Source organism: Citrus sinensis, chromosome 3, assembly GCF_022201045.2.
Source record: "Citrus sinensis cultivar Valencia sweet orange chromosome 3, DVS_A1.0, whole genome shotgun sequence".
Classification (NCBI taxonomy): domain Eukaryota; kingdom Viridiplantae; phylum Streptophyta; class Magnoliopsida; order Sapindales; family Rutaceae; genus Citrus; species Citrus sinensis.
In genome coordinates, this window is record NC_068558.1 from 32536945 (window position 1) to 32679859 (window position 142915).

At 34.8% G+C, this 142915-nt stretch overlaps 8 protein-coding genes and 1 non-coding gene across 17 annotated transcripts; 4 read left to right on the forward strand and 5 right to left on the reverse strand.

Moving 5' to 3' along the window:
* The first annotated feature begins 8686 nt into the window (after positions 1–8686).
* Positions 8687–13657, forward strand: LOC102625267 (ankyrin repeat protein SKIP35). Its single transcript, XM_006478427.4, has 4 exons — positions 8687–8853; positions 9039–10210; positions 11411–11843; positions 12547–13657. The coding sequence occupies exons 2-4, from the start codon at positions 9570–9572 to the stop codon at positions 13351–13353; spliced, it is 1881 nt and encodes a 626-aa protein (XP_006478490.2). The 5' UTR covers positions 8687–8853; positions 9039–9569; the 3' UTR covers positions 13354–13657.
* Positions 13658–16143: 2486 nt separating this feature from the next.
* On the reverse strand, positions 16144–18001 carry LOC102624985 (protein AUXIN-REGULATED GENE INVOLVED IN ORGAN SIZE). Its single transcript, XM_006478426.4, has 2 exons — positions 17591–18001; positions 16144–17308 (listed from the first exon to the last, which is right to left on the reverse strand). The coding sequence occupies exon 2, from the start codon at positions 16856–16858 to the stop codon at positions 16478–16480; it is 381 nt and encodes a 126-aa protein (XP_006478489.2). The 5' UTR covers positions 16859–17308; positions 17591–18001; the 3' UTR covers positions 16144–16477.
* A 9870-nt stretch (positions 18002–27871) lies between these two features.
* Positions 27872–30941, reverse strand: LOC102624690 (uncharacterized). Of its 2 annotated transcripts, none has more exons than XM_006478425.4 (3): positions 30788–30941; positions 29081–30036; positions 27872–28228 (listed from the first exon to the last, which is right to left on the reverse strand). In XM_006478425.4, the coding sequence occupies exons 1-3, from the start codon at positions 30879–30881 to the stop codon at positions 28223–28225; spliced, it is 1056 nt and encodes a 351-aa protein (XP_006478488.3). In that variant the 5' UTR covers positions 30882–30941; the 3' UTR covers positions 27872–28222. The 2 variants fall into 2 exon arrangements, with proteins under 2 accessions (XP_006478488.3, XP_052293879.1); XM_052437919.1 differs by lacking the exon at positions 30788–30941 and adding an exon at positions 30703–30783.
* Positions 30942–43456: 12515 nt separating this feature from the next.
* LOC127901283 (uncharacterized) lies at positions 43457–47798 on the reverse strand. Of its 3 annotated transcripts, XR_008053443.1 has the most exons (6): positions 46793–47798; positions 46231–46282; positions 45085–45927; positions 44819–44992; positions 44276–44655; positions 43457–44169 (listed from the first exon to the last, which is right to left on the reverse strand). XR_008053443.1 is itself a non-coding variant. In XM_052438281.1 (4 exons), the coding sequence occupies exons 2-4, from the start codon at positions 44904–44906 to the stop codon at positions 44080–44082; spliced, it is 558 nt and encodes a 185-aa protein (XP_052294241.1). In that variant the 5' UTR covers positions 44907–44992; positions 45085–47798; the 3' UTR covers positions 43461–44079. The 3 variants fall into 3 exon arrangements, 1 of the variants encoding a protein (XP_052294241.1); XR_008053442.1 differs by having other exon boundaries at positions 45085–46282; XM_052438281.1 differs by having other exon boundaries at positions 43461–44169; positions 45085–47798.
* A 1790-nt stretch (positions 47799–49588) lies between these two features.
* On the forward strand, positions 49589–91199 carry LOC102623169 (putative disease resistance protein At3g14460). 6 transcript variants are annotated; one of them, XR_008053002.1, is made up of 10 exons: positions 49589–52745; positions 88062–88650; positions 88727–88790; positions 89191–89368; positions 89462–89590; positions 89671–89864; positions 89950–90041; positions 90210–90274; positions 90393–90498; positions 90591–91199. XR_008053002.1 is itself a non-coding variant. In XM_025099037.2 (1 exon), the coding sequence occupies exon 1, from the start codon at positions 49737–49739 to the stop codon at positions 53292–53294; it is 3558 nt and encodes a 1185-aa protein (XP_024954805.2). In that variant the 5' UTR covers positions 49591–49736; the 3' UTR covers positions 53295–53793. The 6 variants fall into 6 exon arrangements, 1 of the variants encoding a protein (XP_024954805.2); XR_008053003.1 differs by having other exon boundaries at positions 90596–91199; XR_008053004.1 differs by having other exon boundaries at positions 88741–88790.
* Positions 71898–72004, reverse strand: LOC112498478 (small nucleolar RNA R71). The gene has a single exon (XR_003065789.2). It is a non-coding gene; the product is annotated as a small nucleolar RNA R71 (small nucleolar RNA).
* Positions 84653–86774, forward strand: LOC127898643 (putative disease resistance RPP13-like protein 1). Its single transcript, XM_052436851.1, has one exon. The coding sequence runs from the start codon at positions 84762–84764 to the stop codon at positions 86112–86114; it is 1353 nt and encodes a 450-aa protein (XP_052292811.1). The 5' UTR covers positions 84653–84761; the 3' UTR covers positions 86115–86774.
* A 23954-nt stretch (positions 91200–115153) lies between the features above and the next one.
* LOC127901240 (60S ribosomal protein L39-3) lies at positions 115154–115629 on the forward strand. The gene is made up of 2 exons (XM_052438135.1): positions 115154–115222; positions 115318–115629. The coding sequence occupies exons 1-2, from the start codon at positions 115220–115222 to the stop codon at positions 115468–115470; spliced, it is 156 nt and encodes a 51-aa protein (XP_052294095.1). The 5' UTR covers positions 115154–115219; the 3' UTR covers positions 115471–115629.
* A 762-nt stretch (positions 115630–116391) lies between these two features.
* LOC102620914 (uncharacterized) lies at positions 116392–120815 on the reverse strand. Its single transcript, XM_006478411.4, has 11 exons — positions 120646–120815; positions 120155–120575; positions 119877–119947; positions 119558–119720; positions 118424–119017; positions 117844–118227; positions 117668–117743; positions 117526–117589; positions 116959–117094; positions 116696–116809; positions 116392–116612 (listed from the first exon to the last, which is right to left on the reverse strand). Exons 1-11 carry the CDS (start codon positions 120753–120755, stop codon positions 116547–116549), a joined length of 2199 nt encoding a protein of 732 aa, XP_006478474.2. The 5' UTR covers positions 120756–120815; the 3' UTR covers positions 116392–116546.
* Between the last annotated feature and the right edge of the window lie 22100 nt (positions 120816–142915).

The window sequence follows — 142915 nt, forward strand, 5'->3', positions numbered from 1 at the left end:
ACTTTTGTATCCTTCTAATTTTTTCATATTTTCTAAATTACCCTCATTCAAATCATAATTAATTTTATTATTTTAAATGTCAATAATAATAATATTAAATTTTATTAACTTTATTATTTTAGTTATTATTAATTATTATTATTATTAATATTATCATTATTAACAATAAAAATAATGATAAAATAATAATTAATAAAAATAATTAATTTATCATTATTAACAATATTATCATTATTGTTGTTGTTAATAATAATAATAATAATAATAATAATAATAATAATTAATAATAACTAAAATAATAAATTATTAATAATAATAAAAATAATTAATAATAACTAAAATAATAAAGTTAATAAAGTTAATAAAATTTAATAATAATAATAATAAATGTTAATAATGATAATATTAATAAAAATAATATTAACAATAATTAATAATAACTAAAATAATAAAGGTAATAAAATTTAATAATAATATTATTATTATTATTATTAAATTTTATTAACTTTATAATTTTAGTTATTACTAATTATTTTTAATAATAATAATAATAATAACAACAATAATTATTATTATATTGTTAATAATAATAAATTAATTATTTTTATTAATTATTAATACTATGAGTATTTTGGTAAATTGATTCTTATTCTCATTCCCCATTCTCATTTATTTTTACAAAATAAACATTGAAATCTCATTCTCATTCATCATTCTCATTTCAGCTTATTCGCATTCCCAATCTATTCCCATTCCACCTCATTCATATTCTATAAAATAAACGCATCATAAGTGAACAACAACTTTATTATTGATGGCTAGATGATTGTAACTATAAACCAACCGTTCTCCAAATCCTAACAACTTGCTCTTCTCCTTCTTAAACAGACTCTCAATAAACTTATTTTTTAATATACATTTATACTTATACACACACACACTCTAGACCATTAGGATATGAAATAGATGATTATTTGAATAGACTTCTCTCTTGCTGTGTGTGGACACAAAACATTATTATTCTTTTTAATTTAGACAGTTAAACATTTATCACCAATTATTTGGTTTTTGAATTTAATGCAACAAACAAAACCTTGAACAATATCAAAACGTACAACAAAGCCATCATTAAAAGTTAAAACTTTGATATGATGGGCCACTCTTTGGGATGGAGCCTTTTCATTGCACAAAGTCTACCCAACCATTTTGGGCCCAATAGGCCATAGTTGGGCCATCCCCTTCAAAGCATCCGACCAAATCCTAGAGAGCACCTACACTCCACTGTCCGGCCGTCCCTAAAATCTTTGACACTACGTGCGCTAAGACTTGGCAAAACTCAAGTCTCCAAATGCATTGGACATAATTTTTATTCAACTAGTCATATAATAAATTGTTCAACTAATCATATGTTAAATAATTTGTATATTTACCATTATTCATTAATAATATGTCTTCTACAATTAAACTTTTGACCTCTTGCTTATTGTTAAAGGCCAAACTAATTATACTACCGTTTGAAATTAATCAAATTTGAATATTATTAATATTAAATTACATATTATTTTTATATTCATTTAAGAATATCTATATATCTTTTATCATGTTATCGAAATTGAGTGTCAGTTTGGTAATGCTACTAGCTGTGATGTAAAACTAATTAGCTGTGAAGAGAATCAGTTAAATGTTTAATCAAATTTATTTTTAAAAGTTTCAGTTGTATGTGTTTAGTAAATCTTATTGTTAAATTGTTGTAAGAATGTAGATATCTAAATTAGAGATAATATTAAATAAAATTTATTTACACATTTATAAAAATGTGTATAAAATATTTTTATTTTCTATATATAATAATTGATAAGAAATAAATATTTTATATTATTGATTTTATTTTTTATTTTGTCATCTCAATATAATTGGTAATAATAATAATCCATTTAAAGTTAACGATTTTATTTCCTAATTAATAAGGATAATTTTAGATTTTTACAATATATATATATATATATATATATATATATATATGAAGATATACATGGACTTATATTAAGGGTCCATTTGGGTTAGCTTTTGCTTTTGCTTCTACTTAAAATAAAAGATAAGTAAAAGCTCTAGAGTATTTTTGCTGTTTGGATGACCATTGTAAAAGATCTTTTTTTAATGAGAAGATCTTTTTGAAGTGTTTGGATGGCCATCTAAAAAAGATCTTTTAATCATTATAAAGTCATTAATACCCTTAAATATTTGAGTCTAATAAATACCTATCAAATTTAAAAATAACTATTTGATCAATCTAGTTAAACTTTTACAAATTAAAGTACTGTTTTTCTTTATAAAAAAAGAAGAACAAAAATAACTAAATTAAGTTTATCTAAGTATAAGTTCCCTAACAATATTTTCACGAACCACTCCCATTTCACTTGCTTCATTTTCATCAACATTAATGTTAGTTGATGATTCTTCATCATTTGAAATATAATCTTCTTTTCTCTCATAAGACTCAAACCCCAAACTTGATTTGCCTTTTTTTTCTTTAAAACATAAAAATGAAATCTAAAAAGGAAATGACAAATCTTATAACTTTAACTTTGAATCAAACAAAACAAGAGAGCAAAAAAAAAAAAAAAATTCATCTTCAAATGATAACATAATAGCAAAGACGAGTTTATAAAAGTTGTTACAAATTTAAAAAATCCTGAAACAATACATTAATCTAAAGTAACACAAAAACACTAGCACAAATTTAATTAAAAAAGAACTAACATAGAAATAAAATAGTTTCTAAATTTAAGATGTCATCTTGTTGATCCTTCAACCGCTCAAGTTGACACTCCGGCTCACTCAAAGCAACAAAAGTCTCTCTATTTGCCTTTTTTGTGAACAAACGAATGCCTAACTTGAATAGATGAGACATTGGTTGGCATCCTGGATGTGTAGCTAACTTGTCGAGAACCTCCTGAACACTACAACCAGGAGGATTAGTACGTATATATGAATCCTTGTTCTTAACTGCCTCACAAAGTTCATCAAGTTGTTTGGTTAACTTAGATGAAATAGATCTTTTCATGTTAGCTTTCTTTAATTGCTTTTTTCTTGGTGAAATATTTTCCAAACGGTCACTACATCATATTTCATCACGGTTGACTTCTTTAGAATTTGCACTATCCACCGGAGTAATGTCATCCTCAATGATATTTTCAAAACTAGAATGATTGTATAAAGGTAGTGTTACACCATAAGTTGGTGCCCAAGCTCTTACTCATGTTGCTATAACATCACGAAATAATTCATCTAACATAAAAAGTATGGTCTAGGCCCTTAATCCGAAATTTTGCAGCTTCTAGGTGTTTTTGTTATTTTAATTTTAGAATTAGTGACATAAAAATTTAATACATGAATTAAACTTAAAATAACTTGAATTTAAATAACCTACTTGTAACTTAGCCTCCCACCATTCATTTGCAGCTTCTATTGTTTGTCTCCCCACATTCCAACCTAGCCTTGTTTCTCTCCTCACCAATGCATCCCATATCTGCCACTCTTTCTTCACAATATCCCAACAGTTCCTATGTTGCTTTCGATCATAATTTTTATTGGTTGCCGCTGTGAACTTTTCTATAAGATTTTTCCAACCTTACTTACTTAAATGTGTTCCACTTCTATTACCAGCTCTCACTTGCTACACAGCCAAATTAACCCAAATTTCATGTGATTTTGGATCCCAAATAGCTTTGGATTTACCTCGGGAGACACCATCAGTTGTCATCTAATTATAGCTAAGGCTAATAGATATTTATCAATAGACATATCAGCAATACCAAATCAGAGCAAGAATAATAGAAAATCAACAAACATAAACACAATTCGGCAGTAACTGATACCACAACTATCAATATCTTCAAAATATTAAATATCAATTGTTGTAACTTTAATTTTAGTTACTTGTTATTGCACATGCATGTCATATAATATGCAGATCAAACAATATTATTCATTCTGAACAATTCGAACTAAATGCAATTCCTCACTTTACATTATGAACAATAACACTTCTATATGCCCACATGAATAAAAACCCACATGAAATAAACAAAAACTTTATAAATTAATAATACAAAATTAATTAAATTTAATTCAGCAACTTAACTTCTACTCCATATTCCACCAATTCGCAAAATATTGCTCTTCGTTCTAAGTTAACTTTATAAGTTTACTTCAAAAAATAATTAAATAAAGTATAACCAAATGGACAAAGAATCAACGGATGAGATTTCCGTTTAATTTCGTATAATCAAAGTATGATATTTCCGTACACACACACACACACACACATTAAAAAATTAACAATAAGATGCAAATTAAAGCATGAGATTACAAAAAAAAAAAAAATCTTACTTGAAAGAAGATTAGCGTAGTAATTGTTCTCCTTCTGTTATTTTTTTTTTTTTGGTTGAATAATGAAGAGGCAAAACAAAAAAAATACATAAGAAATAGGGTTTAAGGGTCTCAATATGGATGTAATATTTTTTTGTTCCTTTGTTAATTTAAGGTTAGTTTAAGAATTATAAAAAATATAATAAATGAGAAAAAAGTTTCTCAAAAGGTCTTTTGGGAAAAGCTAGAAATCGTGACTTCTCCCAAAGACCTTTTAGATTAAAAAATGACTTTTGGTTTGACACCCAAATACCCCCAAAAGACTTTTTTTAATTCTAAAAGTAAAAAAAAAAAAAAGCTTAATTAAGCTAACCCAAACACGCACTAAGTATAAAATTAATTCTCAAATTAAAAAATTATCCCCTCCTCGCTTTTCAAAATGTGCTATAAAATAAGATAATTTTGTCAAAATTAATTTTTTTAAAAATTATCAAACATCAAAATTAACTTTTTATTTTACAAAATCACTTTTAGAAATTTTAAAAATAATCTCAAACGGGTCTGAATCTCCTTAACATGATTCTCACTAATCTTTACTATTTGTATTAGTCTATTATTCAATAAGATAGTGGCAAAAAGTTGTATCGTATTAAAGTAATATGATACTAAATGGTGTAAATTGTAAGGTTATTTTTACCATACACTTCACCTCATCCCACTCCACTTCAAATTAAACTAATTTCTTTGAAAACTGACAGGAGAGATCAGCCAACTAAACTATCCTTTCGATCATATAGATCGTTTAATAATATCAAAGATTTTTAGAGAAACGTGAGATAATAGTCACAATACTCATTCAGTGGTGAGTATTCACCATTCTTTATATTTATGGTTGGGCTTTTTCAAAGAAAATAAAATAAAAAGAAGAAGACGTGGACATTTGTTTATTAATCATCAAACTTCTTTCTTTAAAGACGATGTAATTATGCAATTTCAAGTCGTTTAATCAACCACTAAAAGAGTTTCCATCAGTGATGATGTTGGCCCATCACCTCATTTCCGTAAAATTTATCATGTTTTTAGAGTAAAATACAAAAGATTGATTTCAGTTCCCACTAGCTTGGACACTGCCAACCAAATATAAATTCGTGGGCTCACCGCCACGATTATTATTATAATGCACAATGTGCAGACTGCTTTCCCCCTTTTTGTTACTTCATTTTCTTCCCTATCCTATTTCTTTTACAATTTTTTTTTCACATTCCCCAGAGTATTTTTCTTTCAAGCTTTGAAGAAATGAACAGGAAGAGAGCAACTCTCTTATGGTTTCATTTGTCGGGTCATAAATTAAGATTTCCCAATTATATGAACTTCATATTTGTTTCTCCGAAAGGTGAGAAGGGCAAAATCTAAATCTACTCTTAATCCTCTTATATTTTGATTTTGGTGGTCAATTAAAGAAAATAGATTAAGAAACACTCATTCGAGCTTCTGAAGATAAATTTAAACTTTTTGGAAGAGTAATAAATTTTTAAGAGTTATAAAGAATTCTTTTTATTTCACAACTAATGTGATTTAAAAGTCACGATATGGGCCACTTGGGCTTTAGCCCAATGGTGAACTATTGTCAAAATTAAGAAGAATTATGAAGGTAGTGATTCGAGTCTTCATAAACTCAAACTCCCTCAATTACGTAAAAAATTGTGTAAAATTAATTTGTAAGTTTTTCTCCCTTACGAAATGCGAGTGGAGCAGAGACATCCCTCGTCTGTGAGGGTCATATGTCTGGGCATGTACTTCACATAATTAATGTAATAATATAAGTCCCAAGTTATATATCTGATTATAAATATCAGTGTAATGTCTACTCTAATAGTAATTATAAATTTCTATATAATATAATAATTTGATGTGTATTAAAAAAAAATCATGACATGGCAATACCAAATAAAACCTTAATTGTTACTTATTAACTATTTCTCATCTGTCATTTCTATGTTTCATAATGTATGTTCCGAGTTGTACCATTCTCTTTAATTATACGAAGATTTGGTATGGTTGCTTTGTTGATGCGAGATTCTGGTTACGCCTTCCAACGACCAGGATGTCTGCTCGATCAACCTCACCTCGATCAGGATCTCTCCTCGTACGCTTTCTTCTCTAAGTATCCCTGCGTCCACAGAAACAGGTCAGAGCACGCCGGTTGTTTTCCCGGCGTAAACCCTCCGACGCTCAAGTCAGATATGAAGTTCTGGGAACGCTTGCCACGGATCTTATGGCTTTTCACTAATCTCAGACCTTCTAGTTCTCTCTTTTCTTAGTTCAAATAGCAAAAAATCTCACCATTTTACCTTTGTTGGCTACCTTTTTATAGGCTTCCTCTGAGTCCCGATCTTCCACAGTTTACGCCCGTTATTCTCCTCACCCTCGGATGTGGATGCCCCATTGTCGTCATTGTGGGCAAATGGAGATGAACCTCGTGCCTTGACTCTCGGATAGGAAGGCACGTCTTGCCAACTGCCGTTGACCGGGTCTCCTCGCCTCGACCCTTAGCAGGAATGACCTTATGCCTCTAACAGGAATTCGGCCTCGCGAATGGCATATTCGTGGACGAGGAGAATATTCCTGCTCGCAGAACTCCGCCACCAAACACCTGCTCATCACGTCTGGTCTCCTCGATGTATTTCCCTCAAACATGCTTAATCCATCAAATGGATTTGTTCGACATATTTACCAAAGATCAATCTATAAATAAATGTACAAGAATATGTAAGATAACAAATTGCGAATAAGCCTATTTTAATTTAATTTTTTTCTTAAAATTTTGACATAAAATTTGAATTATTAATTTTATATAATTAAATAATAGATTTTTAAAGTCCGAAATATTATTTAATGATGTCGAATCATCTAAGTATTAGATAATATAAAATTAATAGAATATTTAAAATAAGATAATAGTTATGGTATAGTAATTCCATCTTAGAGCATTGGTGATGGCCGTTAAATTATATTAATAAGTATAAATTTAATATTTTTTTTATAATCTTAGCAGTGTTCCACTGTAGTCTGTAAAGTAATTTCAACGTAACCGACCGTTGAGATAAAATAACTTCACATCATAAATAATTGTTAATAAAATAAAATTAAAAAAAAATGAGAGAAAGGTGAAAGTGGACAAAAGAGAAGAGGGTGGACAATGGGCACTTGGACGAGAGCGAGAGGAATATGTGTAATGATTGTAGTGGGAGTGTTTGCATGGATGGGCCCCACTCCGTGACCTCTCCTTTTTTGTGACTCTCATTTTCATACACCCTCTCTCCTTGATTTTTTCTAATTTTTCTTTTACAAAAATTTTTTTATTTTATTCACAATTCTTTAATTAAATATTCTCTTTCTCCATCTCTCTCAAATAATTAATACACCTCATCCTTTTCAACTTAACCCCCCAAAAAAAAAAATTAAAAGAAATTCAACATCACAAAAAAAAATATTTTTTTAATAGACAATAACATGGGAGTACTTAGTGATTTATATTTTCTCAAATAAGAATATAGTTTGTATATTTATGTCAATAGGACCCTATCCCATATTGAAATGACCCAACTCTCAAGTAACCCATCAGCATTGAATCACCATGGAAGTCTTTGTTAATTGTCGGTGTGACCGTGGCCATCAAGGCGTCAACATGTATTATTATATATACACAATACATTTATGAGGATGTTATATTTAGTAACTAGCATATATATAGTAATATATGGAGTATGACAATATAAAAATATACTAGTGTTAATACTATTTACGTATTTATCTAAATTCATAATATCACAATATTTGAATAAGTTGTAAAATCTCTTGAAATTATACTATATGATTATCATTTGAATTTCACTCATATTAGAGCATGTGATAAATATAATATTAGGATTGATAATAAAAACTTTAAAATGTAATAAATCTATATTTTTTTAAGGTTCAGCTATGTTGAAGTATTTCTAATATAGAGCAATTCCCAAAATCATTTGATACATGTAGTTAAATTTAAAATAATTATAACAACGTATATCTAACAGTTCTAAAAAATTATTTTACATTGTAGATATTTTAACGTAACAATTATTATTTTTTTGAAGAATAATTTAATTAATTACCTTGTTATCGTGAAAATAAGGAATCAAACCGACAACTTCATTAACATGAAAGCAAGGAGTCAAAGTGGCAAACTTTCAAATTTAAGTGGACACGATTACTTTGGGTGGGATGGGATGAGACAGGATTGGGGACCTATCTGATAAAAATGAATAAGCTTGGTCCTTAATCATGAAACCATAGAACATTAGGGCCAGATTTTATTAATTCCATTAAAAAATAGGCAATTATTTTGGTATCTAAATTTCTCTCCTCCCAAAACCACCCAAAACAGAGTGGGTTTCTTTCTCCCCTCTCTGAGTTTCATCTGTCTTCCCATTTCTCAATCTGGTTAGCTCCATTTCTTTCATGTATTGCTGTTTCTACATCTTTTCTAATCTGTTTTATTAACTTTTATAAAATTTTTGACTTAATCCACAGCTAATGATTTTTTTTTCTCCAATTGCTTTGTATAATCATTTTCTGCTTCTGGGTTTGTTTATTCATATATTGATGGACATGGGTTTTTTTTTCAGGGTTGTTATTGGTTCAATGAAAATTTGTAGTGGATTTTGTGAAGAAAGGGGTTTCTAGGGTTTCGTAGTTAATGGAACTTTGGTGGATCTGAGTTGTTTGTTCATTCCGTGTTAGATGTCATGGGTTTGCTTGCTTTGATGTTTTGATGATTGGTTAGTGTCAATTCAGATCTTTTAAGAAGAGCAAATTATGATATTTGTTGTATAAATATCTTCTTTTTTCGGTTTGTTCTTTTGGTAAGTGGAATTTTCGGTTCAGTTTGCTTTTTTTCGTAAGGATGATATCCGGAATAGTTGAATGACAAAAGGAATATAAGGAAAACAGGGTATTCAAAGTTTTTGGCAATAGGCATCTGTTTTTGATGGAATAGGGATTTTGAGGAAGGAGTCATTTTGAAAGTATTGCCTATATTAGGTGCTTGACTTTTGTTCTTTTCAATGTATCAATTGTTGTTTGATGAGGACTGAGTGTTTATTTCATTAGGAGTTTTTAGATCTTGGAGGATTGGCAGGGTTGTGTAGAGGTTAAGAATGGTAAAGGAGAGATTTTTTGTATCGAAGAACGATAATATGTATTTGGAGGATGGGATTGATCATGAAGAACCCTTTTGTGCTGAAATGGAAGCTGATGAGAATGAGACTGGAACTCCAGCAAATGAAGTTCATGGTTTTACATCGGAAGGAAGCGAGGGAAGTAATGTTGTGTTTTCCAGAGAAGCACCCCTGATTAGTAAAGAGTCAAGAATATCCAGTGGTTGTAGTTGTAGTGCAAAGAATCTGAAATCAAGGAGGATAATTGCAACAGATTCTGATTTTGCTACAGAGAAAATTGGGCATGAAAAAAAACTCAGTAAATCAGAGAGGGTTGAGCTGGGCAAGATGTTTCAAAGTGCGATGAGTTCCCATGATTGGGAACTTGCAGAGAGTCTGATTTTATTGGCAGATCCACATACCCTTAATGATGCATTATGCATTACGCTGGACTCCATTTGGTTCTTGAGGACACAGCAAGAGCTTCATGGAGTGACAGGATTGATTAAGAAGATAATTGCTAATGGTGCTTATGACTTTACAAGAGCAGCCCTCAGGACTTCATTTCTTGCCTCATGTGTTTCAGCTTGCCAGAGCAGAACAATGAGTCTTCAAGACACAGTAACTGTTATGGCCCAGAGGTAATCAAGTTCATACTTTTTAGTAATAGATGGAAGAATAGTTTTTTTCCTCCACTCTTTTCTTTTTGTTCGGTGGAATTCATCAGAATTTTTAAATGGACTCTTTGAACAAGAGGGCCTGCTTGATGCACGTGTATTTCCTTAATTAATCTATAAAAGAAACCAGGCTGTTGTTTGGTTTGATGGGTCTATGCATTTGGGGAAAAAGCTTGCTTTGTATGCAAGGAATTAAGAGAATTGTTTTGAGTTTGAATTAAGAGTGGAAAAGATACTGTAAAGAATCAGAGTGAGAAAAAGAGAGGAAAAGAGAAGGCACAAAGCTTGAGCAATAAACCATATCAGTTAATGCTACTTCAACTAAGTGCTGGAAAATAACTGATAACATACATATTTCTGAACTTTTGAAGTATTTCTTAACCTTCTCAGAACATGAAACTAGCTACTTAGAATGCAATGGATGAGAGCTTGAATCAGAAATCAATTCTAAGCAACAGAACTTCAAATGCACTAATCAGATTATAGATTGACTTTATTTTTGACTGATGGATTCATAATTATGCAATTCTCACCATTGGTTGCTTGATAGTGTGTGAACATGAACTAATAATACTTAATATAGAAACTAGGAGTACAGTGAAATCCTTTGCTGGGGTTGCTTTATCAAAAATACCATCTTTTTGCCCTGTCTCACTCCCTGTTGTAAACTGTTTTGTTTCCTTTTGTTGTTTTGAGAATTCTTTGATGGGGCAAACGTGAATAGACGGTTCTTGACTTCTGTCTTAGATGTTGGATAAAATCCTACCTTTTATTCATTTCTATTACAAAAATAAATCTTTTCTTTTTATCCCAAAGAAAGGCAAAAAAATTGGCTTTTATGTGTATACCTGTGGATGTGCTTTTGGAAAAATATTTACATGCAAATATACAATTGGACATTCATTGCATTGTTCTTATGAATTGGTTTCTACTTTTGGGAAGGTTTGCTAGTTGAAATAAACTCCCTTGTCTAAAGAGGGTGTGAATTGTATTTACACTAAACTGCAGGGAATGAAAATTGAGTTCTCGTTCACCCTTAGAATTCATTTGATGTTAGTACATCAAATTTTTGCAACATCTGATGTTTTGTCAACATATCTATTAGAACATTTCTGTTAACATACTGTTGGCATACTTGTTTACTTCATTGTTCCATCTCACCAGGCTCAATGAGCGTCTCCAGGAGTGCAATGGAGATGAGGTACTGAAGGCAGAGGCTGGTGCTAAAGTTCAAAAGTTTACTGAATGGGCTCTCAGATGTATAGGCTTCCATTCTCGTTGCAATGACAATTGTGATGCAGTGAGTCACAGTTCAGCTGTTGAGATCCAACTCCAGTTATCCGCATTTAAGACATTCCTAGATCTCGCAGGCAATCAACTTACTGGAAAAGATTTCACAGAGGCTTTCGATGCTGCTTGCTTTCCTCTTACTCTCTTCTCTAGCTCTTTTGACCCCGGTTGGGCATCTGGGATATCAGCTACTGTGATACAAGGACTGCTGGGTTTGTTGGTGGAAGGTGGTGCAGACAATGTTAACCAGTGTTTCCTCGAAGCCTCACGATTTGGGAGTACAGAACTTGTTCGCATCTTATTGCAGGTAGATATATTCTCTATCGTAAAGTTTCACTGTTAACTTATACAACAAGTGTGTTTCAGCCAGTTGGATAGTTCAAGCAGCATTCGAAACATATATTTTTTGATAGAAATAATTTGAACACTTCTATAAGCAAATTTGGTGCTATATAGAGCATAACCAAGTTACATGGTAGTACATTAGAGGTTGAACCTGTTTCATTCCTCACAAGAAACATATAGATTTTCAAATTTTACAGCATATACGACTCTTACCTTAGCTCCACTCTGATTTTTCCTTGTCAGCCTTTGTCTGATGATCCAATAAATTTAGGAGTTGGTACAGGGAAAGTGAATGCAAATTATTAACATTCCAAATAAAGAGTTTTTTTTCATGAAATTTGCTTCCCCTTCCCCTTCCCCTACTAACTTTTACTGTTTCTGTCAATGTACAGGTTAATAAACTGTTCCATTCACAAATATTTGTCCATCCTTGAAATTTTGAAAAACACTATTCACTGCATCTATTAATACATGATGCTCACACATGCATGACTGTTCCACTTTCCTTTTAAGGAAAAAATTTAAGTACTGTGTTTAAAAAAAAAAATTGTGCTTTTCATTGCATGAAACTTACTTTGTGATCTATAATTTGTTATGCTTTCACCAAGATTAACTAACATTTTTGTTCATAATTCTGTTTTGCTATGCTGGATTTATTTGATTAGATTGCCCAAAGGAACAGTTTGGATGTTGATGTCGATCTGGCCTTGGGTTTTGCTTCACATTATTGCAAGATTGGTACAATGGAGTGTCTGGTGGAAGAAGGTAACGCCGTGGCTTTCTTGGGTCCTTTGATGAGAGCAGCTGAGAGGGGTTGCATGCAGGTTGTCCAGTGGTTTGTGAAAAGGGGTTGCCGCGATATGGATCTCTGCCTTGCCCTTACAGCTGCCACGTCCAGTAGCCAAGTTGAAGTTGCTGCCTATCTCCTCCCTCATGTCCCTCAGCATGTCCTAGCAGCCCTCAGCATTGAGATTCTCAAGGCTGCTGGTGAAAGGAGTGGTGGTTCTCTTGATGGTGTGGCATTTCTTCTCCATTCTGATTTCTTAGGTGACCCAGCTGCTACCTATGCAGTTGCAGACAGCATTGCTAGGTCTGATGATGAGGGTGTTGCTCCTGACCTGAAGGTTTTTCTTCGGGAGCACTGGTCAGAGGCAGCTTTCTTGGATGGATTAAAGCAAGGGGATGTCCATTACATGAATCTATTAAGGATTTTGAAGTGGGGTGAATCTCCTATTTGCTTAAGAGATCTGCCAGGCCCTCTGAGGGTGGCAATTACATACCTGCCACTGTATAGAGAGTGTGTCAAGGCAGGTGGTCATTTGCTATCTCAAAGGCTAAGAGGGCAACTTGTCGAAGCCGTGAGAAGGCTTGGAGGTGGGGTGTTGGAAGAGGTAAGCCATGGCAGACAGCTCTTGGCAATTTTGGAACATCACCTCCCTCCATTTTTGGTCCAACCTGCTTGCACTGGTTAGCAAATTTTAACTCTCGGGTTTAAGAATTTCACTTCACTTTTTACCTCAATATCTCCATGTGTTATAGATAATAATAACGTAATACCTGTGTTAAAGGCAACGGCAAAGCTTTAAATGTTTGTCCAATTTTCCTTCCATCATGTGGTTGGCTGAAATCCTTAGTTCTCTCTGTAGTCTGCAATTTTCATGTGGCTTAATATGTGTGATATTTTGATGGATATGCGTGTTGATCTATTTTGTAAGACACAAAGCAACTGTTTGACGCAAAAAGAGTTAATATATAATGGGAATGTATATTGTAACACTCTTCTTGTTCTTAAGCTCTTTGTTCATTTTCCAAATCCTTCTGATCCAATTACCAGTATTTACAACAGAAAATTTGTAGATAGTTCTGTTATGCCACTGCTTGACTATCTGGGATAGAATACCAATTCCTTTTCCCCCTTTAAATATACAACGAGGGGACTTGAATGAACTCTTTTTATGCTTGTGGACATTTTTTTTTTTTTAAAGGTAGGAAGTTGGAGAAATCCTAAATTGATTTTGTAGCTCCCATTTTTTTTTTATAGAATTTCAACTTTAGTGGCCCGTTAAAATGAGCTGTGCGAGAATTACTTAAGTTCATAATTCATGGAGCATGCATGTGGAAACTTAGACATTATTAAAAAAAATGGAGAAAAGAAAAGACTTTGTTTTTTAACACGTTATAAATGTTTGCAAATCCAAATATTCATACAAATCAAACTTAGGAAGGCTGATATGTTTTTGCTTTCAAATGTTGACAACAAAACGCACTTTCAACTCCAACCCATTTAAGCCCTTGGTATGGTCGGCTGGCTTAGATGTTGTTTAAATCATTCTTTAGCCCCAAAAGAACTGGTGTTCCACATGGTGTTTGACCGCAGCAAGTGGTAGGGGATATGAATTTGATCAAGAAAATGGTCTTAGATCTGTAAAATTTTCCCCCTCTTGTTTCGCGTAATGGTCTCTCTAGTTGGCATGCACAAATCTCCACAAAAATAAAAAGAAAAAAAAAACAAAAAGGGAAAAAAAATTGCTTTTTGAAAATGTTGCCTTGCGTTTGGATTTGGAAATGGAAATGGAAAGATCTCGCCTCTAGTTGTTTGATTTATGAACCTTTAAAAGCCATTAAAAAAATGCTTTACTTCCCTTTTCTGGAAAAGTAGCCACCAGCCTAGGCGGATCAAATCAAGCTCTTGTTATTAATTTTTTAATGGGTTTGGTCAATAATGAAGCAAGTGACAAAATCATGACATAATGTCATGCTCCATTTCACCTTTGATGCTATGATCTCGTCACTTCCAACATTCTTAATTTATTGGTGCAAAAAAGTTAATTAATTATTTCAACGTTCGTTATTAAAGAATCTTTTTAATTTAAATTTTGTAAAGATAAGATTATGCCTGCATTGTAAAGATTTTCTTGGAATGCATAAGATTTTATGTTTTGAATCATATAAAATGACAAATGTTTATCAGCTCTTCCAAGAACTATTGTAATTTTAGGAGTATAAAATACTCACCAAATTCTGATATCTATAATTTTCTTTTTTTCCAATGACTACAGCCCATAGGTGAGATACCCATTTTTTTTTTCCTAAGGAAACAAGATTAGTAGCATGGGAATTGCTAGCTAGGCATTGGGGTAGCAATTCAAGTTCACACATTATGTTAAATTTATGTTTACATAAATTTATCTCATTTATTAACTGGGTCAAGAATTTTAAACACAAACTCAACCATTAATTAATTATATCATTTGGTATGAATATAACTACAACAATTTCAAAATATGGTAAGAATAAATATAGTTATAATGATAAAAATTAAGTCAACATGATACAATTAATCGATTAATATATGGTGTCATAAGCAACAAATGACCACCCTTTAAAAAAAATGAAGAAGAAGAAGGAAGGAAGGAAACAAAAGCAAATGAACCACTCGGCTCAGCTCGAGTGGCCAGGGCTGCTGCCCTCCAACTTGGAGGGCAGCAGTTCGAACCCCCACAAAAGTATTGTGGGGGTATTTCCTTCCTCAATTAATTTGAGTGAAGGTAGTCTTCTCCCTTACCCATGAGTGAGGAGTAGACATCCCTCGAATATTTGTGAGGGTTAAAATCTGGGCAGAGCTCCATTAGCAATGATGTAAGTTGGTCCCAGTAATAGTCTGATTTGTAAATATCAGTTATAGTCTCATGTATATGAGTTGTAATATGAGCAATAGTCTCATGTAATCAAAAAAAAAAGAATTGAAAGATGCATAAGATCAATAGTGATAATGAATAAAATCATAAAGAAGCCCTTTGGTATTAATTACATTCTTCTTCAAATGCATTGCATTTTTCTTCAATTTGGGTCTGCAATATGCAGTTGGATTGTTACAATCAGCGAGTCACATGCCACCAACGACATTCATGGATCATCCCAATTTTTTTTTTTTTTTTTAAAAAGAACCACCACCAAAATAAACATAATTCATGGCTTTATGCATGTATGTTATTCATGCAACCGTTTCAAGAAATATATGCTTAGCCGACTGAATCTAAATTCAAACCGTGTGCCACGGATTGGTTTCCTTGTGGCAAAATAATAAACTACTAACGTTCATGTACCCTGCATTACTATTATAAAACAACTTGACAAGCTCAAGGGATTTCGAGTTTGACGAAAATTTCATTCAACCCTCTAAATCTTATGGAAGCTCGAAATTTGTAACATCGAATGTAAACAAACTTGGTCAAAGTACCCGAAACGAGATACTTATAACATGAAACGAAAAACTTATAACATGTAATACTAATGCTCCAAATAACATTTAACATGAGCTTGTTACAAGAAGTGATATGCTCATGACTTATTATTCTAAGGTTCTACTTCTATGTCACTAATCTTGCGGTTACAGTATTGTCTTTCAGCCAATGGTATAAGCACAAACTTGAGTCAAGAGACAATCTGTGCATCTTCAAGGCTGAGGAATCTAGCGGGACAGGCTGATGATTTAGAAAATAACAAACAAATTTTATCCGGTTTTTCCTGACTTCAAAAGACTTACAAAAATATTTATGATCATAAAACGGGTGCGATTATGAACAGCAACACCATTTACACGTACGTGGAAGTTATATCTCTTACATTAGAAGGCATGAATGCCAAGACCAAAAGCACGGCTAGAATACCTATAGGAACCAGAAGCAGCAGGAATGGCGGGGGCGGCAAGGGCGGAAGCACCAATGGCAGGATCAGCAATGAGGCCGTCAGACATACGAGCAAAAGCAATGATTCCAGGGTGAAATAGCTTGCCGAAAACAGTTTTCTGGATGCCCCTTGCGAGTAACTTCGGTGATACTCAACTTTCCTCTTCTCGACCGGAGGAGTTGCAATTTTTCTTACACCACGATCCATAATGCTGGTCGGATATCGATCTTGCAAGTTTATAATGCCCTTTGATAGTCTCTGTCTCGACTCAGAATTATCAGAATTCATTTACTATGATCAGTTGCCCCGGCTCACCAAGACCCCAGATTAGATCAAGTCCTTTTAAATACGAAGGCTAAAATGCAGCTCAACCCAGATATCAAAATGTGGTCAAGGTAAATGTACGGAAAACCGATGAGAACCCAGATTCTAATATGCGGCCAAATTTTAAACAGCGATGATCACAAAATGCCTTCAAATGCCCAGCGATCCAGGATGAAACCAGATTCTGAAATGTGGCCTAATTCCAACAGCCTCCTTGACAATATCCAACAAGCAGATTCAAATGTGCAAATGGCTACCTATCTTTGAAGAAACTCTTTTATCTTTCTCAGAAACTAATATCTAATGATCACAATTGGAACTTGATAAGATTCAAAGTTCAAACCCCCAACAAAGATTATGAGAATTCAGCTGCCAGCCTTTTCGTCCCCAGTAATCCAACGGTCCTTCAAATTCCTGTTAGTTCAACAAAGAAAAAGAGACTCAATCAGCATACAATAATAAAACATCATCTTATACGAAACCAAATCAAGCCCTAATTTTTCAGCCACAAAAACTCGTCTTTGATCATACGAAAACATTAAAAAATACCCAATAGTACCAAAAATTAGGCCTGTTTCTGAAAAGAAAAGTGCAAAGAAAATGATTTGCAACAAACCCAATTCGCCATAAATGAAGTACAATAAAATAAACAATACCCAGGAATGAATTCACAAACTTGTGAGGGAAAATCAATACCTTTGATGTATTAGAGCTTGAAGGTGATTATGATTTCTGATGGCAAGAAGGGTCACAAAATGAAATTTCCCCAGTGAAGCTTTGTTTATGTTTAAGCAATCTTTGAACCTCAATACTGAAGCCCACAAGGTCTCAACCTGGAAATCACCTCTTTTTTATCCTACAAAAAATTTCTCTCTCCTTCTCTCCGTACTTGCAATTTTCCTTTTTTCTTTTTCAAAAACAATTACATGGAAATATAAAGAAAGAGAAAAAAAACATGGAGAATTTAAAATGTTGCGGTAGTGAAGCTTACAAGGAAGGAAGGAATGAGGAAAGTGAAAACGAAATGAATCTGTATTAGGAATGGAAAGTTGAATTTAGATAGGATTTTGGCCTTGCTTTGTTTCACTGAATTTGTATCTAAACGTATTTGATTTTCAATTTTAATTGCAAGAGCTTTTTAATTGCTCACCGATTTATTAAATTTTTTTTTTTGGTTATTATTATGTTTTTGCGGTTAGATTCAGTGAATTTTCAAATGTTAAGACTTCAAGTGGGGTTGCTGCTGACAAAACCCAGTTGCTGGTTTTGGAAAAAAATGAATGAGTGTGTTGAGTTGTGTCTCCCAAGGTTCACTTCCCTTGGACATCTTTTTTTTTTTTTCCTCTTTATCAAGCTTTTTAAAATTAAACATCTCTCTAGAAATTCACATTTTCTCTCTCTCTTTCCTTTTATATCACCACCTACTTTATTGCTTCTTATTCCCATTTATGGGTCCCATTACCATTAATATTGCCTCCGAAATTAATTCATTTCTAATTTCTATTTTCTAATTATGTGAGTGAATAATAAATACATCTTACGGTCCAACCACCATCACTAAGGTTGTTTCAGCTATTGTTTAGCTAACGTTGGATGATAAAAAAATTAATAAATTAATGAAATGTGAATATGTTCAAATGTTATGCTAGGGGAAAAAAAATCATCTATTTGAAGTTATTAAATGATTCAATTAGATTATATGAAGACAACTTATTCCTCTAAGAAAGAAAAATAGCACCCCTAAAGTAAAGCGATAGTATGATAGTGTCTAAGATGTGAGGTAGAGTGATTATGAAGTATCATAGTCACATCTTATCTTATAACAATTATATTGACAACGATCTTTTAATAATAAAAGGTAATTTTAAAAGTATTGTATTTCATAATTTAAATATTATTAGATAATTAAAAAAATTACAAAATTTAATCATTTAATGATGTCCATCAATAGGATACAAGATCTCTGAAATCATAGTGTAGGTATTCATAAACTTTTTATTAATATTAAGATGTGTTATAATGTAAAAACTTGGAGAATATGAGAAAAACTTGGTGTATTAATGATTTATAGTAGTTGTATTGTTCCAAGTCAAGTGGACATTGCACGTAACTGTATTTATTTATCTCAAATGGGCCCATTTAGCTAAATTTCTTGGCTATATTTGTTTCTTAATTACTTCGCACAGTCTTTAAGCGTTTATTTTATCTTTTTTTTTCTTTTTATATATTCTTTAACTATTTCTTCTAGGTTTGTATGTTCTATTTTATTTTAAACTCGACAGCGAAATAAATCAATTGAAATATACGTTGATTGTTGTACAACTTGTGGGCATAAGACAAAGAATTTAATTGGATGTGACAGAGTGAACCAATCGTATCAACAAACCCAAGATTTATTCATAATAGAACCTTTATAGTCCTTGATCTATGAAATTATTAATTTTTTTAATTATGAAAATTTTGAATTTTACCCAATTTGAAAATACTTCTAATATAGTAATACAGTATTTTAATTTTTAAAAAATCCACGCTTGCCCTTTTTTTTTTTTTTACATTTTAACAAAATCCATTCTTAAACGAAAAGATTTATATTCTGAATCCATATTATCTCCAATATTTCCTGGATCTATAGAACAAAAAGAATTTTAAACAATGACACCAACCAAAAAAAAAAAATTCAAACTCTCCTATAATTCCTTTATCTGATTGTATGATTTGCTTTCAGAAAAGTCACAAATAATGCAACTACAAAAATGCAAGTAAAGAAACTCATTCTCAACTTGTCTTACTCAAGTTGATCATATTAGTCCAAATTATAAATTATTATTATTATTTTTTTTAAGTCTGTTATACACAGATATTACTGACATTACATCAGACATTACAATTAATATTTACAATCATACTATATAACTGGGACCACCATCATACATTGACACACTGAAGTATATGCCCAGATATTTTTAACCCTCTCTAATATTCGAGGGGTGCCTGCTCCACTCACATTTCGTAAGGGAGAGACTGTCTCCACTCAATTAATTGATAATTGAAGAAGAACTGAAACTAACCTCCATAATGCTCTTATGGAGGCTCAAACCCTTGCACGAGACTCGAACCCTTGCACTCAACATTGTAAGTGCAAGGCTTCTCCCATTGGACCAAAGGCCCATTGGTCCAAATTATAAATTATTAACCTGCCTAAACGATGTGGTTAGGCCAGTGGGATTCAAGAAATGGCAGTCTATTATTTATATTTGCAAACAAATTTTCACGTCAAGTGGCACTCTACATATACACACGGAGATAAGACCACAATAATGTCTTTAATTAAAATTCGTGTATATCGTAAAGGCGACAATGAGATACATTTGCTCATATGCAAAACATGGGATGGGCACATGCCATGCTCTGACATTCGTTGCCTTTTCCATTCAGTGCATCTCCGTGCAACTTGCAATTCAATTCCTCGTACAAAACCCATGTATACTTGTCACGTATCTCAATATATAGTTTGAATTTTTATTTTTAATTCTTTTTTAATTAAATATACGCTAGAGACATTAATATAATATATTATTTGCAAGTGTAAGATATGGATCAATATGGGCATTGCATGCCCTATCCAGACTCCACTTGTTTTGAAAACAAGCTGCTTTGCCGCGGGATTGCAAATTCATGTGTTGATTTGATTGAATGTTTTTGGAAGATCTTTTTAGGAATTTAGGATCGTGCATGCATCATCCACTACCACTATTAGAAGAATAGAAGGCAAGACTTTGTGGTGTGTACATCTAGAAACTGATCTGCAAATTAAGAAAAGTATTACGTGTTTTGTTTTAGGACTTGGTAGAGAAAGATTTGATGGAAACTCGATTTGATATCACGCGTCGTTCATTCTTCAGAGTTTTGTTTTTTTCAGGGATTTACTTTTAGACTTTGTGCAGGCGCCGTTCGCTTTAACCAATCAGTTTTAGGTTTCATGATCCAAAACACATTTACTTGACTAATAAAATCCCAAAATTTATAAACTAATAATTAAAATTATTTCTAGTTAACAATGAGAGATAGTACAATTTATAGTTATTGGTAGTAATAGTAATCAAAGTTGTTGTTTTTTTTCTCCCTCTTTTTCCCTTTTACGAAAATGTTAGGCGAGTAATTTGAAGAATTGAAAGGATATCAAAATGGTATTATCTAACACATTATCTACGAGTCTGCATCATATATTAGGGTTAGGAGTTCACCAATTGAAATACAAGTCTAATACGAAACTCAACATCACACTTCACGAATATGTTCTTGATGAGTAAAGTGAGACTTTTGAAATATGTGATCACTATATTTCTTCTATTTGATATGCAATTAAATTTAGAGTCTGCTATGTTGAAACTTCTCACAGTGACTGATAATGACCATATGATCATACAAATAAATATTAAATCTTTACTTACTGTTATAATCTGAAGATCATTATCTGTGTACCGTAGTAGAACAACTCCACCGTATCTATTGCTTCAATTTTATCATCTTCTATGTAAAATAGAGTATAAAAGATTCAGATCTTGATCATTTGTTACTTATATATCATATGATCATGCATATCATAATGATCCTTTTAAATTAGGATAAATTTAGATTAATATATATAGAGAATATTCAAAGAAGACAGTGTGAAAACGGTTAATAATAAAAAAAAATAGTTGTGAAATTGTGAAGGAAGTTTCCCTTCGTAATTTTATAGAACAAACAAAAAACATTTTGCCTGTTTAGCTTGTGGAATTTGGCAAAGCAGAATACAGAGAGAATTAGGGCTTTTTCCATAGACACCAAACTCCTTCCCCACCTATTACAATATTCCAAAAGTGCTTCTTTAGCTGATGATATGTGGGTCCATTTGCAATTGTGTTAGGGAACCAAATTTTACATTTCTTAGTAGTTGATGAATATATTCTTCAAGTTCAAGGAAGCTGCAGCAATGCATGCATGGATAGAATCTGATTAATTCAAAGACGAAGTGCTTTTTCTTTTTTCCAATTCCAATTCATTGTCAATGGCTGCTTCTGATTTCTGACCAATTATGTTGCCGTGAGTTGAATTAGTATTACAGATTGTGCACACAAAATCTTCCAACATAAATTTTCTTCTTGCTGAAATTTTTTTGACTGGGTTTCTTGGTTTTGAATTTGTTTTGATCTTATCAAAAATAAACAACTAATTTCTCATTCATTGATATTTGTAATTGTATTTCTTATTAGTCTTGTCCTAGCTTGATAAAATTAATGATTCTTTTTTAATGGGGGTTTTCAAATCAATTTGCTTTAATTTGAAAAGAAAAACTCTGTTGACAAAAAAAAAATGAAAAATCTGGCACGGATCCATTTTATTTTTATTTTTTGTTAAAGTGTGGTGATTCAGCTTCTACTGTCCAACAGAATCCCACATTTGTCTTGTAATAAATTTTTAATGGATCTTTTTCTGACAAATTTTATATTTTTTTTATAGATATTACATACTTCCCATATCTTCTTTTTGTTGGTTTCTACTCTTTATTTTTATTTATGCATGTTTTCTTAGAGCAGATTGCATGTATTAGTTGTATTATATGACTCTAGCTGATAATTTACTAATAAATAGGCCAATAGAAAACTTAAATCATTTGTTAATTCATAAACACAAGTTTAAAGTGTTTTAAGACTTGAAATTTCAACAACACAAAAATCATTGAAAAGTAAAAGAGAATTTCTAATTTCTACAGAAATATACACTCCACTATTGACAATTTATAGTGCTGTTTTCAACAATGTTTTCAAAAAGTACAATCTCATGCTGTTTACTTGCTAATTGGAAACACATTCATTCAAAATTGGCCAACTACTCAATATTCTTTATATTGAACCACCAAGCGAGTTTTCCTCTTACTATTGTGTCAACTTATTTTTTTCTCTTCTAGAAATTTTATATGAGATTAGCACTGAACTATATAAAAAATACTGTGTTGTATGTTTTAATTTTTGAAAACTCATTTCCAATCAAATCTTAAAGGCACCAATAGATATGATTTAGTGGGAGAACACTTACTCTGATAATGTGTGAAAGCAAGTGTTCGAACCCTTATAAAAGCAATTATAAGGTTTTAAGTTCCTTTCTTATTTATGAAATAATTGAGTAAAGCTAGTTTTCTTCCTTATGAAATGTGAATAAATTAAATATCTCTCAAATTTATAGAGAGAAGGTAAAATTTAGATAGTGTTATATAAGATTTAATATAAATTAGTCCCTTAAGTAAAGTCAATCTTCTCTTTTACAAAATCTAAGTGCCTTGGCATCTCTTAACTATTAGAGGGAGAAAAGAGTTAAATCTAGACAATCTTATATAAGATTTAATGTAATCTAAGTGCCTTGGCATCTCTTAAATATTAGAGGGAGAAAAAAGTTAAATCTAGGCAATCTTATATAAGATTTAATGTAAACTAATTTCAGTAATTGTCTTATTATAAATATCAGTAATAATATCATATAGTATGAGTTATAATCTAAGTGCTTTCCTTTAGAAAAATTTAAAAATCAAGTCTTAATAATGCCAACACCTAATAATATAACACAAATTCCTTATATCCAAAAAGAAAAAATCACTTGAATATTAAGATTTAATATCGGTTATAGGTGAAGAACACCCTGCAATTGAAAAAATTGAATTATAAGACTTAGTGATCTAACCAAGAAATCGCTAAAGAATAAAAGTAAAAATAAATCCGCAAAAACTCTTAAAAAGCTACTCTTAACAGGTGATTTACCAAAACCACTGGGCCTTAATCCAGTGGTTACAGCCACTCCCTTACAAGTGTGAGGGAAGTGGTTCAAACACCCACATAAGAATTGTGAGGATTTAATTTAAATTTCATTCCTCATCTCGTGGGTGAAGATTGAAGTCCCTCAAATATTAGAAAGAATTAAAATCTGAGCTATACTATGTTGTACTTTATAAAAATTGATATAAACATAAACTAGTCCCAATTATTATGTGATTGTAAATACTTGTTAAAATATTATATAATATATTGTATTCTGAGCAATAGTCTCATGTAATTAAAAAAAAAATTTACTAAAAACCTGCACAATAAACTAAATGACAAACCCCCACCATACGCCATCAAAATCTCTGATACACCACTGTTAAACTTAACAAATTGCTCTAATACATGCATACCCAGTTTATTAACTTCTCATTATTCTTTCAATTTTATTTTTTTTTTCTTTTCCCCATAGGTTGATTAAAACTTTAGAGGATAAAGGTCCATAAATGCTTGGCAGCATTATCCAAAATTGAAAACAACTTTGGCCTATCTTCTTTTTCTTTTTCAAAGTGAAAATTATTATGATGAGTTGCAGAGAGAATCTGAAACCACAAAATTAAAGAAAAATGAATGGATCAAATCGCTTAACCCCATATAACCGGTCTGATTGCTTCTTGGCAACAATTCCAACTAACCAAATTTATGAAATTTGTGTCCTTTCTCTTTGTTTTAGTGGGTTGATAAAGTTAAAACACATCACTGCAAGAGATGCTCCATTATTTTGGTTATTGACCAAAGATACCGGGAAACCATGTGGCCATGCACCAAAATAATTACCTATGCTGAATTGGAGTTTCTTCTTAATTTTCTTGTTTCCTTACTATTTTTTTGAAAAAAAAATAATGTTTTAATTAATAGAAAATATGAATGAATGCCCAATAATTTGGTTCATAAAAACTGATAATATTTTATATATTTATTCATATGGCTGACATTTGAGTTTCCAAACTATACAACTTTTGCAAGTCAAATTGATCATACATTATAAAGTCATAATTTTAACGTGTTTCAGATTTTAAATATATTGATTTTGCCGTGAGTTTACCAAGCGAATTTTCATTTCTCAAGTAGTTATTTCAACATCAAATCGCACCATCAAACATTCCTTAATGGAGTAGGTTTGAAATCATATTCATATAGTTAGGCACCATAAGTTTGATACAATAATAGATTAACTCATTTTTAAAACTCTAATTAAATGTGTTAAATATTCTCGTTGTGCTATGTAAGTGTTTGGTTTTAATTCTATCTAAGCAAGGTCTCAACAATCGACTTAATCACTAATTGTAATTTCAATATTGAAAAATATATAATACAATTCTAAACAAATTTTAAGGGTTGTTTATTTAAAAAAATCAATTGAAAGTTGTACTTTAACTAAACATGATAAGATAGATTAAAGAAGTGCTTTTGGATTATCGGAAATCTGTTTGAGTAATATTGGTATTCCAAAAGGTACTGCACTCCACAATCTAGTTACCTCAGATTTATCATAATAACATGTATATGTTCTTTTTTTTTTTCTTTTAAAAGAGGCAATATCATCAAAGATATGAAAATACCAGAAAAATTATCCATGAAAGATGAAAGATGAGATGAACTAAAAACCTTATAATATGACTAATTTGACTGCTTTGTGCTTCTGCTTTAGATTCCAAGTAACCATATTAATGAAATTTTTTGTGTCAATAATGCCAAAGATATCAGGTGGAAGAGATGCTCCATTATTTTGTCCCTTGGAAAGAAAGAGAATTAATATTTGTATAAATTTTAGAATTCCATCTTGTTAATTACAATTATTAATTGGGTTTTCAAGTTTTGCACAACCAAGAAGATTTGGAGAGCCTGTTTGTGGTTGTTTTACTTTAACTTGATATTGAAAATACAACGGTTAAAGCAATTGATAAAACTTACATCTTTCACATATGATATTTTAATCTCAATAGCGTCTAAATTTAATTTTTTCCAATTTTAAACACAACTATCTAATTTATACCTTAATTCAGATATTATTTTTCCCTCTACAATATTAGAGGGACATTTCTACCTTATTTTCCCGGGAAAAAAAATGATCACCTCAACTCATTTATTTTAAAGTAATATGATAATTATAGCACGTTGCGTGAATCACAAACAATCAAACAAAAAAAAAAGGAAAAATCAACAGTAGGTGGTTCAACTCATATAGCCTTAAATAACCATTCTTACTGCTTCCTCCTTTAAATTCCAAAGAATTTATTTCGTTTCCTTTTAACCTTTTTGGGTCAATAATGTAAAGGATATCAATGGGAGATGTGCTTCATGATTTGATCCATTGAATGAACAGAGATCATGAAAGATATTGGGAATCCAAAGAGCACTCTTGTTGATACGATATGCATTGAACTTCAACCTACGCTGGTTTGTGTGGCAAGTGTAACATCCAAATATAGTAGGCTTCCTAAGCCCAATTTCGAATTACGTGATTACTTTAATCAGAATTATTATTCCTTAGACCCCACGATCTTGGGCCATTTGGTCACATGATCTTCTTGAATCAGATGACAAACCACATTTGCTCACCTGCTCATAGTTTTGTTCTGTGTTTTGGATTTGGATTCAGAAATCATAATTGATATTGTCAGGCCAGCCTAGCATGCCTTCCCAGTTCTTAATAGGGAAGATCATAGATAAGATTTTATGCTCCTTTGAAAACAACCCTTTTCATTTTTAGTTCATAATCTTTCTTCTTATTGCTTTTCTAGTTTTGTATATGATCCAATTGATTTTTTTTCAATAATCTTGCAAAATCATGTGACATAACAATGATTTAGGTCATATTTGAGAGTGATTTCAACACTGTTCTCATCCTAAAATGTTATCTTTTTATAATTCCTGTGATTAAGAAAATCCAGTAATACACACTTGCAAGGAAAGCTGGTCACAACTAGGGATGGCAATGGGCACCGCCCGCAGCGGGTTTGCCATTACCAAACCCAAACCCGCACAAAATTTAAATTACCAAACCCACCCGCAACCCGCAGCGGGTTTTAATTTTTTTACAAAAACCCACCCGCAGCGGGTTTTAACAATTACCAAACCCGCAATGGTATCCGGCGGATTTTTTGCGGGTTTCCGTATTTAAAATCACAAATGTTTAATATATAAATTTATAATAATAACCTCCAATTCCATATAACATACTCAATTTTATATTTAAATAATGTAAATGAAAAATTAAAATTTCCACATCAATTCAACACAAATTCTCAAATTTAAGTATAAATTACACAAATCCATTTAAAAAACGCAAACTAGTATCTAAAAATAATAATTACATTTCATATTATCATTTAAAACAAGCTCCAAGAGAAGATATTCATTTCATTCACCACCATAAGCACCCATCCAACACAATGCCTATAATAATAATTAAGATTAATATTTTCAAATACTAATTCGAAGGAAAATGCCTTTAGTTTTCTTTAGATTATGACTTTAGAATAGGATATAGGCCACATACACACATACACAACTTTGAGCCTTTGGCTATTTGGTAATTTAATTAATGACATTATTTTCTTTATACATTTTTAGATTAAAATTAAACTAAAAATATTTGAAAAAAATATTGCGGGTTTGGTGGATATCCATGCGGGTATCCACCGGATATAAGGTTAATACCAAACCCACCCGCATCCATGTGCGGGTTTTAATTTATAATACTAAACCCGCCCGCAACGGATAAAATTACCCGCAACGGGCGGGTTTTGGCGGGTGGGTTTGGGCGGATTTGCGGGTTTGCGGGTACAATTGCCATCCCTAGTCACAACCCAGTAGGTTACCTTAGAGTTAATCAAGTAAGCTCTGGTGTAAACATTTACATCGCTAACCCTTAATTGCTCGCATAAAAAGCAACGGTGATTTGGCTTTCTAAACTCAGCAATACAAAAAATTTTGCCATCCAAGGCTTTTGCTGTGGCTGTTTAGGCCTCACAAGACTCAAACTCACCAATAACCTTCTACGTAGCAGGTTTAGTCATTTATGCATTCGTAATTGGCTCCAACACCAATGCAGTTAATTTTACATCCTTTAGAGGGAAAATTTAGAAGTCGAGAAGATGCAGCACACTGATTCAACATATACACCAAACACATTGTCATTAGACTAATATTTTGCAGGCAGAAAGCAAGAAACAAGCAAGCAAATCCAACCAAATAAGGACTAAATGTTTTGACAAGTCTACCGGTAAGTGGCTGTGCTGATAAAAAACAAATGCCACACAATGCAACACCGATCACTGTAACAACAGCATACATATGCATAAACACACAATACCAACTTCTCCTCTAAAGGAAGTATTTATGCTAACATAAGAAGTTGATACTTTGAACTTGAGTGTCTATTGATCTATTATTATAACGAACAAATCTCCAATAATTAAACAACACAGCAACTCATATGAACCACTACTGTCCCCCATCAGCAGCTGCTCTAATCCTGCACAGAAAAAAGAAATTAAGATTTTAGTTAGATACACAACCAAAACCATCTATCAGAACATTGCATTAAGTGTCTGATATATACTCATATATATGGTACAAAAAGAGGCTTTCTCTAAAGTTGATGGAGTTCCTACGTTGCATACAACATTATCCCTATTGAAGTGAATAGCACATTCATAAGCACTAGATGCTTATGTTTTAGGCATAATGGCCTTGATACCAAACTCTAAAATACCTAATCTGATTCTGCTTAAATTTACTTCACCATAGTCAGTGGACCATGCACCATCTTGAAAGCTAATTTGTATAGCATAGTGCAAATATTTTGTATGTACAGATCCATTTATTTTGATGACTACTCCAAAACATGAGTAGCTGCATTTATATGTTTCTAGAATCATATGAACTCCTATAATTCTCTATAAATCCCTCACTTCCTGCTCATTTCTCATACATTCATTTATGGCCAGTAAATTGAGAGATTACTTAATAATATAGTTAAAATGGGATTGATAAATGATAAAAACTCCAGCCGTAATCATATATAATATATGATTTTACGAGACTGTTATTAGAAAAATAATATAGACAGTTACACGCGAAGGAAGCATTTGTTGAGACCCACCAAGCAAAGGATAAGCAAATCAGAGTCATACTTATGTAACCTTTATTCTCCAGAAATTCAAAGTGAATTAAGTTAAGGAAGTTTTGCTTTTCTAATTATTTATCCATTATATAGAAAAAGTCAATTATGAACAACATAACTGTACAGTCAAGCATGAGATGCTGAAGTACAGTCGAGCATGAGATGCTGGATTTCAACATGAAAGCAACATGTTTGACATACCTCATCATCGTCGTCGTCATCACCACCATCTTCTTTGTTCTTCTTGAGGCGCGTAGTACCACCCTCCTTGCTGATTGGTAACTTCATAGCTCCAAAAGGTGTGTCCACATCAATATGTCCTTTCATGGTGTAACCAGTACCTTTTCCTCTGATCATGTCCCAAAGTGCGGAGCCAAAGTCCTTGGGCCTAAAGGTGATAGGAATATCAATATAGCTAATCCCATTCTTGTCAATTTTGGCAGATTTTGTGAGTTCAGCAGCTCCAATGCTCGCATCTGATAGCCAAACTTCATAATCAAGTGAATTCAGGGCCAAGTCAAAGTCGTTCTTATTTTCCAACTTCAAATGAAGAATTGCAACAGTTTCTTCAAATGAGAATCTCTCAAACTTAATCTTCTCGAGATCAATATCGGGCTTGTAAGGAATGGGGATCTCTCCATTTTTCTCAAGTGGAAGAGTCAACCTTCCAAAAACCGGCACATCTACAATCAGGTCAACCTTGATCTTATATGGAATAATCATCCCAGGCTTGATATCATCATATGCATTTTTAATGTCATCATAAATCAGAGTAACAGGGATTTTGACAGTCTCCTCGCCATGTGCATGAATAGTTCCAGAATCTGGGATCAAACCAGAAACCAATTTCCTTCCATCACTCTCAACCAAGTAGTTTATGTCAATTAGAGGGATCGGTATAGGATTCGGGTTTTTAATGAGCACGTCAATAACAATATCTGCCCTTTCAAGATTAATTTTAGGAATGTGAACTGCAGTAACATCAGCAGTTGGCTTCCCAAATCCAATTGTTTCCTCAATCTTTTCACCAATATCATGGATAAAATCCTTGACTTTTTCGATAAATCCACCTTTTCCCTCTTCTTTGTCATCCTCCTTGTGCCCTTTCTCCTTAACATCCCTTTCAACTACTTCCGGCTTATCAGATGATGCCATACCTTCCGAAACAAATATTACCAAACAATGAAAAGATAAGATTGCATCATAACCAAAAAAACAAGAAACAAAAAAAAAAAAAAAAAACAGAAATCAACGCTTCCAAAGTAAAACCTGCAATCTTAAAGCATTCAGTGCTCTTAAAAGCAGGGGGAGAAAAACTGAATGATTACTAACAACAAATATTTAATATTAACTCCAACAAAATGGACAACATAAAAGGAAAATTGCTGAGCATGACTGCATGAACATCAGCAAATCGAGATTAGAGAATTGATCACCAACATTTAATCTCACAACAGAACAAATGCAAGCCTGCCTACTTACGTTCAATTTCAAAATCAGATCCTAGAAACAATCAAAGACCGTTCCTTTAGATGATTTTGAGACCAATCAATCTTGAAAGATTTTTTTTTAAAAATATAATCAATGAATAATTATGGATCAAGCATGATCATATCATGTCAAGATGCAAAACTTCTTGATTGAATGCCAAAAACAAAGTCAACCCATTTGCTAAAATGACTCAAACATCAATGATCTAAACATCTCTTGAGGCAAATCTATGATAAAAAAAGAAGGAAAAAAAATGAAACAAAAGGCAGAATCAGCATGTTGCATGTAGCATCAGCAAATGAGATTTCGATGAGCAATGTATAGATTTATACATAAAGCAGATCCACTCATGAACTCAAGATTCATTCAGATTTGTATTGACTTGACAGAATCAAAGTGAACGAGATTTAGATTTACCTGACAGTTGATGAAGTTTTGAAAGAGATCTGATGAGTTCAAGACAGCAACCACGAAGAGCAAGGCCACTATTTACACTCTGCGCCTTACACATGGCAGTTATTTATTTATTTGCGCATTAATCATTGACTTAATAACATGAGGTCCCTGAGTGTTTGTGTTTTTTCATTTAAGGATATTATTGTCCATTTTCCATCAAGTAGATCCCTAAATCTTTTTGTTTTGATTTTTTAAATTTATATAAGAATCTACTTAGTTAATAGTACTGACATATTCCGACTGACGATGTAAATTCATATAATTATAACATACTTCGGTCATGTATCAAGGATAACTTATTAGGCAGAATTTACTCAAACTTACGAATAAATACTTATAAAAGAGAATTAATTTTGACATCTCACGTAAGAATATTATTTATATATTAAGAATAAAAATATTTATTTTGCAACTAATAGTCCTAGTGGTCCCTAAATCTTATGAAAATAGTTTTAACTTTAATTTTAGCTTATATAACCCTACACATACGTTCAATAGTTTATGAATTATTTTATTACGAGTAAAGGACTAATTTGATATATATAGACAAATCAAGCCCTTTTGTGAGGAAAAATAAAACTTGTGGTCCCTAACTCTTATGAAAACGACTTTAACATCAATTTTAACTTATATTCCTCTATAAATACAATTTAGTTTGAAGAAATTAAAAGGAAATGAGAAAGAGAAAAGGAGGGGGGAGAAAAAAAAAAAAGGAAAAAGAGATGTATTCTATATCATAGCAAATAATGGAATAAAGGTCATTATTCTTTTTTCTTCATTTTCTTCCTTCATTTTCTGTCTCTCTCTCTCTTTTTCATCTTTCTTCTCTTTTCTAATTCCTTTCCAAACGTGAATTAATAGTTCATCAATCATTTCAACATGAGTAAAAGGCTAATTTGATACAAACAGACAGATTTTGCCCTTTATCGAGAAAAAATAAAACCAAGATAGTTGGATAAAATTACTCATTAACAATTCATTTGTTAAAAAAAAAAGTGCATGGTTCGTATGTAATTTAAAAAGTAGCAATATTTGCCGACAAGTGATGGACGTCCCGCGGCGAGTCCATGTAATGGTCTAATGTACAATTTTCACTAGTGTGTTCGGAGCACTACCATGCATCTGTGTTTAAAGATGTATAGATCATTTAAGTAGAATTTTATTGATATATTTATAATCAAAGATTTTGCCTAGATTAATATTATTATGGAATAATTCAAATTTTTTCATTTGTCAATTTGAACATTTTTACCTTTAGGAATATCAATTATAAATTTTTTAGAGAGAGATTTGCTCCTACTTAATTATGAAGGAATTAAAAGAAAAAAAAAATTAAATACAGTTATTATATAATTGAAAAGAGAAAGAATCCTGGCTCAAGGTTCGGACTCAAAAGCATGTTGAACCCACCGGTTCGATGCCAGTGGGGTAGAAGCCCACTGACAGCCCATTTACCCATTCGAACTTAACAAAGAAGCATGCTTGATTAGAAAATTAAAAAAATAAAAATAAATAAAGCATGCATTTTGGGCGTATTAACTAAAGGGATCAGGCTACGGTGCAACAGTGGCACCGTGCCACAGTTGCACCTAGCCGTTGGATGCAGTTGGATTGGTGGGATCCACTGACATCCAACTGCATCCAACGACTAGGTGCAACTGTGGCACGGTGCCACTGTTGCACCTGAGGGGAATCTTAACTAAAGCTAATATATCTGACAAAAAAAAAAAAAAAAAACTTAAGCTAATATATGAGCTGCGACAAAGGAACTTGAAAATGACAAAGAAGAAGCTCGTTGATTGGGTTTTATTGAGAAAAATTATTTCGGCAAACATTTTATACATATAAACGGAAACAAAAGAAAACGAAATTTATCATTCAAAAACAGGAGGAGAAAAAAATGAATTATACTAGCTATTTGAGAAAATTTGGGCAACAACAATAACAGAAGCTTATTTAAGTAACTGCAGTTTCATCAGTCCAAATGACATGCTAATCTAATAAATTTTTAATCGTTATTACTGAGTTAATTTTGGATCATCATTTTCAATATTTTGATTGTATGGTGGAGTCCAAACGGTTTTGACAGGAGGAAGCAACTACATCAAAGCACTTGGCATTGTTATTGTTGAAATGGCTTTTCATGTCTCATAGAGTTGCCAGTACCCGTTGATTAGGCTATGGGCTATCTAGGAAATTTCATTTTTGTTTTTCAGTATATTTTAAAATTTGACATCATACAAATACGGGTCTTATTTTTAGAGGATCAATAATATTTCATGTGTCTCATTTAGATCTAAATAATAAAATGAAGAATAATAGTTTTTTAAACAATGGGTCAAATTTAAATAAATTTTAATGCTTATTTTTCATAAAATTATTTAAAAATTACTCAATCAAGAAAATAAAAAATAATTGATCTTGAATGAACTTCGGAGCAATAAGGTTTGGAATTAAATATGTGAAACATCACATGCAACATGAAGCAGAAACATTGACAAGGAGCAAATAGGCTTCGGAAACAAGATCAAGTGCAAAATTTAAATGAGGCGTAAGAATGAAATGTTGGGATTAATCCCTGAGAATGGACTCGGGAGATTAGACCCGGAAAGGATTTTAATATCTCGCCACTTGAGAGTGGCTATAAGTGGAGACAAAGTCTGACTCAGAGGGGGATTCGTTATCTCTCTTGGATTATGAGAGAAAGCTCTATCTTCTTCTTTTAATTTACATGCATTGTTGCCACTTCGGCCTTGGCCGAAGTGGTGGGCTGCTGCCCTCACAATGCTTGTGAGGGCAGCGGTTCTAGCCCTCACAAAAGTATTGTGGGGGCTAAATGTTCTTTATATTTAAAAAATCATTCTCCCTTGCGAAATGCAAGTGGAGTATGGACATCTTCTCCTGTGAGGGGTTATTTGTATTGGGCATGTACTTCATAGAATTCATTGTAATAATGTAAGTCCCAATCATGTATATCTGATTGTAAATATCAGTGTAATATCTCTGCTACAATAAGCAGTTGTTGTAAATATCTGTGTAATGCAGTAATCTGATGATTAATCAGTTTCAAAAAAAAAAAAAAAATTTACACGCATTGTTGAGAGTGAAACTGACTCGAGCGTTATAACAGTGCCTTTGCATGTACATCTAATTGTGCTTCGTATCATCAAGCTTAAGGATTCTACTTCCTTGTTTCGAACAGCGAAGATATAACTCCCTCACAAGCATATCCTCATCTCTGTGAGATGATCTTGAGGTTAAGCCATTTAGCATGATGCCGCCAAGGGGGCTTGAACGGGCTTTTGACTTTTGAGCGCTAAAAGAGCTGATGCTGAATTACATTCTAAAAGTGATTACTTGGTTATACTCTAAAGGCGTTTTTAGATGCACGTGAAAACAGACCAGTTACTTGTAGACATAATTCTACAAAATATACTCTAATTGATGTTTCCTGATTTCTGTTTTTCAGAATCTAAATTAGCCAATGGGTTTCACTGTGTAAAAGTTCACTCTTGTGTATTCTACTGTATGCTTTGCTTTTCTTTGTTAGCCTTTAGGGTTTTGAAAAAAATTACGTAAGAGGAGTTCTTATAAAATCAAGACTTTTATTAGCACTATTCATTAAAAGATTTATTTTCATTTAAAAATATTTAATAAATTGGTAAATCAGATAAAAAATTAAGTGTTTTGAAATTTAAAAATTAAAACATACTTAGAGCATCACTAAAAAACTCTTCAAATAAAATTTTATTACTTATTTGAAAAGCCACATCAATATTTAAAGTTCTAAAAGATATTTTAATTAAGATTCTTCAAATTAGAGATAATTCTCTCTCTTCAAATTTGGAGAGTTGATTTCTTCCTCTTCAATTTATATTTTATTTTTTCATTGGAGAAAGAGAGAGAAGTGTTTTAATTGCTATTGATTTTTCCTTTAAAAAATAATTATTTGATTAAAATAATATTAACTTATTTCTATTTGAAGAGTCTTTTGGATAATAACATATTTTTTTACTCTTTTATTTACCACATAAGTAAGTAAATAGATATTTAAAAAGTAAAATTAATAGATATTTTTGGAGATGCTCTTAATTGCCATTAGCCTAACATACTAGACTATATAAAATACATATTATAAAAAATTAAAAAAAGAGCAAATTACAGGTGTTATATTGACAATTTTTCAACTCGCTTATTTTTAGAACTCATGTAGGTAAAAGGCAACGCAGAGAACTCTGAGCTTTGTCAAATTCTGAAATCTACTGTTTAAGATGATGAACTCATTTTGTTTTAGAAATTTAGCAAAAATAAAGCTGCGATTAGAATGCACAGACAATAATAATTTTTTTGCATTCTTAAAAGTAATTTGAGTGGTTTTCCAGTGGACATTGCAATGTTGACGTAAAGCTTTGAAAAGCTTTGAACAATTACACAACTAACATCAAAGGCTTCGGGGATGCCGTATCAATTTTGAAAACAAAAAGGGTACCAAAATGTCCCGCATTTGAGTTCGTTCTCAATTAGAAATGGTGAGACAAAAAGGGTACCACCATCAAGCTGTGTTTATTGAATTTGAGCAAAATCACAAAACGGCTGAGTCGTTCAAATTAAAAGGCAGAAAGGTCATTTCACAGGTCGAAACTAGGTTAAAGAAGCCGCTGGTGGAAAGCTGACGCGACAGCTAACACGCGTGCCCCCTACTTCCAGGTCAAAAAGAAAGTTTAGAAGCTTCTGTCCGTGTTCGTTTGAAACAGGCTGACTAGAAAACGATCTCCCTGTATAGATCATCATTTTGGTTGATTCCTGTTTAATTACCTTTATAAGCTAATGGAGATCAATGACTGCTGTTTGAGGAAAAAATAGGAAAGGCAATAGAGCGCCACGTGTCAATTAATGGAATGATTTCAGCATAATCGGAGGTACCATGCACAATCCGAGGTGCCCGGCATGACTTGAGGTACCCTATATAAATAGAGGTACCCTGCACAATTAGAAGTATCCCACACAAATAAAGGTACCCCATACAAATAGGGGTACCCCGTGTAATAGGGGATACCCCACGTAACTCGAGGTACCCAGCAAAGCGGATGCAAGAGAATCCACTGAAAATATCCGCCATGAGAAACGCCTCCGCCTCCTAAAACATATCGTTTGATTTTGTCAGAATTAGGAATCAAGAATGTCGTATCAAAAGGGGGGGACAGCCGCCTGCTACCTCTGCCAAAAGTGAAGGACACTGTCCCAAGGACAGTTGTCCCCAGCCGCCTACCCGACAGCTAATGCAGAGGTACCCCGGACCACTCTCCAGCGCACGCCACATTTCCAAAAGATGAGATACGCCGCGAACATGCAGATAACGGCCCAAAAAATTATAAAGAGGTAAAAGGACGTTAGCCAAAAAGGATACCCCGCGTGGTAGCTGAGGTACTCCATATATAAAGGCGCCTAGGTTTCATTTTCCATTATGCTCTCATTCACCCAAAAAACACTCACACTCCGAAAAAATAGGTTTTCTTCAACCTTAAAACCCTAATTTACAGATGGCTAGCCAGCTCTCTTTACCATAAAAGCTTGAGTTTGCTAACTTGAGCGTCGGAGTGTGAACGACGGGGTACTCCGGCTTCACCTCTAACCTCTATTTCACTGTTTTGCAGGCGTGTAGCTCATTTTGAAGGACACCTCTCTTGGTTTTGACCTTTCACCATTGTTACCACTCTCTCTCCCCTTCTCACCTCCCCCGAAGTTCAGATACACCGCATCGCGCACAACAAACCAGTGAGGTACCCCATCTCCCCCAAAAATATAAATTCATTGATCAAGATAGATTTTGACTTTTCCTACCCCAAAATCAGTTGAAAACAATTGGCGCCGTCTGTGGGGAGTCGCACAAAAAGCCTCCTCCGCGGTTACCAAACTAGTTGTTGTATTTACTCCAATACATGGCACCCGACGTACCTCCCGAAGGTTTAATGGGGGATCCTACAAGGATGAGAGATGACAGTAGTAGTGAAGGTAGTGATCCTGCAAGAAGGGTAACCCGCGTCAACAAGGGCAAGGGTATCAAGCAATCGACGGGTGTTCGCCAAGAGGAGGAACCTATTTCGCACAAGCGTTTTGAGGATCTCGCCCATGCAATACTTTGGGGCGGTCGAATCTCGGGCACCCAAAAGTTCACTTCCACCAGTGACACTAGATGCTCCACCACCTCAAACGGGCGACCAAGCTATGGTCAGAAAAGAGGTACTCGAGGCCAGCAAACCAAAGCATAGGCCATTGGGTACTCGTTCTAAGTTTCAAACCGTGGGCTCCCGCGACGAGCGTTCTACCGCCTCTTGCAATTCCCGCAGCAGCCAGGGTACGAGGCGTGCAAAGCATACCCACGAGGATCTTCGTGAGAAGTTAAACGCCAAAAGGGCTTCTCAAATGGCCGCGACATCATCGGGTACACCGAGAGTATCCCTCGAACTTGTGGAAAAAATAGAGAACTTGGAAGCCCAAGTGAAGCTCCTCTCTGAGAAGCAAAACATCACAGCAGCTCCAACGCCAATGACCTACCAATCGCCATTCACTATGGAGATTCGGACGGCAGCTCTCCCCGAGGCGTTCGCCATGCCTCAGATACCCCAATACTCGGGTACCACTGACCCCTCGGAGCATGCTGAGCTATACCGCGACCAAATGCTTATCAAGGGTGTAGATGAGAGCGCCATGTGTAGGATGTTTACACATACACTCACGGGCCCCGCGAAGTCATGGTTTCGCTCTTTGAAAGCGGGTAGAATATCTTCCCTACACCAATTGTTATCCGAATTTACTAAAGAGTTTTCCTACGCTTCCACTCAAGATAGGGTAGCCTCCAAAATTGCCTTTATCAAGCAAGGGGAAGCCGAGCCTTTGGCGGAATATGTAAGTCGTTTCCACCAAGAGGTGCTGCGAACCGGAGCATTTGGAAACCAATACACATTGACCCATTTTGAGAAAAATTTACGGTTGGGCAAGTTATGATGTTCTTTTCAAATGAAACGCCCACTCTCATATGGGGAAGCCCGTTCCCGGGCGTTGCAGCAGGTGGAGATGGACGAAAAATGCCAATTGAAGTGCCAAGAAGATAAGGCCGATGTTACAAAGAACAAGGAGAAGCCCAAGAGGGTGGAGGCCTCGATACCGCGGGTATCCCGAGCACGGAGCCCTCCACGGGCTGCCCTGCGGGGACGAGGGTATAACCCTCAGGGTACCTCAAGGGTACCCCAACCTCCAAGATCGCCACCACCGGATCAGCGAGAGCCACCACCGAGGCCTCGGTACGAATCTTACCACCCACTGAATCGATCCCCAGAGCAGATCTTCTACCATATTCGGGATAGCGGCCTCCTCCGTCCTCCTAAGCCAATGAAGAAGTACCCCAACATGAAGCGTAGCCTGAAGTATTGCGAGTTCCATGAGGACTTTGGTCACAGCACATCCGAGTGCTTCACCTTGCGAGAGGAAATTGAATCTTTGATTCTCAGCAGGTACCTCAAAGAATTTGTTGCCGGCATGAGAGAAGCTCAGAAATCTGCGGAACAAGATAAAGGAAAGCGGGTAGCTGATGGCAGTCCCGAACGAGAGGTACCCCCTGGACACAAGAAAGGCGTGTATGTCCGAATGATAACCACCAATATTGGCAGAGAAGTCAACCTTAATGAATAGGGTACACCAAAGGTACCCCACCATCCTCTGCCTATCCTTTTTACAGAAAAAGATGCGGAGGGCATCTCGTACCCCCACGACGATGCCTTCGTAATGACGTTGAATGTTGCCATCGGTAAGGTAGCAAGAACTCTTGTAGATACCGGCAGCTCCGTTGACATCATTTTCAAAAGCGCCTTGGATCAACTATTGATTGAGTCACCAAAGATAACCCCATATGCTACGCCTCTTATTGGGCTCGCCGGAGATATGGTTATACCAAAAGACATCATTACGTTCCCCGTTACACTTGGTAAGGTATCTCACTGTGTTGTTCATATGATTGATTTTCTTATTGTAGATAACCCGGGTGCCTACAATATTATATTGGGTAGGCCGTTCTTAATAGCAACTAAAGCGGTGGTATCCATGCACTACCTCGCCATGAAAGTCCCGGCCGCCCAAGAAGTTATCACCATTAAAGAGGACCAGCAATCGGCTCATGGATGTTATTATGTGGCCTCCAAAGTCACTTACCAAATAGCTTCTGATCCGCCAATGAAGGGGTACCCTAGTGGCAGCCAGCCCACACCTTCCCCCTCAAAGCGAGCACTTGCTAGACAGCGGAGAGCAGTACTGAAAAAATCTCCTCAAGTAGCCCACCCATGAAAAAAGTTAGAGTTTTCACCAATGGGGATGGAAGCAGTTACGGGGGATAGCTCGAGGGTACCCCACGGGGACCAGGAGGAGCCCAGATGTGAAGTTGAGGCACCTTTGGATCCCCGAATATTAAAAGATGAAAAGCGGGGTACCCCAATTAAAGATCTTATTTCAGTCTCGATTTGCGCCACCGATCCAACGAAGACAGTGAAAGTAGACTCCAACCTCTCGGAGGAACAAAGAGAGAAACTCGTCACCTTCCTACGTGAGCACCTCGATGTATTTGCTTGGTCCCACTCGGATATGCCGGGTATCCCACCTTCTCTCTCTTGTCACAAACTCAATGTCAGCCCGCATAATAAACCGGTCAAACAGAAGCGTCGTGCCTTCAATCAAGAGAGGTACGATGCAATTGAACAAGAGGTAGACCGCCTATTAACAGCACGGTTTATTCGGGAAGCAGTGTACCCCAATTAGGTGTCCAACGTTGTTCTTGTCAAGAAATCAAACAGAAAGTGGCGCATGTGCGTGGACTTCACCGACTTGAATAAGTCCTACCCCAAGGATAGCTTCCCGCTTCCTCGGGTGGACTAACTGGTTGATGCAACAGCGGGGCATGAGATGCTTAGTTTTATGGACGCCTTCTCCGGTTACAACCAAATTCAGATGTATGAACCCGATCAAGAGAAAACGGCCTTTATCACCAACCGTGGGTTATACTGTTATAAGGTTATGCCGTTCGGTTTGAAGAATGCCGGGGCCACCTATCAGCGGCTAGTGAACAAAAGTTTCCAGGAACAAATCGGGCGCACCATGGAGGTGTACATAGATGACATGATCACCAAATCGGTGCATGCGGGGGAACATCTGGGGCACCTCAGGGTTACCTTTACCATTTTGAGAAGACATTAGATGCGGCTTAACCCTGAAAAATGTGCGTTCGGGGTCACCTCGGGAAAGTTTCTCGGGTTCATGGTACAACAACGGGGGATTGAAGCCAACCCCGATAAAATTCGCACGGTTTTTAACATGAAATCGCCAAGCACCATCAAGGAGGTTCAAAGCTTGGCAGGCCGGGTAGCTGCTCTGAGCCGCTTTATCTCCAAGGCTACCGACCGGTGTAAGCCTTTTTTCAAAGCTTTGAAGACCGGCAAAAAGCTCCAATGGACACTCGATTGCGAAGAGGCTTTCCAAGAAATGAAGGGGTACCTCGTGAATGCTCCACTACTTGCCAAACCTGAGCCGGGAGAGGTGCTGCTGCTGTATCTCGCCGTATCCGAGCATGCCACCAGCTCTGTGTTACTCCGAGAGGATGATAATGAGGTACAACGACCTATTTACTACACTAGTAAGGCTATGGTTGACGAAAAGAGGTACCCCACCTCTGAGAAGATCATTTTGGCATTGGTTGTCTCCGCACGGAAGCTCAGACCATATTTTCAGGCTCACACCATTGCAGTCGTCACCAACCTTCCCCTCTGGCAAATCCTTCAGAAGTTAGACATGTCCGGAAGGCTTCTACGATGGTCCCTCGAATTAAGCGAGTTCGACATCATCTTTAAGCCTCGTTCGACGATTAAAGTCCAGGCCATCGCTGATTTCATTGCGGAATTCGCTAATGACTCAAGTGGTGAAAGTGATCTGAGATACCTGTTAGATACCCCACCCACCGATAAAGAGGAGCAGGTCTGGAAAATATATGTGGATGGTTCCTCTAACTCACACGGAAGTGGCGCAGGAGTTATTATAATCGACCCAAATAAGGTGAAAATATGCTACGCCCTGCAATTCGGATTCAAGGTTTCAAACAACGAAGCCGAGTACGAGGCAATCATAGCGGGGTTGAGGATGTCGAAGGCTTTGGGAGTAAAAATGGTACACGTCAAGAGTGACTCACAGTTGATGGTAAGCCAGATTACCGCACAATATCAAGCGAAAGAGGAAAACATGAATGGGTACTTCAGAAAAATCAGAGAGTTGATGTCCTAATTTTGCGAGGTTAAGGTGGAAAGGGTACCCCGAATGGAGAACAGCGAAGCCGATACCCTGGAAAAAATGGCATCCCTTGGGGTAGTTCAGTCATCTAGCCCCATCACAACAGAATACATACCCGTACCCAATGTTGGTCTCCCAGAGCCATTGGAAGTAGGATCACTGTCCGACGATGTGCTTTGGATGGAGCCTATCATAAGGTACCTTAAGGATGGAGACCTCCCCTCTGATAAAAGTGAAGCAAGAAGATTAAAGTATAAAGCTGCCCGGTATTGCCTGATCCAGGGTACCCTATATAGAAGAGGGTTCACTCTTCCTTACCTTAAATGCTTGGGAAGCGACGAGGCCGAGTATGTCATGAGGGAGATACATGAGGGGATTTGTGGCAATCATTATGGAGCACAATCACTGGCGCAAAAAGCTCTCCGTCAGGGGTACTACTGGCCAACCATGCGGGAAGATGCCAAGAATATGGTACGAAGCTATGACAAATGCCAAAGGTTTGCCAGGGTACCCCACCTACCCCCAGAGAAGCTAACGATTATATCTTCTCCTTGGCCCTTCGCTATATGGGGAGTGGATCTCATTGGACCGTTACCTACCGGAAAGGGGCAAGCAAAACATGCAATCGTGGCAGTAGATTATTTTATAAAATGGGTGGAAGCGGAGCCACTAACAAGCATCACAGAAAGGAAAACCACCGAATTCATTTGGAAGAACCTCATTTGCAGATTTGGAATCCCCTATGCAATTGTCAGTGATAACGGCAAGCAATTCGATAATGAAAAATTTCAAAGCTTTTGTTCGGAGTTGGGGATAGCCAACTGATTTGCTACACCTGCCCACCCCCAATCTAATGGGCAAGTCGAAGCCGTTAACAAGATTATCAAAGGTATCCTAAAGAAGAAGTTAGAAGAAAGAAATGGAGCATGGGTAGACGAGCTACCTAGGGTACTATGGGCGTACCAGACTACTCAAAACACCTCCACTAGGGAGACCACGTTTTCCCTCGCATTTGGTGTTGACGCAGTGATTCCAGCAGAAATTGGGGTACCCTTTCACAGGGTTGAATACTTTGATGAGGCCGAGAACACCTCTTTAGTTGCTTCAAACCTTGATTTGGTGGCTGAAAAAAGAGCTAGAGCAGAACTGAGGACAACCATATATCAGCATCGCATTTCGGGTCTATACGAAAAAAGGGTACGCCCTCGATCCTTCAAGAAAGGAGACTTTGTCTTGAGAAGGGTAACTTAGAACACTAGAGTACCATGCGAATGCGCTTTCAGGGCAAATTGGGAAGGACCCTACCGCATCGACAAACCTGTTGGGACAGGTGCATACAGGCTATTCCACATGGATGGCACAATTGTGAGGTACCCCTGGAACGCTGCAATGCTACGGAAATATTACTAAAGGACAGTGTCTTAACCTTTAGCCTTTTGCTTTCTTTAATGTTTTTGTGTGGTAGGCCAAATGGGGTACCCCAAATGCCCTATGTTGGCCAGTTGTAACTTTAGAGTTTCTTTAATTTTCAAATGAAAAGGATGTGAGGTCTTGCGGTCTCTCATTCTCCTCAGGGTAACAAAGCTAAGTCATGTATTGATCAACGCTTTCGTTATCTATAAATGCATTTTCTTTCTCAATAAATATGATGTGGGTTCTTTCTTTATTATTCGCCACTTCGATCTTAGAATGCGAATTATATTCATTTATCGCCATTAATATACCCTTGCATCTGGTTATATGCAATTCTCGCCATACGCTTTTCAATTATGACTAACCAAATACAGGACCAGCTAGGGTACCTGATATGCCTAGATCGTGACAATCTATGGAAAGCCAAAATGAGCAACGGAGGGAACAGTCCGGGGGTAGCCTTTCTGCGGAAGCATGACAAAGCTACCCAGATAAAGAGAGGGAGGGTCAAAGAGGACCTGAGGGTGAAGAAAAACTGGCATACCCTAGCGGCACGAAGTTCGGCTTAGATATGAGAACACCCACACCTCCATCCTCGTACTTGAGCAAAGTTAGGGGTAAGCTTTGAAAAAATTCGGAGAGAACTTCGAAAGAATAAGAAAGTGATTGGTTGGACCAATTGCGCTTTCAACGTTTGATCGAGATGTCGCGATGATATTTTGATTACCTATTTGTGGGGAATCCGCCATAGTTTCCAAAGAAGGACATGCATCAAATTTGTGGGGAATCCGCCTGATGTTGGATATTTGTTAAGGTACCAGGGGTACCCCGTTTAAAAAAAAAATGAGAGGTACCCTAAACATTTACAAGGTAACAGTTTAGCCAAGCATTCATTTGCAGAATAACAAGCATGTAAAATACAAGAAGACTCAATGACATGATATCATAACAAAAGAGAAGTCCCAATAATACAAAACATCCCGAGAAACCAAAAAGAAAGAAACAAGGTCCAAATAGCAAAATGTGGATAGATCCGAAAAAATAAGAGCACAGTGAAAAGGCTACGCCGAGGGGGGAACGCCATCCCCGACATCCGTCTCTAGAGGGCGATCAGCAGAGGACTTCGAGGTACCCAGAATATGAGCAGCAGAAGTAGGGGCATCCGAGGCAGGCAACGGCTGAAGCGCACGAGGTACCCCAGGCGACCCGGAAGGGGTACCCGACCGTGCCTGGGAAGGCTTCTTTTTCTTTGCAATTGTCTTCAGAATCGTAGCCTTGTTGACAAATTTCTGCACTCGGGGTACCTCGAACTCTGGATCCACACTCCACACCTCCGTCATGATGAGTGAGAATGCATCCTCCGCCATCGTCTTTTGTCAAGATAGCAGATCCCCGTTGGTGGCCCTCAACTCCTCACAATCCTTCTCCACCCTAGCTTTCTCTCCCTACAGGCCAGCAATACGTTCTTGCAGAGTTTTAACTTCTCGAGCGAGCTGATCCTCACGAGATTGATGGCTTTAAAGCTCACTCTTTAACTTGTCGACCTCTAACTGTGCGGCAGCAAGGGAGTCGAGATCCGGAAGGCAGTGGCTAAGGAGAAAGGATGCCTGCGGGTCATGAAAGACATGTTAAATATATGTGTATGACAAAAGGGTTAAATAAGTAAAAAGAAAATGATGAAGGGTACACCCGGGGTACCCCGGGAAAGCCTACCTCTTGGGTAGCCCTAAGTGTTTGACCATAGCGCTGGCTCAAACTCATCCTGTCAGCCTCTTCAGCAACCTCAGAGGTAACATTTTCAGCAGAGTAGTAAAAACAACGAGCCAAGTGCGAAATCTCCTTGTTGGAAGCCGGGTCTAGGTCACCCTCGCGTAACTCATCGGGGAAAGTGGAAACTTGCCCGAATTTTCTCTTCTTCGAGCGAGGGGTACCCTTCAACCCGCTGTGGGAGGTACCCTGAGATTTTCCCTTTGGTCCGGGAATTCGAGGTGGCCGAGAGCCTTTTTGGGGTACCGCCGAGTCCTGAGATCCGGAAGCACCGCCCACTACCGCTTGGAAAAAGGCGTCGAAAACGTCACCCGCTGATTTCATAACTGCACCCAATGCACAAAAGTCATGTTAGCCGAATAAGTACTAAATACTACAAAAGCAAAAATAGGAAATGAAAAGCGGGGAAGCAAAGTAAAGATGCGGTGATAACGGGGTACCCCAATCCCGTAGATAATAATAGGGTACCCCTCGACACCTAAATCATACATGAGTCACCCTCGGGAGCAGGTGGAGGACTTCGGTCAATCAGCCCCGTTCTCCATAATCGGCTCTCCTCCAGCACATCACTACCCATCTGTACACCTCGAAACCTATCCACAAACTTCTTCACCTCTCTCCCCACCTCCTGAACTGGGCATGACCCTTTAGCCCATGTCACACCTGCAAAAGAATGAAAAACCCAAGGTTAGTGAGACATTCATGTAAAAGATTACAATAAATAATCGTAAGTAAGAGAGATACTTGCAGTCTACATTGAAGGAATGAGGAACCTCCACGGGGTTGCCCTTTTCACTCAGAGTCTCTGTCCCCCACCTACCCTCAGCGACAAACCATCCTTTTCGGTAACCCTTCTTTAAGGCGGGGTTCCCCTCAACGATGTGGCCATGATCACCCCAGGGGGAGAAGTAAGCAATGCCGGGACCTTTAGGCTTCTTGAATTGGTAAAGACCCCTCAACTCCCGAACAGAAATGTCGCGCTTCACGACCTCCAACCATAACACATATAAGCCCATCAGTGTCCTCTACCCTGGAAGGGACAGCTGCCCAGGATCTACCCTCAAATAACTAAACATTTTCATAAAGAATGGTTGGAGGGGCAGGCGGAGTCCTAGATCGAAGAGGTCGATATGGAGAGCAATCCCATCAGACTTTGGACATTCGGGTCGCTCATCTACATGGGGTACCCTAAGCTGGACAGATGGAAGAATATTGTATTTGCCTCTAATTTGTTCTAAGTCCCCCAAAATAGCCCTCCTAATGCCTAGGAAAAAAGGGTTGCTAGATTTTGAAGGTGTGGCAGGGGGAGATTTAGGAGGCTGGTCCGAGGAACGAGCTGGAACCTTAGGCTTGGTTGACTTACTCTTCTTTCGAGGATGGGGGGTAGGCCGTTTACTAGGAAAGCGTAGGCTGACACGAGGGGTACTCCTAGGGGGAGGGGGCTCAGAACGAGAATTACAACTCCTAGATGAACTAGGGGGGGACCGATCCCCCTCGCTAATGGAGATGTGAGAAGGGGAACCCGCAGGAGGGCTGTCAACCCTAGTAACCCCAACTGCACGTCGCTTCCTCAGGGGTACCGTGTGTTTCTTGCCCATCTACTTTCTCCCAACAATACATCCACAAGTCCCCAACAATACACCCAATAATACACCCAACAATACATCCACCAAGCCACAAGTTCCCCAAACAACACATCCACAAGCCCCCAACAACACATCCAACAAGCCATTTCAAATAGCAACATATTCATACCAAGCACCACCCACCACACATCAACCACCAAATGCAAACACCAACCAACAAAAAAAAAACAACAAAAACAAAAATAAATTTTTCTCAGAGTATACAAAATAGCGCCATTGTGAATGCGCCAAAGGAGGAGAAACAAGGAGGGATACCTATGATTCACCAATTCGACAGATCGGGATCGATAATTGCGGGGAGACGAAGCTGCAGGCAACCAAAAACAGTGGGTAAAATATGCAAGTATAAAAATAAAAAATAAAGCTTAAATATATATAGTTATTTATAAATAAGTAAATAAATAAAATGAAGAACGAAGGAGCTGCAGCCACCGAACCGACGCCGACTGCTGCAGCTGCAGCCACCAAAACGCCGGAAAACTCCGAGAAGAACACCGACCAAAAAAAAAAAAGAGCCAGAAACAGAGAAGTTGCAGCCACCAAGAAGAACCGGCTGCCATGGCTGCAACCACACCAAACCGACGTCGGAAAACTCCGAGAAGAACGCCGGCCAAAAAAAAAAAAGAGAGAGAAACAGAGAAGCTGCAGGCACCAAGAAGAACCGGCTGCCATGGCTGCAACCACACCAAACCGACGCCGGAAATCTCCAAGAAAAATGCCGGCCGAAATGAGAAAGAAAGAAGAAAAAGAGAGAAGAAAAAGAGAGAAGAAGAGAGAGAAAGCGAGATAAAATGAAGACTCAAGGAGGGAGGTTTACCGTGTGTATCATCGGACCGAGATCTCGCTGTGAGCCGCTGGAAAATCGCCTTGAACCGACCAGATCTGGACCCAAAACCGCCACTGCAGTAGCTGAGATCCATGCCGGAAAACGCACCAGATCTTTACTGACCGAGAGAGAAAGAGAAAGAAAAAAGAAAGAAAGAAAAGGAAGAAAGAAAAGAGGGAAATAAGAAAGAATAAAGAAAGAAAGGAAAGAAGAAAATGGAGAATGAAAACGGGAAAGAAAGAAAACGGAAGAGGAAGGAAATAAAAGAAAAAGAGTAAAGAGAAAATAAAGCCTAGAGAAGATGAACGAGGCTAAAAAAAGAGTAAAGAAATTTTTGTTTTTACCTATGATAATGTTGATGCATTTAGAAGAAGAGACGAAATTATGGAAGAAAAAGGCTACTGGAAATAATCAATTTTTGGGAGTTCGTTTGAGGATTTTCAAAATTTTGACACACGTCAGGAGTTTTAAATTCAACCTGACAGAACACGTTGCCCAAGAAAGGAGTTCAAGGATGTGTGAGTGAGATTTGTATTTTTAAAATTCAAACTGCGTGTCAGATGACTGCCACTTCCCAAGAAAAAGGAGAGACATATGAAGACAACTGTTCGTTCTCATCGTAAAAAAAAAAAAAAAGCTGGAAAGGGAAAAGACAAAGAGAAGATTTTTAATTCGAAGTACACAAAGTTTAGTCAAGGGAAGAAGCTAAGCAAGGTACCCTCCGGTCCAGCCGCGTCGCCATGTGTTGTTCATACAATGAGTTTCTTTTGCCTCTAATACTTCTCGCCAAAAAGAAACTAGGGGGATGTTGTTTGAGGAAAAAATAGGAAAGGCAATAGAGCGCCACGTGTCAACTAATGGAATGATTTCAGCACAATCGGAGGTACCCTGCACAATCCGAGGTGCCCGGCATGACTTGAGGTACCCCATATAAATAGAGGTACCCTGCACAATTAGAGGTATCCCACACAAATAGAGGTACCCCATATAATATGAGGTACCCCATACAAATAGAGGTACCCTGCGTAATAGGGGATACCCCACGTAACTCGAGGTACCCAGCAAAGCGGATGCAAGAGAATCCACCGAAAATATCCGCCATGAGAAATGCCTCCGCCTCCTAAAAGATATTGTTTGATTTTGTCAGAATTAGGAATCAAGAATGTCGTATCAAAAGGGGGGGACAGCCGCCTGCTACCTCTGCCAACCTCTGCCAAAAGTGAAGAATACTGTCCCAAGGACAGTGGTCTCCAGCCGCCTACCCGACAGCTACTACAGAGGTACCCCGGACCACTCTCCAGCGCACGCCACGTTTCCAAAAGATGAGATACGCCGCGAACATGCAGATAACGATCTAAAAAATTATAAAGAGCTAAAAGGACGTTAGCCAAAAAGGGTATGCCACGTGGTAGCCGAGGTACTCTATATATAAAGGCGCCTAGGTTTCATTCTCCATTATGCTCTCATTCACCCAAAAAACACTCACACTCCGAAAAAATATGTTTTCTTCAATCTTAAAACCCTAATTTACAGAGGGCTAGCCAGCTCTCTTTACCATAAAAGCTTGAGTTTGCTAACTTGAGCGTCGGAGTGTGAACGCCGGGGTACCCCGGTTTCACCTCTAACCTCTATTTCACTGTTTTGCAGGCGTGTAGCTCATTTTGAAGGACACCTCTCTTGGTTTTGACCTTTCACCATTGTTACCACTCTCTCTCCCCTTCTCACCTCTCCCGAAGTTTAGATACACCACATCGCGCACAACAAACCAGTGAGGTACCCCATCTCTCCCAAAAATATAAATTCATTGTTCAAGATAGATTTTGGCTTTTCCTACCCCAAAATCAATTGAAAACAACTGCTTTTGCTCATTAATCATCATGCATTTGACTTGTGTTTGCTGAGATTGCAAAGATTAGTGCAAGACATGACTAGGAAAATAGAGAATTAAAAGAAATTTGTGCGTTTGGTACCGTTTTCAATTTGTTGTTTTTCGTTTTATGAAAAGGAAAATGCAGAAAATTTCCTTGGTGAGTTCATTTTGGTGGAAAACTGCACACCGATTAAAAGAAAAAAAATAATTTATTTTCCAATATCTACAAAGAAAATAAGAGAACGCTATCCTTCTCCATTTTGTTTCACTTTTACTCCCCCCACTATCTCAACTTTTATAACATAGTGTAATAAATAACGTGAGCCCATATAATAAAGAAATAATCTAATAAATAAGCTATTATAACAAATATTTAAAAATAATCGCAAGAGTTTATTCCATACCGTGCAGCTTAATTACTTAATATATTAGCCAAATTGTTTTAAATAAAAAGTAATGTCATATAATTATTATACTAAATTATTACATTATTCGATCAATATGCAGTTAAGAAAATTTAAGAATCAATTCAGGAAATCCCATACTAAATTTTAGGAAGCAAGAGTAGAATGATAGAGTAATATCTATAATTTAACAATTTATTAAATTAATCAACCTAACGTAACACAACGTGGCAAAACATCAAAATCTCAAATAGTGCCTTTTTATTTATTTATGAAATCTCAAAAAGAGCCTTGGCACCATTTATAATTTAATAATTTAACTCTTGTATTGTCGTCATTGCAAATTTCAGATGACACTTGGCACCGTCTATAATAATATTAGTAACTAACGATAGGTATTTTTGGAAATTTAAATGTCTAGAATCAATGAATGCAAGACTTTGACTTTGAGAAAAGAAGAAAAAAAATTTATTAATTTTATGGTCATTATCAAAGAAATTTCGATGATGATCATGATATGCTAGAGTCCACACGGTTTAGAATCTAATCAATCTCTGCAGGCTTTTGACGCCCTGCTTCCTAGTTTCATTTTACTTGCATTCTATCCCATTTCATCCTATACTCCTTTACTCTCCGGCAAACGAAAGTACAAAACTAAACCATGCCTGTGGGTGAGCTCTTACTCTCAGCTTTGTTTCAGGTGATTTTTGACAGATTGGCTCCCCATGGTGAATTGCTCAACTTTGTTCGTCAGCTTGGAGGCGGGGTTGATTCGGAGCTCAAGAAGTGGAAAAACACTTTGATGATGATTCAGGCGGTTCTTAGCGATGCAGAGGAGAAGCAGCTAACGGACCAGGCTGTGAAGATTTGGCTGGACAATCTCAGGGACTTGGCTTATGATGTTGAGGACAATCTTGATGTGTTTGCCACCAGTGCTTTGGAGCACAAGTTGATAGCAGACCATGATCATGAGGCCAGCACTAGCAAAGTACAGAGGCTCCTCCCTGTAGCTTTTTTCCGTTGTTTCAATCGGTATACTGTTAAGTTCAATCACAGTATGCGCTCCAGCGTAAAAGACATTACTGGCCGCTTGGAAGAACTATGTAAACAAAGAATTGAACTTGGATTGCAATTGACTCCTGGAGGGGCATCATCAAATACAGCTGCACAGCGAAGGCCACCCAGTTCAAGTGTTCCAACAGAACGTACTGTCTTCGGGAGACACCAAGATAAGGCCAAAATACTTGAAATGGTATCGGCCAATTCCCCGAGTGGTCATGCCAATATTGCTGTAATACCCATCGTCGGCATGGGTGGGATTGGAAAAACAACCCTTGCTCGGGAGGTCTACAATGATAAGGAGGTGGAAACTTTCAAGTTCGACATTAAAGCATGGGTTTGCGTTTCTGAGGACTTTGATGTCTTGAGCATTTCAAGGGCAATTCTCGAGTCAATCACCTACTCGAGTTGTGATCTCAAGGCTTTAAATGAAGTGCAGGTTCAGTTGAAAAAAGCAGTCGATGGTAAAAAAATCTTTTTGGTCTTAGATGATGTTTGGAACGAGGACTACGGCTTGTGGGAAGACCTGAAAGCTCCACTCATGGGTGCTGCACCAAACAGTAAGATAGTTGTCACCACTCGCCATTCACATGTTGCATCAACAATGGAACCAATTCAACAATATAATCTACGGTGCCTGTCAGATGAAGATTGCTGGTCCCTGTTCATGATGCACGCGTTTGTGAGTAGAGATCTTACTGCACAACAAATTTCAGATTTATTCCGTGACAAAGTTGTTGGAAAGTGCAGAGGCTTGCCCCTGGCAGCAAAGGCTCTTGGTGGACTTTTACGTTCTAAGAGACATGATGCTTGGGACGAAATATTGAACAGCAAAATCTTGGATCTACCTCAGCGAAATGGCATTCTCCCGGCGTTAAGTTTGAGTTATCACTATCTTCCCTCTCACTTGAAGAGATGTTTTTCTTATTGTGCTATTTTCCCCAAAGATTATGATTTTGAGGAGAAGGAACTTGTTTTCTTATGGATGGCTGAAGGCATCATTCAAGAATCAAGGAACAACAAGAAGCAACCAGAAGTTCTGGGTCGTGAATATTTTCATGATCTATTGTCGAGGTCAATACTCCAACCGTCAAGTAGTAACAACTCTAAATTTGTCATGCACGACCTTGTTCATGATTTGGCCCAACTGGTCTCTGGACAAACGAGTTTTAGATGGGAAGAAGCCAACAAGTCAATCTCCTCTGTACAGAAGTCTCGTCATTTTTCTTATGACTGTAGTGTGAATGATGGCAACAGCATGCTTGAAGTAATGCACGAAGTTCAGCATCTGAGGACATTTCTGCCAGTGTCAATTTCAAGTTCTGGTGTGTATGACAAGAATGATTTGGTATTTTCTAATTTATTATCAAAATGTAGGAAATTGAGGGTGTTATCTTTAAGCAGATCTTATATCACCGAGTTGCCTAAAGGATCGATGAGTGGTTGGAAACATTTGAGGTATCTCAACCTCTCTCACACATGGATTAGAAATTTGCCCAAGTCAACGTGCTCTCTGATTAACTTGCAAATTTTGTTGTTAAGAGGTTGTTATTATTTACTGAAGTTACCATCCAAAATGAGAAAGTTGATCAATTTGCGCCATCTTGATATAACGGGTGCATATTTAATAAAAGAGATGCCATTTAGAATGAAGGAGTTGAAGAATCTTCAGGCACTATCTAATTTCATTGTGGGCACGGGTACGCGATCATCCGGCTTGAAAGATCTGAAGAGTTTAACATTTCTCAGTGGAGAACTTTGTATTTCGAGATTAGAGAATGTGACTATCTCACGGGAGGCAAGCGAAGAAATATTATACGAGAAGCAGAATCTAGAAGCATTGTCATTGCAATGGGGGTCTCAGTTTGACAGCTCACGAAATGAGGATAAAGAAGAGCTTGTACTTGGCATGCTAAAACCCTGTACAAATATCAAGAAACTCACAATCAACGGCTATGGTGGCAAAAGATTTCCTTCTTGGATAGGAGATCCATCTTACTCCAAGATGGAGGTCCTTATCTTAGAAAATTGTGAGAACTGCACATATTTGCCATCGACCGTGTTGTGGAGTTCATCTCTTAAAATGCTTGAAATCCATAATTGTAAGAACTTGCAGCATTTGGTAGATGGTGAAGAGGATGCTTCTGCTACTGCTGCTTCTTCATCGTCTTCCTCATCATTTAAAGAAAACAATTTGCAGCTAGAAAGCCTATGTATCACCGGCTGTGATTCTCTAACATTCATTGCAAGACGGAAGCTGCCTTCATCTCTCAAGAGGCTTGAGATAGAGAATTGTGAGAACTTACAGCATTTGGTCTATGGTGAAGAAGATGCTACTTCTTCATCAGTAACGCTGAAACGCCTGGGGATAAGGCGTTGCCCTGAGCTCACCAGTTTATCCCCAGGAATCCGGCTACCTGAGGCGCTTGAACAACTCTACATATGGGATTGTCAAAAGCTGGAGTCAATACCTGACGGCCTGCACAATGTACAGTGGATTGATATACAGCGCTGTCCAAGTCTTGTTTCCTTGGCAGAAAGAGGGCTTCCCATCACCATTTCAAGTGTTAGGATATGGAGTTGTGAGAAGCTTGAAGCTCTGCCCAATGACCTGCACAAACTCAACTCTCTTGAACATTTATATTTACAGAGATGTCCAAGTATTGTAAGGTTTCCGGAAGAAGGTTTTCCCAACAATCTAGTAGAACTAAAAATTAGAGGTGTTGATGTGAAAATGTACAAGGCAGCCATCCAGTGGGGGTTGCACAGGCTTACCTCTCTTAGACGCCTCTGGATCGAAGGATGTGATGATGATGAAGCAGAGTGTTTTCCGGACGAGGAGATGCGAATGATGTTGCCCACCTCTCTATGTTTCCTGAACATCATAGGATTCCGAAACTTGAAAAAGCTATCTTCAAAGGGTTTCCAAAGCCTCACCTCCCTTGAATTTCTGTGGATCGATGATTGCCCGAATCTGAAATCATTTCCAGAGGTGGGCCTTCCATCCTCAATTTTGTGGTTAAACATATGGAGCTGTCCAATGCTAGAGAAAGAGTACAAAAGGGATACGGGAAAAGAGTGGTCCAAGATTGCCACTATCCCTCGGGTTTGCATAGATGGCAAATTCGTAGGAGGAAAAATGAACTCAGAGAATTCATAGCTCAGAAACCAATTAGATCAGTCATACATTTCACCAACTGTGAATGTCACGATGGTGGCTAGCAGAGGAAACTGAGGATGTTGGAACTTCCTTTATATGACTGAGGGGAGCTCTAATTACATATAGGATTTCGGAACTTCGGTTGGTGAGTGGTAATTTGATACAACTTGGCCCGAGATTAATGATAAGCCAGCACTTGAAACAGAGGAAGAAGCCCAGCTTGTCGAGGAGCCCATAAAAGGTCCAACTCGTATTCGCAGGGGAGCTCAAAGATTACATTACCTAAAGAATATTCGATAATGAACTAAAAGAGGGGGGCGAAGATCACAGAAGATCACAGCTGTGATTTTGTTATTTTGTTTGTTTATTTTCACCAATCATTACGATTGTTGGTTAATTAGGCGTGTGTTGTTGAGGGGTAAAAGCCTAAAAGGTATATGTATAAGGAAACGCGTCAGTGAGGAACTAATGAAATTATTTACAAATATTTCTTCTTCTCTTTCGGTCTCTCCTGCTTTCTCTGTTCCTCATCTAATTTCAATTCTTTTTTGGTTTTTTGCTGGAGTTAGCACTTACTCGAAAAGTGTAATTCGATGATATAAGCTCTGAGCTGCAGAGTTGTATCATAATTAAAGAAAATTGTGAACTTAGTCCCGTTTCAATTCAATATTTTCTGTTTCGGATAAAGTTGATACCAAGTTTGCCAAATCTATGTTTTCTTTCAGATGATCAATTCATTGTGGTTTTGAAGTGTAGTGACAATTGGCTGGAAATGCAGAGACATAATAAGTTGGAGTTTTAGTCCCAATCTTATTATGTATAATCTTGGAATAGAAGGGGCCAAGGCAATGGTGGTAAGACGTATTCTCGTTCTTTCTTGCATCTCTATCGTCTTCTTCCTTGAGTAGCACGTCCAGTTATCTGTTTTGTTCAGTATGAATTCCAAGAATGGAGTGATGAAATCAATGCTGTCCCGGATTAGAAGAAAATATATTTCCTGCAGGTCCTTTGACCAAAGATAGCAAGAAGGTTAAACAACAGAAGAGGCATAATGCAACATCAGCCTGGAAGATGAGACCGACAAGATCACAAATTTCACTAACATTGAAACTTGTGATCCAAAAAAGGGTAATAATTTGCCTTTGCACATTCCTTTTATTACTGATCCTTGCATGTTTCTGCATTTGATTAAACCAAGAGAAATTGCTTTCAGACTGAAGAACAATGCCTGTACCTCCTAACCAATGTCTAGTGTGTGGATCTGCGGAAGGAGTTAAGAGGATCTCCATCTTAGTGCATTTCTGGTATAAGAAAAACCTCATTAGAATGTGCGCATGATCTACCTTGCCTTTTCTACTTTGCTTTTCATTTGAATTTTGGATACCATCACATAGTTTGATTCTTCCGTTTTATAATTAGTCCTCTGCCTTTAGTTGGAAAGGCCACTGACATTTTATTTTCGCTATCTACATATTAAGACAAGCATTTTGTACATCAAAAAAAGAAGACAAGCATTTTGTACATCAAAAAAAGAAGACAAGCATTTTGATTTATCGAAGCCTCGTCAACAAGATCCCTTGTTGTTGCTTGCTGAGTGAGTAATACTGATTAAGCATTTAAGCTGATCAAGCTGCAGAGATTTAATTTATTCCAACCTCCTGTTCTGTTTTTACATGTATCTATTTATTTATTATATATATTTTTAAGTTGCTTGTTGTGTCAAAATTAGTTCATTGTTAATTCAGCATCTGAATGAAGATGTGAATTTGAGTAAATCACATCAAAGTGTTTTGATTTTCCGTTCGGAACCATGAAAAATCTTTGTCTTTGCTCATTAATCTTTACGCATCTCACTTGTGTTTGCTGAGGCTGATTTCTTTTTTGCTGTTTAATTCTTGCAATACGTGCAGTTTAATCTCTAGAATCGGATTCAAATAAATTAGTGCAAGACAGGACTTTGAGAATCGGGGGAAAAAAAGTTTAATTTTATGAACGGAAGATTCCATTCATTGGTCCAAATTACAGTAAATAAATGGCCTGAATTATGTACATCAAATTATTTGAAATATTGATTAGGTAATTAAATACTTTCAGAAATCATGCTTTTGTCATCAGTGGATCAGGACCTGCTTTGACTAGTCAACTTCGGGTACACGAAGACCAGCCAATGAGCTAATTATTACAAACACTGTACCCAAAAATATAAAAGAAATTAGATAATGCAAAAAAAAACAAAAATATGAAAACTTCACAGCCATTTCAAATTTCAGATCCTACAACTGATTCTTGTAGATGACGCGTCGTTTTTCAAGAAGACAAAAAGATGCAATGGAGTCTGATCATTTATTAATGTGACGACATATTGTTTATTGTTAAAACGTAAACGACGAGGCTTCTAGAGTATTCTCGCCTGTAATGATAAACCAAATACCAATGAGTGAGATAAATAATAATTTATTCCAAGTTTCCATTACTAAACTTCTCACAGAATCTATCTTTCCAAGAAAATTCGAGTATCAGTCCAAAAAAACCAAGTTGTGAGTTGTGACATCTTTCCAAAATTTTTGCAAGATCAATTTCTCCGTCTCTCATTTTGAAAAATAAATTTTTAAAGCAATTACCACGAATGTTATTCCATATAAAGGAAGATTCCATTCAGTCCAAATTAAAATACTAATCTAAGAATTATACAATATAATATATAGTGGTTATGACGGAGGGATTATGATCTTTTCTTAATATGAGCACTTCTAATCTTTTACAGATCTTGTGCCATTTATATTTTAGTGTTAGTGTATGATTATAATTTAATTATTTTTTTATTTTAATTTATTAACCACTAATTATGTTAATGAAATTTACTCAGAATAAATTAATATCAGGAGAGGATATGAATTCATGACAAAGTCATATAAAGCATATATTATTTATGGTGGTGTCCACAAGGTTTTGACGAGAAGCAAAAGCATCAAAGTGCCCTTCAATCTTCATTATTATGATTAATTATTCTCATTATATTGAATAATTTAATATTCGTTATTTTTATTCAGTGTTGAAATTAATGGCTATTCAATTTTCATCTGTTGTGGAATATATATTCCATTTTTTTTAATAATGAATGTTTAATGAATAATTATTTAACAAATTGCTTAATTTCAAGTATGGGCTACCTTAGGTACGAGTGGATCGACAATTTAATTAAACTCTAAATCATCACAAAATTGAGATTTGATTGAGGAAAAAAAGACAATTAAAATTACAACATAAACACTATTTAAATAAAAAAAATTGTCATGTGATACTTTTATCCAACTCATATCTTTATGCTACATGAGTTTGTACATTACATTTATGCTTGCACAAATAGTTTGCGCTTCTATTGTTACTCTTTCATTTAAATTGATAATAAATATACAAATTATTGTATAATTTTTTTTTAAATATTTACAAAGTGACATATTTTTAAATTATTAGTTAATGATTTCACCAAGGCTTGTTGTTTAGATATATTAAATTTTATATTTTTATCCAACACATAATATATTGACACATGAGAGCGTACAATTGTACACAAAGTTTGCCGAAGAATTTCCATCCTCCACTACTCATCAAGGATGTAGCCAAGATTTTAATTGAGTTGGGGCACATTCAATTAAAATCAAACTTGATGCAAGTGCGTGTGGCAAGCTCTCATTTGGGAAACCGTATTGTGGGTTCCACAACCTCCAAATGCGAGCTTGTCATGTGCATAGTTGTACTTCTTATGGAATGCATTTGCATGTACCTGATTAACACTCTATTTAAAATATAATATAATTCTGAAAATTTAGATAGTAATATATAGCATCAAAACTATAGTATTCATTGATAATAGATTTGCTTGTTAAAATTGTTCTCATCAAAGGCTATTCGACATGATCTTATGCTTTGAAAAGAATTTACGATAGTTTCATTTTCAATGTAATCAAAAATATTTTCTAATATACAAAACTAAGTTATCAAATAACTTGTTCTTATAATCTTTTAATAATAACAAAAATATTCATATAGTGCAACATAAAGAGAAAAAGTGAATACATGATAAAAATAAGGATTCTGAAACTAGATAAAAGATCAATTGGAAAACTCAAAGAATTAGCTACACTTACAATGAAATCCACATTGACATCGTGATAAACAAATAAAGAAAGTGTGTTTTTTATTCAAAGCATTCGAAAAGAAATCGGAAAAAAATAAAGACTAAAGTGATTTTCTTTTATTTTTAATTAGTTTTTTTATTTTCTTTTATTTTTAATTAGTTTTTAATTTTATCTTCATAATATATTGTCTTTTATCTTTATTTAAGTCTCATAATATTTTAATAGTTGATCAAATTATTTATAATTGGACATTTAATGTAGGGGCAACATGAAATGGTTTAAAATTAATTAGGACACTTTCATAATTTTATAATTCAGTAGGGTTACTTTTTTAAATAATAAATAAAATATTATTTTTTCTTTTGATGATCATAAAAGAATTTCAAAAGCCTGGGCCACAGCCCCGGCTGGTCCTATCCTGGATACGTCCCTACTGCTCGTGATGGAGAAGTAAAGTTCTCTTTTATTGACTGATGTAGTTATTTTTAATCATATTCGACGGCAATGATCGTTCTCCAGAGCCTTGATTTGATTCTTGTGGGTCGTTTGAAGAAATTCCAACTGGGACTGATAAGACACTTTATGGGTCGTGAACTCCTCTTTAATGTCGATCAAAGACAATTGTTCTCGTCAAAGACAAATCGATGGGATCTTATGCGTTGAAAAGAATATATGATAGTTTCATTATCAATATAATTAAAAATATTTTTCAATATACAAAACTAAATTATCATTAACTTGTTCTTATAATCTTTTAATAATAACAAACATATTCATATAGTGCAACACAAAGAGAAAACAGGAATACATGATAAAAATAGGGATACTGAAACTAGATAAAAGATCAATTGGAAAACTTAAAGAATTAGCTACACTTAAAACTTAGAGATCAATGTTAAAAGACTAAATAATTGAAGGAAAGTTCTTTTGATTTAGGAAATTAGAATGAAATCCAGGCATTGACATTGTGACAAATAAACAAAGAAAATGTGTTTTTTATTCGAAGCATTTGAAAGAAATTGAAAAAATAAAAAGAGGAAAGTGATTTTCTATTATTATTAATTAGTTTTTTAATTTTATCTTCATAATATATTGTCTTTTATCTTCATTTAAGTCTCATAATATTTTAATGGTTGATCAAATTATTTATAATTCGAAATTAAATGTAGGGGCATCATACATTTTTTTAAAATTAATTATGATACTTTCATAATTTTATAATTCAGTAGGGTTAATTTTTTAAATAATAAAAATATTATCTTTTCTTTTAATAACTATAAAAAGTTTCAAAATCCTGGGCCACAGCCTCAACTGATCCTGTCCTAGATACGTTCCTCCTGCTCATGATGGAGAAGTAAAGTTCTCTTATATTCATTGACATAATATTTTCTAATCATATTCAACAACAATGATCGTTCTCCAGAGCCTTGATATGATTCTTCTGGGTCCTTTGAAGAAATTCCAACTGGGACTGATAAGACACTTTCTGGGTCGTGAACTCCTCTTTAATGTCGATAAGCTCATTTTCGAGGTTGACCGCATTAGTCTTTGCAAGAGACATATGCTCCACAAGCTCTAAATTCTTGAGATTAAGATCTCTTGCTTTCTTCTTGGCCGCTTTAGCTCTATTCTTAGTAGTTTAGATGTCATCCTTCATCTTTTTGTCATAACGACCAACTTTTGCTTTGTATTATGTGGCCAAGGAACCCAGCTGGAATGTATCAAACTGAAGAGCTCCAACCAACTCCCCAAGAGTACAATTGTCAAAATCCTCGAGGTTTTTTTTTTCTTTACGAGCCTGATGAACTCACTAATATAGGGGGCTAGATACTCTGGTCGCTCATTGGGTGATCAGGTTTTGACCCAGCCAGAGGAGGAGATGAGGTAGGATCTTTGTCACTCGCAGCTCCACTTGTTTCACTTGCTCTAGGTTGAGAAGGCGGAAGAGTCTTCAGATGAGAAACCCTTTTGTAGTATTGAGGCGCTTATCTTAAGGAGCATATTTGTTTGAACCTCCTTTGGCACCACCAAAACGGGGATGCCTTCTGTTCAAGGCCCCGATCACAAAATCTTCCATATCGTGAGCGTCTAATACTAGATGCCAGTCGACTAAGCTACGCATGGATAGCATGACATTACACGAGCAGATGTTTGCTGAGGCAACCTCGACCCTCTTCAGTAATTTGCTCTTGATGTTATAGTTGATGCTCTAAGAATTTGCAACACAAACCAAGATTTCATTAGAGTCAACATATTCAACTAATCGAGAAGAAGCAAGAAATATCTTAAACTAGCAAGCAACTTGGAATTGAGAAACGGGAAGGAACATGGACATTCCCACCATCGGTAGATGCTCCCTAACCCCAGGGTCCCTTAGCAAAAAGAACTTGTTCTTCTAATTCCCACCCCCAGTTGGGTGTTTAGTTGTGGATTTTTTGGCCTTAGTACTTGACATAGAGTAATACCGGTCGGTATCTTTTGGGCTGCTCTTTAGCTGGAATAGATGTTTGATCTCATCAACAATAGGTTCACTCTGTCCACACTTGTTCCATAAAACGAACAGACCAAAAAGTAATCTCTGCCCATTTGGGTTTAACTGACAAGGAGCTAAATGTATTCTCTGAAGTATTTGAAGAAAATAGGTTGCAAAGGAAGCTTCATTCATAGTTTGAAACACTCCATGAATAGGGTAACATATCCCCTTGTGTAATGCCTGTTATTTGTTTCCTCTTTTACCCTTATTAAATTGGGTAGGATAGTTATTATTGGGTGTTTGTGTGTGAGTAAAACTTATCTATTTGTTTTAAATTATTGGGTGTTTGTGTGTGAGTAAAACTTATCTATTTGTTTTAAATAAGTTACATATGTTATTAGCTTTTATTAAAAAAAAGAATTTTCTTAAAACTCATGTTTTCTTACTTTCTATTTTTTTTAAAAAGTATTTATTAATTACCAAAATTATTTAAGAAGAAGCCATCTTTTCAAGAGGAAGCCGTCTTTTATTTTTTACACCGTTACAAAATACTAGAAAAATAAAAGAAAGAAACATAAGTCTTTGGAGAAGAAAAATAAAGTTTTATAACTTATTTGCTTAGTGTTTGCCTTAAAGACGTCGGTGAGCTCATTGGTTTATTCTTGAGGTATTGAGTTGATTGCTGCGGATCGAGGTAAATAGATTCATGCATGATATGCTTTATAATAAATGCAATTTATGTTATAAGAATTATGTTTAAATGAAAATTTTTAGAAAACTTATTTATAAAATATTTAAATGAATTTTGTAAAATAAAAATACTTTTAAATGAATTTATAAAAATGTATTTTAAAATGAACTTTTCTTAAGAAATTAGTTTTCGTAAATAAAATGTTTTCTTAAAGAATTTTCCAAAAGAATTAAATGATCAAAGAAATGTTCTTAAATGTTTTAGAAGACTTTAAATGCTATTTATGAAAGGATGTAAGGTGGATTCAAAAAATATTTTGGCTCATAGTCCGTAGTAATGTATATGATGCTAATGTTATGATGCTATGTAATGCTATGACCAGTTTGCTAGTATGATGATAATCTTGTACACAATGATGTTGTGAATATTACGAGGTATAATACCCTGAATGATGAATGATGGTGACTACGAGGCATGAGCTACCAAATGTTCATGTTTTAATGTTTTTATGAATGTTTTAATATTTTTAATGCTTTTACATGAATTCATCCCTTATGCTAAATGAAGATGTTATTATAAGATGTTATAAAATGTTTTAAAGGTATAATGACAAAAGTTTTCAAATATTGCCCGTGGATTTGCTTACCGAGTTGACAGCTCACCCCTCGTCTTCAATAGTTTACAGATTGATTAGAGATATGGCTTGGGTACTTGGATGGATTTTTTTTTTTTAGTGAATCTTTGGAGTTGCTTTAAAGATTAAATTTGACTAGACATTTTATTTTGGATTAGAGACTTTTCTTTGGAGACTTTATTTTAGATGTTTTACGTAAGGATTCAGTTAGAGATGAATAATGATTGTCTATCTTGAGGTTTATTAATAAGAATAATTGGTGTGAGGTTTCATTCAAATTTTACTCTTGTGCTTTCATGGGTAAATTTTTAGGGTGTTGCATTTGTTGTATCAAAAGGAAGGATTGGATTCTGTAGAGATTAAATATTAATAAGGTAAGATTAAGATTTTAATGCAAGTGAGGTAATAGGTATTTTATTGCCTAAGACATGATTTAGTATGGCCAAAAGCTTATTTTAAATATGTCAGAAAACCCGTACTTTTATGATATGTTTGCTTGAATGATTGCAATGTTGCATTATTTGTACTTCTTAATGAGATGTTTGTTAAAGCTTTTTGATAAATATGTTTATGTATATGTCTATAATTTTGACTAGTATTTTGAAAGAAATGTTTCAATGAAAACTTTTCTTTACATGTATATGTTTGATGACCCATAAGAAAATGCCTCCTAGATTTGCTTCTGTTAATACTGGCAAAACTTAGCCACAAGAGGGTGATGAAGTAGCTGTTAGGGCAATTGGTTCCCGAAACGTAACTAAGGGAACTGGCGCTAATGTTGCTAATCGAGGAACCAATGTGGGGGATGTTGTTGGGTCAAGCAATCCACAATGGGTAACTGATGAGGGAGACCCCATTATTCGTAAGATGGCTCAGAATGCTAACCCAACAATGCATATGTTGGCTAGTATTCTAGAGACACAGACTAGACTATTGAATGAGATTTCTCGTGGTGGAGGTCGTCTCGTAATGTTGGAAATGTGGGACATAGTATTTTTGCTAGTAATAGAGGGAATGTGACACTAGAGCAGTTTTAGAAATTGGGGCCATCTGCTTTTCATGGGACAACTAGTCCTATGGTTGCTGAGGCATGGGTTAAGCAGATCCAGTAGATATTGGATGCTATTGATTGTAGTGATGAGCTTATGGTGGTCTTTGCCATATTTGCTCTTTAGGTTGAGGTAGTTCACTGGTGGGAGGCCATAGCCTGATTGTTGAGGAGGGGTCTTGGTGCGAGGCCGATTACATGAAAGGCATTTGTTGATGCTTTTATAAGAAGTATTTTCCGAGGAGTGTGGTTAACCAGATGGAGAGAGAATTTTTAAACTTGATTCAGGGTAATAAGTCTGTGGCTGAGTACGAAAACAAGTTCAATGCCTTATCTTGTTTTATGCTGACATTGGTTGGTACTAAGGAAAAGAAGTGCCAACATTTTCTTGAGAGACTGCGACCATCTATTAGAGACATTATTGAACCCTTGAGGTTTAGTGAATATGCTGATATGGTGGATTGAGCTTTGGAGAAAGAGATGTGGCTGAATGAGTCTTAAAAGAGACGTGATCGACAGAATCAGAGGACTTGACCTGAAAGACCTCATGGTAAAGGCCCCAACAATAAAGGCATTTAAACTCAGAAGAATAATGATGGTGGCTCTAAGAATGAACAGAAAATTGTTTATGGTCTTTTTTTCTAGAAGAACTTTCCACCATGTAAGACTTGTAGGAGGACATATCGAGGAGAGTGCCTTTAAGGTATAGGGGTCTGTTTTGGCCGTGGATAAACTGGTCACATGGTTAAGGATTGTCCTAAGAAGAAAAGCCAACCTATTGGTGACCAAGCTGATGATAGTCAGAAAAAGAAGCCTAGAGCTTTGGGTCATGTTTTGGCGATGATGGGGCAAGATGCTAACGCATCTAATAATGTGGTGACATGCACTATATACCTATTTTGTAGAAATGCTAGAGTATTATTTGATTCTGATGCTACTCATTCTTTCATATCTATGACATTTGCTTGTTATGCAAGTGAAAACATTGAGCCACTAAGATATTACTTGTCTATTGCAACTCACATGGGTGATAGTATGATAATGAATCGAGTGTATAAGTCTTGCTTGATTAGTTTGGGTGGTAGAGGTTTTTTTTGTTGATTTGTTACCTATAGAGATGCATGATTTTGATATTATTTTAGGGATGAATTAATTAAGCACTTATCATGCCAGTATTGAATGTTTCTCTTAGGAGATTGTGTTTAGAATTCTTGGAGAGAATGAATTTCGGTTTCAAGCTTTCTGAAGTAGTTGTGGAGGATTGATTTATACACCTAAGGCTAGAAAGATATTGGCAAAAGGGTGTGAGGCATTTAAAGCTTGTGTGTTAGGGAGTTTCCTGATGTATTTCTAGAGGATTTTTCTGGCTTGCCTTCTTATTGAAAGATTGAATTCTCCATTGACTTATTGCCGGGCACTGCACTTATCTCAAAAGCACCTTATCGTATAGCGCCTATTAAGTTGAAAGAATTGAACGTTCATCTGCAATAACTTTTTGATAAGGGCTTTATCCGTCCTAATGTGTCTATTTGGGGAGCACCTATGTTGTTTGTGAAGAAGAGAAATGGTTCTATGAGGTTATGCATTGACTACCGACATCTGAACTCGATTACCATCAAGAATATATATCTTATTCCCCGCATAGATGATCTTTTTTATCAGCTGTAAAGTGCAACTGTATTCTCGAAGATTGATTTACAGTATGAGTATCATTAGCTTAAGGTGAAAGGTGAAGATATACCCAAGATAATATTTAAAACTCGATATGGGCACTATGAATTCCTTATGATGCCCTTCGGGTTAACTAATGCTCCTGCAGCTTTGAAAGACTTGATGAACAAGGTCTACCAGGCTTTCCTTGACCGTTTCGTCATTGTTTGCATTGATGACATTCTAGTTTACTTTAAGACTGTGGAGGAGCATTTGAGGATGTTTCTTCAAACACTTCGTGAGATGAAGCTCTATGCGAAGTTTAAGAAGTGTGAGTTCGGGCTTGACCAAGTAGTCTTTTTGGGGTATGTTGTTACTAATGATGGCATTTGTGTTGATCCAACCAAGTTTAAGGCCGTGGTGAATTGGTCAAGACCAACTAATGTTACTGAGATCAGAAGCTTCTTGGATTCGGTTGGATATTACAGAAGATTTTTGGATGGGTTTTCTGGACTTGCAGCCCCATTAACAAGATTAATCAGAAAGAATACGAAGTTCAAATAGAGCGATGAATGTGAGAAAAGCTTACAGGAGTTGAAGAAGTTGGTTTCTGTGCCTGCCTTGACAGTTCCTTCTATCGGTGGTAGCTTTTTTATTTACAGTGATGCCTCTAGAAAGGGGTTGGGATGTGTATTGATGCAGCATGGCAAGGTAGTTGCTTATGCAGCTCGATAGTTGAAGAATTATGAGCAGAATTACCCAACCCATGACTTAGAGTTAGCTGCTGTAGTCTTTGCCTTAAAGATTTGGAGACACTATCTGTATGGTGAGACTTGTGAAATCTATACAGATTATAAGAGTTTGAAACACCTGTTACTTAGAAAGAATTGAACTTAAGGCAGAGAAGATGGTTAGAGCTGGTGAAAGATTATGATTGCTCAATTTACTACCATCATGGCAACACAAATGTAATGGCCAATGCTTTAAGTAGGAAGTCATCTAGTTAATTAACAAATATAATAACTAACCAAGGCAACATATTGGAGGATCTAAAGAAGATGGGAATTGAAATTGTTATACATGGGCAGACAAATATTTTGTCTCACTTGAGTGTTCAACCTATTTTAATTGATAGGATTAAGATTGCTCAGAGTGAAGATCCATAACTCAGAAATATTGCTGATGCAACGAGGGCTGGACGTTCAGAATTTAGACTTGATGATAATGGTACTTTATGGTTAGGTCAGCAACTTTGTGTACTAAATGTGGTTGAGCTGAAAAAAGAGATTATGCGAGACATCTAGTGCTTATCCTAGAAGGACAAAAATGTATCGAGACTTGAAACAAAATTTCTAGTGGAGGAATATGAAGAATGATATAGCTTATTATGTTTCAAAGTGTTCAGTGTATCAGCAAGTGAAGATTGAACACCAGAGGCCTACTAGCTCTCTTTAGTCGCTTCCAATTCCAGAATGGAAGTGGAAACATAACCATGAACTTTGTAAGTGGGTTACCTCGTTCGAGGAAGGGTTGTGACTCGATATGGGTAATTGTGGATCATTTGAATATGCCAGCGCACTTCTTACCGATGAAGACTATCGATAAACTATGAAAGTTGGGCAAGCTTTTTGTTGATGAGATAGTTAGATTGTATGGAGTACCAATGTCCATTGTCTTAGATAAGGATCCACGTTTCACCTTTAATTTCTGGGTTGGTTTATTGAGGGAGTTCAGAACGAAGTTGAGATTGAGCATTGGTTTTCATCTCAAACAGATGGACAGTCAGAAAGAACTATCTAAACTCTTAAGGACATGTTGCGAGCTTGTGTGTCGGATCTGGAAGGTAATTAGAAAGAACATCTACCACTGGTGGAGTTTGCGTATAACAATAGTATTAGCATGGCACCTTTTGAAGCTTTATATAAGAGGAAGTGTAGGTCACTGATATATTGGGATTAAGTTAGTGAAAGGAAACTCTTGGGGTCGGAATTGGTTCAGATCACAACTAATAAGTCAAGCTGATAAGGGAGCGTATTCAGACTGACGTAGACGTGATACAGAGTTCCAAGTTAGGGACTATATGTTCTTAAAAGTCTCACCTGGGAAAAGAGTCTTTCGTTTTGGGAAGAGAGGCAAGCTTAGCCCTAGGTTTATTGGACTTTTTGAGGTTTTGAAGAGAATCGGCCCAGTGGCATATCAAGTGGCTTTACTACCAAGCCTTTCCAGGCCTCATAATGTATACTATGTGTCAGTGTTGAGGAAGTACATGGCTGATCCTTCTCATGTATTGCATTACCAACCTATCCAAATCGCCAATGATATGTCATATGAGGAGCAACCAATGGAGATATTGGATAGGAAGGAAAACGTTCTAAGGAGAAGGGTTATTCCTTTGGTAAAAGTTCATTCGGCGAATCATATTGCTGAGGAAGCCACTTGGGAGTGAGATCATGAAATAAAGGAGAAGTTTCCTCAGCTATTTGAGGATTAGGGTAAAGCTTTAAATTTCGAGGACGAATTTTTTTTTAAGGGGGGAGAAGTTGTAATACCCGTTATTTGTTTTCTCTTTTACCCTTATTAAATTGGGTAGGATAGTTATTATTGGGTGTTTGTGTGAGTAAAACTTATCAATTTATTTTAAATAAGTTACTTAGGTTATTAGTTTTTATTAAAAAAAATTCTTAAAACTCACGTTTTCTTACTTTTTATTTTTTTAAAAGTATTTATTAATTATCAAAAGTATTCAAGAGGAAGCCGTTTTTTATTTTCTACACCGTTACAAAAGCTTAGGAAGAAAAAGAAAGAAACATAAGTCTTTGGAGAAAGAAAATAAGTTTTATAACTTCTTTGCTTAGTGTTTGCCTTAAGGATGCGAGAGAGCTCATTGGTTTGTTCTTGAGATATTGAGTTGATTCTTACAGACTGAGGTAAGCAGGTTCATGCATGATGTGCTTTATAATAAATGTAATTTATGTTATAAGAATTATGTTTAAATGAAAATTTTTACATAACTGATTTCTAAAATATTTAAATGAATGTTGTAAAATAAAAAAAATTTAAATGAATTTATAAAAATGTATTTTTAAATGATTTTTTTCTTAAGAAACTAGTTTTCGTAAGCAAAATATTTCTTAAAGAATTTTCTAAAAGAATTAAATGATCAAAGAAAGGTTCTTAAATGTTTTAAAAACTTTAATGCTATTTATGAAAGGATGTAAAGTGGATTCAAAAAATATTTTATCTTATAGTCCGTAGTAATGTATATGATGCTAATGTTCGGATGTTAGGTAATGCTATACTTACTAGTATGATAATGATATTGTGCACAATGATGTTATGAACAATGCGGGGTATAGTACCCTAAAACGAGGAACAATGCAGGGTATAGTATCTTGAATGAGGAATGATGATGAATGCAAGGCATGAGCTACCAAATGTTTATGTTTTACTATTTTTATGAATGTTTTAATGCTTTTAATGCTTTTGCATGAATCCATCCCTTATGCTAAATCAAAATGTTATTTTAGGATGTCATAGAATGTTTTAAAGATATAATGACAAAGGTTTTTAAATATTATACATGGACTTACTTACCGAGTTGACAGCTCACCCCTCCTCTGTAATATTTTACTGATTGATTAGAGATGTGACTTAGGTACTTAGATGGAAATTTTTTTTTAGTGGATTTATGGAGTTGCTTTAAAGATTAAATTTTGCTAGACTTTTTATTTTGGATTAGAGACTTTTCTTTGGAGACTTTATTTCATATGTTTTACGTAAAGATTTAGTTGGAGTATGAATAATGATTACTTATCTTGAGGTTTATTAATAAGAATAATCAATGCGAGGTTTCATTCCAATTTTACCCTTGTACTTTCATGGGTAAATTGTTGAGGTGTTACACCTTGGGGGCCGACTAGGTGTATTCTTTTTGCTAGGGATCTGATAACTTTATGAAATAAGAGTTATCATGGTACTTTTAAATTTAAATCAATAATACATTGCATTTTTATCATATTTTGCATAAACGTTCATATTAGTTTATTCGTAATAAATTTTGTTTGATTTAGAATAATTTGTGTGCTAAATTATATGCAAAATTATAGGTGTCCGAAAGCCTAAATTTCAAGGACGAAATGCTGATGCAATAAACTTGCAAAAGATGGAAAAGAACTTAGCTACAAAAGAATTGAAATAAATCTGGAACAGTGTAGTTGCTGTAGCAACCATGGGTGTAGCAATCCTAGAACAACGATAGAGAAAATTTCGCGTGGGATACTTACAGAATTACGATGTGCAGTTTCTTAATCTGACTTATGCGCCCCCTAAGCTTCCGTTTACCCTTATTTTCAGCCATAAAAGAAGCACAAATCATAAGGAATAAGGAGGGCGACAGGGCTGTCGCCTAAGGAGAAAAACACAAAGAAACAAAAGAAAAACAAGACTCAAGAGGGAGATTGAGGGCTGCACAAGAGGAAAAATTGCAGAGATCAATTGGGAGCTCAATCCTTCTTATCCTTATCTTGTTTTCGTGTTTCCTATTTATTCATGGGGATGTTTTTTGTGGCCGAAACTTTGTTCTTTATTTTTCTTTTGCAAATTATGAACTAAATTTATTTGTAGTTGAGTAATAAACATCTTAATGGTTTATTGACTGAATATATGTGTTGCTGTGTGTGTTGCTGTCGCATTTTATTTTGATAGAATTTATTTTCATTCATTATTTCGGCTGATCACCCATTTAATAATACTAGCTAATAAAGAGCCACAAAATGACCTATCTTAGTGGAACATATCAAAGCAATACTTGATCTTAAATTGAGTTTCCCGAATTGAGTTTTACTTAAGTCCCAAAAAGGCAATGCTTGATTTAAGATTAGTGATGAACTAGACATATGGATTCACCTTGTAGGGTAAATAGAACCTAAGTGTGTAATATTATATCTTATGTTGGCATAACAATTAATTAATGTCAGGTTGCATATAGATATAAGATAACCAACATGCGACAACTGAAGATGCATAAGGATTCTACCCAGTGCTATAGCAGATACTGCAACAACCGAGCCAACCATTAGAAAATGGGTAAGACCAGTAGGAGAGTTTATTCACTCAACTACTCTATATTACTATTGATTTTATCCTTGAGTTTGATGTGATAATTTACTTTGTTACATTTTATTTATTGCGTTTTTATTTTAATTAGTATATTAGTTTCATTAATTGTTTTATTTTAATTTCAAACAAAATCTGCACTGTTAAAATCAGAGGCGGAGCTAGCATATGCCTCAGCTGGCTTTCAAAAATTTTTTTTGATGGTTCTCTTAAAAAATATTTTTTTATTATTTATAAAAATGCCCCATGTGAATTGTAAAACTTTGAAAGTGCTACATATAATTTTTAAAAAATTTCACGTTGCCCTAAACTTAAATGTCTAATTCTAAATAATTTGATTAACTTTTATAATTTCATAAAAATAAATAAGGACAAATGGTGGGTGGACTCCATTTTCGTCTCTTCCATGGAATAAATTGTGGTGGGTGGACTACATAGCAGATTCGGCGATTTGCAGTGCTCCCTGGTCGTCACCATGTGCATGATTTCTTCTCAATTTTCTTCACTTGTATGGTTTGATGTTTTAAAATTGTAAGTTTAGTAATTCTAATTTTTTTATTATTTCATTGTTTTTTCCATTTTAAAATTGCTAATTTTATTATACACTCGTTTGATTTTTGTGTTGCCATATATGAATATTTTTGCCATTATTAAAAGATTTAAGGACAAATTAAGTTATTAAGATTAGTGTCTATATACCGAATTTTTAATGAAGACCCATAATATTTTAGTCTTGTAACTATAATTTGCATGTATATTAACATAATTGCTAAAGTTATTAACATTGTTGCAGTCTCATCTAACGGTATGATATTCCTAGAGAGAAGAATGCTATTGCAGTTAGTGAAGCACTGAAAACGAGTGAGCTTGAAAGCAGACAAGGTATGAATCAAGAGATTACTTTAAAGCGTTCTGGCGACACACGGTGGAGGTCACATTATGGTACATTAATAAGCATTATTACCATGTTCTCATCCATAGTTGATGTGTTTGAGATTATTGCAAATGATGCATCAAACTCTAAGCAAAGATTTGAAGCAAATTCAATCTTGAGGTTCATGTAAACATTTGATTTTGTGTTTACTTTATGCTTGATGAAAAATATTCTTGGTTTTGTGAATGAATTGTCACAAGCATTACAATGAAATTAATTAGCATTTGCAAACTAGGTCTACAAAGGATGAGGGAACATGGATGGAATTCTTTGCTTAGTCAAGTTTCTTAATTTTGTGATAAGCATTTTATTGTTACTCCTGTCATGGAAAATATGTTTTTAACTCCTGGATGATCAAGGCATAGAGCAGAAGAGATCACAAATATGCATCATTATCGCATTGACCTATTTTGCGCTATTTTGGATATGTAACTTCAAGAGTTAAATAGTCATTTTAATGAGGTAAACACTAAAATACTTCTGTGCTTGGCTTGTTTATGTCCAAAAGATTCATTTGTAGCTTTTAATAAAGAAAAGTTATTGCCCCTTGCTCAACTTTATCCAAAAGATTTTTCTCCAGTTGATCTCATGACACTAGATACTCAACTTAATGTTTACATAATAGATATGCAGTCTAGTGTTGAGTTTTCAGGATTAAGCCCGATAGGTGATCTTGCACAAAAAAATGGTTGAGACTAACAAGCACAAGGTGTTTTCATTGGTCTATTTATTCGTCACATTAGCATTAATTTTACTAGTTGCCACTGCCACTGTTGAAAGAGTTTTTTCAGCTATTAATTATGTGAAGAATTGACTACGAAGTCGAATGGGAGATGAATGGTTGAATGATAATCTAGTTGTGTACATTGAAAAAGAAGTATTTAATTGTTTTGATAATGAAACTATTTTACAGCATTTTCAACACATGAAATCTCGTCGGAGAATTCTCGATTAGAACAATTGTAATAAGTAAATTTATTATTAATTTATATTATAGTTGCTATGTACTGTTATCTAAATTTTTGAAATTTATTATCAATTTATATTATATTGCGATTTTATGTGTTGTAATATAAATTTTCAAAATTATGCTACATTTTTAGTGCGCCCCAGATCAATTAAATTCTTGGCTACGTCCCTTGTTAAAATTATTGTAGTAAGTCTGATAACATCAATCCCTGTGGAGATGATCTTGACTACTTATCGTTATATTACTTGTTGTGTACAATTGCACATTGAGACTAATAGCATTAGTATTTATACCTAATAAGTTTTTGCCGCCGTTGCCGGGGATTAATTGTTCATTGTGCATGTGCAAATATAAATATGTTGAATTCCAGTTTGATCCAGAAATTGAAAGAACCGCAAGGAGATTGAGAAGAAAGCATTGGGAGTTATAAGTTGCTGTAGCAATGGATGACTTGCAAGATATGAGAAACTGGAACCCTAGAGAGGAGATACAACCAGTCAATGTACATGAAGGTCTGAATGGACAATGTGTTCAAAGGCAACTAGGGAACAACAACATTATTTACATGGCGAATGATAAAAATAGAGCCATTCGAGACTACGCAATGTTGACTCCTCAAGCCAGACATCTGGGAATAGTTAGACCGGTTGTTCAAGCTAGCAATTTTGAACTCAAACCCGTGATGTTTCAGATGCTTCAAACAGTGGGGTAATTTAATGGTTTGTCATCCGAAGATCCTCATCTACACTTTAAGTTATTTTTGGAAGTAAGTGATGCTTTCAAGATTGCTGGAGCATCGCATGAAGCATTGAGACTCAGACTTTTCGTGTTTTCTTTGAGAGATTGAGTAAGAGCATGGTTGAATTCTCTACCACCAGATTCTATCACTATATAGAATGATTTGGTTGAAAAATGTTTGATGAAATACTTTCCGTTAACCACGAATGCAAAGTTGAGGAACGAGATCACATCTTTCCATCAATTTGAAGATGAAAGCTTGTGTGATCCATAGGAAAGATTTAAAGAGTTACTCAGAAGATGTCCTCATCATTGTATTCCTTGCTACATAAAGTTGGAAACTTTCTATATTGGTTTCAACTCAAGCACTAGATTGATGATGAACGCTTCAGTAAATGAGGCTTTGTTATCTAAGTCTTACAATAAAGCTTATAAAATTTTGGAGAGGATTGCTAACAACAATTATTAGTGGCTATCAACTAGACAAGCTGCAACAAGAGGAACAACATGAGTCCATAACATAGATGCCTTGACAACATTGTCAGCCCAAGTAACTTCATTAACAAATATGGTAAAGGCTATGACTACTGCTCCAGCAACTGTCAACCAAGTTGCCGAGATCTCTTGTGTTTATTGTGGAGAGGGACACTTATTTGATAATTATCCTGGAATCCAACTTTAGTCAATTATGTGGGCAACTTCAATAGATAGAACCAGGACAATCTAATATACAAACACTTACAACCCTAGATGGAGATAATACCCAAACTTTTCATGGAGTTATCAGAACCAGACTGCTGCAGTACCTAGTGGACATAGCAGACTTGCTCAACTACATAGATTTTATTAACAAAATCAAGAGTAAAGAAACATCAACAATGATCAACTCAGCTCTTTTGAAGCTTTAATTAAGGATTATATTTAAAGAATGAAGCAGTTGTCTAAAGTCATACTGCATCTTTGAGAGACCTGAAAAATCAAATTAGACAGCTTGCTACAGCATTAAGCAACAGACCTCAGGGCAGTTTATCCAGCAATACAGAGGACTGAAGAAGAGAAGGGAAAGAGCACTGCAAAGTGATTAACTTGAGATATGGAAATGATATTCATAGTCCTGTTGGTGTACCAAAAAGAAGAACTAAGTTCACTTCAATCCAGAAAGAAACTCAAATTGAAAAAGAGCCACAATCCTCCACTTCACAGCACATTGGTGAGAGCAGTCAAACTGCAACATTTTCCGAAAATGATGATCCAACAACTATAGATAACAAGGTTGTAGCACCAACCCAGAACATGGCAAAAGAGAAGCAGTCTGCACAATCTATTGTAGCATAGCAGTTTAGGCACCTACCACCATTTCCTCAAAGGTTCTAGAGACAACAATAAGACAAGCAATTCAGCAAAATCTTAGAAGTGCTGAAACAACTATATATCAATATCCCTTTTGTGGAAGCTCTACAACAAATGCTGAATTATGCAAAATTTTTTAAGGATATTTTAACAAAGAAAAGAAAACTTAGAGAATTTGAAACAGTTGCTGTAACACAAGAGTGCAGCCGAATGCTTCAGAGTAAGATACCACAGAAGATGAAGGATCCAGGAAACTTCATAATCCCATGCTCCATAGGCACTAAATACAGTGGCAAAGTACTCTGTGATCTGGGGGCTAGCATTAATCTCACGCCTCTATCAGTGTTTAAGCAATTAAGAGTTGGTGAATGTAGACCAATAACAGTGACTCTATAACTTGCTGACAGATCTCATGCTTATCTAGAAGGGAAGATTGAAGATGTGTTGGTGAAGGTGGATAAATTTATTTTTTCAGTAGATTTCATTGTGCTAGACTTTGAGGTAGACAAAGAAATGTCAATTATTCTTGGGAGACCTTTCTTAGCCACAGGAAAGACTTTAATTGATGTTAAAAAAGGAGAATTAACCATGAGGGTGAATGACCAGTAAGTTATATTCAATATGCTGGATGCCATGAAGAGTCCCGATGAGATTAAAGATTGTAATTTTATCAGTGTTGTGGACTTTGTTGTAGCAGAGAGATTACACAGTTGTTGCAGTAAGGAAGAAATCAATGCTGTAATTGTAAGGTTCAATTCTCTAACCTAAATACAGTAGAATTCATTTTGAGCTAACAAGCTCCTTTAAGTATTAAAATAATATTAATAATATATAATATTTAATTTTAATAGAAGTAATGACATAAGTGATGATGCAATTGCTAAGTAATAATGACATAATCTGTGACATAAGTGATGATGTAAGAAAGTTGTAGAGATAGATAAGAATTCTAAAAACTAGTAAGGTATTTATTAAGGATAATTTCAACCATTAATCAAGAGTTGTGGTGGCAAAATCCTAACCATCCATTAGCCTTAAGGAATCCTATAAATACCCCCTAACCCTCCTTCATTTTCAATCCAACCTAGGAATTAAAACATTTGTTTAGGAGATAATCAAAGCAATTGGTAGGTTTACTCTCCTTATTCTCCATAAGATTTCCAATCACTCTATTTAGGGTTTATATTAGCATGATTTTAAATTGATACAGATTATAATACATGATTTAAGGTGTGTTTAGGTTCTGTTTAGAGTTTTGATTTATTGTGGGTTTTAATAATCAACCCTTGGTGTATTAAGCACACTGAACAAATTCTAGATAATATGAGTATCTCAAATTCAAACATATATTTTCTGAATGAGTTTTCTTAATAATTTATATTTTTGAAAACTAGACATGTAGAGCTTATTGATTAAATTTTGTTTCATAAGATTTGACTTTGTTTTAAATTTTATATGGATTTTTTAATCGGACACTAATACACTGGAAAACTGTGATTCTAGCCAGGCAATCAGATTCATAAACTTATTTGTACCACTAAATGAACTTGAACATTATGAAATTGTATATAGGAGTTGATACATGTGTCTAGTATTTCCATTTTTAGTTTCATAATTGTCTGATCAGTATCGGATTTTATAAAATTCTTAGAATACATTCTGTTCGGTTAAGGTACTGTGAAAAATTTTTGAATTTGTCAAGCAATAAATAGTTTTGAAATCGGATCCTCTTAGAAAGTTTATATAAGGTACCCATGGATGTCCAGAATGGTTCTATAGAATATTATGGCATTTTGATTTTTAGATTAAGAGTTAAAATTCTAAGAATAAGACTAGTATGGGTATGAATTAGCAAATCAGATTCTTAGGATAAGTTGTTAATAGTTATATCTTATATTTGTTAAGGTGTTGGAGGTGATTGAGACTTTTAGAGGCTTAGAGGTGTGTTAGTTCAAATCCCTTTATCGAGGTACGTAACTTTATTCCTAATATACTGGATATGTATAAGTATTTTGATATTATTATTATATGAGTTTATATACTTCTTAGAAGATTAATGGATTTTCATAACAAGATCAGTTTATGAAAATGTTTTCAAAACCTAAATTCTTTTTAATAAAATATTTTATAAATGCTTTTAAATATGTAAATTATTTTATAACATGACTATCTTTTATGATTTTATCTATAAAATATTTTGCAAGCCTAAATTATTGTTATGAACTTTTATGAATCTGATACGAATATTTTGTGCCCATGTCTGATTTCAATTATTGATGATTGTATGTGATTCCTAATGTTTTGGCTCATTGTCCATAATTATTATGATTCTGATTCTGATTCTAATCGTAATATACAAAATATATGTCTGGACCAGTACTGGGTTTCTGTTATGAGTGTGCATACGATATTCTGATTCTGTTTTTGGCCGGGTCACCGAGACTATGGGTGACATTATGTGACATGAGCTAACTATCTGCTTTCTGTGTACGCGTTATGTGATTTGCTTTCATAATTGATCATTCTTTACATATTCTAAATTACGATGAAATTATGTTATCTTATCGAAATATGTTTTTATGAAATTTATGAATTGTAACATATGTTTTAAATAGAAGAGGGCTTGCAATATTTTTGGTATCGGTTGGGCTAGTGTGTTAAGAATGGTTTTACTTACAGAGTTGACAGCTCACCCCTCGTAATTACTTTTTGTAGATTAAGTTTCGTTTAAAAAGTGTGTCTAGTTTTGGAGTTAGTGATTCATTTTTGTTTGCTATTTGAATAAGAAGAGGAATGAACTCATGTTGCTATTTAGTTTATTTCTGTTATGAACTTGTAATTTGGAGTTTGGGATTTTTTTTATTTTTGAGAGAAACTATTTAGTGTAGAATGTGTGAATTTATGGATTTGTTTGAATAAGAATTTGAGGTATTTCAGTTTGAAATTTATGAGTAAGAATTACGATTTGTAAGTAGCCTCCTTCTTCATGTGCTTCGCACGTGTTAGATTTGAGGTGTTACAGTAACATTTGAAGAACTTGATGATGAAGATCGTGGATCAGTTAACATAGCATGGTCAGGGGCAAAGCAACCCTTCAGAATTGACGAGTAAATCCAGCAAAAGGAACTCACTTAAGACCAATAAGAATTCAAGGTTAACGGGCTAAAAGTAAAGCACTATATGGGAGATGATGTGAATAGCCTAAAGAAGGATCGGTTCTTGAAAGATCCAGGTCGAGCAAACAAGTATGGTCAGGCTGAAAGACCTAAAATCAAGCGCTAATTGGGAGGCAACCTAATAAGGGAAGTTGTTTCAAGGTTTTAAGGCATTGAATTTAGCTTTTAAATTATTTAATTTTTCTTTTTGTTATTTTAAGTGTGCATTTAATTTTTTGTCTTTGTGTTAAATTATAGCAAGTACAAAAAATGTTGGCAAAAAAAAAAAAAACAAGAAAGAATTGTTGCAGCATCACTTACAGCATGACATTTAACAAAATATTCTCAAACAACAGAAGCATTTTTTGCTTTTACAACAGCAAATGGATTGATAAGATTTTATGATAAGGAGATTTTAAGAAGTGGATCAAAGAAGAAGTGACCCTTTACAACCTGTGCTACAGCAGTGCTTCCAGTAATAGGGGAGTACCCCTACCCGCTAGTTTATTTTACTTCTTTCTGCAAAATTTTTCTTTCAATTAGTTTTAATTTTCTGATTCATTTTGCATGTCCTTTTATTTAGTGCATGCATGTCAGATTTTGTGGTTTTGTTTTGTGTGCTTGTGAGGACACATTACTAGTCAAGTTTTCGGGGGGTTGTGTTTCTGAGTGCATATGTTTATGCTTGTGTTGTGTGTTGTATAAAGCTCTGTTATCTAATATTTGTGTATGGATTTGAAAACCTAATGAAGATAAATTGAGTGTGATTCAGTATTTATGAAAATGCCAAGTAGAGTAGTTATAGATGAAGGTTGAAATTTTGTCCTGACACTTAGACTTTGGTTGAGTTTTATGAGAATGTTGTAGTAGAGCCAGGAAAACCAAAAAAGAGTAGAAAAAATCTCAAGTTTGGGGGAAAATTTTTGTTGGAATGTGCATGATCTGAAATAAATGCTGCTCTAATGGTTTAAGTTGCTGAGTAACCAGGGTTGAGTATGCACCCCATATGTAGACTTGAGTCCAAAGGCAACAAGAGCTATTAGCAGTGCTGCAGTAATTATGCATAAAAAAAAAGCAAAGAAAAAGCAAAAGAAAAATGGTGATGAAGGAATGAAAAATAAAGAGGTCTGCTGCCTAGGATATTGAGTAACTTGATCTGTTCATGAGCCCTATGTTCAGTCTTGAGTCAAAGGCGTCCAAAGGTAAAACCTAGATATAACATCCTGGATGTGTTGCTGTAGCAACTCTTACATGTACTTTGAGTGAGTAATTGGGTGTCATCATTACAAGTGATAGGCATTCACATGAAAGCTCAATGTTGTATTGAAGGGTTTAACTGAAAAAAAAAATAATTATGTTTGTTGTAGCACAGTTTGAGTTTATTTGTGAATTCTGCTCTCCCATATGTGAATATATTTGTGTTCTACCTTGGAATTATATGGAATGTCTCTGTAATGTTATAGCACCTCTGGAATTTGATTAAAGTGTCACACACACATTTTGGACATAATGAAGCCTAAGTTTAGAATTGAACTGCTATGGCTATTTTGCGTGATTATGAGTGTGATTTGAGGGTTGAAGAATCCTTGCAAATTTGATGATAGAGCTAAGTTAATTGTTGCATGGTTGTGTAGTGTTGTCATTACTTGAGGACAAGTAATGATTTAAGTTTGAGGATATGATAACTCTATGAAATAAGAGTTATCATGGCAATTTTAGACTTAAATCAATAATACTTAAAGCGTAAATAATGTGTTTTCATTGCATTTTTATTATTTTTTGCATAAACATTCATCTTAGTTTATTCGTAATAAGTTTTGTTTGATTTAAAATAATTTGTATACTAAATCATATGCATAATTGTAGGTGTCCGGAAGCCCAAATTTCAAGGAAGGAATGCTGATGCAATAAGCTTGTAAAAGATGGAAAAGAACTTAGTTACAAAAGAATTGAAATAAATCTAGAACAGTGCAGTTACTGTAGCAACCATTGGTGTAGCAATCTTAGAACAACGACAGAAAAAATTCTGCGCGGGATACTTACAGAATTGCGATCTGTAGTTTCCTAATCTGACTTATGTGCGTCATACGCTTCCGTTTACCTTAATTTATAGCTATAAAAGAAGCAGACATCATAAGGAACAAGGAGGGCCGTCACCGAAGGAGAAAAATAGAAAGAAACAAAAGAAAAACAAGATTCAAGAGGGAGATTGAGGGCTGCACAAGAAGAAAAATTACAGAGATCAATTGGGAGCTTAATCATTTTTATCATTCTCTTGTTTTCGTGTTTCTATTTATTCACGAAGATATGTTTCATGGCCGAAACTTTGTTCTTTATTTTTCTTTTACAAATCATGAACTAAATTTATTTGTAGTTGAGTGATAAACAATCTTAATGGTTTATTGACTGAATATATGTGTTGTTGCATGTGTTGTTGTAGTATTTTGTTTTGATAGAATTTATTTTTATTCATTATTTTGGTTGATCACCTATTTAATGATACTAGCTAAGGAAGAGCCATAAAAGGGTCTATCTTAGTGGAACATATCAAAGCAATACTTGATCTTAAATTGAGTTTTCCAAATTGAGTTTTACTTGAGCCTCAAAAGGGCCATGCTTGATTTAAAATTAGTGATGAACTAGACATAGAGATTCACCTTATAGGGTAAATAGAACCTAAGCGTGTAATTCTACATCTTATGTTGGCATAACAACTGATCATTATTAAGTTGCATATAGATATAAGATAACCAACATGCGATGGCTGAAGATGCATAAGGATTCTGCCTAGTACTGTAATAGATACTTCAGATGTTGTACAAATTTTATTGAACTCGCAAGTGCACGAATCTATTGTAGAATAGATTAATGGTGACGAGTGTCGATCCCACGAGGAGGTGGATTTTAATTATATGTAGAATTAATTTTGTATGAGGGTGATTGGATTTGTGGTGAAAGTGACTTAGATTATCCTAAAATTAAATTATCCTAAAATTAGATTATCTATTGAAATGATGTACTTGGGTATCTGAATCCGTATCAACATGTACTATGGGCTAAATGTTTCTTATTAATGCCAATTAAATCATGATGGGGTTTTCTACACCTCATGAACCACGCTCTAATCAATATAGCGTTAAGGGCTTATTGTGCCAAATAATAATAACATTGTATTAGACAGCTGGTGAAATCAGGGCGGTATCTAGACAAGATTATTATTATTTGTCGACGAGAATTCAAAACATCCACAAAAATTAGAGGGGAAGAGAAAATAAATTTACCAAATAAAGCCTATGACACATGTTGAAACTTCACCTTCAACCCAAGCTTGAAAGAAAATTATCTACTCATAATTGAATTAAGAGAAAAATGAAAATTTATTAAAATTCATAGAAAATACAAGATGGAGAAGGAATTATAGAAAATGGAGTCCAAAAATGGATTCAGCGACGCCAAATTAGGGGGGAAAAGTCCTTTTTCTATAGATACATTGAGTAAATCATAGCCATCAGATTAAAAATCGTTTGGACGCTCAAGATTGTGCCACGTCATCAGTCAACAGTACGCGTCAATAGTACGCGGTTTGACCATGCGGTTTGAATAGTGACACAGTTTGACCATGCGGTTTGAATAGTCAACCGGTTTGAATAGTGACGTGGTTTGGTTGAAAATAATCATATGTAATGCGTGCACCGTACGCGAGATTTTTGGTTCACTGATATGCTGCCACGTCATCAATCAACAGTACATAAGAATTTTAGTCCAATAGGATCGTGACACCTCATCAGTCAATGCCACATCATCGGTCAATGCCGCATCATTGTTCCGTCTATGTGAACAGTGTCATGAACAGTAACGTAAATAATACTATACATGTGAACAATTACATTTTTCCTTTTATACTCTTTCTAAGGTTTTCGACTGTCCTGAATTCAAAAGTGATGTCCGTTTTACCATATGATTTCTCATTCATTGTGAAATGACCATGATGCCCCTAAAATACATAAAATACTTAATTAAAATGAAACACACATAATTAAATTATAAGAAGTTTAAATACATAAAAGTAAGAGTTGTTAGTAAGACTTGAAATGTAAAATGACAATTTTCTCCTTTATAAATATACATTTTCTAACACTCAACAGCAGCAACCGAGCACACCATTAGAAAATAGTCAAGACCATTAGGAGAGTTTATTCACTCAACTACTCTATATTTCCATTGGTTTTATCTTTGAATTTGACGTGATAATTTACTTTGTTGCATTTTATTTATTGCGTTTTTATTTTAATTAGTATTTTAGTTTCATTAATTGTTTTATTTTAATTTAGAATAAAATCTGTACTGTTAAAATTGTTGTAGCAAGTCTGATAACATTAATCCCTGTGGAGACGATCTTGAATACTTATCATTATATTATTTGTTGTGTACACTTGCACATTGACACAAATAGCATTAGTATTCACTTGACCATGATGCCCCTAAAATACATAAAATACTTAATTAAAATGAAACACACATAATTAAATTATAAGAAGTTTAAATACATAAAAGTAAGAGTTGTTAGTAAGACTTGAAATGTAAAATGACAATTTTCTCCTTTATAAATATACATTTTCTAACACTCAACAGCAGCAACCGAGCACACCATTAGAAAATAGTCAAGACCATTAGGAGAGTTTATTCACTCAACTACTCTATATTTCCATTGGTTTTATCTTTGAATTTGACGTGATAATTTACTTTGTTGCATTTTATTTATTGCGTTTTTATTTTAATTAGTATTTTAGTTTCATTAATTGTTTTATTTTAATTTAGAATAAAATCTGTACTGTTAAAATTGTTGTAGCAAGTCTGATAACATTAATCCCTGTGGAGACGATCTTGAATACTTATCATTATATTATTTGTTGTGTACACTTGCACATTGACACAAATAGCATTAGTATTTATACCCAACAAGACCCTAAGATTATATCATCAGGGATATTATAAACTCTTCTAAGCTTACATAATTCAGCTATTGTTGTGGTACACGCCATGAAGTCAATAGGGTAATGCTCGGCTAGAGCTTTGCTGCTCAACTTCTTTTTCTCCTGTAGTCAATCTTCCTTTGGTGAAGACTCTCCACCTTCATTCTCACCAGAATCCTCCCCTTGATACTTACCCAAGGTTTGCTATGTATTAGAAGAGTCATCGCTATCGTTGTCACTAGAAGAGGTTGAAACCTGAGGAGGCATCCTCCTAGCACTATCTCTAACACTAGAATCACCTATAGGCTTTAAGAGAATCCTTGGGTCAAAGACAGATTTTGTGAGTAAACTGGGCAAAAAGTCAAACTCATCATTATTAATCTCAATTACCTTTTTTTTTTTCCTTCGACACTGTCTGGGCTAACTTAGAGCTAGAACCAAATATCTCCAAACTCAAGCAAAAATAGTAAATTCCCAGTGTTGAAGTACGAGAAACAGTACCTGAGGGGAGAAAATGCCAAATCTGAAGCAGATTGTGGGACTTGATCTCCCGTGAAGAAAATGGACTTTGTAATCGGAAAAGGTGAGTGGAAGCAAAGTGAGGGGGAATGATTTTGTGAAATTAGGGTTTTCAAGGATATGAAGGATTCCCAACCGACACCTCATTTAATAGCGTGTACCCCAAGTGTAACACCTGTTGTTTTTGTTATATTATGATTATTATATATCTATTTCATAGAATATAATATTTTGGGTTAATGTATTCAAGATTATTTTATTTTATTTCTTTTAAATCTCAAATCACTTAATTTTTATTTATTTATTAAATACCTTATTTAAAAAGGAAATAAATTCCTTAATGGGTAAGGGTTTTAAAAAGGCTTGGCCTATACAAATCTCCTCTATATTATTTTATTTTTCAAAACCCTAGAGGCTAATAAAGAAAAAAATACAACAACCAACATAAGAGGAAATTTATGTTTTTGAATAAGAAGAGGGGAAGATTTTGATTGTGTTCCTATTTTCCATTAAAGGAGTTATTGAGCTTGGATTTTGTCTTGAAAGTAGGAAAGAATTTATAAGCCTTTGAACTTCTGATTTTCATTGTGATTTTATGTGATTGATTAAATGATTTTGTATGTGCTGTATTAATAAAATTGTGAAAAGTATGATCATGTATATATTTATGTGCTATTGAGTGGAAGTAGTGTTATTATGTTGTCCTAGAAATTGTGAACAATATTGAACATCATACGATGATTGTTTTCATTGAGTCTCATACATAAAACTTATTAAACTAGACATCTTTATCTTTCGATTCATATGTTTATTGTCCAAAATTTCATTGTATATTAATTGTTTTGATTTTCCAAGTTGGAACACTAGTGCTGGAAAATTTATATTTTCAACGGTAATTCTCACTTCTATAATTTATTTCATAAACCAAGCGACTTCTAAAAATTCTAGAAATTTTTATTACTGTACACATGTATGTCTAGTTTTTGTGTTTTTAATTTTGTAATTTTTGGTTTTATATAAAAATCATTAATTTTTGGAAACTGTTCTCTAGAATTGTGAGGGCTGATATTTAGCTCAGTTTGGGCTAGTTTTTCATTAGTAAATGTCTTGTAAAATTTAAATCTGATTCCTTATTGTTTTCTAAACTGGAATCACCATTTTTGGACATGTGTAACTAAAGTTATGAATTTTTGAAACAACAATCCTCTATTTATATCATTACTGGACAATTTTGATGTTTTTGTGGGAAATCAGTTTTCGGAGATGATTGTAAACTCTAATTAATCTTATTAATTTTTTATTGAATGCCACATGTTCACAATAGCTTTCGTGATATTTATAATTTTCCGACATATTTATAACTTGATAGGAATCAACTCCTGTATGATAGTCTAGTATAGTTAGTGAATTGATGTGCTTAAGTAAGAGTATAAGGTTTAAGGATATTTTAGGTTTTCCTATCTAGGTCAGAATTGAATAAGATATTGATAAGAATCTTGTCCTGATAATTATAGGCCGAGAGTGAGCTCGTGTGATTGGGGTTATTATTGATTGCTTTGGATCGACATAAGAATCTTACACGATCATTTATTGAAAATGATTATCACGTTATAACTTAACTGATTCGGGTTTTACTAAGCACATATGATTATAAAATGATTACTGTTTCCTGACTTATGGTACTTCATAATAATGATTATATACTTTTTTTTGTATTAATAACCTTATGCATGAGTTTGCTTACCGAGTTAACGGCTCATCCCTCATCTCCATCATTTTGCAGAGTGATTTTAGAGATGTGGGCTTTTGGTCTAGCAGAGAGGATTTGTTAGCTGAAAAACTTTAGCATTTTCTAGATGAATTAATTGTAGCTACTTTAATTATTGCTTAGAGCTAGTTTTTATTTTGGAGGATTGTTGAGTTATTTATTATTGTGGATAATATGCTTCCTCTATGACAACATTGACTTTATTTAGGATTTGTTATAAGATTAATGTTATGAGGTTTCATTCCAAATTCCTCTTGACTTTTTAAGGTTAATTTAGGGTGTTACACCAAGGGTGTTGTAACCGCTGGTTTAAAATTTAAATGATTGGTTTGACATGTGCCACCTCACCTGCATTTAAAAACAACGCGACTTTTCTGTTGAACAAATACCAATAAGCTAGAAAAGCAAAAAGCAAATACTAACAGCCTCTTGTTGTAGTGTTGAGCAACTAAAAAGGCAGCCTAGTTGAAAGGAGATATATTAAATTTCTAGTCTTGATTCGTTTCACTCTTAACACTAAAAACTGGAGGACTGGAGTTTGGAGGTGAAAAGCTTTCTAACCAGGCACCTATGAGCAGAAATGCGCTCCCCTCATCCAAAAGCAACCCATCATGGAAACTTGTTCCCTTGACCAGTTCTTTCTGAGTGCAGGAGTCTTTAGAGGAAAAGCTTGAGGTTGTAAAGTCCTATGCGTTAAGAAAGGAAGCAGCTCATAATCATCCTCAATCAATTACAAATCTAAGTGTTGACGTATCTGTGTAGTTGCTGCCCAATTCGACCAGAATCTTGCATCAACAATTATCATTACTTTTTAATTAAAAAAAACAAATCTGAGTTAAGTTGCCCTGAATTAGATTAGTTTTTTTAACTAAGCCCTCTAATCAAATTTGTTGGGTCTGCCACAACTTGACACCATCTATGATACTATTTCTACCCCCTCCTCTCTCATAGAAATAAAAATTTCACTGTTTATTCTAAAATTAGGTGTAACAAATAATAAAATTCACTCTCTAAAATTATAAGCCAAGATTAAAAAGTGATCAATTCACACTTTTTATTCTCCTCTAGAAAGTAAACAATACATAAGTGTATGGATTGCAAGACTTTGATTTTCAGAAACCAAAGAAAAAAAATATTAGTAATTTTAGGGTCCCTGTCAAAAAAATATTAGATTAGATACGTATGGGTCCACGCGGTTTTGAATCAAATCAACCTCTGCAGGCTTCTGACGCACTGCTTTCTATTTTCTCTTTTCTTTCATTCCATCCCATTTGATCCTATACTCCTTTTCTTGCCCTCAATCCTTTACCATGGCTGTTGGAGAGCTCTTACTCTCAGCTTTCTTTCAGGTGATTTTTGACAGACTGGCCCCCCATGGTGAATTACTCAACTTTGTTCGTCAACTTGGAGGCGGGGTTGATTCGGAGCTCAAGAAGTGGGAAAACACTTTGACGATGATTAAGGCGGTTCTCAGCGATGCAGAGGAGAAGCAACTGACGGACCAGGCTGTGAAGATTTGGCTGGACAGTCTTCGGGACTTGGCTTATGATGTTGAGGACATTCTTGATGTGTTTGCCACCAGAGCTTTGGAGCACAAGTTGATAGCAGAACATGATCATGAGGCCAGCACTAGCAAAGTACAGAGGCTCCTCCCTGTAGCTTTTTTCCGTTGTTTCAATCGGTATACTGTTAAGTTCAATCACAGTATGCGTTCCAGCGTAAAAGACATTACTGGCCGCTTGGAAGAACTATGTAAACAAAGAATTGAACTTGGATTGCAGTTGACTCCTGGAGGGGCATCGTCAAATACAGCTGCACAGCGAAGGCCACCCAGTTCAAGTGTTCCAACAGAACGTACTGTCTTTGGGAGACACCAAGATAAGGCCAAAATACTTGAAATGGTATCGGCCAATTCCCCGAGTGGTCATGCCAATATTGCTGTAATACCCATCGTCGGCATGGGTGGGATTGGAAAAACAACCCTTGCTCGGGAGGTCTACAATGATAAGGAGGTGGAAACTTTCAAGTTCGACATTAAAGCATGGGTTTGCGTTTCTGAGGACTTTGATGTCTTGAGCATTTCAAGGGCAATTCTCGAGTCAATCACCTACTCGAGTTGTGATCTCAAGGCTTTAAATGAAGTGCAGGTTCAGTTGAAAAAAGCAGTCGATGGTAAAAAAATCTTTTTGGTCTTAGATGATGTTTGGAACGAGGACTACGGCTTGTGGGAAGACCTGAAAGCTCCACTCATGGGTGCTGCACCAAACAGTAAAATAGTTGTCACCACTCGCCATTCACATGTTGCATCAACAATGGAACCAACTCAACAATATAATCTACGGTGCCTGTCAGATGAAGATTGCTGGTCCCTGTTCATGATGCACGCGTTTGTGAGTAGAGATCTTACTGCACAACAAATTTCAGATTTATTCCGTGACAAAGTAGTTGGAAAGTGCAGAGGCTTGCCCCTAGCCGCAAAGGCTCTTGGTGGACTTTTACGTTCTAAGAGACATGATGCTTGGGACGAAATATTGAACAACAAAATCTTGGATCTACCTCGACAAAAGTGGCATTCTCGCAGTGTTAAATTTGAGTTATCACTATCTTCCTTCTCACCTGAAGAGATGTTTTTCTTATTGTGGTATTTTCCCCAAAGGTTATAAATTTGAGGAGAAGGAACTTGTTTTCTTATGGATGGCTGAAGGCATCATTCAACAATCAAGAAACAACAAGAACCAACCGGAAGTTCTGGGTCGCAAGTATTTTCTTGATCTAGTGTCGAGGTCGATACTCCAACCGTCAAGCAGTAATAACTCTAAATTTGTCATGCACGACCTTGTTCATGATTTGGCACAATTGGTTTCTGGACAAACAAATTTTAGATGGGAAGAGGCCAACAAGTCAATGTCATGACCCAACTCAGACCTGGCAAGATATTGTCCGTTTTGGACCTTAACAAGACCTGCACGGATTTATTCTTGGGGCGCCCATACACCCCAAAACGCGTCTTGCCAATTAAGGTGTGGATCACCCTTTATAAACCCAGCATCTCTCCCGTGCTTTGTCGATGTGGGATTCGCCTAGGGTGTTACATACACCCCCCTTGGGGACTCAGCGTCCTCGCTGAGGTTTGCCCCACTATCGCTCAAGAGGACACGCGGAGCCGCTCTAATACCACAATGTCATGACCTAACCCAGACCTGGCAAGATATTGTCCGCCGCACGGATTTGTTCTTGGGGCGCCCATACACCCCAAAACGCGTCTTGCCAATTAAGGTGTGGATCACCCCTTATAAACCAAGCATCTCTCCCGTACTTTGCTGATGTGGGATTCGCCTAGGGTGTTACAGTCAATCTCCTCTGTACAGAAGTCTCGTCATTTTTCTTATAACTGTAGTGTGAATGATGGCAACAACATGCTTGACGTAGTGCATGAAGTTCAGCATCTCAGGACATTTCTGCCGGTGTCAGTTTCAAGTTCTGGTCGGTATGACATGAATGATTTGGTAGTTTCTAATTTATTATCTAAGTGTGGGAAACTGAGGGTGTTATCTTTAAGCAGATCTTATATCACCGAGTTGCCTAAAGGATCGATGAGTGGTTGGAAACATTTGAGGTATCTCAACCTTTCTGACACACGGATTAGAAATTTGCCCAAGCCAACGTGCTCTCTGATTAACTTGCAAGTTTTGTTGTTAAGAGATTGTTATTATTTACTGAAGTTACCATCCAAATTGAGAAATTTGATCAATTTGCGCCATCTTGATATAATGGGTGCATATTTAATAAAAGAGATTCCATTTGGAATGAAGGAGTTGAAGAATCTTCAGGCACTATCTAATTTTATTGTGGGCACAGATACCAAATCATCTGGCTTGAAAGATCTGAAGAGTTTAGCATTTGTTGGTGGAGAACTTTCTATTTCAGGATTAGAGAATGTGATTGACCCATGGGAGGCAAGCGAAGCGATGTTATGCGAGAAGCAGTATCTAGAAGCATTGTCATTGCAATGGAGGTCTCAATTGCAGTGGGGGTCTCAATTTGACGACTCACGAAATGAGAGCAGAGAAGAACTTGTACTTGGCAAGCTAAAACCTTGTACAAGTATCAAGAAACTCACAATCAAGGGCTACGGTGGCAAAAAAATTCCGTCTTGGATTGCAGATCCATCTTTCTCCAAGATGGAGGTCCTTGGATTAGAAAATTGTGAAAATTGCACATCTTTGCCATCGTTTGGGTTGTTGAGTTCACTTAAACATCTTACTGTTAAAGGTTTGAGGAAACTCAAAAGCATGGGTTATGGAGAGCATTGCTCGAATCCTTTTCAATCACTGGAGACTCTTTGGTTTGAGGATTTGCCGGAATGGGAGTATTGGGACACCAAATTCGAAGAAAATGGCGTTGCAGGATTTTCTAGCCTCCGTGAACTTTCAATTTTGAATTGTAGCAAATTCTCTGGAATATTGCCGTTATGCAAGAATTCACAACTGGAAAGCTTGTGCATCCGTTATTGTGATTCTCTAACATTCATTGCAAGACGGAAGCTACCTTCATCTCTTAAATGGCTTGAGATAGAGAATTGTGAGAAGCTTGAATCCCTTCCCAATGACATGCACGAACTCAACTATCTTCAACATTTATGTATAAATAGATGTCCAAGTATTGTAAGGTTTCCAGAAGAAGGTTTTCCCACCAACCTAGTGGAACTAGAAATTAGAAGAGTTGATGTGAAAATGTACAAGGCAATTATCCATTGGGGGTTGCACAGGCTTACCTCTCTTAGACGCCTCTGGATTGAAGGATGTGATGATGATGAAGCAGAGTGTTTTCCAGACGAGGAGATGGGAATGATGTTGCCCACCTCTCTATCTTATTTGAACATTATAGGATTCCGAAACTTGAAAATGCTATCTTCAAAGGGTTTTCAAAGCCTTACCTCTCTTGAATTTCTGTGGATCGATGATTGCCCAAATCTGACATCATTTCCAGAGGCGGGCCTCCCATCCTCAATTTTGTGGTTAAACATATGGAGCTGTCCAAAGCTAGAAAAAGTGTGCAAATGGCATACAAAAGAGGGTTCCAAGATTGCCAACATCCCTCGTGTTTGCAGAGATGGCCAATTCGTATGATGAAACATAAACTCAGAGAATTCATAGCTCAGATTCACTCCATCTCTTACTGTGGTCAATAACAAACAAGGTCAGTTGATTTCATTAATCCACTGCCCTAGCTAGATTGAAAATGTTTCACTTCGATTTTTATTTTCACATTTCAGAATCCTGGTTGCAGGTTGATACAATTCATTTTATCCAATTTGTACAATGGTAGTTTGTATAAAGGTAATTAGTACCTTCCTCTTCTTTACTATGATAATATCACGGAGAGATTAAAGTAGATTACCGAAACTGAAAATACTTGTCTTCAATCGTATTTTCAAAGCTTTACCTCTCTTGAATGTGGTTTCATGATTGTCTAAATCTGGCAAAAAGCATGACAGATCAAATAGTCCCTTGTTTTATTACTAATTCTTTAGTCAATTCATGTGAATCTTAGTTTTTCACTCTTTTTTGGAAAACGTGAATTGAAAATTTAGTTCATTAGACTTCTTTGTTGCAAATAAGACAAACAATGGACGATTTGGTCTGTTCATGTATTTTGTCAAATTATTTTTCTCAAAGTAACAACATTGTGTTTAATATATATGTTATCGCTCTAAAAATTAATGTTGTTGAAATGAAGGACATAAAGACATAAAGACACCATCAAACTGGACTTAGAAGCCAATTAGATCAGTCATACATTCCACCAACTGTGAGTGTCACGATGGTGGATAGCAGAGGAAACAGAGGATGTTGGAACTTCCCCTGTATGGCTGAGGGGAGCTCTAATTACAAATAGGATTTCGAAACTTCGGTTGGTGAGTGGTAATTAAAGAATCGCGTGTCAATTCAGTATTTTCTGTTTTGGATAAAGTTGATACCATGTTTTCCAAATCTATGTTTTCTTTCAGATGATCAAGTCATTCTGGTATTGAAGCAGAGTGACAATTGGCTGGAGATGCAGAGGCATAATAAGTTGGAGTTTTAGTCCCATTCTTAATATGCATAATCTTGGAATTAAAGGGGCCAAGGCAATGGTGGTAAGATGTATTCTCATTCTTTGTTGCATCTCTGTTGTCTTCTTCCTTCAGAAGTACATCCAGTTAACTGTTTTTTTCAGTATGAATTCCAAGAATGGAGTGGTGAAATCAATGCTGTCTTGGATTGGAAGAAAATATATTTCCAGTAGGTCCCGTAACCAAAGATAGCTAGGATTTTAAACAACAGAACAGACTTAATCGAACATCAAGCTGAAAAATGAGACCGACACGATCACCAATTTTATTAACATTGAAATTTTTTATCCAAATAAGGGTAATAATTCACCTGTACGCATTCCTTTTATTACTGACTCTTGCATGTTTCTGCATTTGATTAAACCGAGAGAAATTGCTTTCAGACTGAAGAACAATAGCCGTACCTCCTAGCCAATGTCTACTGTGTGGATCTGCGGAAGGAGTTAAAGAGGATCTCCATCTTAGAGCATTTCTGGTATAAGAAAAACCTCGTTAGAATGCGTGCATGATCTACCTTGCCTTTACTACTTTGCTTTTCATTTGAATTTTGGATGCCTTCACATAGATTGATTCTTCCGTTATTATGATTAGTCCTCTGCCTTTTAGTTGGAAAGGCCACTGACATTTTATTTTCACTTATCAGATATTAAGACAAGCATTTTGATTTATCGAAGTCGTGTCAACAAGATCGTTGCTGTTGCTTGTTGAGTAAGTAATACTGATTAAGCATTTAAGCTGATCAAGCCACGGCGATTTAATTTATTCCAACCTCCAGTTCTGATTTTACATGTATTTATTTATTTATTTATTATTATCATTTTTTCAGGTTGCTTCTTGGGTCAAAGTTAGTTCATTGTTAATTCAGCATCTGAATGAAGATGCGAATTTGAGTAAATCACATCAAAGTGTTTTGATTTTCAGTTCGGAACCATGTAAATCTTTGTCTTTGCTCATTAATCATTACGCATCTCACTTGTGTTTGCTGAGGCTGATTTCTTTTTTACTGTTTAATTCTTGCTAAAAGTGCAGTTTAATCTCTAGAATCGGAATCAAATCTGTTAATTGTGAACCTGAATTAGGAATTTATGAAGGAGACGACTTTGTCGTTTCTGGAATGGAATAAGAAACGACAAAGCGATCAAACAGATAATGCTGCCCATATGACAACGAGACTCTATCATACGAAGAGTTTAAGTAATGCACGTGACTTGCATGAGCATCAACGGAATCAAGCTTTAGTTAAACGGCAGCTGCTAATGCCGTTTCAAACTAAAGAGTTGTTACCAACGGTTAGACTTGGTGGGAACTCTCTGGGTTTGTTTCAACAAACCTAGAATAAGAGCTGGTGTGCAACACACCTATCTGGATCTCCTCAGAGTTGTATATAAAGCCTTCAAGGCCAAACTTAGTTGAATAATGTTCCTTCTATCAATCTCTCTAAGTCTTGTAATCTGTTAAGCATAAAAGAAAAGCTATGGCTTCTGTTTCTCAAGAGGATGTAGGTTGTCCAGTCGAACCTCTATAATTATCTATGTGTCCAGTTCACTTATATTCTTTTAATCTCTATCTCTGGTTAAATACTCTTGTTCTATTTTCTGATTTCTATCTTGGTTTTTCATTCTTGTCGTAATAAGACCAATGTGTGGTGATTTCTTGGGGAAAAGAATTAAGTTTTACCGGTCTTAATTCTAACAAAATCAATTAGTGCAAGACAGGACTTTGAGAATCGGGGGAAAAAAGTTTAATTTTATGAACGGAAGATTCCATTCATTGGTCCAAATTAAAGTAAATAAATGGCCTGAATTATGTAGATTAAATTATTTGAAATATTGTTTAGGTAATTAAATATTTTCAGAAATCATGGTTTTGTCATGAGCGGATCGGGACCGTTCACGCACCTTGACTAGTCAACTTCGTGTACAGGAAGACCAACCAATGAGCTAATTATTACAAACACTGTACCCAAAAATATAAAAGAAATTAGATAATGCAAAAAAAAACAAAAATATGAAAAATTCACAGCCATTTCAAATTTCAGATCCTACAACTGATTCTTGTAGATGACGCGTCGTTTTCCAAGAAGACAAAAAGACGTAACGGCGTCTGATCATTTATTAATGTGACGACATACATTGTTTGTTGTCAAAAAGTAAACGACGAGTCATCTACAGTATTATCAGCTGTAATCATAAACCAAATACCAATGAGTGAGATAAATAATAATCTATTCCAAGTTTCTATTCTATTACTAAACTTCTCACAGAATCTATCTTTCCAAGAAAATTCGAGTATCAGTCCAAGAAAACACCGAGTTCGGGCATCTTTTCAAACTTGTTTGCAAGATCAATTTCTCGATCTCTAATTTTGAAAAATAAAATTTTAAAGCAATTACCACGAATGTTATTTCATATGAACGGAAGATTCCATTCTTTAGTCCAAATTAAAATACTAATATGAGAATTATACAATATAATATACAGTGGTTATGACAGCGTCATTTAATATTCTTTATTTTTATTCAATGTTGAAATTAATGGCTATTCAGTTTTCATCTGTTGTAGAATATAAATTCCATTTTGTTTTTAATAATGGATGTTTAATGAATAATTATTTAACAAAATGCTCAATTTCAAGTATGCGCTACCTTAGGGTAGAAGTGGTTCGACAATTTAATTAAACTCTAAATTATCACAAAATTGAGATTTGATTGAGGAAAAAATGACAATTAAAATTACAACATAAACACTATTTAAAGTTAAAAAAATGTCGTGATACTTTTACCCAACTTATATCTTTATGCTACATGAGTTTGTTCGTTACATTTATGCTTGCACAAATAGTTTGTGCTTCTGATGTTACTCTTTTTCATTTAAATTAATAATAAAGATACAAATTCTTGTGTACTTTTTTTTTTATATTTACAAAGTGATTTTAAAATTATTAGTTAATGATTTTACAAAGGCTTATTTTGTTAGATATATTAAATTTTATATTTTTATCCAACACATAATATATTGACAAATGAGAGCATACAACCGAACACGAAGTTTGCTGAAGAATTTCCATCCTTTGCTACTCATTAGGGATGTAGTCAGGATTTTGATTGAGTTGTGAGACATTTAAAATCGAACTTGATGCAGGTGCGTGATTGTGCGTGTGGCAAGCTCTCATTTGGGAAACCGTATTGTGGGTTCCACAACCTCCAAATGCAAGCTTGTCATGTGCATAGTCGTGCTTCTTATGGAATGTGTCTACGTGTACCTGATTAAAACTCTATTTAAAATATAATATAATTCTAAAAATTTAGATAGCAATATATAGCATCAAAACTATATTGATAATAGATTTATTTGTTAAAATTGTTCTCATCAAAGACAATTCGACGAGATCTTATGTGTTGAAAAGAATATACGATAGTTTCATTATCAATACAATCAAAAATATTTTCCAATATACAAAACTAAGTTATCACTTAATTTGTTCTTATAATCTTTTAATAATAACAAAAATATTCATATAGTGCAGCACAAAGAGAAAACATGAATACATGATAAAATGTAGGGATTTTGAAACTAGATTAAAGATCAATTGGAAAATTCAATGAATTAACTACGCTTACAACTTAAAAATCAATGATAAAAGAGTAAATAATTGAAGGAAAGTACTTTTGATTTAGGGAAATAGAATGAAATTCAGGCATTGACATAGTGACAAACAAATAAAGAAAGTATGTTTTTTATTCAAAGCATTCGAAAGAAATTGGAAAAAATAAAAAGAGTAAAGTGATTTTCTTTTGTCTTCAATTAGTTTTTAATTTTATCTTCATAATATATTGTCTTATATCTACATTTAAGTCTCATAATATTTTAATAGTTGATCAAATTATTTATAATTGGACATTTAATGTTGGGGCAGTATGAATTTTTTTCAATTAATTAGAACACTTTCATAATTTTATAATTCAGTAGGGTTACTTTTTTTTAATAATAATAAAGTATTATTTTTTTTAATAAAAATTATGGTGCAACTGTGGTTCCGTGCCATAGTTGCTTCCAGCTGTTCGATCCCAATAGATCCCACCCATCTAAGTGAATCCAACGACTAGATGCAACTGTGGAACGATACCACAGTTGCATTGTAATCAGACCCTTATTCTTTTAATGACCATAAAAGAATTTCAAAAGCCTGGGCCACGGCCCCGGCTAATCTTATCCTGGTTACGTCCGTCCTACTCATGATGAATACGTCCCTCCTACTCATGATGAAGAAGTAAGGTTCTCTTTTTATTTACTGATATAATATTTTCTAATCATATTCGACGGCAATGATTGTGGGTTCAAATTTTTTTTTTTTGAATACTGTTATACAGGACTGTAGGTATTACAATTAATATTTATAAACAGATTCTACAATTGGGACCTTCATCGTGGCATGTACTCCTCTGAAGCATTACCCAAATTCTTCAAACCCTCTCAAATATTCGAGGGCTGTCCACTCTACTCACCTTTTGTGAGGAATAGACTGACTCCACTCAATTATTTGATAATTGAGGAAGGATTATAAATAAGCCCCATAAATGCTTTCATGGAGGCTCGAACCCTTGCACTCATTATTCTAAGTGCAAGGGCTCTCCCACTGGACCAAAGGCCCATTGGTTCATTATTCTAAGGATTGTGGGTTCAAATTTAAATACTAATAATTAAGACATGAAATACAAGTGTGCAACCCAAGAGGGGGGGTGAATTGGAATTTTAAAAATTATCCTAACAAATCCACACAACAAGCAATCTAATGTCTTAACAATAATTGAAAACAATAAGTTCAATAATAGCACGATAATTAGAGAGTAAGGGAGAAGAGAAACAAACACACGAATTTTTACGTGGTTCGGCAATCTCCGCCTACGTCCACGCCTCCAAGCGATCCAAGCTCGAGGATTTCACTATCCAAGCCTTTCCAAGGCTTCAACAATTACAATTGACTTTGAGGTGTCAATAAACCTTTACAACAAAGAGATTATCTCCCAATCTCTTCACTCAAGTGTCTCACACACTCAAACTCTTACAAATAAATTGAAGAAATGAAAGATACAATGAAACTCACTCAATGAGTAGATATTCAAAGATGAAGAACAATGAATGATTCAATGATTTGTGTTTTGCAAGTTGTAAGCTCAAGATATCACGTGTGCTTTTTGTTTTTGCTTGTTGGAGAAATTGAAAATGAGTTGGATTTGAGTTCTTATAGTTTGAGCTAAAAAACTAGCCGTTATGCACATTTTGGTCATAACCGGATTACCGGTTATGGACAACCGAAATTCCGCTTAGTGTTACCGTTACAGCCACAAATTTGAATTTCTGAACATCCGGATTTCCGCTTTGTCACATCCAGATTTCCGCTTACGCTCAGTAGCTTACTGCCCAACAACCGGATTTCCGTTTGTCAGGATCCGGAATTCCGCTTTTAATTCGGATAGATTCTGCCTAAAATCCGGACTTCCGTTTGTCATAATCCGGATTTCCGCTTGCTACAGTAACTGCTACAGTGAATATTTTTCCAAATTTATAGTTTGACCCCAAAACTTTATAAAACTATAGTGTGGCCCAAAACGTTATGAAAGTTTGCAAAAAAAGTCCAATTTCAGAACTTTAGAATAATGCTTTGTCAATCCCACAACTTTCTGAAATTATGACTTTACCCAAACTATGTGAAATTATAGAATGGTCCAAAAACATTTAAATAGTTTCAAATAGGTCTAAATCCGAAATTTAAAATACTATCAAAGATTTTAAAATTACTTTCATTTTAGTCCAAAATGCTTTAATCCCATAACATCATTTTCTTATTATAAAAGCACAATTCATAAATCTTGACTCAATAAATACATGTGGTTTGTTATCATCAAAATCAATATTTATAAACATATAGGCTAACAAGACAGTCATTTGTATCATTATCGTTTTATTATATACCATGGAGCCCACACAGTTTTGACGAGAACCAAAAACACAACATTTTAGTGTGTTATTCCTTGAGTTTAGTATGTCTCATTACTAATGAGCATCGGATGCATCATCAAATTTTAATATTTTATGCACTAATTGACAGTGGGATTAGAATATTTCACGTAATTTCAACACAAATGCAAAGCATCTTAATGGAAAAAGATTTCGAAAATTGTTCACTTGCTGCAGAGTCAATTCTGTGTTCTAACTAAACTCTATTGAGTTTCTAATCCCAATTTTCAGTATCCATACATCAAACACTTATCAGCTTCTGTTTGCATTTGCTTGCGATCAATTCCATTTTCTTCTTGTGACTGAAACCATGGTTGTTGCGGGAGAGCCCTTACTCGCAGCTTTACTTCAGGTGCTTTTTGAGAGAGATTGGCTTTATTAGTGAATAAAATAAGTGGAAGAAGCGGCGATGGTGATGATGAAGAAGTTGACTATGATGAAAATGTACGGCGGCGACAGCCAGAACCTCAAAGAAATGAAGAGGCTAGGGATTGTTGACACCGTGGAACAAATGTACGGGATTGTTGATACCGTGGAACAAATGTACGGGATTATTGCCACTTTAAACAACATGAAAGTTGAAACAACCCCGGCTGACAAAAACAACAACTTTGCTGCCCGCGTTACTGTCTCTAATCTGATTGATTTTGGGTCGAAATTTTGAAAAAGATCCCCCATTTTTCAATTTTCACACACAATAAAGAAGAAAAAAAAGAAAGAAAGAAAGGTGGCTAGAACTTTTTTTTTTTCAACAAGGGAAAAAAATAAGAAAAGAACATTAAAAGGATTTGTCAGGCTTTGATGGTCGTTAAAATGAGACCCAGGAAGCCATTGAAGCTAAAAAAAACGAGAAGCCATGTATTTATATACGCTGTTTTGCTTTACAAAATCTGACTGGCATCAGGGGCAAAAAAAAAGTGCCATTTGTTGGTACAGAGAGACAGAGGAGAGTAGAGAGGCAGATGCAGAGGCAGGGGCAGAGTTAAGGGACCATTGAATGGGCAAGCGAGGTTTTAATTTATGCAGCGAGGGACGATTAAAGTTCTTGCAACTTTCCTGCCGTCTGATGAAATCTTGACCGTCCGACGGTTACAATAATGGTTTTAATTTATTTTTTGCCCCTTCCGCTTATTGGTTATTATTGAAATGGATATTATCAATTAAAAATAATTGTTGGACAGATGTAATAAATGTAACTATAGATGGTTGACACCTGTATTGGTTGACTCCCGATTCACTATAAAAGGCCAAGGATGAAGGGACGCGAGAGGAGGGGCAAAAAAGGAAAAAAAAAGGCAAAATGGAAATCAGAGCAAAAAAGAAGAAGCAGAGCAGGGGATGATCAGGACTTTTTATTATCTACACTAAATTTTAAAATTTATATTTTAAAGTAAATATAAAAATTTATAAGTAAGAAGAAGTATATTAAATAAGGAAAATATTAAAAATTTTATTCCCATAAATATGTACTATAAATAAAAATAATTATTAAAAAATAGTTGAAAATAAAAGATAATTTAAATATTAAAACACTATTTTTCAATTATGTAATCTGACATTGTAACCTATAATAACTTATAATTATATAAGGATTAAAAATTCTAAACTAAAATAGATTAATATACGTAATTACAATCAATTAAAAATTACAAGTAAAGCTTTTATGTTTGAAATCAAGTACTAAATTACCATGCTTAATAAATTAAACAATTAAATTTATTCATCCATTTAAATTATAAAAGTATTATTAGTTAAAAGTTTTAATAATAAACTAAATTCACTTAAGCAAAAAAATACTTGGATGCAATTGTTTCTTTATCAGGTGTTCTAACTCTTTTTAAAGAACTAGATGTTGATAATCCTTCTATTAAAAGTTTCTTAAAATATTCAAATTTTATTTTTTAACTTGTCCTCCTAATTAATAGAACTAAAAAATAAAGTCTGAAAATTCATATAAAAATTTTATGAAAATGTTGATTATTGTTATTATATGTTGTTTTTATAAGTATTTCTAATACCATTGATGATGTTATATTATATTGACATACTTTTTTTTTCAATTGGAATTTTTTAAAATAAATTAAGACAATAATAAAATTTTAGCTCCCTAATATTTACAATCTATTCAATAAATATATAATTTAATCATTTTATAAAATAAGTCACTAATTTCAATTGAAAATAATATAATTGAATTAGGGACATATTTGAATATAAAATAAAAACTCTATTGTTATATGAAATTGATGAAAACAAAAGGGTAATTGAGTTAGGGATATATTTGAATATAAAATAAAAACTCTATTATTATACTAAATTGATGAAATCATAAGGTTAATGAATTAGGGACATATACGAAAAAAAATAAAAATTCTATTATTTTACTAAATTAATAAAAACATAAGGGATATATTTGAATTTTTTTGTACTAGACCGGGCTCACGCATAGATCGGCCTCTGAAGCAGAGCAAGTAGGAAGACAAGCAAGAAGCCATAAAGAAGTCAAAAAGCCAAGAAGACATAAAGAAACTGAAGATCATAACCTAAAACAGAGAGTACTAGCAACAGCAAATACAAAGAACAGCAGCTTATTTGATTGTAACAACAATTGGTGCTCTCTTTGAGAGGCGATTCTAACAAACTCAAGGCACAATTCTCAGAGCTTACACTGTATTTAACTTTCAAGATACAAGAATGGCAGAACCATCGCAAGAACCAACACTCCCAGAGGAATACGGGACGGAAACTCTTGAGGAAAGAACTTGGGTTGATTCATTCTTAGCACCCCACGAACAGTTATCACTCCAAAATCAGAGTTTAATCCAGATTGTAGCTTCATTAAAACAACATCTTACAGCAACTCTGGAACAACGAATGAAAGAGATTCGGACACAGTTGAATCAATTAAATCAAGAAGAGCCTATCAAGTTGCAACGTACAAATGGAAAATTAGTGACCCTTCCATTGGAATTGACGAATGAAAAACATATAGAATTAAGTCAGGAAAATCCACAGAACTTGAAAAGAAGAATTAGAAATCGTCGAAGCAAATCACCGATTTCAACTTCAACAACTGAAAGACACGAGACATCATCATCCAGTTCCAAGACCTCGCGGAATAACAAACTTTTTTCCAAGTATATTGAGAAATTAATAGAGCAGAAAATGAAAAAAGTAAAGCGCATCAACAATTCAGAAATATTATGACTTGAAGATGAGATATTGAAGGCCGTAAAACTCGACTCTTCTTCTTCTCCCCATTTGAACTTTCCTTTCTTTAAGCACTCTGTAATAGCTATAGTGCTAAAACTGTGAATGAACCTTCTATAAAAATATTGCCAGCCCATGAAAACTCCAAACTTCACTCATAGCCTTAGGCATAGGCCATTCTCTAATCGTTTGTATTTTCGACTCAATAGCTCTAACCCTATCTACACCAACTATAAAACCTAAAAACTCTACATTACTCTGCAGGAAGCTACACTTCCTCAGATTAATGTAAAGCTTATTCCTCCACAACACCTCTATAACCAATCTCAAATGCCCCAAATGCGTCACCACATCAATACAGTACACCAAAAAATCATCAAAATATATCACAACAAATTTTTAAGAGAAAGGTTTAAGAACCTAGTTCATTAAGCGCATAAAAGTGTCTGGTACGTTGGATAATCTGAAAGGCATCTTGAGCCACTCATACAGCTAGTGGTGGGCAAAATCGATCTGGAACCGAAAAAAATTCGGTTCGGTTTGTTTTTTTGGTTTCGGTTTGATTTTTTAATTTTAAAAAAACTGAATATAAAAATTCAGTTCGGTTTGGTTCAGTTTTTGGATTAAATTTTAAAAAATCCAAATCGAACCGATAATATCATTTGGGTCCCTCTCTCTTATAAAATTTTAGTGTGACCCAATATTTAGGAAATATTTGCATATAGAAATTCTATTATGGCCTAACATATTTTGCAAACTTTTCAAAAGTGTCCTTGACCAAAAGTCAATAATGGTAAGATAACATCTGATCCCTATGTTTTTGATAAGTTATATTATGGCACAAAAACTTATTTTATTTTATTTATGTTTTGAGCCAAAAGTTTTGATATTAAAAACAATGACGATGATTCTAAAAATTATTCAGTTTAGTCCACAATTTTGTAATTTTTTTTTGCTTATACAAATTTGTAAATTATTTTTTTTTTGTTGATTATACATTGATTATAGTAGGCTTTGTGTGCAAGTTAAGATAAACCCAAAAACCAATTTATTAAACCGATCCGTTAAGTGAACCATTACCGAAAAACCGAAACCGAACCGAAAAATTGAAGCCGAACCGAAACCGAATCGAACTGAACTATCGATTCTGGATTGGTTTTTATTTTCTCTAAAAGCCAAATGAATTTTTTGAATTTACGACTCGAACCGAACCGAAACCGAAAATTTATCCCGAAACTAAACCGAACCAAACCAATGCCCATCCCTACATACAGCTCTTCATTTTTCTTGAATGCTGTTTTTCACTCATCTCCAAGCCTAATCTGAATATGATGATACCCACTGTGCATGTCTATTTCTGAAAAAACCTGAGAACCATTTAATTGATCTAGCAAATCTCCAAATGTCGGCATAGGAAAACAATATTTCACTATAATTGGATTAATTTGCTTGCTGTCCACACATATATGCCAACTCCCATATTTCTTTGGCACCAATAAAGTTGGAACAGCACTTGGGCTCATACTCTTACGAATGATGCCCTTCTGCAATAATTCATCAACATGTCATTGTAAAATTGCATGCTTATGAGAACTCATACGATAATGGGGTAAGTTAGGTAAACTTGTGCCTAGGACTAGGTCTATATGATGCTAGATATCTCGCAAAGGCGGTAGCCCATCTTACATCTCTGATGGGGTGATGTCAGTGAACTCAGCTAACAATGGTTGTACCTCTTTAGGAATAGATATCATCTCGAGCTCATTTTCTTTCTGTAGTTTCTTACAACCGTCACAATCTTCTTCTAAATGTGCCTTCACAATAGTTAGAAAATTCTTCCCTTCAGCCTTAGGATTTTTCTTCTTGTTTGTTAAAGGCACTAAATGAACTTTCTTGTTATTCCACTAAAACTCGTATACATTATCCCTTCCTCTATGTACTATGTCCATATCAAACTGCCAAGGTCTCCCCAATAAAAGATGGCACGTATCCATATCTACTATATCACATGCCACATCACTCTTATAAATCTTCCCAATGGAGAAAGGAATACGACATACTTCTGTCACTCGCATTTCAGTCCATTTCTTTATCCATCCAATTCTATAAGGTGTAGGATACTTCTTCGTCGAAAGTCTCATTACATCAACTAATGCCTTGGAAACTATGTTTTCACTACTACCACTATCATTTATTACATTGCATACCTTATTATTGATGGTGCCATGTGTTCTGAAAATCTTATTGCGCCTTTTCAAATTTCGACGCTAATAAAATTTTCTGCACAATACAGTTTAGTAACTCTCCTTCATTTGCTTCTAACTCCAAGACCTCCTTGTCATCTTCATCCCCAACATCATTCATTTATGCCTCGCCGACTTCAGCCTTTACTAAATTCAAATTTTTAGAACAACAATCATTCGATATGTACCCTGGTTCTTTATACTTGAAGCACTTTCTTGGCATAGGCTTTGCATAAGGATTATTCTGCTGTCTAAGTGGCTGCTGTTGTTTAGGCTGCTGCTGTACTTTTTGTTGCACCTGACTACTACCAGGCCAAGTTTTCTACTTGTTTTCAATCCCTACACTGTTTGGTCTCTTCTGCACACCAATGAATTGTCTCTACTGAGCTCTAGAAATAGCACGTTGCTACCATTCTTCTAACTTCTTTGCCCTAGCAACAAATGTACCCATATCCCAGATCACGACTACAATCTCATCTTGCAACTCTTGCTTTAATTCGCCAATATACTTTGTAACTGTCCGAAACTATGGCTCTTTCATGTTATTTCTTGAATACAAACGATAAAAATCCTTCATATATTTATCAACACTATAATTCCCTTCACTGCAATTCTGATATTTCATGTAAAACTGCTGTTGGTAATCTACCGGGAGGAAATATTCTTTCATGATCCTCTACATCCTAGGCCACGATTAGATCAGTGGCTTTCCCGCAACCCTCCTGATAGGTCCCAGTCAGAGACAGCCAATGATCACGCGTAACACAAGTGATATTTTTCTACTTATGGCGAGAAAAGGACCAAATAATTGTTGTTTAGAATTCTCAATGCTTTTATTCATATTCTGGAGCTTATTTATAATAACAAGACTTTGGTTTCCATCCTACAATTACGGCTAAATAAACGAATAAAACAACTTAGCTAAGAATTCGAAGTAAATAACAATCTTAAAGGAACTATGTTTAAATATAAATTCTCCATCAATACGGCTTGACGTCGTAAAGCCTTCCCGTTGTATCCTTGAAGAGTCCTTGAAGGAGTCAAGACATACGTCCACGTGATGCCCACCTCATGCATGGCTTGCATGGTTGCTTGCATGTGCCCATGCATATTCTTCATATTTGCTGTTGGGTTTTGCTTCTCGTTGGGACTTGCGTATGCTCTTATCATCACCCCCTCCTCGAAAAGAACCATTGTCCCCAAGGTTTAGTAAAGGAAACCGCTGATGGATCATTGCTGTGTCTTCCCCTGTTTCACTCTCAAGTTTTGTCGTTGCTGCAGATTCTTCATGTATGTTCTCTTCGTCTTCGGCTTCAAGGATTAACAACTGTGGTTTTGTGCACTTATGACCTGTAGTGAATTTATCATTATAATTAAAGGACAAGCCTTAAGCTCTTCGCCTTTGCATCTCCTCCCAAGAAAGCTTTTTAATTGGCACTGCTGGTGAAGCACAGTTGTTGAAGATTTGTGGTGGCGGTGAACGGCTGAAATCCGGTGATCTCACCAACCTCTTCTATCGCTGCAATTGTTCATCTCTAATTCTTGCCAAACTGATCACTTCCTTAAGAGTTCTCGATCTGAACAGCCGAATTTCCTCAGATATCTCGGGTTTCAATCCTCCCATGAATGTGCCGACAAGAGCCTTTTGAGTCCACCCTTGAACCCGGTTGCCAAGCCTCTCAAATTCTTTCTGGTAATCCCGAAGTGTGCCGGTTTGCTTGACCCTAGATAGTGCCTCGTCGAAGTCCTCGCAATCGGTTGGCCCAAGCCTCGCCCATAGCTCCTCCATGAAGATTTCCCAAGTAACGTCTCGTCATTCTTCTTGATAAGATTTCCTAAGCCACTGCCACCATTGGTTAGCTTCTCCCTCCAAGTGGAATGAAGCCAAGACAACTTTTTGGTCTTCCGTTGACCCTTGGTATTCGAAGAATTGATCGACGCGGTTGAACCACTCGGTGGGGTCGTTGCCAGCATAACGTGGGAACTCCAGTTTTGCCACTCTTGATTGAAACTGCTGCTGTCTGCCATCCTTGTCTTCTTGGTTTAGTCGCGATGTTGCTATGTTGTTGTTTATGGTAGGTGCATCTTTGGATGTATGGAAAGACTCTGCAAGTTTGCTCAAGGTTTTTTCAATGTGAGCCAACTTGTCGTTAACTCTTAACTCCATGCGCTGCATCTTATCTTGCATCTCCCCGAGCTTCGTTTCTATCATTTCGATGCGTTCCTTGTTGCTTGTCATCCTTGCCTAGCTCTGATACCAATTGATAGGTCTCAGTCAGAGACAGCCAATGATCACGCGTAACACAAGTGATATTTTTCTGCTTATGGCGAGAAAGGACCAAATAATTGTTGTTTAGAATTCTCAATGCTTTTATTCATATTCTGGAGCTTATTTATAATAACAAGACTTTGGTTTCCATCATACAATTACGACTAAATAAACGAATAAAACAACTTAGCTAAGAATTTGAAGTAAATAACAATCTTAAAGGAACTATATTTAAATATAAATTCTCCATCAATACGGCTTGACGTCGTAAAGCCTTCCCGTTGTATCCTTGAAGAGTCCTTGAAGGAGTCAAGACATACGTCCACGTGATGCCCACCTCATGCATGGCTTGCATGGTTGCTTGCATGTGCCCATGCATAATCTTCATATTTGCTGTTGGGTTTTGCTTCTCGTTGGGACTTGCGTATGCTCTTATCACCTCCTTTACTTTTGGATGTTTTGCCACTGTGATGTGCCCTTCAATTTAAATGCCACCAACTTAATCCACTTTTCTTGCGGAGTCTCCATATATTGAAAGAAATTTTTATGTTCGATATCCAATCTAAAAATTCTTCGACATGCATTCTACCATAAAATTCTGTAATATCCATGTTAATGTCTTCTTGCACCTTTTATTATAATCCTCAGCGTCTTCTTCTTCTAAATTGCTATCTAACTTTCCCGCATGCACGGTTGTACTCGCTTCATGGGTTATAGGTTCTGAGGTACCACTTTGCGATTGATGCCCTGAGGCACTGCTTCGCGATCAAAACCCTGACAAACTTCTTTATAATCTCGAGGTTGTTCGTCATGATTAACTCCTTGAATTTTTTTCTCACAATTAGCCCTTTGTTGCTATCGTCTTTCTTAGTTTTCATCCGTGAAAAGTCTAAGACCCTTGAGTGCTCACTCTATTGCCACCAATCTCGAGTTATAAACATTTTTCATCGCTTGCAAAGCTCCTTCTACGCCGACAGCCTCCACATGCCATGCTTGCATCCCTTGATCATCATCTTTAGGATGGTTATTCCTTTATTCGTGTGGTCATACCATGATTACAAGAGAACTTTCTCTGATACCAACCGATGAAGCGGAATTGTGAAGAAGTTAGAGAAAACAATTTTCTAAATAGAAGTTTATAGAATAATTGAGTCTGAAAAGTTATTAAAATAATGACAAAACCTCTCTATTTAAAACTCAAAAGGGAAACTAAATCACAATTATAATGGAAATAAAAGATACTTTTCTAAATTAACTAAATTTTATACCTTAATTGACTCTAATTAAAATAGAAAGTCCTAAATTAATAAAATATCATAATTGACTCTAATTAAAATGGAAAGTTCTAAAATAATAAAATTCTAGAAACTTAAAATTCCTAAAATAACGTCCTACATCAATTTCCCAAAAAAAAAAATCAATATTGTCTATAGTTGAAACATAATCTCTAAAATAATAAATATAACAATAATCCTCCAAAACAAATTCAGCTCCAAGAAAAAACCAAAGTAGTAACAATTTATTTATCTAGAAAATGCCAACGTTTTTCAACTAACAAAACCTCTTCCTTAAACTCAAAAGCCCACATCTCTAAAATCAATCTGTAAAATTTTAGAAACGAGGGTTGAGCCATCAACTTAGTAAGCAAACTCATATATAAGGTTATTGAATAATAATCATTGTGAAGTATCATAAATTAGAAACCAGTAATCATTTTATAATCTAATACATACGTATAGTAAAATTCACAAACACTTAAGTCATAACGTAATTATCGTTTTCAATAAATAATCGTTTAAGAAATCATTTATCAACAAAACCTTTCATTCACTCAATTACTCATGCTACAATGTCACCTCTATCCCCGGTGACTCAGCCAATAGTTCAGTATATCACCTATAATCTTAATGACCTGGCCAGTAGTTCAGTCAAGGTACTTTATTTACCCCACAATAATTGTCAATATGTGCGCACAATATAGCTAGCTGTTTAGTCATTTCAACAATGGTAACTACTGACAATGAGCAAAAATCATAAATATAGTTTTCAATATTTCAATATCAATCATTCAGTAATATGTTAGTAAAATGCTCTTATAAGACATTAAATTGGCTAAGCTTTACAAATACTTTAAGTAAAACAATTTATCGGAAGATAAGTATTTTAAAGTCATTTTTCTAAAACAAATTTAAGAAAACATTTTCAATAAGCTTTTAATGAAAATATAACTTATTATTATAAATTATAATAGTAAAATGACTTCAAAACCATAAAAAGCCAATCCATATGAGCAACATTATTCTTTTCATAAACATTTACATGTATAACTATAATAAATATTATGCATGAGTTCATGTACCTCCATCCAAAGTAATGAATAATAACCCCAATCACACAATAAAATTCTTATCAATATCTACTTCAATTATGACCTTGAGAGGAAAGCCCAAAAGTCCTTAAATCATTAACTTTAAGTTAAGCATAAAAAACAGTTGTCTCCAATAGTTATATCAAACAATATCAATTCAGTAGATAAAATTCAGCAACTAAGAACAAATGTTTCAAGTTTTACAAGCTAAGAAGGCATCAAGTTGTTGTAGTGCATAACTTATCTCATATTCTCAGTAAACTTCTAATACATTAACTACCGTTTTCAACAAATACCCAATCAAACTCCCAAGTCCAACAACTTCTTTCAAACTACATGTGCAACATCAAATGAATATACCTAGCACTATCATTATAAAGAATTAACTATTATAGTAAAACTCTTAGGTTTTAGATACAACAAAATCATTACAAATTTAAACTTAGTTTGCATGTGCAGTACCAATGAGTATAGCCAACATATCATTATAAACATTTATCTACTAAAATAAAACTCCAGGTTTCATTTGCAACTTATCTTAATTCCTTGCTGAAACTAAAATGGTACCCATAAAAATAAAATTACTTTTCTGCAAGTATGAAAATAAAGAGCAAGCTTTGGTTTGAATGGAAAGCATACAAATTTATTGCCAAACACACATAGACCACATGTTCACATGATATATGAATCAATCAAAAGAATAATTCAATTCCATTTCTTATCTTACAATTACAAGAACCGATTCCATTAACTAAGTGGCATGTGCTATTTCATTCAACTTGTTTGTATTTTACTGTTTTCTATTATTAACTTTATTGTTATTTTAATTTTTGCCTTAAAATTTACCTCATTATTCAAATTCATCAACAACTACCATGGATAGATTGATAGGCACCTACCGAATTTCCCTATTATTACCAATCTCATCTCTAAATAACGATGTTGTTATCAGGATAAGAACTCTGCCTGCAGTTGTTTGTTGTTCAAATAAAAGATTAGCCCTAGTTCAAGAAACCTAGGTGGCTAGCTAGGTCACTATTATTGCCACTTTGTCTAAAATACTTTGAATTGTCAAACAGAGAATGCTTTTGCTCCATAGATTCAGGGAATGACACACGTGATTCATGATCCAATAGTTGACTAATCTCAATTGAGGAAGTTAACTTATTCGAGTGTACAATCAAATTGTCTCTAACCAATTATAATATATAAGAAGTAATAAAAAAGTTTGCGTATAGTTTTAGATTCATACTAACCATTTTTTGCTACGTTAATGATTTCAAAACAATGGTTCGCCCACTCTAAACGAACTTCATCTATCTCAACTTGAGTTTATACAACCTTTCTATGGAACTGAAAATCATAAAATCAACATTGTCAAATTTCCATAACAATGCAGTACATATGGTATAAACCAATCATATGATATTATTCATCACTGACTCACATTATTCATCAACAAACTAAGGTCTGCTGTAATGTCTTTCATAAACCTCAAGTTGTAATAGCCACATTTCATGCATCCTAGTTGTTGAGGGGTCTATTGACAATTATAAACCAAAAAAAATTATAAATGTATTCTATTTTAGGCTTAAAGTGATAGGTACACAACATTTTAGTTAAGGTAATTTGTTCACCTTCACAAATCTCATCTTAGAGCTGTAATTCTATTTCCCCTTATAATCTTCAGTTGAGAATAATGTCATAGAACTATATGATAAAGTACATTGGTTAAAGTATCGAAAATATATTAGAGAAAGTGAGAATATAAGGATTATGAGCTGGAAAGAAATATATACAATTTAATTAGCTATTCTAAATTAGGATCAGTAGCATTGTACCCCTTGGGATCCAAATAAAACACTTCTTTTTTCACCACGTCAATCACAACCAAAACCCAATGGAAGTTAAAATAGAGAAAAGCAAAGAAAACAAAGCAACAATTATGAAAGACAAGATAAAATGAATGAATAATGATAAGAACACTTAATTGTAGTTTGAAATTTCCAGACCTAGGATTGTATGGCATGAACAAGAATTGTCATTAACGGGCTTTTTTCAAGCATTTGCACACACCTTTTACTCTATTGGGATGGGAAATGTCTGGTATTTGTCCAAGATGGGGTGATACAAAACCTAGACATGTGAATCCAAATGGTCTTGTTCCTTTCTTATTTGGGATAATTGAGTTATACAGTAACATGAAACAGTAGATGCAAAATACCAAAAGTCGTCATTAGAAAAGTATTGCAATATCGTAAAAATTAATTAAAGCGTAAAGAAAAAAAGAATTCCCTTATGCAATATATACTTCAATAGCGTTAACTCCTATTACTTGCATCGTCAGCATCGCATCATACTCTATTTTCACAACGTGGGCTGCAATACCTTTTAGTTGAAATGCATCATCATCAATCCAATATGGAATCCAACTGGATAGAGGCAAGTACATGTCACATAATCTACCAAAGAGATGCAATATTGGATGACTATTTTTGTGTATCGCTAGGCTTGGCAATTTAGCCCGACCCCATTTTTGGCCCGATTGACCCGACCCTAATTTTTAAGGCTTTGAATTGAATTTTTGAGGTTAGGGTCGGGTTAGGGTCAAAATTTTAAGGCCCGAACAAATTTCGGGTCAGGGTTAGGGTCAGGGTCAAGCTTAAAGCTGACCCGACCCTATTAAAAAAAAAAACTAAATTGTGTGTTTTTATGAGTTTTTTTTTGCATAGGACATGAGTTTTTTATTTGTATAAGACATTTTTTTAAATGTTGGGTTGTGGAACTAAATTGTGTGTTTTTATTTGTATAAGACATGATTTTTTTATTTTTTATTTTTATATGTTGGGTTATTAAATTGAATTGTGTATGGCTAAAATGGTTGTGGAATTACATTGTGTGTTTTTAATTTAATTGTATTGTGTGTTTTTCATGTTGGATTTTGTAATTAAATTGTGTGTGGGGTTGAAATGGTTGTGGAATTTGTTGAAATAGTTGTAGAAAGTGGAATTGAATTGTGTTTGAAATGGTTGAGGAATAGCCGAATTGGTTGAAATGGTGGTGGGAAATGGGATGGTTAACTATTTCGGTGGGGTCGGGTTGGGCTCGACTCGATGTTGACCCGATTCGGCCTGACCATAACTAAATAGTGTTTGGGTTTTTTTAGGGTCGGGTTTCAAATTATTTTTTATCGGGTCGGGTAGGGCTTGGCCAAGCCCAAGCCCGACCCGACCTTTTGCCATTCCTATGTATCGCTGTTGCGTGCCTAGTGTTTCTCGGCACATGCTGCACTACACCTTTCTTCCTTTTGTTTATGTTCAGATTTGCAGCCTTTGTTCTTAGGCTATCAAGTGCAACTTGCCATATACCATCAGCTAATTGCACTTTCTCTTGAAATAATGGCTTTCTAAAACTACTAAGCTTTGGTTTTTCCCCTCATTTGCATCACCCATTGGCAATTCGGTTCGGTTTTATGGTAAACAACAACAATAATAATATTTCGTATAATTTTCATTAAGCGTGCATTTGGCACACTATATTTTATTATGTTGTATTGCATTATTTTAATACAGGTGTATTGTATTATACTCTATTGCACTAGCATTGTATTATAATAATGTTGTATAAAGATTGGGGCTATTGATAACTCTATGAAATGAGAGTTATTATGGCAATTCTAGACTTAAATCAAGATTACTTAGAGAGTAAATGATTTGTTTCTATTGCATTTTTGTTACATTTTGCATAAACATTCATTTTAGTTTAGTCTTAATAAATTTTACGTGATTTAGAGTAATTCGTGCTCAAATTGTGTGCATAATTGTAGGTGTCCAGAAGCTTATGTTGCATGAAAGGAATGTTGATGCAATAGGCTTGAAAAAATGAGTAAGAACATGACTATATAAGAGTTGAAACAAAATCTGGAACAATGTAGTGCTGTAGCCATTGTTGGAGTAACCATTGCTGTAGCAATCATGGAACAACGACAAAGAAAATTTAGCGTGGGATGTATGCAGAATCGCGATTTATAGTTTCCTAATCTGACTTATGCGCACCCTAGACTTCTGTTTACCCTAGTTTTCAGATATAAAAAGAGCACGCATCATATGAAAAAGCGGCGAAGAGTTAACATTAAAGGAATCAAGAGGAAAAGAAGGAAAAAATCAGAGTTCAAGGGAAAACAAGTCTGTACCAGTGAAGAAATCAGCAGAGCTATTTTGGATTCAATTGTCATGGTTCTTTACTTGTTCATTTTCTTACTCTTTGATTGAACTGATGTATTTCATGGCTGATACTTTGCTATTTGTTTTTCTTTTTCGTAATGTGAACTAAATTTAATTGTAGTTGGGTGACAAGCAATCTTAATGGGCTATTGATTGTCCTTGAGTTGCTGCAAAATTGATGTAGCATTTTACTTTGATAGCTTTTATTACAATCATTATTTCGGTTGACTTCCCATTTAATAGTTCAAGTTAAGATAGAGCCGCAAAAGGGCCTGTCTTAGTGGAAATTATTAAAGTAATATTTGATCTTAATTTAAGTTTTCTAGATTGAGTTTTCTTGAGTCCAAAAGGGCCATACTTCAGTTAAGATTTGTGAAGAACTAGATATAGGGATTCACTTTTTAGGGTAAAGAGAGTTTATGTTCATCATGCCATACCTTAGGTGGAATAGCAACTGGTCATTGTTAGGGTGCTTAAGGGTGTGAGAAGGCCAACAAGCGACGGTTGAGGATGCAAAATAATTCTGCCCAGTGCTGTAGGAATTGTTGTAGTAACTAGTGTTAATTTGAACAAAAACAGTCAACTCATGAGGGGAGTTTGATCATTCAGCTACTTCATTCTCATTAAATTCTTTTTACGCAATTCATCTAATCTACTTCATCACTGCATTTATTTGTTTTATTTTCTACAATTATTAATTTCGGTAGTAATCAACTTTAACTACGTTCCTTTTGAAATAAAGGAAGATTGCACTATCGTGATTGCTGTAGCATTTCTAATAACATCGATCCCTGTGGAGACGATCTTGAATATTCATTACTTTATTACTTATTGTGTACACTTGCACATTAACATCAATAGCAATTGAGTTGAAATAACCAACAGCTACAATGTATTGTATTAATTTTGAATTATACTATATTTGGTGATGCACTGTATTGTATTAATAATTTGTGATTAATATAAATTATATATTTAGAAAATAGTATTTATTAGTACTTAGAAAAATACTAAATGTAGGGGTCTTAAATTTTAGAAATTTAACATTTTTTTAAGTATAAATGTGTAAAAATATCATAATTCTTCATAAAAATTGAAGCTTATAGCCTTAAATATATTTTCGGAAGCATAACATTTATTTTTTAGTATTTTCTAAATATATAACATATGTAATAAAAGCGAACCAAATAATTTAAACAATTAATCTCTAACTAGTATAACAACATAAATGAATAATTAAAACCTCCAAGATTAGTTCAAAAGTCATCTTATGATGATAGAATAAAAGCTTGTACATACCACAAGATAATCACAAAATAATAAAGTGATACAATTGCAGTAATGTATTCACTAACAAAATGAATTGTGCTATAAATAATCCAAGTAAGAGTTCTATAGTATATGTAATAATATTTTATACATTATTTATATTATTATTATTAATTTTAAATTTATATTATTCAAATTTATTCAAATTTTAATATTTATTGTTAGTTAAATTAAATTATTTAAAAATTTTATTTTTATATATTAATTATTGTAATATAATTAAATTATGTAATATTATATTATATTTTTATATATTATTTAAGTACTTATTATTAGTTTTATTAAATTTTTGAATAATAATCAATTTTTAAATATTAATTACTATAATGTAATTATTATGTCATATTTTTATTTTTATATAGTGTTTAGGTATTTATTATTAGTTGTATTAACTTATTGAATATTAATCAATTTTACATATTAATTATTATAATATAATTAAATAATACATAATCTAGTTATATTTTAACATAATAAAATTAAAATTTAATGTAATATTATTGAATACTAAATTATAAATTTATATAATAATAATATAAAAATAAAAAATGAAATATTTATATTATATAATATTATATTAAATTAAAAAGTTACATTTATTTATTATTATTGTTAAAAAAAAGGGAAAAGCTAATTCGGCATCGTGTTTAGCTAGTGCAGCAGCGTGGGGTGTAATGAGGGGTGCCAAACAACCCCTAGAGTATATATTATCATATGATCGGTCCATTAACGTATAATACCAATCCCATGGGCTATTATCAAGACAGAGATAAATTAGCATAAAACCTTCATGAATATTAGTATCATTTAACAAGACCGCAATGGCCTTGCAAATCGGCAGAAGGTATCGTAGTTATCACTTTTTGCAGAAGAATGAGTGAGAAGAATAGTACAACAAGGAAAGCCCCAGTGGTACTCAAAGGTCTTGTTGATAATCAAACTAATTATATAACTCCTTGTTAACATTTTATCAAGCATTTTAAATACTTCGAAATCATGTTCACACGAATGGTTGAGTGATCTTTAAAAATTTGGTGGGGTCGATTGATGGTTCTTTATTATGCTTTTGAATTTGAAATGACGAAACTTGATATTTTACCAATGGGAGGAATTGAGGCTGCCTCAATAGTTTTGTAATCTCATCATTTGTGACCCTTTTGGCCTTGTAGCATATGTTAAGAGTATTTTCAGAAAAAAAAAATGCATTTAATTAGGATTATTTTGTAAAACTTGACTATAAAGATGGAAGCTATTTCGAAGAGCAATTTCTTTTTTTTAAAAAAAAAAAGAGAGGAAATTCTTTTACACAAGAGACAAGAATAAAAAGAAAAAAAAAAGACTAAACAAGAAAACACAAAGCATTTAGTAAAAACAGTTATATGAAATTCTTTTACTCAATATTGCTTTATACAAAAACATTCTCTAAACACTTTAAAAAAGAAATCGTATCTAAAAAAGCGCTTTTCAGCAAAAGCAATCCCAGAAGAGGGATGGCAATAGATCCTAGAAAAGAACTTAATCTTTTTTTAAGAAAAAGTATTGTTACTGCTTGTCTATGCTTTAATAAACATTTTTGACTATCTGAAATTGTTTTTGATAGTAGTGAAAAACAATTAAAATGATAACCTTTTCCTAACAATATTCTACTGTTGGTTAGTCAATTAATTTACCAATATCATTATGGTCTCATAAGGTGCTAAATATACTAGTACAAAGACCATTCTTGGTGATTAACCAATACCATTGATCACCAAAATGTGATAAGCAACACCGCGGTGGGGGTTATTGGTTAATTCGATCATTATGGCCTCACTCAAACCAAAATCCCGGGTTACCACTGGGAGGCCAAAGTTCTACTAAGCGTTGTCTTTAATGAAAATGTTCCCTTTAGTGCTACAAGGGATTTTAAGGTTTGAACTCCCTGAACATTGTTAGTGTGTATTATTTAACTTGTAATGATATCAGAGGTATATATATAAATTTGAACCTGTAGTGATTTGGGTGCTGTAGAATTCAATTAGCAACCCAAGCACTGCCCAAGATCACAAACCAGACCAACAAGATGCTAAGAACCCAAACAATCAAGCTTTAAATTTTAATAAAGACCTTTAATGAAAATGGCTTCAATCAGAACACACCCAGAACAAGAATTAGAAACAAATCATACGCAAAAGAAAGAGAAGGATTTACGTGGTTCGATTGTGCAAAGAAGCACAACCTACATCCACGGGAGAAGCCAACAGAGCTAGATTTTATTGATGATTCAAGTAACCCTTACAGAGCAATTCAAGAGTTAACTACTAGGAACAAGTCGAAGCTTTCTCTCTATCTTAACTCTCTCTATCACGCTCTCAGATCATGATTGAAACTGCTTCTTTAACCAGCTTATATATCATCTTGATAAAGAACCCATAAAGCACATATTTCCGCCACATGGACTAACAGCTTCTAACTAACTTGATTCTCCACCCCACGTGTACTTCACATGTTTCACTTAACCCTTTGGCCAAAACGTCTTCAGCTTCTGCCGTTTTGTACTTAAGTGTATCACATGCTGAGCTCGTGACTACCTGAGTATATTAAGAATGTTCTGAACGCCGTCGTTTAATATACTCAAATTTTGGATTCATCATTTTAGTCCACAGAACCCAACATAGAAAAAAATAAAATTTATTGATAATCATTTTTATTTTATTTTATTTTTCATGTCTAAGTTGTATTCAAGTTATGTGGAAGCTTGATATGAACATTTGAATATTGAAGTAGAAGCGTATTTAGCAAGTAAAGCCTTGCCATCAATCATTAAATTCGATAACACCATCTTTGAGGTAGCAATCTTCGAACATAAATCATTAATTTTGTAAAATTTTAGTATATTGTGTTAATTTATCGGTTTAAGTTTATAATATGTGCATGTTTAGAAAGAAACACTTTACAATCCTCAAGGATGTGAGTAGAATCATAATGTCTGGCGGGTGAGAATTTAAATTCCTATTTGTGGGTTTTTCATTGAGCACTATTTCGAGCAATATCAGTGCAATGTTCGTCAATCCAGGGTTTGAAATCTCATGCAGATTCATTTTATCTTTACACAAATTGTGGAATTGTGGGTAAATGATCTCCTCATTTGTAAAGGTATGAATTATGCTATAAAGGCCTCGATACAACAACGATAGACTCTTCTTCAAATGTGAAAAGTAGTCTCATTGAACAGCAAACTGCTTCATTGCTTCATCATTAAGCCAAAAGAATCAAGATTGACCCAGGGGAGGATGCAGATTTCAGTATAGGACTAGGTGGGGCACGGGCCAGCTAGTTTTTGGAATATTTCCAAGTATGATTTGAAAGAAAAAGTCTTATTTTCTTTAAAGTTTGTAAAAGTGCTCTATCTGGTATTGAAACTATGAAAATTAATTTCCTTGCTGATTTTGAAAAGTTTCAACTTGTCACATGTCCAAAAGCCCAATTCTTCAGAATTTAATTACAATTTTGATTTTACAAAATGTATTATCCACCCCTAATGAGTAATAACTCACTAATCAAAAAATTGAAAAAGTGATATTTTTCTTTTCAATTTTATTGATAGAGGTTAAAATAAACAACTAATATAAGCACTCCCTAAACTTAAATATTATCATTTCATCATCATAAAAAAACCAACAAGTAACAAAAGCAAACTATAGATATGTCGTCAAATCTCACCGAACACCGGTCCAGTACTCTTGTTGTTATGTTGCCAACACCAAGTGTATCTTATCTAAAGCATGCATTGATAATAACACATTCATACATCATTTAAAAACATGAAAACTCACTGAGGAGTATAAATATTATCAATAAATATTATAGTCGTGATGTTATTTATTGTCATGTGAATGTTCAAAATTATAATATATTTTAAATGTGTACCAACTAAGCAAAATTCTTAATTATATCGACAGAGCATCAGCAGCGGCAGCTCGAATCTCTGGTCGCCGAAGCCCTAATCGCCAAAATGGTAAAAATCCTTCTCATATTCAATCTCCAAGTTACTGGGTCCATCTTGTTTTCGTTCTCCGAGGCCTAAGTGTGTTTTTGCACTTGTATGTGTAGCCATCACACAAGACTTTCATGATTAAGAAGAAGCTGGCGAAGAAGATGAGACAGAACAGGCCTATCCCTCACTGGATCCGTATGCGAACTGACAACACTATCAGGTATAATGCGAAGCGTAGGCACTGGCGCCGCACCAAGTTAGGATTTTAAGATGGATGAATTGAGTTTGAGCTTTTGTTTAAGAGCTTTTACTTTGCAAAACTTGAAATTTGGGATTTTTCAATTTTCGGAGCTAATGAGAGAGAGAGACTCTTGGTTTGAAATTTGTAGTATGTTCTTATGTTTCAACTTAATTAGCTTAGATTGAGATGTTTAAGTTCCAAAAAAAAAAAAAGCAAAATTCTTAATTACGTCCTGGGGTAAACTTTCCTACTTAGTCTTTCTGCATTACGCGATGATCAATTTATCGATCCTCTTGTGTCATCGATGGAATGTTTTGTTTGCTTGATATATTAGTGCATTATGTTGGTTCATTATCTGTGATGGTGCATTGTTTTTGTTACTCGCCGCTTGGAGTGTCTTTTTTCTCAGCTTGGTGGAATATCTGAAGGCGTGTTAATTTTTGTTAATTGATTTTCAGAGTGAGTGTGCTAATTGATTTTTAGAAGTGTGTGCGCTAATGTTTTTGAGATATTTTATCGAAATAAGCCCGGAAAATGATTGGATAATATCGATTCTACTGCTCTTTTTGCCATTCAAAAATTAGTTATCAATTTTCTGCTTGGTAATGATTTGAGTTGACATTGATGAAATTAATGTTGCGCTTCTATCTTTAGTTAATTTATTTATTTATTTAATTTTATTTTTTTATTGAAATTGTGGAGACATCAGTAATTTTTTTTTTCAATTGGTTCAATTTAACTGTTGTCTTAAATATTAGATTAATGACCTTATATACATCCCGAATGTTTATTCTAAAAATTTATTTCAGATGATGTGACATTTATTAATTAGATGATAAAATAATAGAACTAATTTACTTTATAAATAACTTAATGGACAAACGCATCACAGACAACGCATTTGAGATAAAATTTAAAATATAAATCTAATATTCTATCATTACTTGTTTAATTTTACTAAAAGTTAGAGACACAACTAATCTCTTATTTAAATTTAAAAAAAAAATTCCGTCACATTTGTTGAAAAAAGAAAAGAAAAGAAATAGAACTGTCTCCGGTTCCAGAACTTTTCCTAACATTTTCATTCTTTCAAATCCACATCAACTACTCAATCCAAGAAGCTCCCAACATTTTTGCCATAAAGCCATAGGAATCAGCAGCTTCATTAATCTGCAATAATATATGGAAGTCCAAGGTAAATAGCAAATAAGGAATCAACTACACAAAAACAAGTAAAAATAAGATTAAATTACCATATTCTGTGTTGGACGTCCAGCTCCATGTCCAGCCTTGCACTCGATGCGACCGAGTATTGGATTGGTCTGAGGGCTATTTTCCAAGCTCGTGCACAAAACATATTGCATAGTCTGAGAATAAATAGAACGAAGGAAGCATGAAATAGTCGCCCATTGATCACAGGCTAACCATGCGGAGGCATAGGCTTTGCAGAGGAAGAAATAAATGCAAAAAACATAAGACAACAAAACAATACATAATTTCATAATTAAGGACTCACCGCCAATAACTTCAACGAGTGCAAAGGCACAACACGATCATCATGATCAGCTGTCAATAGTAGGGTAGATGGGTATTGAGATGGTTTATCAGGGTCCTGTTCCCATGGTCTTCTGACATTATGTAATGGGGAGTACCTACAGAATATAAATGTGATAAAATGAGCATATAAACTAATAGCTTATAAAAAGAAGTTGAAAGAAAGTCAGACACTAATCAGTTACCAAGTGACAAGAGAGCACATTTTTTATTGTCACAGATAAGTGATCAAATGACATAAGGTGCTATGTCATGCTGATAAAAATAATATTCTGAATCAAAGCAACACAAGTTCTTGAGCTCATAAGAAAGGAAAAAGGGGAAGTGGTTGCGCATTCTGTGAAATTGACCAAAGTTAACCACCTCTACACGGTATTAGGTTTTGCAAGGGAAAAGGGTTTTTCATCAATTGCTAGATTGGGTGTAGAAAACATTTAACATTTCAGAGATTTAGAACTTTGGACTTAAATACATAAAAGCCTATCACCAGTGCACAATATTTTTGGACAGGGAACAAGGTTTTACTCACTTGATTAGCCAATCAAACTCTTCCTTCTTCTCTGGACAACCGTATTCAGAAAACCCAGCATGACCTACAAAGCAAATCTTGATTGAGTACATATACAATAGTTAAATTTTTGCATTGCTTAGCTAAAAAGATTTACACTAACCTATGGTAAACTTGTGGAGCCGAAGCATGTCCATCACACCAACATGAGCCAGTGCACAACCAAAAAGATCAGGTCTCTGTAATAAGAGGGAAAAAAATTACCGATGCTATTTTATGAATTCAATACGATAATAACCACAGAAAACTGAAAAATACAAAATCAACTAAGCAATCCACCTGATTTATGCAAGCCCCAATAAGAAGCCCGCCATTGCTTTCTCCTTCAATACACAACTTTCTAGACTGGGTATAACCAGCAGATATTAGATACTGGGAAGCAGAAATGAAATCATCAAAGCAATTCTGCTTCTTTGCAAGTGCACCGTCTTTATGCCACTCCTCTCCATACTCTCCACCGCCTCGGATGTTGGTAATGCAGAAGACAGCACCAAGATGCCTCATGAGAACAGTACGACTGACACTAAATGAAGGTGTTATACTTGCGTTAAATCCACCATATCCATACAATAAACAAGGGTGCAATCCATCCAATTTGATATCCTTTTTGGCTACAATGAACATTGGTATCTTGGTACTACCGTCCTTACTAGGCACAAAAACCTGGAAATGATAAATCCAATCAGACACTGAACAAAATGCAGTTTGCCAAGAAAAAAAGAATTTGATTATACTGAAATTTCAAGGGAATGAAGCCCAGAAAAATAAAGCAATTAATATGACAGCCTAAAACTGAATGAACAATAAACTCTGAAAGCTGGCATCATCTATTTTTAATAGATAAACAACAGTCACCTACCTGATGAACATGGAACTCGGAGCGATCAAATCCAGGTACACTAGTCTCACGGAATATCTTCATTTCTGGAGTCTCACTTATTAAATTGCATTGATATATAATGCCAGGGGTAAGGAAACTAGTAAAACTAATAAAAACCACACTGTCAGCACGACGTACGGATTTCGCATTAACTGAGCCGATCTCAATTGGTAATTGGTGTAGCAGGGAACCGGTTTTCAAATCCCTTATCTGAAGAACATACTTCACGTCACTCAAGTAACTCAAAATCATTTGATTAAAATTAGCAGCAGATGCTGACTCGAGCACGTCTCTTTCTGCCTCTGGGACAACTTCAGACCAATTATTTGGCTCCCTGAGATCTACTCGGACTATTTTGTACTTTGGGGCATCTTTACTAGTGCGGAAGGTAAATACACTGTCGTCGTTTGCAACTACTTCATACTGTGCATCGAATCTATCCATTAGCTTAACAAATGGAAGCAAGCCATTGCTTTTCCTAAAACCTTCCAGACCTTCTGGCAGTGCAGACAGATCATAATAGTATACTTTGTTGACTTGATCAAAGTTCTCTCTTATATACATGACAAGGTACTGTTGAACAGAATAAAATGTGAAGTTAATTTACAACAGGTCCACAAAAATTTACAATTTTTTCCAATAACAATCCTAATCAGAATCAATTCAATCAGACCTGTATGCAATGAAAATACATATCATGCATCATAATAAATTCCCCATATAATTAACTTTAGTATTGGATGCTTCTCATTTCATAAAGTAACCTAATAACAGAATAACATGGGTATCTAAAATCTACATTTTCACTAAACAAGTAGTGACACAAATAAACCTCGTTTTAAAGAGTATCATCTTCTAAAAATATTATAGAAGAGAGGTTATTATTCTTTCATTATATCCCCTGCGGTGACCTTTGGATGTCAACCATGAATCAGCTTGCCAAAATTTGTGTATCATTAATGAAGCTTTGCATCAACTATTTCAGGTGGACAAACAAGAGCACAACCATACCATTAAAAAATAAATAAATAAATAAAGAACAGGGGCACCACTCAGACACAACATTTTGATCCAAAAAAGGCAAAAAGATTAAACCTATGAAGAGCTAGTCACCTGCCCGTCTTCTGTAACATGGCCAGAAAAAGTATACTTGGGATGTTCTGGGTCTTTCCAGCATAAAATATCTTCTGATTGTTCCGTACCCAGAAAATGATAGTAAAATTCGTGATAAAGGCTGGAATCAGTCTCTATTCCAGCATCTACAGCTTTGCCATCTCTAAAGAATTACACAGGAGAATAAAACAACTTTCACACCCTTAGGATAAAAAGTTAATAAATGCATGAAACAAAATTCATAAATTATCCATAATGTTTAAATATAAAGTCAAGAATTCAAATTCCACTGAGCTGACTAAATGGTGAAGATCCTTACTTGGGAGCTGGGTAACGGCTGTAGAAAAATCCTTTACTATCATGGGTCCAAGTAATACTTGTAAACTTAGCCTGTGATACAACACTCCGCAGCAAAAATAGTTGATTTGGCAGTTAAAAAAAAATATATATATATATAGTTGATTTGACAGGTGAAAATAAAAAAAAATTATATTATATAATAAATAAAGAAAAGCTTGTACGTATATGCGTACATTTAGCAATAATATTGTCAAAGGAAAAAATAACTAAAAACGAATGGGAGAAACAGAAACAGACCCAAGACAAAGTGTCAGCTTCAACAATGTGATCCTCAATGCGCATTAATTTGATAGTCACCCAATCACTTCCACTGTTACTAAGCGCATACGCCAAGTACTTAGCATCCTCACTAACCGAAACTGTAGTAATCGCCACCGTTCCATCTTCACTGAGCGTGTTCGGATCCAGCAACACTTTCGCTTCTGCATCCAAACTATCCTGCACATAAAGCACGCTTTGCGGTTGCAGCCCCGTATTATGAAAATAAAAATACTTATTCCCCCGCTTAAACGGCGCGTCGTATCGGGGACTGTCAAACAGCTTTGTTATCTTCTCCCGAAGCCTGTCCCTTACGTCACATTTGTTCAGCACCGAGTCTGTTAACTCCGCTTGCTTTTGTACAAAATCCTTTACCTCTTCCGCATCTGGATCCTCAAGCCTGCTCCAATAACATTGAAAAAATAAATGAATTCCGGTCAAAACAGATTTTGAATTATACATTTATTTACCATCTATAAGGGTCGGGGATTTTGAAGCCGTGATAATCATCGACAATGGACTCGTCTCTACGAGCAACCGGATATTGCAAGCTTTCGTCTATGCCAGTAAGTGAGCCCATGTCTGTTAAAGTCTTGGTTGGGAGGTGCCGCCCAAAGAAAGAAACAAAAGAGAAAGAAGAAAAAGTGGGCTGTCCGAAATGCTTGAAAAGGAAAATGGAAAAAGAAGCAGTTTGAAGAAGAAAAGGACGAACACGTTTTTGAAAAAGAGGAACACGGTTTTGACTTTTTTTGGCCATCATTTTGCTATAAATAGAGGTGGAAATGAAGAGCTGTAGTATTCCATTAAGAGAGAGCAATTTTTTAGAGGCATTTTTTTGAGAGAGGTTAGAGAGTTTGAAATTATAAGATTTTGTTATAGTGATTTGAGAGTTTGGGTGTATTGGGGTTTTGGGAAGTGAACTAAAATACTATAATACTTGGAACTCCTTTTTATTAGTAAAATATTTCCTTCTGTTTTTGCCCGTGGACGTAGGCTAAAAGCCGAACCACGTAATTTCTGGTGTCTATTTTTGTGCTTGTTCTTTATTTTTCTTCCAATTTTATTTTAGCTGCGTGTCTACTGCACCCACCAATTTCCTAACAGTGGTATCAGAGCCATTGGTTGTAGTTTTTGGAGTCGGGGGTATTGTTCACGTATGGGGTACTATTCACGTATACGACACTATTCATGTATACGGCACTGTTCACATATACAGTATTATTCACGTATACGATACTATTCACGTATACGATACTATTCACGTATATGATACTATTCACGTATAAGGTACTATTCACGTGAAACGGTGAGAGCGATCCAAGAATTTTACGGTGTAAAGTAGGGAATAGTGGTGTGAGTAAAACAACTGTGTGGTTTTGTACATGTCTAGGAAAGTTCTGTCACAAAGGCGATAAGAGTTTAAGGAGTTTGGGTTTTAAGTGGGACCATTGTGACCCCTCCAGTCTTTCCTGGGAACTTTCCCGGTGTGCATTCTCACACATACTTACAACTATTCAGGGTGGTACACTAGCTTATGTGTGGTATTTATCAACAAAATGGCGACAAAGTATGAAATTGAGAAATTTAACGGAAATAATTTTTCGTTGTGGAAAATGAAGATAAAAGCTGTATTGAGGAAAAATAATTGCTTGGCAGCAATTGGAGAAAGGCCCATGGAGATAACTGATGACAAGTGGAATGAGGTAGACGACAACGCCATTTCTGATCGACACTTGGCACTTGCAGATGGAGTATTATTCAGTGTGGCAGAGAAAAATACAGCGAAGGAAATATGGGATACTCTTACAAAATTGTACGAGGCCAAGTCACTACACAATAAAATCTTCTTGAAGAGGAGACTTTATACTCTTCGAATGACGGAATCTACAATGGTGACTGACCACATCAACACCTTGAAGACTCTATTTTCACAACTCACAACGTTGGGTCATAATATAAAGGAGAATGAACGTGCAGAGCTTCTACTTCAAAGTCTACCAGATTCATATGATCAACTCATCATCAATCTAACGAACAATAATCCAGCGGACAGTCTAGTTTTCGACGATGTTGCAGCCTCCGTATTAAATGAGGAGAGTAGGCGGAAAAATAAGGAAAACAGACAAGCAAGTTCGCAGCAAGCGGAGGCACTATCGGTGACGAGAGGGAGAACAACGGAACGTGACCCCAGTGGGAGTCAAAATCATGGTAGATCAAAATCCAGAAGTAAGAAGAATGTTAAATGCTACAATTATGGCAAGAAAGGGCACGTCAAGAAAGAGTGTTGGAGTAACCAGAAGAGAAGAGAGGGCAAAGAACCTGAGTCATCAAATGCTCAGGGGTGTGTAGCAAGTACCTCGGATGATGGCGAAATTCTCTACAGCGAGGCAACAACTATTTCAGAAGGCAGAAAACGACTATCTGATGTCTGGCTTATAGACTTAGGAGCTACCTAACACATGACCTCTCGGAGAGAATGGTTCCACACATATGAACCTATCTCAGGAGGATCTGTATATATAAGAAATGATCATGCATTGGAGATCGCTGGTATTGGTACTATCAAAATAAAAATATTTGATGGTATAATTCGCACAATTGGGGAGATACGACATGTCAACGGCCTGAAGAAAAATCTATTGTCTTTGGGACAAATGGATAGTCATGGGTACAAAACTCATGTGGAGAATGGAATTATGAAGATCATTAAAGGCGCACTTGTATTGATGAAGGCAGAAAAGATCGTTGCTAATCTATTCATGCTTAAAAGGAGAAACACTACAGGAGGCTGATACGTATGTCACGTCAAATGGAGAAGAGTCAACGATGATGTGGCATCTCAAACTTGGCCACATGTCAGAACAAAGTTTGAAGATTCTCTCTGAGCGAAAATTGCTTCCAGGGCTCAAATCGGTAAGTTTACCATTTTGCGAGCATTGTGTTATAAGTAAGGAGTATAGTTTAAAATTCAGTAGATCTATTGCTAGAAGTAAATACATTCTAGACTTGATTCATTCTGATGTTTGGGAATCACCGGATATATCCATGGGAGGTGCAAAGTACATGGTGACTTTCATTGATGATTATTCCAGAAGATGTTGGGTGTATCTAATTAAGAAAAAGTCAGATGTATTTCCAGTGTTTAAAGAATACAAAGCGCGAGTGGAACTTGAATCTGGTAAAAAGATCAAGTGCTTAAGGACAGATAATGGTGGAGAGTATACAGACGGCGAGTTTCTTGCTTTCTGTAAGCAAGAAGGTATTCAGAGGCAATTCACGGTGGCATACACTCCTCAACAAAATGGAGTGGCAGAGTGGATGAATAGAACTCTTACAGAACGAATAAGAGCTATGTTGAGGACTGCTGGTCTACCCAATTCATTCTGGACAGAAGCAGCCAAAACTACCTGTTATATAGTAAATCGATCGTCATCTACAACTATTGGGTTGAAGACAGCGATGGAGATGTGGACTGGAAAGCCAGCTGATTATTTCTACCTACATGCATTTGAATGTCCTGTGTACGTGATGTACAATGCCCAAGAAAGAATAAAGCTGAATCCAAAATCTAGAAGATGTATCTTTTTAGGGTATGCTGATGGAGTAAAGAGGTATCGTCTGTGGGACCCTACTGCCCACAAGATCGTCATCAGCAGAGATGTTATCTTTATAGAAGATAGCAGTGTAAAAGAAAAGTCAAAGACTATATCAGTATATGTGGAAAATAATCCAAAAGATTCAGATTCTTCTGAAGTAGCACCAGAGCACGAAGAACAAGAACCAGTCGAGTCTGAGGCTCCAGAAGTTCATCGGTCAACTCGTGAGAGACGACCGCCGGCGTGGCACTCGGAGTATGTCACAGAGATCAATGTTGCATACTGTCTTCTAACAGAGGATGGAGAGCCATCAACTTTCCATGAAGCTTTGGAAAGCTCAGATATTGCTTTATGAATGACAGCAATGCAGGAAGAAATTGAAGCTTTACATAAGAACAAGACATAGGAACTTGTACCACTACCACGTGGAAGAAAAACTATTGGAAACAAATGGGTCTACAAGATCAAATGTGATGGTAATGACCAAGTGGAGCAGTATCGTGCGAGATTGGTGGTGAAAGGATATGCTCAGAAAGAAGGTATTGACTTCAATGAGATATTTTCACCGGTGGTTCGACTTACAACAGTCAGAATAGTCTTGGCAATGTGTGCTACATTTGACCTACATCTGGAGCAGTTAGATGTGAAAACTGCATTTCTTCATGGAGAACTTGAAGAAGAAATATATATGCTCCAACCAGAAGGTTTTGCAGAAACAGGAAATGAGAACTTGGTTTGCAGGTTGAACAAATCTCTATACGGTCTCAAACAGGCGCCGAGGTATTGGTATAAGAGATTTGATTCATTCATCAGTAGCCTTGGTTACAACAGACTCAGTTCAGACCATTGTGCATATTATAAAAAGTTTGAAGATAATGATTTCATTATTTTGTTGTTGTACGTGGATGATATGTTGGTAGCAGGCCCCAACAAAAATCGAGTCCAAGAATTGAAGGCACGATTGGCTAGGGAGTTTGAAATGAAGGACTTGGGACCAGCAAACAAGATTCTAGGGATGCAAATTCACCGAGACAGAAATAACATGAAGATCTGGGTTTCACAGAAGAATTACTTGAAGAAAATCTTGCGGCACTTCAACATGCAAGATTGTAAGTCAATTTCTACCCCACTTCTTGTTAATTTTAAATTATCCTCAAGTATGTGTCCTAGCAATGAAGCAGAGATGAATGAGATGTCTCGAGTACCGTATGCGTCAGTAGTGGGAAGTTTGATATTCGCTATGATATGTATTAGACCAGACATTGCACAAGCAGTGGGAGCAGTCAGTCGATACATGGCGAATCCTGGTGGAGAGCATTGGATAGCTGTGAAGAGGATTCTGAGATACATCAAAGGAACCTCAGATGTTGCATTATGTTATGGAAGATCAGAGTTTACTGTCAGGGGCTATGTGGATTTAGATTTTGCAGGAGGCCTTGATAAAAGGAAATCCACTACTAGTTATGTGTTTACATTTGCGGGAGCAGCTGTAAGCTGGGTTTCGAAATTGCAGACCGTTGTGGCTTTATCTACAACAGAAGCAGAATACATGGCAGCTACACAAGCCTGCAAGGAAGCTATTTGGATACAAAGATTATTGGAGGAGCTCAGGCACAAACAACAGAAAATTTCTGTGTTTTGTGACAGTCAGAGTGCCTTGCACATTGTAAGGAATCCAACCTTTCATTTCAGGACAAAGCACATAGGAGTTCAGTATCACTTCGTTCGAGAAGTAGTGGAAGATGGAAGTGTGGATTTACAGAAAATCCATACGAAGGAGAACCTAGCAGATGTTTTGACCAAGCCGATAAATACTGATAAGTTTGTCTAGAGTAGATCCTCTTGTGGCCTAGCAGCAATGTAGGCAACATGATTATGACGAAGCAGAAAGGATAGTGTGGAGATTGATTGATTCTCAATCAAATCTCCAAGTGGGAGAATGTTAAAGTCTTGGTTGGGAGGTGCCGCCCAAAGAAAGAAACAAAAGAGAAAGAAGAAAAAGAAGAAAGAAAGAAGAAAAAATGGGCTGGCCGAAATGCTTGAAAAGGAAAATGGAAAAAGAAACAGTTTGAAGAAGAAAAGGAGGAACACGGTTTTGAAAAAGAGGAACACGGTTTTGACTTTCTTGGCCATCATTTTGCTATAAATAGAAGTGCAAATGAAGAGCTGTAGTATTCCATTAAGAGAGAGCAATTTTTTTGAGGCATTTTTTTGAGAGAGTTTAGAGAGCTTGAAATTATAAGCTCTTGTTATAGTGATTTGAGAGTTTGGGTGTATTGGAGTTTTGGAAAGTGAGCTAAAATACTACAATACTTATAACTCCTTTTTACTAGTAAAATATTTCCTTCTGTTTTCGCCCGTGGACGTAGGCTAAAAGCCGAACCACGTAATTTCTGGTGTCTATTTTTGTGCTTGTTCTTTATTTTTCTTCCAATTTTATTTTAACTGCGTGTCTGCTTCACCCACCAATTTCCTAACAATGTCTACCAGGGAGATGTTTCTAATCACTTGTGTATGGTTAGCTTTGATTTGCCAGTGTCTTCGAGGACTAAAATTCGACTTATATAGTGCTCAACAGGTCACTAAGAGCAGATTTTGTAACCGCCCCACTTTGGATTCCTTTCTCAAATTACTTTCCAATCCCTTATTTGTTTTCCATTTTTAAACTTACTGTGCAGGATTGAATAGACTTTTCCCCGATTACATGCGCTGTAAAATTTAATGGCATAATCCTATTAGATTTTTCATTTAATAGCACAACTTAGTTTTCAAACTGAGTAAGTAACCGAAGCTAGGAGTGGACATGGTACACTAGGGGTGTTCAGAATCCGATCCGATCCGTTCAATCCGTCTGATCCGTAAAAATCCGATCCGTATAAATCTGATCCGTGGATTGGTGGATTGGATTGGATTGGAATTTTAAAAATCCGCAATTGGTGGATCGGATATGGATTTACTTCTGTGAATCCGCAAAAATCCGTGAATCCGCAAAAAAAATATTTATTTATTTATTTTAAAAATATTATAAATATGGTATTACATAATTATATAACCACCATAATATAATTTAGTCATTATTTAATAAAATTATAAAATATTAAATATTAAATCAATAATTAAAAAATTAAAATAAAGTAAAGTCATCAAGTAAAGTAACATAACAATCATTATCTAATAAAAATAAAAAATAAAAAATGATCAAATCGGTCAAAAATTATTGAAATAAAATCATCCTCATCCAAAACCAAAACGAAAGTTAAAGCTTTTGTCAAAAAAAAAAAAAGTAACAATGACATAAAGTCAAAAGTAAATTAGATAACGCCAAAAGCAACTAGCATTAGCAATTTAGCATAATGCAAAATCGCAAATCAGTGGTCACGACCTGCAAACGAAAAAAAACCCTAAGCTGCTTCTTGCTTCCCTGCCATCACAGTCACGCACGATTCCGACGAGTATTATTAAATCTTACCACGGTGTTTCTATCTCCTTCTCCAGGTACAGTACTCGTAAACATTCTCCTAATTTATTATTTTGATTTTATCTTCGATAACATTTGTTCTGATTTTTTATAATTATTATTATGTATCTTCTTTTTTGTCAATGGTGACTTAAGATAATGATTTTGATATATTTTTATTAATAATAAGGTTGTTGGGGATCGAGGGAGAGAATTATTTGTTGATTGCATGTTTTAATTCGGTTGCTTTTGCTTTTTGTTCTATGGTAAAACTGAATCTGTTAATTTCTTGTTTGATGGGCTATTTTTTAAAAAAATGAAGATTAAAGAGTTGTTGTGGGGGGTGGTTGAATCATGTTGCTTCTGTGGATCTAACAATCATATTGCCTTTTCTGGATGTAACACACGAATTTCGTGATTTTTCTTTTTGAATTAGCTTCTTTTACTTTTCCTAACTAAACTCTTTTAAGCTTAATTTGTTCCTGTCATTTGTCGTAATTAATTCTAATGATTTTTCATATTGGTGGTGTAGATGACTTCTCAATTTGATAAAGGAAAATGTATAGCTGTAGATTCAGCCCCCCCAAGTTCTAAATCATCCAGTAATGCTGAAGGTACACCCAATAAATCCACTACTTCAGAAGCTTTAGAGCATTTTATCCAATTAAGTTCTGATCCACTGCATCCTAGATTCAAATGTCGATATTGTGGAAAAGAATATAAATGTGGTTTTAATAAAGGAACATCTAATTTATTGGGTCATATAAGAGAGGGATGTCTAAAATATCCTGGTCGAGCTCGAGTGGACAAAAAACAAAAAACTTTGTCTTACCAACCAGTGAAAATTGGAGAGTCATGTAGCCTTGTATCAACGACCTATAGTGTTGAGGCTTGTAGGGAAGCAATTGCTAAGTTTATTATAAAAGATGAGATGTCATTTAGAGTTGTAGAGGGTGAAGGGTTTAGGGAAATGTTGGGAGTTTTTGAAAATAGATTTAAAGTACCATCTCGCACTACTATTGCTCGTGATATTTTGCAACTTTACAAAAAAACAAAGAAATATTTGACTGATTTTTTTGTTAGTAGTCATCAAAGAGTTTGCCTCACTACATCTTTGTTATATGTGTCTTACAGCTCACTTTATTGATAATAATTGGACATTGCACAAAAAAATATTGAATTTTTGTCAAGTTGCTGACCATAAAGGTGAAACAATTGGTAGGCAAATTGAAACATGCCTATTAGATTGGGGTATTGAGAGAGTTTTTACAGTAACGGTTGATAATGCTTCTTCTAATGATGGTGTTGTCTTTTATTTGTCAAAAGTTGTGAACAATTGGAATAGTGCAATCTTAGGGGGTCAAAATATGCATTTGAGGTGTAGTGCACACATATTAAATCTCATTGTTGCAGAAGGGTTAAAAGAGTATCATCAGTCGATTTCTAAGATTCGCAATGTTGTAAGATTTGTTAGATCTTCACCTTCTAGGACACAAAAGTTTAAGGCATATGCAGAGCGAGAGAAAATTTCTTCAAATAAGTTGTTGTGTCTAGATGTCGTAACTAGATGGAATTCCACTTTTTTCATGTTAGAGGCTGCTGAAAAGTATGAAAAAGTATTTGATCGGTTAGAGCTTCATGATGCACAATACATTCGTGAGTTTTGTTTGAGCGAGCCAAAAACGTGTCCTTCATCAATTGATTGGGAATATGCTCGTTATTTCATTAAATTCTTGAAGGTTTTTCATGATGCCACTTTGACATTTTCGGGTTCTTTATATGTGACATCCAATAATGTTTTGCGCCAATTATGTTTGATTCATACACAATTGCAAGCTTGGAGGGATAGTAAGGATTTATTTTGAAGATAATGGCTGAAAATATGTAAAAGAAGTATGATAAGTATTGGGGAAATTATGAAACAATCAACCCTTATTTGTTTGTTTCTATTTTGCCTGAGCCTCGACATAAAGAACGGTTTTTGAGATATTGTTTGGTGAATTTAAAGCTAATGAGTTGGTTGTTAAAGTGCGGAATAATTTACATAGTTTATATGAGGAATACAAATTGCTTTATGGTGATGATGTGGAAGTAATGGATGCTGTCAATGATGAAAAAGATTTAGAGGTTGATACTGAGGTTGATGCTAGGCAAATGTTTGATTCGGGTTATATGAGGATTTTAAAAGACAACATTTTTGTAGAGTGCAAAACAGAAGTGGATCTTTACTTATTAGAATCATGTGAGAACCCAGAAAATGAGAGTTTTGATGTTTTGGATTGGTGGAAGATTAATTCTTCCAAATATCCAATTTTGTCTTATATTGCTCGAGATATTTTGGCCATGCCTGTTTCCACTGTGGCATCTGAGTCAGCATTTAGCACTGGTGGGCGTGTTCTTGATCCACATCGGTGCTCACTATCTACAAGGACGGTGGAGGCATTAATTTGCACACAAAATTGGCTACGTTCAACTCCGATAAATCTTGATGAAGCAATAGATGAGATTGAACATATTGAGACAGGTAAAATGTAACAATTTAACTTTAATTTTATTTTTTGATTATTATTTGACTTTATATTGTTATTCTATTTTAAAAATTGACATTTTTCTTATCTTATACGTACAGAGATTTTGGGAGCTGACAAGAACATATTTGATGAAGCTTGATGGCATTTGATGGGATATAAGGGTAAATATTTATTAATTTATTTATTAAATAAATTTTTTTATTTAATAAATTTTTTATTTGTTATTTATATCAATTATGTTTATTTTGTTTAGGCTAAAATACGAAACACAAATTAGAGATGGAAGTTTTTCCTTTTGGTGTGTTTTATTTTGAGACTTTCAATGTATTATTGTGGCTTTATTTGAACAATTAATTTTGATATTATATTAATATATTATTGTAATTTTATTTGAACAATTAATTTTGGTATGTTATATTTTAAAACTTTAAACGTATTATTATAGTTTTATTTAAACAATTAATCTCGATGTGTTATATTTTAAAATTTTGAATGTATTATTAAAACAAACAATTAATTTGTTTAAATTTTATTTAATTTTAAATTTAATTGGTAGTGAAATTATTTTATTTTGCAAATCAATTCGTAAAATGATAGATTTGGATATGGATTGAGTTAAATCTGCATCTGATCCGCAGACGTATGGATTGGATATGGATTGAGTCAAATTCGTATCCGATCCGTAGATGTATGGATTGGATTTGGATTGAATTTAATCAATCCGTGGATTGGATTGGATTGGATTGAAAAATTATAATCCGTAAAATCATGAATCGGATATGGATTGATGTCCAATCCGTAAAATCCGATCCGCGAACACCCCTATGGTACACGCCCAAGATGTTTATGAAATGCAAGTTATGCAACCCAAGAGGGGGGGTGAATTGAGATTTTAAATTTTATGCAATACAATTCGCACAACAATTTAATCTACCGCCTTAATCAAATCAAAAACAATAAATTCAATCAAGTACAATATTAAAAGAGTAAGGGAAGAGAAAACGAACACAAGGATTTTTACGTGGTTCGGCTATCCCCGCCTACGTCCACGCCTCCAAGCTCACCCGGCTTGAGGATTTCACTATCCAAGCCTCCCAAGGCTTCAAATGTTTACAATTGACTTCCAAGGTGTCAATGAACCTTTACAACAAGAGATTATATCCCCAATCTCTTCACCCCAAGTGTTTCCCACACTTGTACACTCACAAATTGATGAGAAATGAAATTCACAACAATAAAACTCTCTTTAAGAGTGAATAACAAATTATAGCTCAATGATGATTCAATCAATAATGATTTGCGTTTTGGAAGCTCAATATATGTTGTATGATCTTATATTTGCGTGTATTGGTCCTTAAAATGAAGTTTGAGTTGAGTTTTTATAGTGGAAGCCCAAAAACTAGCCGTTATAGGCAAATTCCAGCGCTCAAGCGGTTAGCCGCTTGATTTATCCAGCTAGCCGCTCAGGAACAGTAATATTACCGTTATTTTTGAATTTGCTACAGTAACACTGTTCATTGAAATTACACTTTAGCCCAAAACTTTCTATAATTATACTATGGCCCAACACGTCAGAAAACTTTACAAATAGGTCCAATTTCAGAACTTCTCAAAAATAATTTTCTTTCCCAAACTTCCTAAAATTATGATATGGCCCCAATGATTTTATTGTTTCGCACAAAGGTCCTTTTCAACATAATACCCATTTTTTCAAAGTTCTCAAAACCTTTCACTTTAGTCCAAAATATTCATAAATTATAGTATGGCCCAAATATTTGTAAATACGTCCAACTCCGAAATTTAATACTTATTTAAAATCAAAGATTTCAAATCTTAGCATTTAAGTCCAAATTACTTAAATTCACAAAATAGTTTTCTTTATAAAAACAAAGACTTTTAGTTTATGAAAAATATTTAATTAAATTAATTTCTTGAGCTTCTCAAATACTAAATCATGCATCAATTAAATCATACCGGCTTTACAAGAATTTATCGCACTAATTTGTTCGTTGAGCTCTAGACTATTTTTGATGTCGCCGTTGTCCGTTGAGTGTCTTCAATCTTGACTTCACTTGATTCACTTGCATAAATATTATCCTTAAAAAACTAGTGAAAATGTGAAATACAATATTTATTAAATCACTCAATACATATGTTTGTTATCATCAAAATTACATTATGTACAGCCCTTTAAGGCTAACAGTTTAAGGTTTGTTTGCTTCTGCGTGAAATTCACTCGAACTTCGTGCACATATATACAAGTGCATGTGTTTCTGTCCGTGCATGTATCACATATATGCAAGTGTACTTCTGTCCGTGCATGTATAGCATGAGCATAAGTTTATGTATGCGCGAGTTATGCACACACGTACGTGCGTGAACTCTCGAGGTATACAAATGTGATAGGATTTTTCCAAAACAGTATGCTGAAAACTTCAAGGCATGTAATCCAAGGCAGTAACTCATTTAATTGTACAAGTTAGCTCACGACTATAAACAACCATCAAAATCTAAACTAAAATCATAGTCTACAAGCTTTCAAGTAGCTGATTAAAAGTCTGAACTTTTTTTGGTTGAGAAGTCAGTAAAGTGGCTTCCAAATTCAAAACTTCAAGCTGTAGAATATTTGGCATTTGACAATCCTGCACCGAACGAAGAAAAATGGAAAAATTAGCAAAATTTTTCAAAGTGATGGAGAGGAGAAGCGACAAATTGCAAAGGGTTTGGTGCAACAGTACAATCATTTTGGCTATAAATAGAGATTCATTTTTCACTTGGAAATCATCCCAAATTTGAGAACTTAAGAGAAATTGCAAGTGAAGCAATTTTAGAGTTCTGAGAGTGTGAGCAATTGGAGAATGTGTGTGAGAATACAGAGTGTATTTGGGTTCTGGGAAAGTGAGGTTTCTCTACCCAAATTTATACTCTAGTAATTATTAGTAATACAATTATTTTTCTCTTGCTCCCGTGGATGTAGGCATATTGCCGAACCACGTAAACTTCTGCGTCCTTTATTTTTCTGTGATTATTTGATGCGCTTAATTCCGCATTCTGTGCAAAACAATTTTCACATCCACAACTAAAATAGTTAAAAAACTTTAATAAATCTAAAAGGGTAGCAACAAAATGCTTAAAAAGTACAATTTTGGGGCATCCATTGAATAATCATCAACTAACATTTCAATATCACAAACATTATAAGTTATAATACAACAAATAGAGAGAATATACAAAATCAAAAATTACACAAAGAAAATGTTCGAGTTTAACGGAGACACCATGGCTGAGTTGAACGAAAGATGGAGCTGAGTTGAAATTGCGAATGCATGAATGCATGAAGTCTGAGTCTACGATTAATGGGTCACCCATTGAAATTCATTACATAACGAGACGGATTTGGATTTAAGAATAAAAAATCTTTCACCAAATAACCTGCTACCACGTAATATTAATAATTCAATATTTTGATATTTTAAATTACTAAGTTTTAAAGAAAGAAATTGATTTAGGCTTTGTCCACCTTTACCTTTTTTAATTAAAAATTATTAAAATTTTATAAACTCACTATGTATGTAAATTTTTCACAAAACCTAAAATTCCTAAGTATTTACTATAAAACTTAGATTTGTCTTTATATCATCTAAACTTCAAGAAAATTTTCTTCTCTAAACATAATGCTACCTAGGCAACATGGATCTTCTTTAAAATTTTAACATATTTTTTTATTATTATTGGTATTGGTGCCTATAACTATCACTACAAGAAAACTGTTAATAGATGACAGATAACTTATGATAAATTCTGAGTATATCATAAAATTATGACAGACTTGTGACATAATTTTCAATTTATCATGAATTAATGATGACTTTGTGATAGAATTATTTTCTATCACGGATTAATGATGATTTTATGATAAAATTATTTTTTATTATGAATTAATGATGAATTTATGATAGAATTATTTTTTTATCATGAATTAATAATGGTTTTATGATAAAGTTATTTTTTATTCAGCCATATGTGAACAATTACACTATATAATTTTATAAAATGAAAAAGTGAACCCTAAATCTAACCTAATTAAACACACGCTGCTCCCCTGTTGCTTCGATTTCACTGCCGCTTCGGGAAAGAACAAGAGGAGTCCCCGTATGTTTTCAGTGGAGATGCCGGTGACGGTACCGGGGACGGGAGGGAGCTTGTACGAGGTGCTGAGGGTGGAGCCAACGGCGACGATTTAGGAGATTAAGATGGCGTATCGGAGTTTGGCGAAGTTTATCATCCTGATTTTGTCGGGTAACGGTCGGGATTTCATCGAGATCCACAACGCTTACGAGACGCTGTCGTATCCAATGGCCAGGGTTTTTTATGACATGTCTTGGTGAGTAGGAGGAGAACGAGAACGGCGTCGTTGGGTGTTCGGGTCAGTCCGGATTTCACCCGGCCCGTAAGTGGGAAACTGACCAGTGTTGGTAGGAATTTTCAATTTAGGGTCCAACATTCTTGTTTAGGTAATTTTCATTGGATTTCTCAAGTGTGTGATGATGTGTTGATTTCTCAAGTGTGTGATGTGTTGATGGTTCTATTTTTTCTGAAGGTATTACCTGTGATGATAAATTATGGCGATAATTAGGGATAGAACTGAGGATTTTAAAGATGTCGTGAGGCATGCTGCTGTTTATGATGAGGTATGTTTACTCTCTCAGTTCATTTTGTCTCTAAATGTTTTTTTTAGGATGCTTTAACTGTTGAAGAGTTCTTTAGAAAATTTGAGTTATTGAGGTAGGATTTTTAAAGAGTGTTTCGCAAAATGTATATGACATCTATATGAAAGATCCTAAACATCTTGTGAATGATTAATAATTTTGTATTTTGAGGACAAAGCATGGGTAGCCCTGTAAACTTTCTGGAAAAGGATATTTATAACATTCGTATGTGTGGATTTGCTTGTTGTTGTTCAAACTGCAATCATCACTTCTGATATCTTTTAAGTCTTAACTTAAACTTCCCATGTTGTGATTGCTTTTAACAGCCCAAACTGGCAGCCATAATGGCTTCTTTCATAATTCACAAACCACGGGAAATATCATCTTTCATTACACTGTTGCTCTGTGATTTGTTTTAAATATAGATAGGATTTAATGTCTAATGCCTTGAGAGTATCTTGTATGTATTATTCTTTGGGTAATTCCTCAGTTCATCGGATTCTGCTTTTGGGATGGATATGATCAAGAGAATGCTCCAGACTGGGCATCTAACCATGCTCAGCTAAATATTGGCATTAGCGATCTAAATAACTCGACAAACTCTGAAGGTAAAATAGTATAATTCTGCTAATAGAACTGCTGATAGGAGTATTGGAGTTGTTAACCTTGTATATGAGAAGCAATCCATAAGAGCATGTTTAGTTGCACAATTTGTGTAAATGTTGTCCGTTTGTATACTTTAACCTTCATTTTTTCTTTCCGCTTGTGATGATTAATTTGCCTATACATACTATTCTGATACATTTTTTAATAAACCGGAGCCAATAGTAGGTGCTGCACATTGTTTCGTTCCAAAATGTGTTTGATAGGTGGGGAAATGATGAACTTTTTTTTTTTTAAATTGGTGTGGTATAGACTTACCGACGATGACCCTTCTACTGCAGAGATTTATTTTAATTGGCTAAAAATGCTTCAGTCATCTTTGCTGCTTTATTTATTTATTAATTTATTTTCAAAGTGTTAAAAGAGTCTTGAAGCTGTTGGATTGATCTTTTGGCCCGCCCTTGTTGCATAAGTTTAGGTCCAGAAGTAATTCTAATTGGGCATTAACATGGTTAGAGCCATTGAAAATGCTTGAAACATAGAGCAAAACGACTACAGAAGCTTAAAGAGTTAGATCAGAAAAACCAATTATTGACATTAAGCTCTATCTAGGTATTTCTACCTTTTTTTCTTTAACATAAACTTCTCTTTCATTTTTTTGATAATGTTTCAAATTACATGAAGCTCAAATGTTTTAGTTGCTGCATGGTAAAATTGAACATTATTACTTTAGCACAACTTTGGGATTAGTTGAGGTTTGTTTGGAGTGGGCTAACCATTTTTTCTGACATCCTTATTGCATCAGCAAAATGGTTAGTATGAGTATAAAACTATAGATATTAGTTGTTACAATTTGCTTAAATTTAAAATTATAGTGTCAAATTATTATGGTTAAAGATTGTAGTGTTGATGTCATGCATTTGATAACATAGGGTATTATGATTGATTCTGCATAGACTGGTTTGCTGGGTTTGAGTTGGAATGTTGTTGGGTATATGGCTGGAATTAGAGTGCTATTGAAGATGGTGGATTGCTGGGTATGGGTTGGAGTGTTGCTGGGTATCTGGCTGTTAAAATATTGCTGCTGGAAGATGTATTGTTGCTGGAAATCTTGCTGTTGGAATATTTCCATTAATCTTTGCTAGTTTTGTTGGGTAACTTGGCTTGGTGGCTAGAATTTTAAATGCTTTTCTTGGAGTTTAATTGGAATTTAACAATTGTTTTATATTTTTGGATGGTATTTTTTTTAATTTGGGATGTTTTATTTTGTATTGGTGGTGATCACATTAGATACTAGATGTATCCCTTTTAAAATTAATTTTTCGGATCAAATGAATGTTAATTAATATTAATTGTTTTTAGTTTTTTTATGATATTCATTTTATTAATTAATTAAATTTGTAAACTGAAATTCATCAATAAATTATAATTACAATATAATTTTTAAAAAAATATATGACTTTATGACGGGAAATATCCATCATAAAGTCTATCATAAAAAATTTTCCGCCATAATTGAATATTAAATTTCCCACCAAAAATTTAAAAAAAATGGTGCGAAAATTTAAATAAATTTAAATAAATTTAAATATTTTTATATTAAAATATTATGTGACGGATATATGATTGTGAGTTACCATCATAAATTCATGACGGAAAATATACTGTCATAAATTAATGACAGTGACATAGATGACGAATGAGTTGTCTGTCATGCTCCCCATTTTATAACAGTTATTTCCCGTCATCTATTATTTATTTTCTTGTAGTATATTGGTAGTTCATTATTCCACTTCTTTATTTTTATTTATTTTTCATATTTTGTAAATGTATGCTACATACATTATGGACGATTATGTGGAATCAATTTTGAGTGCAACAGGTGACAAACTCGCTATTGCTCAAGAAATTGCATAGAAAAATAAAAAATAAGTAATGTGAAAGATCAATAATTATTTTATTAAGATTTTCTTTTGTTTAGTTTTATGGATATTATCATTCGTATATCCTATAGATGCTCTATTATCAAAAATACTACAACACTTTCAGGGTGTATCAATCGTTCACCCTAAATTGACAAAAACTATCTGCCGATCACCAAACCGTTAGCTGTCGTTTGAAAGTTAAGGAAATTATAGCGAATTGACGATTTTACCCTTGAAAAGTATCACTTGTATACTCTTAAATTCTTTTATTATCACTTGTATACCCTTAAATTATCACTTGTATCATATGAAAAACAAGTTACCTCTCTGGTGTTATCTTATTTAAACGATAAATAACAGTTTGGTGGACGATAGATACATTTTGTCAACTTATGGTGGACGATTGATGCACCCTCAAAGTATTGTAGTATTTTTTATAACAGAGCATTTATAGGGTATACGAATGATAATTTTCCTTAGTTTTATAATTATAGAGAACCGTAAATTGTAAAATTTTTTGTATGCTTTAAATTAAAAATATGTATCAGTTCTTTTTTATATTTTTTAAATCACAAGAAAGAGGGGATTAAATAGGTCAGATCAAATAATATGACAAAAGAATGAATAAGTTTGAGTTTCCATTCCTTGACCAAATAAGTTAATAGATAGGTTCCAAGAAGCATAATTTAACAGGATATGCTTAAAGATAATCAAAAAGTGACTTTTTAGTCATCTATCACTTTTATGATTTGAACACGCAGGAGCGGATTGTAATAGAGACAGGCAGGGATAGTGGCACTTGTAATATTTTTGGGGGAAAAAAATGTAAATGTCGTGTACTAAATTATAATGAAAGTTGAAAAATATCCCTAAATTTATTAGTATATTTCCAATATCTTTAGTCTTTTGTATCCTAGACCCAAACTTCTACTACAAATGCTCTAATCACTAACCTTAACTCCAAAAATCCTACAATTTTATTACAATATATCTTTACTCATAAGCAGTAACAAATTATAATTCTCTTCTTAAGTTTAATATTCATTTCAAAAATATTTTAATCTGTCTATTAATTTATTGTTGCTCTAATGTTTGACAATGTAATAACTAGAAAATGCTTTCATAGTTATTTTTGACTTTACATGTGTAAAATATAAAGAATTATATTCAAAATTCCAGTTGACATCTAAATACTAAGCTATTCAATCTCTAAAATTAAGGGAATAAAAGTACGAAAGTATATAAATTTGGAGAACAAAATATTTTGGAATTGAAAGGATAATCTGTAATACATCAAGGCAATCAATTATATTCTCCAACACTCACCCCTCAAGATGGCAGTGACACGACTTAAAAGTGGTTGGTTATTACCAAGTATAAAAGTATTTAGTTATAATATAAGTTGGTGAGTTTAGGTTGAACCATAAAGAATTTAAAAATCTGATATTTGGTGTTTTCAATTATCAAAGTAGTATCAACAAATAGATTCCTGAAATCATACGAGAAAGAAAAGCAACCCAAAAACAAAGTGTACATCTTTTTTTGATAAAATGGGGCTCTAAAAAGAGCTAGAACAAAACAAAACGAGGGTAAGCCACCCCATACAAGTCACGGTATAAAACAGGAGTCCCACCAAGTGGGGGATTACCAAGATGATGAACACCTAGAGGAAGAGATAGAGCATAATTAGCGAGATAGTCTGCTGTGATATTCGCCTCACGATAGACATGGTTAATGACCACGTTCCATTTCTGCTAGATAATCTCCTTGATTGACTGGAGAAGAGAAATGTACTCATTAATAGTATCCACAGGCTTCTTAACTAGTTTAATGATGCATAGGCTATCAATTCCCACCACCAGCCACCTTATCCCATGATCCCATGCCAATTTTAGACCATGATATAAACCCTATAATTCAGCCATGGTAACAAAGGAATGCCCTATATTCATTCCGAAGCCAAAAATTCAAGCCCCATTGTTACTCCACCAGCACTTGATGCTCCTGTACGCTTACAAGCTCCATCGGTATTCAACTTGCACCACGGCCAAGTGAGGGCACTCCATGCAATCCATTTGTCTACTCTCCTAGATGTTGTGACTAGGCCTATGTTATCTATGTTGGAAATTTTCAAAATAATTGTGTCTTATGGTAAAGACATGTCCTATTAATTGTGCCTTATAGAAAAGGTACCTTTCACTAAAGACTTGTCTAATTAAATGATGTCTTGTTGTAAGGACATGTCCATTTAATTGTGTCTTGTAGAAAAGGTATCCTTTTACTAAATGATATAACTTTTCATGGCAACATTTCACTTAGAGATGCATCATTTCATGGTGACATTTCATTTGAAATGGTGATGGTTCAATTTAGACCATTGATTAAAATCAAATCTAGATCCAATGGCCATGAATGAAGGGGTATCATGAAAAATGATAACCCAAATGAGGGGGCACAAGTATATCTATAAATAGGGGTCATGTTTAAGCCATTTAGACATGAAATGAATGATCCTACACCACTCTTTTCTTAGCATTCCTTTCTAGTACGAATCACAACACAAAACACCCATTTCTTTTGTGCATTCACATTCCAATATATTGTTTTCTGCAGGAACAATATATTGTTTCTTGGTAGGCTTGCAACATTCAAGAGTATTCTAGTTTGCTTTCGTCGATGCACAACGCAAGCAAACAAACAAGTGCTTCATTGTATCCTGGAGGCGTATTTGCTTAACCCATGTGCATCACTCAATTGGTGGGGGCAAATAACGTCTTAAGGAAAGCGACATTTGTAACGTGCCTTGAAGCACACAAAATTTCTGCAGTTTCTTCCTACATATAGAGTTAGTTGTAAACACATTATTTTACATAATAAAGTTCCACCATTATTGTTGTATTTCTCTACATTTGTCATTCCCCACAAAATTTACCACCAACAATCTATGCAGTTGATTTCCTCTGCCCTGGTTCGAATGTCATGAAGCATACTCAGGCTATTAATAGAGGAATGCATAAATTGAAATTGATTGGGCCAGAACTAGAGATGCCAGATAGCCACTCCAAAGAAAGTCATCCACTTTAAATTTGATCCCACAATCCTATCACTCGTGAGGTTTTGAAAGAGCCAATCCCTCAACAGCAAAGAATAGAAAAGCGGATGCAAAAAAGTAGGGATGACATGATTCTAAAAACGTTTGGCTACCATACCGTCTCGAATAACAAGCAGTGTATCTTCCAAAGGACAACCACGCTGATCACAAAACTCTCCAAGCTGAATATGCCTCATTGTCAACTCACGGTCATCACCTCTCTCAGGCCTAGGAGGTTGAATAGAGGCAATGTGCTAGAGGATATTACTTGGAAGCAAGTGCCCAAACAAACCCTACTGCCAATTACCATCACTATCCACAAAGTCAGCAGTCACCTTGTGTATAATGTTGTCAAAGACTGGGCTAAGGACATAAGAAATCAAAGGTTGTCTCTTAGTAACCCAGCAATCCCACCAGAACCGCACCAATCGGCCATTTCCCAAGTTCCAGCGAATCCCCAGCCGTGTCTCTGGCCAAACTTTTCCTATGGATTTCCACAAGTGAGATCCATATCCAGTGGGTAAAGTGTAAGGTAGATTTGCAGGGTTGATATTATATTTAGTACACAAAACTTGAGACCAAAGGCTGTTAGGTGATGCTACCAAGTTCCATCCCAATTTCATTAATAAAGCTTTATTCATTAGCTCAAGGTTGTTGAAACCCAAACCACCACAATTCTTAAGTTGGCAGACTCTATCCCAACTAACAAGGCTCATTTTTTGTTGAGGATGAGCCCTGCTCCAAATAAAACGCCCAAATGCTTGATCAATTTTATGTTTGATACACACTGGCAAGTTGCTAGTTTGCATGGCATAGATAGAAAATAATTGTAAGACCGATTGAGCTAAAGTGATCCGCCCTGCTAGAGAAAGATGATTCGCATTCCACCTCGACAGACGCCGCTCAACTGGATTAATGATGCTCTAATATGTGCCATTGGTGAGCCGTATGTGAAGAAGAGGCATACCGAATATTTACCAAGATCAATCGTCATACCGATGCCCATGGTATTAATAATTTTTTTTGCTTCATTACTCTAAACATTCCTAGAGAAATATACTCTGGTTTTAGCCTTACTAAGTACTCGTGCTCCCAAGTTACTACAGTAAGTTTCAAGAATTGAATTAATTACCGAGGCTTGAGAGCACGAAGCCTCTGCTAAAAGAAGCAGATCATCTGCAAAAAAAGGTGATTATGAGGAATTCCATGGCGAGAGAGGTGCACGGGAGTCCAAAAACCTGTGTTGACCACATCACATATACCATGGCTGAGTTGTTCGATGCAGAGAATAAAGATATAAGGAGAAATGAGATCACCTTGCCGAATACCTCTAGTTGGTAGGAACTCATCAGTGAGCTCACCCTCCCATAGAACTTGCATTCACAAGGTGGTGATGCACTCCATTATAATTTGAATTAGTTTTGAGGGGATACCTGTTTCCATTAGCAATTAGCAATACATTTAAAGATTTGTAACAAGCTGACGGAAGAAAAGTGTGCCCATTTTTGTTGATGTTCGATGCAATTTTTCCCTAATTTTTATTACCACAAGATCTCTCCTAGATTGAAGAATATCTTTGATCTTTTCAGGAATTTTCAACAGTGTTTAATAAATGCTCTCAAACACATTTTTTTCCATGTACATAACATCTAATTGATGATCCACCAACAAGTACTTCTAATACTCTAATTTATAGAATATGGATTTCTTCCTCCACCACAAATGATCATGATTCTTGAAACTTTCGCACTTTTTCTATTATGTTTGCCCTATTTATTATCAATGGAATCAACGAGATAAAAAATCTCCTCATTGTATATGTGTGTGATATGTGTGTGTGTGGTTTCAGAGCTAGGTCTTCCTAACTTCCCGTATACTAAAAAGTTGTTTATAGTCCATAGCAACATAGCCCCCAAATTGTGGGATTATAAAACTATTGAGGCAGAGAATAGACGTGATAAAGTGGAACACAATCCACGCATTACTTTACTGGTATTGTAAATAACAAAAAACCATGCATGACCCTAATTGGAGTTTTTGATGGTGCCGAACTACAAGGTGATAGGTCTGGTGATAATCACCAAGAATGATCAAAATATTATCAACATGTTATGCACAATATGAAATACTAGCTTGACAACCCAAGAGGGGGGTGAATTGGGTTTTCAATAGTTTCTTCAATAGCAATACCACAATTCAATATCAAAAACTACCACAACCAATAATAATAATTTTTATTTCAACAAGTAAATTTAAAAGGTAAGGATAGAGAAAAAAAAATACGAGATTTTTACATGGTTCAGCAAAACCTGTTTACATCCATACCTCCAAGTTTAATACGCTTGAGAATTTCACTATCCAAACCTTACAACTTAAGGTTTCAAGATGCTTATAATTGACTTTCAACGTGGCAATAAAACCTTTACAACTTGAGGTAATCTCACGCCTCTAATCCCAAATGTTTTCCACACTCCCAATCACTCAATTTTGATATTAAAATGAATATTACATAGAATTTCACTCACACAATATATGTGTTTGCAAATAAAAGCCCAAAGTGTGTTTCAATGAAAGAATAAAAAAATTTAAGACAATTCAAATATGCAAGAGTAAGCTCAATGCCAATCATTTGAATTTGATTGAGTCTTTTTATAGTTGAAGAAGAAAACTAGCTGTTATTGACTTTTTGCACATAATTGGATCACTGTTAACTGCAAGTTGGATTGCCGTTTTGACTCGAGCAAGTTACCGTTAGGCCACAGTTCAAATTGTCGAATCACCGCTTTTCAATAGTCGAATCACTTTTATTGTCTAAAGACTTTCTGCCC

What these genes read in the sequence shown, in the direction of transcription:
- LOC102625267 (XM_006478427.4), top strand. Translation starts at nt 9,570, where the DNA reads ATGGTAAAGGAGAGATTTTTTGTATCGAAGAACGATAATATGTATTTG. An exon ending in GTAACTGTTATGGCCCAGAG is followed by an intron (nt 10,211 to 11,410) that starts GTAATCAAGTTC and finishes CCATCTCACCAG; the next exon opens with GCTCAATGAGCGTCTCCAGG. An exon ending in TTGTTCGCATCTTATTGCAG is followed by an intron (nt 11,844 to 12,546) that starts GTAGATATATTC and finishes TTATTTGATTAG; the next exon opens with ATTGCCCAAAGGAACAGTTT.
- LOC102624985 (XM_006478426.4), bottom strand. Translation starts at nt 16,858, where the DNA reads ATGAATTCTGATAATTCTGAGTCGAGACAGAGACTATCAAAGGGCATT.
- LOC102624690 (XM_006478425.4), bottom strand. Translation starts at nt 30,881, where the DNA reads ATGTGTAAGGCGCAGAGTGTAAATAGTGGCCTTGCTCTTCGTGGTTGC. An exon ending in AAAACTTCATCAACTGTCAG is followed by an intron (nt 30,037 to 30,787) that starts GTAAATCTAAAT and finishes TTGTTTCGGAAG; the next exon opens with GTATGGCATCATCTGATAAG.
- LOC127901283 (XM_052438281.1), bottom strand. Translation starts at nt 44,906, where the DNA reads ATGGGTAGTGATGTGCTGGAGGAGAGCCGATTATGGAGAACGGGGCTG. An exon ending in TGCTCCCGAGGGTGACTCAT is followed by an intron (nt 44,656 to 44,818) that starts GTATGATTTAGG and finishes CATTGGGTGCAG; the next exon opens with TTATGAAATCAGCGGGTGAC. An exon ending in CACTTAGGGCTACCCAAGAG is followed by an intron (nt 44,170 to 44,275) that starts GTAGGCTTTCCC and finishes CATGACCCGCAG; the next exon opens with GCATCCTTTCTCCTTAGCCA.
- LOC102623169 (XM_025099037.2), top strand. Translation starts at nt 49,737, where the DNA reads ATGCCTGTGGGTGAGCTCTTACTCTCAGCTTTGTTTCAGGTGATTTTT.
- LOC127898643 (XM_052436851.1), top strand. Translation starts at nt 84,762, where the DNA reads ATGGCTGTTGGAGAGCTCTTACTCTCAGCTTTCTTTCAGGTGATTTTT.
- LOC102620914 (XM_006478411.4), bottom strand. Translation starts at nt 120,755, where the DNA reads ATGGGCTCACTTACTGGCATAGACGAAAGCTTGCAATATCCGGTTGCT. An exon ending in ACTCGTTGAAGTTATTGGCG is followed by an intron (nt 116,810 to 116,958) that starts GTGAGTCCTTAA and finishes ATTTATTCTCAG; the next exon opens with ACTATGCAATATGTTTTGTG. An exon ending in GACGTCCAACACAGAATATG is followed by an intron (nt 116,613 to 116,695) that starts GTAATTTAATCT and finishes ATATTATTGCAG; the next exon opens with ATTAATGAAGCTGCTGATTC.